Raw genomic sequence first — 128873 nt, forward strand, 5'->3', positions numbered from 1 at the left:
TTGACTTATTGTACAATATGGACATTAGCTACTATTTTTGCTAATCACAATATTAACTATTGAGTTTACTTCTAATGTGCACAAGCAGGGGTCCAGATTTTGGTTTGGTTTTATTTATTTATTTATAATATTTAACTAACTTTTGCACAATAGAAGGGAGTAAGTGCAATACTATCAGTAAGAACAGAAATATGTAAATGTGATTTTTACCTTTCTTTTGTCACCTTTTACTGTAATAAGCTATTTTTTCCATTGTCTCCATTTTTCCATGTTGACCCTCTAAGCCTGTACAATTTTTAGTCTTCCTGAAAAGCAGCAACACACTGGATAGTGTCAGCAAAAAAATAACTGAATCATGGAAGTTTCTACATGTGACTCAGCATCCGTTCTGCAATCCCGTTTCCTCATCTTGTGTCTCTATGGAGATGATATCTTTTTTTAATTATATATTTATGTTTTTTTTTTATACTTTCAGCACATGACGTACACTACAGATGTGAAATTGCACACACAGCTTTTCCAGTGCCTATAGAGCATATATAATACTGTCAGTATTATAGATAAATAAAGGAGAAAATGACAAAAAAGAACATTTTAAAATATACTCTGGTTGGCAGGCTTTGTTTTGGGCCTTCTCAGTAGCCTGTTTGTAATGCATTTAGTATAGTCTAACAAGAGGCTTTGCAATGACATCATACAAAAACGTCATGTGATGACACTGAGGCGTGAAACTTGTATGCTTTTTAATTTCGTAACAGAAATAATTAAAAAGAATTAAAAAAAAATTATGTGAAGGATGTATCAGCTTTATATGATGGGGCATTCGCTTCTATGTTTAAAACAGGCTTTAATGAGGTATTGATCGAGAAATTAAGCAACTTTGAGACCCAGATTGTGTGTGTGGATTTTTTTACATCTTTAAACACTTCTGTTCGCCTGCATTTACATCAACTCTTGGTCAAATGGCTTCCCTGCACAGCTGATTGATTCCAGCCTAAACAAATGCCTAAACACAAACTAGTGGTGTCAATTGATTAATTTGTGGTGTCAATTAATATGTACATGTAAACTAAATAATTAACTAAATACATTATTAAATCTGATTCTTTTAAAATGTGACTATTTTAATGTGCTGAGTAAAACTTGTGTGTGTGTGTGTGTGTGTGTGTGAGTGAGTGTGAGAGAGAAAAAGAGAGAGAGAGAAAGAAAGAGAGAGGGAGCAAGAGAGGTATAGTCATGTTTTATCCATATTAAAGCAAAAATAAAAAGTTATCCAGCTACCTTCACTATGCTACAGTATTGATGCTGTGTTTACATCTCTAAATAAAGTCTCTAATGCATCACAGACTCTGTACACTTGGTCATGTAATTGATTTAAACTAAAATGAACACAACAAAAACTTTATTTATATATGGAAATCAATTTATTTCAATATTTTATTCATTCATTTCTCAATGTTTTTTGCCTTTTTAAATATTTATTTTAGGATATATAAGTTGAAATGAAAGAGGGTGCTTTGTTCATATAGGCTTTAAAAGGCTATATAGTAGTCTTCTTGATTAATGAGTAAAAGTTCATGCAAAGTATATAGTTGCATGATTTTAGAGATATTTAACTTCCTTCATTCCACACACACACACACACACACACACACAGTCCTAGAAGTCAGCTTCCAAGACATGATTCTAACCTGTGTGTGCTTTTTTTTTAACTATTAAAGTCTGACTTTAAATGAGAGTTGAGTTTACTAATAAGTTGAATGGAAGTTTTGAAGACTGAAGTTTTCACTGAAGGGACATTTTCATAATACAGGCACTCTATACTCTTTCATATCTCCTCGTTTACAATGTCCCTGCTTGTGTTTATGGTTAATTTACACACTTTAAGGCCATAAAAACCCAACATAAATCTGAGTGATTTGGCAAAACACAGAGACTGAGACAGACCTCATCGTTCAGTATAGGATTTATCATAGTTTCACACTATAACGCGCATTGTATTATTAGCCTTCGCCACTGGGAGGTGGTGGGTGTAGTAACTAAGTTAAGTAAAGCTAAGCTAAGTAAACAAATAAACGGTAATAAAAAAGACTTTCTTTTAAATCTCTCCTGAAAACTGTTTATTTTCGGGTGTGTAAAGCACTTCCGTTGATTTACAGTAAGCTTAGATTACCAAATTTCTGCAGCACTAAGGCTGGAGCATTAGCATTAGCTGCTAACCGCTATAATAGCACATATCAGCTAATGCTAATACTGCTGGAGAACTAAACTGAAACTCCTGTATAACGATGTACTTCAGCGGAATGGCTCTACTGCTCCTTAATATCTGACTAGTAAAATTTATACATAAGGCTCACCGGATTGTAAGGCGCACTGTAGATTTTTGGGAAAATTAAAGAATTTTAAGTGCGCCTCATAGTACGAAAAATAGGATACTGTATGTATTAAAGTTTCATTGAAGTAAAATTTAATTTTAAAAGTGTAGAATCTGTTTAAAATAAAACTTGCAATGTAATTTATGTATATTTATTCAATGCCTATATTTGTATATGTAAGTATATGTTCTTGTATGTTATTTTATCATATGTTTTACAGATTTATTTATTTTGAAAAGGGGATAATAAAGTACATTGGGGTTTTTTGTAGTTATTTTCCAGTGACGTAGAGCTAAAGACATCTTATCAGTCATCTTATCAGTTTACTCAGGGTCAGATGAAAACAACTGCAAGATGTGCTGTTTTTGCTCAGCCAGACAGCATTAATGATCAAACCCCATAAAACGTGATCTGTTACTATCAGTATGGTCTCAGTGCTGCATGCTGTGTGATTAGCTGTTAATGATCAGTGGTTCCTGGTAACATATTTCTATTTTGTTTCTTTTGTTAATAATAAGACATTTATATTGATTTAGACATTTATATTAATTGTGATGTGACCTACATGTTTTGCACCTCTTCCTATGAATGAAAGTAATGTATTCCATGTATTTAGAGGACTCTTGGGTATTTTGGTGCTTCCATCTAGTGTCCAGATGAATACATAGCAACAACCATAACCAAATATCAGAGAGTTGATTTATAAACAAAATGTAACTATATTTTTTGTGGCTAAAGGTGCTGCCCATAAGTAAATAAGAATAAGTCTTCATACTCTGTAAACCACAGATTTGTAAATATAAGCTGAATATCCCCAAATATTACTGTACTTAACTAATTTGAGTTGAGGTAAGCATACACTGTAAACCAGGGGTGTCAAACTCATTTTGGCCGAGGGCCACATTGGCATATTGGCTGTCCTCTGAGGGCCAGATGTAACTTATAAATGTAATAAAATGTAACCAAATGTGATATAAAATGAATGTAATTACTCCTTAATGTTAAATAACTCTCAATATATTATTTATTCAATCAAATATTGCAGTTGCATGGAAAAAATGTTTGCTTGTTGCTCTATTAACATAAATCCTTTTAATTTGTCATGTTATGAAATCCAAAAACTCCATCAATCAAGAACCAAAGTATTCAAGTGAATAGAAATTACATCAAATACAAGTTATATTAACTTTGATCAAAACGTTTGATACTGAAATAAGGCTTAATAAATATAAAATCAAAAATTGTGAGCTGTTAAGAACATGTGACAGATTTAGCAGTTCCTCAGATTTAGCAGTTCCTCATCCAACCACTAGTGGGAGCTGCAGCAGCAGCAGCACAAGCCCTCAGTCTTTACTCAGTCAGAGCTACAGCCCAGCCACTGGCTACAGGCTCAGCTCAGCCAGTCTGGAGCTTTTTTACAGTTTTTAAAGTTCTTCTGTGTATGAAATAAAGATTTTTAACCCCACTAAACGGATAATACAGCTCTCTACAGTTCATCTTTCAGCCCAAGCAGCTAACAGCAGCAGTTTAGAGCAGCCGTCACGGAGTCACTGCTGGGATTACATTATAAACAGGTCAGTTAGCGCGCTGCTAACCTCAGGATGTTTATAACTACGGAGTTTAGTGGACACACCACGGCTGCAAGTTTAGACTGTTGAAGGCTACTGAAGACTATTAAAGGCTATTGGAGGTTATTGAAAGGGGTATTGGGGCAGAAATCAGTACAGGCTGGTTAGATAAGTGATTCAGGTCCTCGTCCTTTGCTGCGGTGAAACTGTGAATAGCGCTGTCACAGTAATGTTTATTAACGTCATTAAAACAGATTTTCTCAGGTATTGTCTTATAAATATTTACACATAACTTATATCTCTCCTAAAAAGTGTTTATTTTGGTCAGTAACACTCTTCGTAACACAAAAGGCATACCGGTCTTTCACCTTGAAGCACAGCCGTCCGTCTGCATCAACTTTTCTTTTTCTGGACATTATGGGATAAACATTTGTATGTCTCAATTCCACCCGCGAAGTTACGCCTTCCCTCCAGCAGGGTTTCCACATCAATGACTACACTGCCGTGTAGTGGCAGTAAGCCGTAACTTTGCGGGTAATACAATCGACAAGCATTGTGGGAAATGTAGTTTTTGGTCAAAGAACGCTTCTGACCTATTTATTATAGACACGAAGATCTTACAAGCTCTCGCGGGCCTTGTGTTTGACACATGTGCTGTAAACCCTAATAAGTTAAATATCCTCAAATTATTTGAGGTAAGTCAATGCCTCAAATGAATTAAGTTTTTTTTTAACTCTCTTTTTGAGTGATTTATAATACAGTATGGGGTTGAACAAACATTTATCTTTAGGTTCTACCTGAAACTTAACGTAAAGTTAAGGTAAAGTAACTATTGCACAACCGGTCCATCTTCCTTGATTAAGTTTATTGCAATGATTACATTCAGTTGTCCTGACTTAACAGTTAGTTGTTTTTATAGTATAACAACTAAAAACTAAAGGGGAACCACTAAAAAAAATCAAAATCTAGCTTGGGAGAATCACTAATTTTAATAATCACAATATTTAATAATAAAAAACACTTAAAGTGTGCTGAATTACACCCAAAAGTAAAAAGACATTACCCATAAAGTTAAGCAAACATACAGAAAATAAGGCAAATAAACAAATAAAGCAAATTTCAACTAGATCAAATGTGTTTTCCTTCATGCTGAGTGCCCATACATATTCTTACCAGAGACGTATCTAAACCCTTATATTAAAATTTAGAGACTGACACTTTAAGGGTTCGATGAAAATACTAGTAATGTAATGTTTCTAATGGGATTAACATAATAATGGGATTAACAAAATACTTTTGGCTGATTTTGTACTATTACACAGGCATCAAATCAAACTATTACTCCTTATTTTACAGGGTTTCATTCCCTCACTCTCACTTTGTCTCTCATTTCCCAACCTCTATTTCCCCTTTTTTTAACGCAACACTTGCATTTCCCTACTACAAGATGGTTCTGTTTTCCCTATATATATTCTTACATTAGGAAGGGGTTAGATAAGTGTGTTAAACTGGTATAACATGCCCATGTGGAACTTGTGCACAAGTTGCTGAGGACGATACCCTTTTTATTATTGGCAACGGGAGTGATGGCACATGCTACTTTATATATGGGTGCCGATTCCCATATAACACTTGGCAATTGGTAATTCGTCGACCATGTTATCGGCACCTACAGTTTAGGCTGATTCCCATATTACACTTTAACCGGGATACTAGCATATGCATCTCTTGTCAATCGCCATATTATTCTTGCCAACCTTGTCTGTTGGCATATGCTTCTTGAGTCAATCACTGTACTATACTCGGCAACCAGGTTGTTCGGAAATGATTCAGGCCAATTCCTGTATTATACTCAACAACCGGGGTGTTGGCACATGCAGCTTGGGCTGAATCCCATATTATACTCAGCAACTGGGATATAGACACATGCAGTATAGAGTACAGAGTGCTGGCATGTTTTCACTATATATTCTAACATTTACACCACTGTATAAATTAAAAATTGCAACCAGGATGCTACTATATGTGTCTCGAGTCAATTGTCATATTATACTCACTAACCACAGTGTTGGCATATGCAGCTTGGTTCAAATGATGTATAATGCTCGCCAACTGAAGTGTTGACATATGCTTCTCAAATCAATCATCATATTATACCAACCATATTGCTTGGGAAAGCAGTTCAGGCTAATTCCTATATTATACTCAGCAACCGGGGTGTTGGCACACGCTGCTTGGGTCAAATCCTGTTTTATACTCGGCATCCGGGACATGGACACATGCAGCTTGGGCCGTTTCCTGTATTATACTCGGCATCCAGGATATAGAGACATACAACTTGGGCCGGTTCCTGTATTATACACAGCACCAAGCATATAGGCACATGCAGCTTGGGCCAATTCCCATATTATAGTCAGCAACCGGGATATAGACACATGCAGCTTGGGCCGGTTCCCGTATTATACTCTGCAACCAGGATACAGACACATGCAGCTTGGGACGATTCCCGTATTATACTTGGCAACTGGGATATAGACACATGCAGCTTGGGCCGATTACCGTATAATACTCAGCAACCAAGATATAGACACATGCAGCCTGGGCTGATTCCTGTATTATACTCAGCAACCAAGATATAGACACATGCAGCTTGGGCCGATTCCTGTATTATACTCGGCAACCGGGATATGGACACATGCAGCTTGGGCCGATTCCCGTATAATACTCGGCAACCAAGATCTAGACACATGCAGAATGGGCTGATTGCTGTATTATACTTGGAGACCGGGATATAGACACATGCAGCTTGGGCGAATTCCTGTATAATTCTTGGCAACCAAGATGTAGACACATGCCGCCTGGGCCAATTCCTGTATTATACTCGGCAACCAAGATATAGACACATGCAGCTTGGGCGGATTCTCGTATTATACTCTGTAACCGGGGTGTTGGCACATGCAACTGGGTCTTGGCAGATGCAGCACCTGAATTGGGCCTTGATTAAAACCATGCTGGGACAATGTGGAGTGATTTTTGCCATCTGGGAACCCACGTAAGATTAAGGTGGGGTGAATCCTCACCCATGTGAGCCTTACATTAACTGGGGAGGACAGTAAAGCCTGAGAGCTGCCAGCCAGCATTGGAAACTGCTTTTACATATATCCACCACTAGATGCTGCTCAACAGACTGAAAAATATTCACTGAAGCTCAAAGTCCCGTGTTTGGGATTAAATAAGTACACCAGTCAGACTCTTCATCCAGAGCCTAAACCTGACATCATTCTCTACGTTCTGCTCAACTTGCATGTTTAAAGCATTACTCATGCCCTAAGCACAGGCAATCACCTTGACAAAAGACACCACAAAGCCTTCTCCAAACACAGGTCCCCACAGTCGCTTCCAACTAAACCTCAGGCAGAAAAGCGGCACCCTGACACCACTCTGCAGCCTCTGCACTTCCAAACGAGGTAGCGAACACCAGCTTAGATTGTGGCCTTTTCATGCCTCCACCAACAAGAGAAAGGATTTCATGATCTACTCGTTCAGCAAATGTGAATGAACATCAGTAAGCTGCTCTTTCAGCCAATAAGAGTTAGTAGGCGTTAGTGAGCTACAGATTGCAGTTTCTCCAACAGTTTCAGTGCTGTTAGATTTACTTTGACATTTATTTATTAGCACAGTATGAACCCAATATGTTACACGTATTATCTGATCGCCATTCCTTCTCACAACTCTTTTTCTTAAAAAATGTTGACACTGAGGATACCAAGTGAATCTTTCAGCAAACTCTAACACTTTTCATTAATAGCTAAAATGTGTTCATTTCAACTGGGCCATTGATATGGTTTGTTTCAAAGTTCTCCACACAGGTCAGGACTATAGACAATGCCCAATGTCCAATACATGTACCTATTTGTCCACAGCCATGACTTTGTAAACATGTGCAGCATGTGGTTTTAAATTGTCTTAGTGTAAAACGCCAGGACATGCCTGGAAATTCTTGGCAAAATTGACAAAACCTATTTCCCTAAATCATCTCCTCATGTTTGTTAAAACCTAGTACACCCTCAGTTGATCAGATACTTTGTTTGTACCCCTTCAGGATTATGGCCTGTCAAGATGTGTGCCTACAACTAATTTATTATGCTTAAATAAAATAAAATGTGACAATTTTAATAGTTTTCTAAAACTAAGATACCTTCACTGAACTCTTTTCCACAATTCAGGGCTCGTCCCCAATTAAAAAGCGATGAGATTTTCACTATAGTATAAAGTTTACTTAATAATAAAGGCTATAGGCTGTACATATTGCATAGTTGTTTTTTCTTATGGTTGAGTTTTTTGTAGTCTGCGTTTTAGTCTTAGCAAAATAGATAACTCTATAAAGCTAGCTAGAAATGCTCTACAGTTTGTGGCTGTTAAAATGTTAACTTTTTCAATTAATATTTAAAAAAATGTTGAATTAGGATTATTTCTTGTTGGTTTTACCACTCAACTCTCTGTCACGCCTGGCGCTAAAAACGCACCTGTCTCCCCCACACTCAGCACTTCCTGTGATTTCTGTGTGATTCAGTGACTCTCACAATCATGCCTTCAGGAAGTAATTCACCTAACACCTGGTGCACCAGGTATAAAAGACTGCTCACAAATCAGTTCCAGTGCTGAGTATTGTTTTGGTTAATCCAGAATTATAATGTGTTTATCTTTGCCTTTGTTTGACCATCTTTGTATAACTGTGTTTCTGTGTACCCTAACTACCCTAACTGATTTTTGCCTGCCCAGTTTTGCCTTTCTGCCTGTGTACCGACCTCTGGAGTGTATATTGTGACTCTTTGTTTTCTCCTGCTAGCTCCTGTTCACCGATATTGACCCTGTTTATTCTGACTGCTCTCTGTATTAATCCTTTTGGTATTAAAGTGATTTTACATCTGTGCTTATCTGAGTTCTGCCCAAACATGACACTATCCTTAAACCACTACTAATTTCTAAATAGCCATAACAACTGTACTATGTATTTGTGGTTCCTGAAAAACTTAAGAAAAACAAAAAAATAAGATCTCAGTTATTTTCTGCATTAAAGCTGCGTCACAGAAGTGAACTGACACTATGCCACATCATGACAGCAGACCCTAGCAGTCTGGTCAGTCCTTTATGTTTTGGGTCCGGAGCTGATGGTGTCATTTCTTCATCAAAAGATCTGGAATTTGGCGAGGTGATGCAAAACACTTTTTATACATTTCTTCCAACAGTCAGCAGCAATGGGCTCATCTAAGATGTTGCATGACACTTAACAAAAGAGCTTACAACAAAAGTGTCTATTCAACTATAATTGTTGTACCTCTGCTGTCTTGTGTAAATGAGTGTTGTAGATAGATTAGATTATGCTCCACTTTTCTCTACAACCAGAGTGGTCATCTGACAGGGTATGGATACTTATGGATGGAGAACAGGACTGGACTGTATGTAAGGATAATCTACTAACCGAAGAATGGTTAATGGTAAGGAATGTCTTGTGAGTATCAATTATTAACCAATCCTTTTGAAGGAGGCGTGGCATTGCCAGCCAGCCAGACAGGGCCATCACCAGAGATTTATGAATAGGGGGCCAAGCTTTGACTAGGAGGTCTATAGAGATTTTTGTTTTGTTTTTATTTTTAATAATTTTTTTAATGTAAAACCTATTTGGAAAAATTGCCTCAAAGCAGCGTGTTTGTAATTAGGTACACATAGTATATGACTTTCTATCTACTTCCCATTCACTAACAGGAGGTTTAGATCAAAGAAATAAGTAATGGTAGCAGGTCCTATATACGCTACTGAAATACTGAGAATAATACATATAGGATACAATCAAATGTGCATTTGTTCTGTAGCTGCACTCCTGTTTACCTAAACGCTTCATGTATAAATATTTGTATATGTGCTAATTTTTATGAAGTATTATAAGTCCTGTTTTAAGCTTACACAAACTATTGTAGTGTTTACTGTTTTAATATATATTTTTTTAAGTGATCGAGTGAATTTATCAGTGTATAAAACATCTTAGCTGAACAGTGATGAACAGTAACGAAGTAAATGTAAATACTCTACTTCATTAAATTTTTTGTGTACCTTTACAGAAGTCTTTTCTTTTTTGTGCCTTTTTCGATTTTTTTTAATGTCTATATTGTGCTTTTATTGCTTAATCCTGTGATTCCCTCCTTGTTTTCCTCATCGCGGAAATCATAGGGCCCTCACCACACACTTTTGGGTTCCTGTGTAGCTTTAATGTCTTCTGTATTAAATTTACAATGTGGAAAATTATTTTTTTTAATTGGGGGGGGGGGGGTGTGTCCAAACTTTTGGCTGGTACTGTACTGTATGTTTGTATTTGGTCAGAAAAATACGGGTGAAAAAAGAAAAACTTGTGAAGCTTATCGCTTTATTTAACACCTCCTTTCGCTGCCGTCTCTCTTTACTAACCCCAAGCGGATGGTCGCGGCGTTACAGCCTAAGTTTTCACCCGGATCCGCTCCCGGAGAGTCCAGTCCGGGTTTGTGCTCCGTCTTTTAAAGCCTCCTTCTCTCTTCAGAGCGGAGAAAAAAGCGAGCGGCTCAGCGCGAGGCAGCAGGATCAGGATCAGGAGGAGGAGGAGGAGACCGGGAGCCTGTCGCTGGGCGAGCGCTCGCTCCACCCGTGTGTGTGTGAGAGAGATCCCGCAGCGATGGAGGGCCGGACGGCGCGCTCATGGATGTTCGCCTGACGGGCAGGAGAACCGTTTCAGCGGCGCCGTGCTTTTTTCCGAGGTTCTGGATTAGTGCTGCCGCTACCTGCACCGCGGAGGAGGAGGAGAGGAGGAGAGCCGGAGGAGCAGGAGGAGGCGGAGGGGGGGTAAAATGCCTTTCGCCAAGCGGATCGTGGAGCCGCAGCTGCTGTGCAGGCACCCCATCCCCAACGACGAGGGCGCGCTTTTCGAGGACCTGCGCTCCGTCAGTAACGTGGTGCTCTCGCGCACACTGCGCCAGCTCTCGGACCTGGCCCGGCACGCGTGCTCCGTCTTCCACGAGCTGGAGGGCGAGATCGCGTCGACCAACCAGCGGCTGCGCGCGCTGCAGAGCAAAATAGGGCAAATCCAGCAGACCGCCAGCGCGCTCGACCCCAAACTGGAAGCCGTGCGTAAGTACCATCAGCCGCGTGCCGCTACATGCACGCACCTGTTACGCGTGATTTTGATGATTATTGCGTGATGCGTTTTTATTCGCAAAGGGTCGTTGGTTGCTATGTACCGTGTCGGAGAGAGCCCCCCCCCCCCCATCACCTCCCACCCCCCATCCATACACCACCATCCTCATCCCCATCCCAGCCCTCGATTATAATGTGCCCCACGCTTGCATGCGTAAAGCCCAGCGCCTGCACCTGCATCAGTGCACGGGCCCTTATTCCACAATCAATCAAACGGCCGGTCAGTCAGTCAGTAACTCAGCCAGTTACTGTCAGGCCAGTGTATTGAATCTAGGTTTGAGATGTTTTGAGGTCGTATATATTTTTAAGCTTTGGAGAAAAAAAAGAGACCAGTTAAAAATGATGAGTTTCTTTGATTTTACCAAATTGAAAACCTCAAGAGGAAGATGAATGATCACAAGCCATCAAACCAAACTGAACTGCTTGAATGTTTGAACCAGGAATGGCATACATTTATCAAAAAGCAGTGTGTAAGACTGGTGGAGGAGAACATGCCAACATGCATGAAAACTGTGATTAAAAGCTGTATATTAAAGTATCACAATATTATGTTTTGCAATACCCTATCAGTTCTGTATCAGGCCTGTCACAATGAGTATTTTAGGCAACACTTTACTTTACTAAACCGTAAACTAAACCTGAAACCTAACCCTAATGTAGAGATTAGAGTTTGGGTTAAAGTTGGGTGTTGATTATATATATGGCCCAAAAATAATTGAGATTTCAAGCGTATAATTACATAATGTATGCCACTGATATAATGATAAAATAATAGGAGAATTAGGGCTGAACAATTTTGTAAAAAAAACTAATTTTCAAATATACCAAATACCATGTAAATAAAACTGTCAAGGACAACTTAAAAAAAAACATACATTCTGGTCTGATCATGGTAGTGCTCTCTTCTTGCTGAGAAAATTATAACGACGATGCATACACATATACATATTCATTTACATTGCATAACGATGGGCAGTACAATGATTGATGTCATCTCCATATATTGTATAATAAATCAATAATCATTTTTATTTAAACCAAATTAAATCTGAAATTATTGTGGCAGGCCTACCCTTTACATGTAAAGATTGTTGTCAAACAGTGGTTAATGTTGTGTTGTGTTTCAGTCTTCAGCCTTAGAGGGCAGTGTGGGGCTCTGTGTTCAGCTCTTCAGATTCCACTGTTTCTATGGTCCAGAAAATGTATAACATTTCTTTGAGTCAGATTTAATGAATAACAGTGAATAGTGAATAATAATATTGTGTTGTCCTAAAATTATTATTATAAGATATATTGCCTTGCTTACAGTATTAATATATAGTATTGTGATATATTGAATTATTACCCCTGTATTGTGATACATAGCTATTGTATTGTCTGGTACTTGCTAATAAGTGGTGCCAGTTTGGAGATCTTGGAGTCTCCTTCACGAGAATGACGGAGAGAAAGAGGAGAGTGTGTGGGCTGCTTAGCTTGGCTGGCTAGGTGCCATGGTTCCATGCTGGCTGTCTCTTGCTCGAGCACACCTTGCGCATTAAATGGGAGCGAGAGCACAAGACATTGGGAGCTAGTAGCCTATATAGGTTACCATTTATACTGTATATTATTGGCCAATTCTTGCAGATATGATTAAATGTGCAATGTTTTCATGCAACCTGTAATTAATGCCGTTTATCTGGTGTTGAGGGTGCTGTGCTTTCCTCTTTTTATAGTTTTATAGTGTTATAAACTGCAGATAGACGTACATATAGGATGGTGGGTGACTTGAGTCATCTCAGACAGCCACGATGCTACTTAGAGCGCCAGAGAGCCATGTAGAACCCAGGGATTTGGTAGCACCATCCTCAGATTAAGATACCTGTATATAGATCACACAGCTATGGTTGTTGATGGTTATTTTTTTAAATGGCCTGCGAGGTATTTTAAAAATAAAATGAAAGTTTGCCATTAAGTTTGAACACTAGGTGTCGCTATGACTTAAACCCAATTTAAAACAATCCCCATCATCTTTCCTTCCTTTATTATGCCTACATTAGTGTTCCTAAGCTTTTGGGAAACATGGCAACTGCAAAGACATAGAAAATAGCGAATGCAGAAAATTTCAGGCACAATGGGAAAATGGCTATTTTTTAAATAGTTCAGAGGGAAGTGTGTATGTTTAATTTGTCAGGAATCAGTATAATATTAAGAGACATTATGAAACGAAACATCAACTGCAGGTGATGTTTCTTTTCCTTATTTCTTTTGAGCCAGCATAGCTTAGAAATGTATCTTGGGTATTTCCATTTTCCCCCGAGAGGGGGTGCTTTTTCTGGCGGGGGTGCTGAATTTGGCACAGGGCAGTGACAACTGATCAGTTTTTGTCATATGTGTATTTTTCATATGCATATAATTCGGACATTGCACGCATAATTTTTTCGAACTACACTAAATGTAATGTGGATTAACATGTTTAGGTTGTAAAGTCACCTTTGGTTGGATTTAACTGAGGATGAACAGAAGTACAGAAAAAATATGTTTTGTTTGTGATTCACTGTAATTCCGCAAAGTTGTTCTAAGTCACTATAGGGTGGGCTTTGATTCATTTTCTCTCAAAAAGTTATATAGCACTCTAAGACTTCACTTTTTCATTTGATCTGAAACAGTACGACATGTTTCCGAACTTGTCTGCCTTCTCCCGGTGACACGAGTAAACTGATTTGACCGTAAAAAAAGATTAAGCCATGTAGGTCAAGCGAGGGCCCACAGGAATAATCTCTCTTTTTTCCCTTTGCAAGTGGTTATTAGAGTCTGATCAAAAGCAAAATGATTCCTCTTTTGCTTCCGATCCCACCCCCTCAGTCAAACCCCTCAGGGCCCCAGGGGGACACCAGCAGAACCAAAAGACTTGGGCTGTGAGCGGCACTGTGGTGAAGAATTAGAGTTTCTAGAGCCTTAATTTACTCTGGCAACTTGTGGGAACATGCTGGAATTTGTCCTTCTGAACCTTCCGTGAACTTCAGGAGAGCTTTAACTGGCCTTTTATTGGGTGACCTGGCCTTCAACACCAGCTTCACTCTGAAAAGCGTGTCTGCCTTTGTCATGAAGTGGAGACCACAGCATGGTCTCTTTTTTTGTGAAAGTCATGAAAGTCCCCCACTGAGCGTGGAAGCTCTGAGATAACACTGGCAGTCTGGCTTCCACTTTTCCAACCCCCACAAGCACCCCAGCTCTCCTCACCCCACCCCTTTGGCTAGTTTTGTTAGTCTTAATGTCTGCCAAAAAGGGGCAAAGGGCATGTCACCCATGAGCTGTGGTGTAAAGGTTGCTTTCAGGCCATGTAGTCGAGGATTGGTGTTTACATCCCTGTGTTTATAATTACTCTTCCAGAACTAGAACTAGCACATGTGGGTTTGATCTCAGAAGCATGTTACTTGATGTAAGGCTATTTGCACTGGTTTAATGAAATGTCTGCATAATTCAGTTGTGGTCAATATGGAAATTTGTTGAGGGTGAGCACCGATGTTTTGGAGAAATGTAAAAAATCAGAATCCAGAGACTACAGGTAAAAGTAGTATTGTCTGTTCTTGATTCACCGCTTTGTTCACCGTTATTGAGGGTCTGTTCCTGAACGTCTGGGCAGGAAGTGGATAAAGTTGCATAATAGACTCTTTTACAAAACAGACAGCATGGAAAAGCCTCAATAAAAAACGACAGTGTTTCTTTGATTGCAGACAATATAAACCCAGTATATTTCATATTTTATCTTTTCAACCTAAGTTTATTTGATAACAAACTGCCGTTCCTGCATTTCAATCCTGCAACACATACCAAAAATGTTGAGACAGTAAAGATTTGATCTTTTTTTTTCACAACACTATAAAAAACATTTAAGCATTTTTCCCTCAAAACGTTTTTCCCGTAATATTTTGGCCTTAATCTTGTAATATAACGTATTTATTCTCGCAATAAAACACCTTTATACTTGTAATATTACGTCTTTATTTTCATAATATAATGACTTTATTCTTATAATATTACAACTTTATGTATAATTACAGCTTTATTCTCATAATGTAACATCTTTATTCCCATAATATTATGTCTTTATTCTTATAATATAACAACTTTTTTCTCATAATAGAATGTTTTTATTCTTGTTATAATATTTCTCCTAATACTATGTCTTTATTCTTATAATATTAAGTCTTTTTTCTCGTAATATTCCTCTTAACCTCTTAACTCAGAAGAATGGCACATTCTGTTTCTGAAGTTGTGAGGCCCTTTAACATTCCTAGATCCACAGTGTCACGTGTGTACCAGGAATACAACATAGAAGGTATCACCACACCCACAGTGGACAGTACAGTGCAGTGAAGTGGGCGGTAATGATCGTGACTGGTGGTATCTGGCTAAAATTGTCCATGTGAACAGACAAGTGACAAAAAAAAGCAGAAATTCACATTCAATGCAGGAGACCCCACATGCATATCCCACAGGTCAGTGCAGCATTCTTAAACATGTGACGTGATATATGACATGGAGCACAATACTATGTCAATGTATTTCTTTTTTACGAGTGTAAGCAAACCTAAAATGTGCACGGCTTCCTCTGAACTTTAAAATTAGACCACGACCTTTCCTTGTGACGTCAAAGTGACATTATCCTGTTGTAGAGGAACATTTCCTGAACTTCTCAGGAGGAAACTGAGGAAGTTGAAACTTCTTTAAATGTTATATTGAAAATATTCGAAAAAATCGAATTGCAAATCCTGAATTCCACAATCCTCCTTCTCCAGATGAGATCCTAAATAATGTCTTTAAATTGAAGAGAAATTTAAGTGATTGTAGCTACAGTTTAGTTGGCTTTTTCAGTGGAAAAGATCCTGTAGAACAGAAGCCATTGAATTTCAGCTTTGAGCAAAAACAGCCCCCTAGTGCTTGGAGTCTGTTGACATGACCAAAGGTGTGGGGTCACTCCTGGCCTGTCCTTAGCTAGTTTGAATGATTAATTACTAATGAAGTTCAGACGCAGGCTTGTTATTACATGTCCTGAAAGGTGGAGTGGGGTGGGTAGGGTTGGTAAGTGTGTGGTCCTGGAAAGTGTGATTGGGTGCATGCGCATAAGTGTGTGTTATCTCACATCCAAACATCTAATAAGAGGAGTCAGACTAGACGTTTGTGAGTGTGCTGTCTTTGGCAGCCAAAATAAACAGGCTGAAATGTATGGTCTCTGCTTTGGGATTCAGGTTTAAAAAAAAGAAAGAGGCAAGGCTTAGTGTGTCTGTAATTTCTGTGTCCTGTGCTAGGCGTATTCCAGTCAGAGGTTAAAGCTGCAATATCAGTAATTTTGTGGACAGATTTTTGTTTTGGACTGCTTATATTGCCTTTGAAATCATGATTTAAATTTTTTTATGGATAGATTGATAAATATGTGGGTTTATCATATTGTACTGTATTATTTCTCATCAAATTTTACTGTTGTTTGCTGTGCTGTGAAAAGTTTTGAATGTTGAATGCGTCTTTTAGAGACGGTTATGTTAAATGTGTCTCAGTTCACCTCCTGAAGTGGTTTGAGTGTTCGGACTGTTGGTATTATTTGCAGGGTTCATACGCACATGAATTTCCAGGCCTGGATAAGTTTTGGAAAAATTAAAAATACCTAGAATTTTTTTTTAAAAAAAGGTCTACAAATCTTTGTGTTTGAGTTTATCGATGGAGAAAATCTATTTTGAGCTAACAAATACATCAGCTCAGAGTCAATTCAGTAAATTAGCCCTACAAAATGGAGCTCTCAAGATCTGACATAATTTTTATTATTAAAAATTGTGTGTCCACATTTCTATCTAGATTTACTTTAGGCCTAGTATAATACATTTTGATAATAGTTTTAGTTGATTTTTGGTTTTATTGCCCATGTTTGCACTGATGTTTTAAAAAATTGTATGGTCTTGGAAATTTGTCTTGAAGGAATTGACCCTGTATTCCCTGTATATAAACCCTGTATTTTGTACACCATTTATTTGTAAGTGAACCTAATTGAGAATTGAACTGCTGTGTTCTACTTGGAACATTATACTGTTACAGTGTATTATTATAAAAGAAGAAATTGTTAGCCAGTGTTGATTCATTATCACCCTAGACATTTACACATGGTCACTTAATAAGTCTCAAGTATCTTGATTATATCTAGACATAAAATGCAAGTGTATACACGCCAAAGAATCATTTAAAACAGATTATAATCTGATCACCCTTCATACTGATAACACAAGAGTTCAGAGTAATTTAAGGTCACTTGAACCACATGTTATAGCAATGTAAACACATCCCTCTCTCCAAGACACTCACAGTTGATCAGATTTTAGTCTTACTAAGTGGAAACGCATTTCCTAACCAAGTGTAAATGTATGTGGCTAAAGTCTTAACAGAATACAATCCAGATACTAGTCACATGAAGTGACCAGGTGTAAACGAGGACTAAAAGTGTATTATGTATCCATATAGGCCTTTATAAAGAAATACAAATAAATGTTTCATCTCTTAATGAAAGGATATTTTTATGGCTTTGCTGGTACACTATGAGGATCCTTAAATATCTTAAATGTGAATGGGTAAATTATCTATATTTGTGGTCTCTTTAAACTGTTGAATTATCTGGAATATACTGATAAGATACACATGATAAGTTGGTACTCTAGGTGCCCAATTATCCACAGAGATCACAGTGTACCTGATGGTGCTGGTCAGAAGGGGATTAATTGTAGTGGTGTGTAGGTGCTCAGGATGTAAAATGTAGCTTGAGGCTGTGGAGTATTTAAAGTCAGGATGTCTGAGATGCTTTCATACATTTTTATCTCAGTAACTTATTTTGCAAGCTCAATTTAATGTGAATAATTCTGGGGTATAAATGTTTTTAGCTTTGAAAAGCCATTAATATTTGAAACTTATTTTGTATCAGCTACTAGTATATTAAAAAGGTTTTCGGTAGGTAGTTTGATTGTTTGATGAACTGGATTTTTAAGTTCATTTTTACACTCTACTTACATATATAAATATCACTTATCATGCTTTGTATCAGTTTACACAGTTATTTTTTTATTCTCCAAACTAACTGTCTGTTTTACAGCTAAAAGATACAAGCTTCACTTGGGTAGGCTAGTAATGTTAGTTGAGGTAAATTAGCTTTAGCATTTTTTTGTTTACTAGAAAAATGGCTGTTTTTCTCGGTGTAATTCTAAATTGTGGCTTACTGCTCCCTTGATATGGCTTTAATTTTATGTAGTACTGTCAAAATGTACGGCATATAATTGGACAGTGCTGTCTTGCGTTATTTAAAATTAAAAGCCCTCTGCAGAGTTTTGTAAAATTTGTTTTACAATTTTTTTCCACCAAAATGTAGCAGTGTTGGAAATAGTGACATACATTTTTTGATACAGTCTTTTTTTTTATCACACACAGACAGTAACTTGTACAGCATGTGCAATATTAAGATATAATATTTTTTCATGATCTTTCAGACAATTTACAACATATTTACAACATATTGCTCTAATCTTAATGTAACTCAATATAACATATTACAGTAAGGTTAACATATGATTATCTTGCCCATATCTACTCTAAGGTGCAGTGTGTAATGGAGGGCTCGGCTCTCCTCCTGCTTTTCGTGTGCTGTGTTTGCCACGCTGAGGGAAGAGCGAGGCCTGGAGGCAGCCATGTCCTCGATGCTGAGTCTGCTTAGTAACAGAAACCTGAGGGAAATGTGGGCTAACCTTTTAACAGGCCTGCTGTAGTCTCTGTATCCCTCTCTCTCTCTCACTCTCTCAGGTCAGAAAACATTCAAATCTGTGTACCATAGGTTAGTAGATAGGTTGTACAAAACAGCAAAAAAACACAATACTCATAATATATATATATATACTCATAAAATACTCATAATATATATATGAGTTTATTCTGGTTTATTCTAGCAACACACATTTTGTCCTCCTTATTCTAGTTGTGGCTCACAGAGTAAGCAGACAGCTCTCAGCCATTCTGTTCCTATGACGATTATCGTTCTACACATGAGCCTCAATGACCTGGAAGTGAAGTTGCTATGGACAGCACATCATCCTCCCAGCTCTGCACAGCTTCACTCTGGACCCGTCTCTGATTGGCCAGCCTCTGGGCTTACTGCAGCCGTCTGCGTAAGTGCTTTCAGAGGCTCTCTCACACATTTGCTCACAAACACACACACACAAATGCACAGGCGATGCACGTTGACTCACATTCAAACACACATGCAACACACATTCACTCACACACAAACACATGTGCGACACGCAATTATTCACTCACACACAAACACATGCAATGCGCAGTTGCATTCTTTGAGAGGTGCGCATCAACCTATGCCATAGGTTATAGCATAGGATATGTGGCTATGTACGTGGCTATTCTTAGGGTATGTGTCGAATACAAGGTAGATTCAACACAGAAGCATAAATTGACCTTTAGGAAGTAGTAAGTTATAATAATACAGATTTTTGGCCAAAACCAAAACGTAAAAAACGCATACATAAAAAAAACTGAGAGCCCTTATTACATCCTGCGCGTGTTGCAATGCTCATTGCTATCTTACACCCTGCGCACCCAACAACAGTCTATTTTCACACCTTGCACCTGCATTGTTTTAATAATGAAGGAGCTTAGGGATAAATCTTTACCGATGGGTGTGTTTGAGAAGCACTGCACTATTAAAATACCAACCATCAAAGTCAGAGCGCACCTGGCAATTAAAAGAAAAGCAACTCAAAGCCAAACTAGTAACTAACATTGTACAAACCAATTAATATGAAGTATAGAGAGACTCCGCCCACATAGCTGATAGGGACAGGAATCAGTAGTTCTTTAGTTCGCTCACTAAACTGCAGTGTAAACCAAAACTAACCAGAACAAATGTACCGTATACCATGTAATAAAGACACAAACCACAAGAGACTTTCATTCATCTATATTAATATTATACAATATTGGGTATATTAATATTATACATTGGATTGCAGCTCTATTAAATTGGCAAAGCACCTTTACACACTAAGAATCTATTTCACACTAATTCATTTTTTTTTTTTCTTTAAGCTTCTCTGGCACAGCTTTTTAAAGAGAATAGTATAGGCTGAACTACTTCTGACTGAGCTAGAAACCATGTGTCCACCATTTGTTTGACTCCAGGAGCCCATACCTTTAAACAAAGTTTTAAGGAGCAAATTCTGGACTCCTGGAGTTCATGCCATTCATTCTTTGTCAGATGGTGGTACTTGGTCAGATAATGAGTTTCTTTCTTGCAGACAACTTCTTGTACTTTTTTCAGTCTTTTATATCCTGTCGAGTCATACTGGTCAAATTAACTGCTCTCTAAGTGCGAGAACACCATGAGCTGTTTAATTACAGATTCCCTGAAAGTAACGTGGTTGAGGCACGCTGCTGATGTTAGGGTAGCTGGTGATTTTATTACAGTCTTCAGGCTCAGACAGATGGATCAGTTCAAAGGGTCATGATGGATGCCTCGTTGGAAGCTTTGCCCCGAGGTGTGCTCACCCTGACACTGGGGTTAACACAATGTGGTGGTAAGGAGTGTTAAACAACTTCCTCTCAAGCAGTCCATCATGACACATCACTTTAGGGCATAGACACTTTCTGTAATCTCTCTGTAATCATTTAGTTCAACTACTTTAACTTGATGTCTATTAAAAATGCTTAAAAATAATCAACATTTCAGTACAGTATTTGAAATTTTATTAGCTTAGTTTGCATTAGTTTCATAATATTTAAAAAAAGAAATGAGGAAAATAACATCATTAGATTCACAGCATTTTTTCTTCTTTTACTTCTGTTACAGTTTTACAGATTGTTTTTACATATAGGTAAGATTTTAATCTTTTAAAGATGTTTAAATTGTATTAAATTATATTTTAATTGTGTTTTTATGGTATAATTTGTAAACACTATAGGAAAACTCAATCTGCCATTTAAACTTAATTCATCTGCCATCTAAATTTAGAGACCTCTCTGGTGAGAATGTGTTATTGCACAGAGCACATGGAAGAGTACCTTAGTGCAGGTTAATATGCCTATAAAGGCGCATTTGAAATTCTTACATTTTTTCCAAAAATCGACAGTGCGCCTTATAATCCGGTGCATCTTATCTATGAATTCTACCCGTCAGGTTGTAAGAAGCAGTAAGGCCACTCTGCTGACGTACAGCGTTATACAGGAGTTTCAGTTTAGTTTCTCCAGCACAGATATTGGAGCAGTATTAACATTTGCCGCTAACCACAGCAATAGCTTTTTTGCCATTCAGAGGTGTGTAGGTTAACATCCAGCACTCGTTACATTTTTCAAAAATTGTTTTTCGAATGAATATATATACAACTCTGGAAAAAATAAGATGGATGATCACAAGCCACCAAACCAAGCTGAAGTGCTTGAATTTTTGCACCAGGAGTAGCACAAAGGTATCCAAAAGCAGTGTGTAAGACTGGTGGAGGAGAACATGCCAAGATGCATAAAAACTGTGATTAAAAACCAGGATTATTCCACCAAATATTGATTTCTGAACTCTTAAAACTTTATGAATATAAACTTGTTTTCTTTTGCATTATTTGAGGTCTGAAAGCTCTGCATCTTTTTTGGTCTCTTAATTTTTTTCAGAGCTGTATATTAGAAATTGTAGGAATGGCCATGCCAGGACACTGATATCATTAATTAGAATATTTTTTCTCTCCTAACTCAGGAATATTACTCCTGTTAATTTAAATGAAAAAATAAAAAATGTAGGGACTTCTGCTTTAATGTGTGTTGTTAGCAGTTAGTTAGCAGTGTTTTGTCTTTCTTTTTGAAGTCACTGTTTTCTGAGCTTTTTTTTTACAGCATTAACGATCCGCGTGTAAGAACATGGGGCAATAGTCTCTGTTTTTCTCCTTTCTTTCCTTCGCTGATGTTTAAGCTAGCCTTTGTCTGCAGTGACCCCTGAGACTGAAAGAAGTCAAATAAATGAAGCCGCAACCCCCCTGCTGTCACTCACCCAGCCGGCTGACTAATGAAGGAGGGTTTAGGGTCCGACCTCATGAATAATTAGTCAGAACAGCAGGGGTAGCGTGGACTTTTGTTTTCTTAAGGTCCAGGTGCATAACTGAGGAGAATAACAAAGGAACACACCCAGCTTGGGCAGGGCTGCGTGGAGGAGGGGTTGGGGAGGAGGAGATATATTGGGGTGATATGAATTTCTATGGTACTTTCTTGGTATTTGGGAAATATACTGAGCAATTTAGTCATTATCATAAGTGTAAAACAAATACAATATGCAAATGATTGGTTATAAACAGGAAATTAAAATTTTATTTCCTAGTGTGTGTTGAACAACATATTATATACATATTACAGTGAGATGTTTAGGAAGTGTTTTTGATAGACATTATTAGAAAAAGTCTGATTTTGGACTATTTTGTCTCATGGCATCCTTGAATATTCATCATTATTTATTTTAAAATTAATTACTATTAACTGTTGTTCATATTAGCTTTGTGAGAGGGAGTTTTATGAGACAAATGCCTCTTTTGTCTGGTCCTTTTTTTTACCTTTGTTGTGATTTATATTTTATTAGCAAGTAAAAACTGTTTTCAAAATAGATCCAGTATAGTTACAGTTTTACATTACTATTAGATAGGGCTGGTAAAAAATATTGTATCATGCTATTATATATTATACATTTTCACCATACACAGTATATACTGTATTTTTAACACTATTAACCCGCACCTGATTATAAGGTGTACTATCAGTAAATGTCAGTGAATATTTTCTGGTATATTTTTTTATTAGGGGCACTGTATTATAAGGCACATTATGCGACACTAGTAAGGAACAGAGGTGTTGCCATGTTTTCCTTCTAATTCAGCAGGTCTTACCACTGGGTGGGAGTGGGGGGGCTAACTAAATGCTAAGCTAAGTAAACACATTCCTAAAAATGGCTTTACTCATTCTTAAAAAAAAGGCAAACAAGTGCTGGATATTAATCTACACAGATTTCTTAGTGCAGTTAGCGGCTAATGCTAATACTGCTCCAGCATTGCTAGCCATGGTTAGCAGCAGGCTACAGGCCAATAATACTCACCCCTGAATGGCGAAAAAAGCTAGCGCATAGTGCACTTAACGGCTAATGCTAATACTACTTCAGCCTCTGAGAACTGACTGGTAAAATTTTGGGAAAAATTTAAGGATTTTAAGTGTGCCTTATTGTGTGAGAAATATGGTATCCTGTTATTTTGACAATATGGCAATATGGCATCTTATACAATATTTTCTCAGAATATTCAGACATGAGCTGAGCTAAAGGCGTTGTTGCCATGTGGGTCAACTAGACCTCTTCCTGTACCAATTTTCTCCAATTTCTGAGAGTCTTTTAAATGTGTAGGAACATGACTAATTAAGACTTATTAATATTAATACTTTTACTAGTTATCTATTCATTGTTATGTGTTTTTTCTAGTTATTATAATGAAAGTCTGAATGTGCTGTGTGATGTGTAAATGACGCAGAAGAGAGTGCAGTATGTCTAAAATAACGTAAAAATGGGGGTGTTCTAAAACTTTTGACCCTAAAAGTTAAAAAAAGCTAAAAGCTATTAGCACTGGCTGTTAAACCATATTTGCTGTACTGTTTTTAGGCTAGCTAAGCAATTCTGACTCTAACTTTCAATCGATAGTCCTTTCAGCACTTTGTCAGAAATATTATATTTATGCGTTAATAATATTTATTAATAATAAAAAACTTTGGATTTTTTTGGAAAATGTATTGTGAAAATTTATACTATGAGCACAATACATGGTTCGTTATTACACAGGGATTTTATCCATTATATACATTTTAATGCATTATACATTTTTTTTATACATTTTATACGCATTATACAATGTTTTTGTGTTTAGGAACTAAAAATGAGTGTGTTAAAATCTCTGTTTGAGTTAAAGAGCAGGTAGAGTTGAGTGATAGGAATCCAAAATGGAGTCCTTAAGTCTTTTAACTTTTACTGTTGGCCTGTGATCTACGCCTGTGTTTTGACTGGGTCTAGACAAAGATAAACAAGTGGATTTTGGTTGAACACTCGGGTCTGCTGTGGATTCACCCAAAACCTACATACCATTTACTGCTCTCCATCCTAAAGCTCCCCCCTCCCCCCACACCTTTTAAAAAGCCCCCTATCTGAACAGACAGTCCATAAAACATCACAGCATATCTCATCGGTGATGAGCAGACAGGGAACACCTGTGTGGATGGGGGTTAGAAGCAGGTGTTGTCTCACGCCACCGAAACCAGTGGCTGGTTAATTCTCTTTTTGGTGGTGGATAAAACAAAAGTTTTATTTTAAAAGAGTTTTTGGTTGTTGGTTTGGATATGGGCTTCTAAGTAAAACAACAATCCAGACAAAAATGATCAGATATAGAGCATAAACATGAAAAATATAAAAACTTTAAAATGTTACCTTACCTTTTGACGTAGTGCGTAAGACGAGACAGTTTTGTTCTTCTCCTTTAAAGTTGACATTGTAGAGATTCAGTGTTTTTTCATTATAATCAAGCATTACACAATAGGAAAAAAAATTGGAAACCAAACATATTAACATGCTTAAAAAGGCCAAAAAAAACTATGAGTATTTGGACAAATAAGTGAAAGGACTGAATAATTTATACCGTAATTAATTATTTATTTTCGGAAAGACATGCAGTGTTTTCTCTGGTGTTAGGATTTCTTTTCAGCAGCAGCTGCCCCTTAATTTCTTCTAAGAGACAAAACAGAGCCAGAAAGACGTGTGAGCATCAGAGTTCATACAGAAGACCCACATCACACAGGGACTGTGCTCTGTCATCAACTCTGTGGGAAATCCAGCTCAGAAAAACAGTTAGCTTTTATCACAGCTAAAACTTTAACAATGTTTATTAATGTTTTAAAAAATATTTATTAATGGTTGTATTGTTGCAATGGCATTTTTTTTTTTTTTTTTAAAAGCAGAACAAAACTACATTTAATCTATTTAATTTATGCAACATTGATGGATAAAGTTTATGGGCAAAATAAATGAATAAACAGTGATTGGTGCCGTTATCTCATAGTACAGCATAACATTTTTTCTCCTGTTGTTTTTTTGAGAAAAGTGTGAAGGAATTTGAAGTGTAATGCTAATGCACTAATATTTAATAACAGCGTGTTTCTTTGGGTCTCGCTGCTTTTGCAGCCACTCACTGCAGATTTGCTACCTTTGTAAGTAAGGTTGTTTTCATACCAGTCCTCCAGTCGTATCGCTGGTGATAAATAACTCAAGGACGAGTGTAGTAGCTTCAGTGTGCCCGAGTTAGAAATCTCCACTGTTTTGACATCAGCATTGATTGAGGAAATTGCAGTTTTTTTATGATTTATTTTTTTTTATCAAACCCGGAATATGCAAACCTTTGAATATGCATGTACAGTAATTTACATATTTAAGTACATCTCGCAATAAAAGAGCACAGTAGGCCTGGTAAAGTCGACAGTTTTTCTGCCTCTTAGCAGTCTCAGTGCCCTACTTTTTTGCCTCCGAGTTGCTCCGCTTCTGGGTTTGACAGTACTTTTAATGTTTAATGCCCTTTGATTTTCACTGGAGACACATCAAGGCTCTCTACGAGGCTTGTCGAAGAGATGCTCAGGCGTGATGGAAAGGCGAACTGCAGCCCTCTTTACACACTCCAGAAAGAGAAGGTCGTAAAGGAGAGAAATTCTCACCACAGGAAGGAAAAAAAAAGAAGCAATTTATTGTCAGCCAGCAGTCACACTAACGTTTTGATCAGACTGCGCTGAAGACAAGCCTCTTTTAGGAGCATGTTTTCTTTGGTGATTTTGATGTTTTTAGTTTTTCCACCTAATTAAATGTAATAACTTGGCCAGTAGGGGTGTGGAATATTGTATTGTATGCAATTATGTCATAATCATTAAAAAATATATATATATTAAAAAAAAAATTGTGATAATAGTGATAGTCTGTCTTGAAAATAGTCTATTTGTGTAGAAATGCTTGGTATAGTTGTTTATGTTTGCAGTTTATATTCATGTTCTTAATATTTTGCAGTTTAGTTTTGTTTGTCACTTTATTTATTTTATTACATTATTATAAAAAAAACGTGGTAAGTTTGTTTAAAAAATAATAGTTCTTGAAATTATTATTTTTTCAGCGTTTTGTCTTTTTGCCAAAAAATATATAATTATTACAAAAATCCTGAAATATTGTGATATTATTTTAGGGCCATATCACCTACCCTATTAGCCAATAATGTATCGTTTATGACACAACACAATTATATAATATTAGTGATATTCTGTCTTTAAAGCAGTCTATTTTGTATAGTAACTATTTTAATATTTACTGTGAAGCCTTAAATTTTTATTTTGATGTAGATTGTTTGTTAGCATTTTAGATGCCTGCATTAAATATTCTGCATTTTTTTTGGTGGTAGACATTTTGTTACATTATGTTTATGTTGCATTATTATAATTTTATACAAAATCAGAATATTGGTAAGATATTAATGTTTTGTTTAAAATAGACAAAAGTTCACGGATTATTTCGTTTCTACTAAATTTTCAAAACTGCTACACTATAGATAACCTTTATTGCTGTAGTATAAATTCTTAAAAATAATAAAATATTTTTCTGTTTTGTAATATTGCCAAAATAATTGGTACCACAAATAAAAAATACCCTACAATTTTGATTCTCCTAGTAACCAGTAGTGGTGTGCCATGTCGTATTGTTCACAATTATATTGTAATTATTTTTAATTGATAAAAAAAAAATCATATTGTAATAATAGTGATATTTTGGTTTGAAAGCAGTCTTACTTCTATAGTATTTAGTTTTAATAGTTACTGTGAAGCTTTGAGTTTTTTTGTATAATTGTTCATGTTTGCAGTTTATATGCATGCACTAAATATTTCGTTTAAATTTTTTGCATTATGTTTATTATTATTAATATTTTATACAAAATCAGAGTCTTATGTTACCGTTGTTTACAAAATAGATCAGATTTTAAATGTTTTAAACTGTTTAAAAATACATGAACCATCAATAATTATTTTATTCCAGTAGTATATAGTTTTGACATCAATAAAGTAAATTTCAATGTTTTGTCATATCAGCACAAAAACCCTGAAATATTGTGATAGTATTTTAGTAGCCACCTAAGCTCAACATTTTTGTTAAGGTTTTAAATTGGCGTAATTATTTCTACCACAGTGCCAGATCTTCATACAAAAAAAATCCCTGCTAGTGAAAGTCAGCGCATTCCGAAACGTCACCGCTTTGATTTATCTTAATTCTTCTAAATTTAGTGCAAACTTTGAAGATGTGATGATTATCATTCCATGAACAGATTAGTCACACTACTGTACGCTGCAGTATCAGAAGACTGTCTGCATGTTACCACAGGTTTCTGTGACCAGCTCCAGACGTTCCGTTATCCTCGCTGTTGGGGATGTGGGACCTGCTTCCTTTGGGCATGTTGATTCCTGTACAATTTGCCAGAGTAGTCAGAGAGAGACTTTAGGGGTTTTCAGATCGTTGGTGGTCTGCTTGGCTTTTCCCCCCTGAGCATTTTATTTACATAGAACAACTTAAATATATAAAGCAATTTGCACTGCTTGCACAATATTTGCACTAGTATTCAAAAAAAGGATTACTGATATTTTTACCCCATAATTATAACTAATGCACACAAACAATCGAGAAACAACAAGAAAAAAAAAATTGTGTCTTTTTTGTAGCTCCTTCCCTGCTGTTAAAGTCTGACTTAGACTTTTTCGTTTGCAGGTTAATATTTTTCATGCTACTCATCGGTTGATATTATAGGATACTTCTGTGATATTATTCTAAATCTAAATGTATTTTATTTTGGTTGTAAATGCAGTAAAATCAATAAAATGTAGATATTTTAGCACAGTGTAGTCCAGAACCTAACTTTTTGTTATGATATTGACATTTTTCCTAAGTGTTACTTAATATAAGCAGGTAACACTGCAAACATGGCAATAACCCACCTTAATATCAAAGAAATAAAAGAAAATATATATATATTTATTAAAAGTGAAGGTTAACTTTACTCTATATTAGTATTAATATCATTCATGGTAAATCTTGTTACACAGTGTTTGCATAAACTTGTATAAACTGTGCTACATAGATAACTATTTTTTACTCTTTTGGGAGGGCTTTCCACAAGGTTTAGGAGTGTGTTTATGTCTTTTTACCAATATACATTTTGTCAGTTTTCTCCACATCAGAGCATAGGGCAGTCATAGGGCCCTTATTAGGCCAATCTCTCTTATCAAGTTCAATTAGAATTTATAAAAATATCAGTGCCACGGTCTTATTCTGTTTTTGCATCTCTCTGGTCTGTCCCTGTGTTTATTTACCCAACTCTGCCCGTGCCCTGTGTTTTTCCAGTGTCTGTGCCCCTGTCTTCAGTATGCTCAGCTGTTTGCTTGTAGCTCCGCCCCCTTGTTACCTGGTTCCAGGTGGTTCCTGTTTCCTGTCCACTTCTGTGTGTATTAATAGTCCCCTTGTACTTGTTCGCCCTTTCTGTGGTTGTACGTCCATCAGATCATCACATGTAACCTGTTTACGTGTGTCCATGTAATCTGTGTTTCTTTGTTTCTTTAGTTTTTGGTTCCTTGTTTGTTTGTTTTTGTCTATTTTCAATAAATACTTGCAAGTACATCTCCTTCCTGCCTCCAATCAGTTTTTAGTGGGTGAGAAATCGGATTATCTCCACATTAGCAATCATTTTCAAACAATCATTGAATAATTATCTACCAAAGGCAATATTAGTATGTTTAGTGGGCAACATGATCATCTAAGCTTACTCACTCTTCAAGCCACTACATCAGTTAGATGAGTGATGTGCCATCTGGACATATTTTGTTGACATAACCAGTTATTTTTGGTTCTTCTTCAGAAATGACAAAATATATCCCTTTAGATATCTTAGCAAGTCTGATTGACTGCCAGTGAATTTGCATGTAAGAAAACAATAAATTAGAATTGTACAATCAGGGTTATGTAAGTATAATGACTGTATGTTATTTTTATTATGATAAATTTGAAATCATGATAAACAGCCATTTTGTTTAGTAAGCTGGGTAAAAACATTTTCAGCAACTGTATGTTGACTTACCTGCAGGATATGCATGTTGGGGGCTACAGCATCAAATCTGAATGTTATTCTTCAGACAGAGAATACTGTCTGATTGCATTGACAGTTCTAACCGGTCAAGATCATTACTACCCACTGCACTGTCCACTGTGGGTGCCATTGCCTCCTATGACATTTTTCTGGATCATATGTGACACTGTGGATATTGGGAAATGTTAAGTACCTACGAAACTTTGGAAACTTTGGAATGTCCCACCCATCTGGCACCCACTATCTTTGATGCATCCTATTCAATTTAACGGAGTAACACGCTGTGTGTCGTGGTACGTGATGCGTTGCTATTCGCCTTATGGTTAAAAGGTTTATGCAAATGAGTACACATGTTGAACTGCATCCAATCAGGGGAAGGGTGGGCTGCAACATCATATACATCAAAATCACGAACATCACAATCACACAGAACAAGCATCTTCAACCACATAACAGAAGCTGAAAATGCCAGAATATAGATTTATAAAACTATAGATTACAATGAAGATGATTAAAAATTAAAAACATTAAAAGTATAATTGTCTGTTTCTGTTGCTTCATTTAAATTAAATTAAAATGAAATCATCACAGTCACATTCACACAGCAAGCCAACGGATCCGGAAGGGCAGAATGCATTGAAGAAAAGTGCTAGTAAAAATTTACCATTACTCACAAGATAACACCTCACAACTTCATATGGGATAAGTGTGGGCATTCCAAAGCCTCTGAGGTACTGTGTATACTGCATTATAATGCTATTTGAATGTATTGTTCAAAAAGATGCTGTTAGGGGTCTGCGATATGGCCCTAAAATAATATCACAATATTTCAGGGTATTTTCGCTATAATGATACTCTTTGTGATATGACACTGAATTTATATATATTTTTTACAAGAATACACAGCAAATACTGCAGCAAAATTAATAAAAAAAATATTACCCTAATATGGCAGGATATTTCAGGGTATAATATCGTTCACGATATTTAAAAATGTTGGCAATATTGCGTATGATACGATATAGCACACCCCTTACTGCTGTACAGATTTCCCCAAAATCTTCTTTAAAACCTCATTCTTTATTCTGGTTAAAGTACTTTTAGGCTCGGTGTTAGAAATGTGGCTCGTAATAAAAAATGGATGGACTGGAGCCATTTCCTGGTTGTACATCGTCGCTGTTATTCGCTCAAGTCGTTTTGGAGTTGTGCTCCAGAGTAATTGCAGCCGTTGTCGTATTTTGTGTTTTTGGAAGGAGGTCTCATTTTCGCAGTAATGCGGGGAGTAGAAGTCATGCAGAAATCATGACGTTTTTCCCTGGAAATTTTACATAGAAGTCTTGCTACTTACTTTTTTTGCTCAGCGACATGGAATTTTAAACAACACGCCTTTAAAAACGGGCGTAAAATTCTCAGATGGAATTATAGCACAGAGTGACGCATACATCATAATCAATCAATAATCTTACAGATACTGAATTTTTTAAAGTGTGTTTTATATAAATTGTCCTTCATTCCCTCAGTGGGCCACACCCCGTGCTCTTAAAGAGGGGGATGGAGGGGAACCTTCAGCCTAAATAATAAATAGCGCATCGTCCTGGAGGCTCTTAGCTGCCTCTGCAATGCAGGTAGCTTCAGAGAAATTGGGGTCAGAGAAATAAAACACCAAACCTTGACTTTTCCACACAAAGAATGCTGAGTGCTGGTTTTGTAAACCCACGCCGTCCCTGGCTGCCTGTCACAGATTTCGGGCCGGTTAAGATGATGATGATGGTGTCCCCGGTCTCCGGTCATGGATGAGCACAGTTCAGCGGCTTTTCACTGAGATAAGTCCTTGGAGATGAGCTGTTGGCTGCTGTGCTGTCAGACACCTCTTTTTAAACATGCAGTATTTAGCAGCTCTGGAGCAGGACAAAGACAAAGGCAGAAGAATCTGAGGAACTGCCTGAATCTGAGGCGCTTCCGCTACTTTCATATTCAAAGCAAAATTTCAGTAAAACATCTGATTTATACAATTCTCCCGTTACCACAGACGTATTTAATCAGCTAAGACAAGCCAACACAAGTTGTGCTCTGAAGCTAGGAGGCTAATGTAGCCAAACAAGTAATGAGTGCTTAGCAGTTAGCATTGTGCAAAGTGTAAATAAAAGAGTTTAAAACACCACACTCCTGCATCTAACAGTGGTAAATAAGCATGGTAAATAATCGTAAAAAGTTTTGATTTTCTGTTTATCTCTGTTTAGCTGACAGGATGGCTAATGTTTTTAGCTGTTTTAGCTTTTTTTTTTTGAAGAACAGCATAAAATATTCTTTATCCAAAGCACTATGGCTAGTTGGTTTATAGTCTAATTTTCTTATTTGGGTTTTTTTTCTTGTTCAGTGAAAGAAATCGGTACCACTTTAAAATAAGACTACCTTTATAAAGGGTTCATAAATGGTTTACAATTAGTTTATTAATGGTTACTAATTAGGTTGTAAATGCCTTAAAAATCATTAATAATCAGTTATAACACATACATAGAAAGGGCAACAATATAGATGGCTGTGGGTTCACTATTTTACAAACAACAGGTCATTGTTGCCCTTTCTACGTATGTGTTATAACTGATTATTAATGATTTTTAAGGCATTTACAACCTAATTAGTAACCATTAAACTAATTGTAAAGCATTTATAAACCCTTTATAAAGGTAGTCTTTTTTTAAAGTGGTACCGAAAAATCTAGCTGTTTTGAACACTTGGGCTGAAGTCTGGTTGGGTTTCTGAAGTTAGTGGATGTGTAAAAAAATGGAGAAAAAAACAAAGTGTTGTTTATTGAAAGCCAAAGGGCCGGGCATGGTCCGGTCCTTAGGCCATACAATGCCCAAGTTTGGTATAAAGTGAAAGCTGTGTAAAATTGTTTTTTGTTAAGTTAATTAATATTTGAACAAGTTTATTTTTACAGTGGATGGTCATCTAGTTTTTACATTTTACAAAATTTAAATATTACATTTCACATTTATTCCTAAGTATTTACATAGACTGTAAATAGGAGTGGGCTGGATGACAGCAGTTGAAAGCCAAGGTACATCTGAAAGCAGTGCAAATTTTCACCTTGTTCATTCCAGTGTACACAAATAAAGCATAAAGAATCCACAGCCTTTATTTAGTTCTGCCAAACAGAGATGATACATAATTATTAATTGGTGTCTTTGTTGATATAGCAGTAGAAAATGCTGTGTCAAATATAATCATATTGCAGATTCTGTGAAAATGTGTTTATAGCTGCAGATTTCTACAATTGGTAGAGTCTTTGAGTAGTTTGAGCATGACAGCTTGTTTTAAAGATGAAATCTGGTGGGAAATGGAATTGGGGTGTAGTGAAACATGATAACGGGTACAAACATTTGTTGAATAGCCCATCTCCATTCTTCCCCAGCATTCTGAAATACAGAGCTTTTAGCTAATGCTCATAAAAGGTTTACAATGCTTGTGATAGGGGCATAGTGTTACTCATGCGAAGAAATAGCTATTTCTACACCCTTACCAGCTCAGTCACTCCACACTTTATTGGTAGAATTCTGAGGGCCCTGACATTTAAAAAGAAGCACTGACAACTTTGAAAGTGCACAGATAGTTTATTAAAATCATTGTTTATACACACAGTATCTTCTAGTAGTAGTTTTCCAGGCCTCGCCATCTTGAAATTTAGTCATGATAATTCAGCTAATAAGTGCTCAGTCTCTCGTTTTAAATCCTACTAATGAATTCCTTTGCATGGGTAACGCTATGCCCCTATCACTTCAACAGCTAAAAGCACTGTATTTCAGAATGCTGGGGGTGAATATTATTATGTTTCACTACACTACAAGTCCATTTCAGTCCAGATGTCTCCTTTAAATATTTTTTGTTAGGATTTTTCTAAATCTGATATCAGTATTACTCCCTGTGTTGGTATCTGATAAGTACATTTTTTTATTTTGTATTGTAGCGTTGATTGGTCATTTTGGAATGTGAAGTAGGATTTCTGTCTAAATTAATGGTAACAATATGCCAAAAACTGAAAGGACTAGCCATGTGAAAAAGAATCGGCTCCATGATGCACACTGTTATCTAATGGAGCTTATGCAGATTTCTCGTCATAGAGATTGTCTGGTGGAGAATCTGTCATCTGGGAACTCAGCCACCAGTCGAGATTAAAACAGGAATCTAATCTAAATAACCACAACTATTTAAAACATGTCTAATTCAGACAGATTTATCTCAATTTAATGTAAGCGCTTTAAAAACGGCAAAATGAATTTTTGCCAGAAGAAATGCCCTGTTACAAAGATGCACTCAGATTCAGAAATCTGTAATATGGGCGTGTTCTTGCACTAGCTGGGAGGATTAGGCTTTTGCACTGTGTAATTACCAATGATTACTGCTGTTGTGCACCTTTCAAAGTTATGAAACAGTGTGACCCTAAACTGGAGTTAAAATTATTGTGGGGAAACACTGCTTGTTTTGTGAACTGATGTGTTTGGGAATAGTTTTAAAGTGGGTCACGTTTAAATTTCATCTTCGTGTTCTCATTAGCAAATTTACATTTTATTGAATTCTCATTTAATTTCAATGATTTAAGCGTCAAGATATGAGTCTCAGTTTCAGACAGAATTAAGTCGGGCTAAAGTACATTTTTGATTCAATACATTAGTTGACGAGTGTTTTACATTTTTATTAGCCTGGGTAAGCTTAAGGTTATACTTGAGGTCTGGCTTCGGCTGGAATTCCCACTTTTGACTTTTGTCAAAAATATTTTGTCCAAAGTCTCTGAATGTATATATTTGAAGATGGGACATAATATAGAAAATGCAATTAAAAAACTTTTCTTACATTTACTTAATATTTTATTTTATTGCAGACATTATATGAACCCAAAGCTTTTCATGTTTTGTCTGTTCAACTTCAATAAATGTTTCAATAGGCCCTCATTTTTATATTTAAGACTTTCTAAAAAGATTAGTTTGGACAGTAAAGCATTTACCACTTGTATTGTCCTTTTCGTCTTTGTTTTGTCCATTTCTTTCAAAAAAGAGCTAGAACATTGAGTCATGTGACCACATAGAGCTGAACAATATGGCCAAATATTTATATCACAGTATATTTCTTCATTTCGATTGTTACAATAAAATTCTGATAACGATATAAATCATATAAATGCCACCGCCTGTGGTGCATGTAATCACATGGTATATAGTACAAACACTATACAAAAGGACATTTACACAATACACAATTTATTGCATCATTTTGCCATTGTTTGGCAGACAAAATGCATCAGCAGTGGCAAATTCCTAAAAACTCTCATTCAAATACTCCTTCAATCATAGCAAGGTGATTTTCTTTTACGTTTTAGCTGCACATCATCCAGTTTAACATGATTGTTAACACTCAGTAATGAAATGTACAGTTAAGTCAGTTACATTTAAGCATCAATAAAATCCTTGATGTCCTTGATACGGTAAGAAGATGTATCACAATACAATATCATATCCCAGCTCTATGACCTCAACAACAATCGTCCCTTATTTCACCCCATTCAGCAAAGTAGTGGGTCTAACCATGGCTAGTGCTAGCAGTTAGCTGCTAATGATAATATTGCTGCACCTAGCTGTAGACGAAATCTGGAAATCTAAGCTTACTGTAAATAAACGGAAGCGCTTTACTCACCTAAATATTCAGATTTTTCAGGAGAGAAATGTGTGTAGAATAACATCTAGCATTCGTTTGACTTTAAAAGAAAAACATTGCAGCACCCTTGTTCCTTACTAGTGTCGCATAATGTGCCTTATAATCTAGTGCGCCTTATGTATTAAAAAAGAACCTAAAAAAAAGACGTTTATTGATAGTGCGCCTTATAATATGGCAGACCTTATATTGTGAAAAATACAGTATATCAGACATGCTTAGCCCACCCCCATCTCTCTGGATGTCAGGAAGGGTTAACTTGTTAGATAGACCCTCAGTGTGCTGTGGTTTGGCATTCTTCCCAGATGGAATACAGCCACGTTCCACAGGCAGTGTGAGAGGTGTGTGTATCATTACTTCTAAAGCTTCTCTCTCCCACTTCCTCTCCTCTCAAGCATCCAGCAAACCAAAACCGCAGAGTGAGCTCTGGTCTGTGGAAAAACTTACTGGAGAGCTTTGTGCCTGAAAGTCAAGTGAATTCTGCTAATGGGAACTTCTCTGATCACTTAGCCAACCCTGGGCATGAGCGAGACTCTGAGAAATTGCCTCTTTTTTTACACATTTCTTAATGTAAGACTGCACATCACTTGACCTATTGTGTGGTCTGAGTGGTGAAGCTTGGTTTCCATACTTTATTAGCTTTACGATAAATAATATAAGTATCCTGCAGTCTTTCTGACTGATTAAGGTAAGGACCACAGTGGCAGCTTCAGCTATAAATTATTGGTATAATTTCTATTGAAAATAACAAAAATGTTTAGTTGTCTAAGAAACATTTGACCAGGTGGGATGCAAATATCCACTTTATGCAAGAAACAGCTATAGAGTTGTATCATAGAGGAGAGATGATGGCATTTTTTATTTATTTATTACATTAGATAAGATTATCCTGTCTGAACAGGGTTAATGTCCTAATGTAGAGAGTCAAAAATCTAAATTGTACATTATTTATGCCACAGATGCCTGTCACTTAAGTTCTCAATGCACCAGAACTGTGACATGTAATAATTAAATTCATTTATCTCTGTAGGCCACTTTACAACACATCACAAAGCTTTACAAATATAAATAAATTAGATTATAAAATAAAGAGAGAGAACGAGAGAGACAGAGAGGAATCCCTGTGTATTTTGAGGGGGAATGCCACCATCATGAAAGGAACAGACGGAGCAGTGTGTGTTTGGCTGTGGAGATGCGAGAGTGGGGTCTGTCACACGGTGCGAGAGCAAGGGAAAACACAGAGGAGAGACTTGGCTGACTAAGCTACAACAGAGGGAATAGACATAATTAAGACATGAGGGAGTGTGTGTTTATGTGCGTATGATGGAGACAGAGAGAGATACAGAGATGCAAAGGCAGAGGGCAAGGAAGGGCGCACTGATATGTTGACGAAATGGTTGGAGCATATCTGGGTATACATCACTTAAAATTATGAGTTTCTTTTATTTTACCAAATTGAAAACATTTGGAATTTAATCTAGAGGAAGATAAATGATCACAAGCTGTCAAACCAAGCTGAACTGCTTGAATTTTTGCACCAGGAGTGGCATAAAGTTATCCAAAAGCAGTGTGTAAGACTGGTGGAGGAGAACATGCCAAGATGCATGAAAACTGTGATTAAAAACCAGGGTTATTAAATATTGATTTCTGAACTCTTAAAACTTTATGAATATGAACTTGTTTTCTTTGCATTATTTGAATACTGAAAGCTCTGTATCTTTTTTGTTATTTCAGACAATTTTCTTCTATTTGGAATTTGGGAGAAATGTTCCGTAGTTTATAGAATAAAACAACAATGTTAATTTTACTCAAAATATATACCTATAAATACCTATAAATAGCAAAATCAGAGAAGCTGATTCAGAATCTCAAGTGGTCTCTTATTTTTTTCCAGAGCTATTACTTTTCATAAGTACTATTTTAAATGTATTGATCGTACTTAAATATTATTACAGTTGAGAATACACTTGCATTTTTATTTAAAAGCATTTGAAACAAATCTAAAAAAAGAGACTTCTTAGTTCACACAGACAATTCTAGCCAGATGCCGCCAGTCACCATCATTTATGACCGTTTATGACATACACTGCGTGACCAAAAATATCAGTGGCATTATGTGTATGAGCGAGAAATTAGCCTAAATCTATGAACACATACACTGTGGCTAGTGTACGGTCTCCGGTGAGGTAATACAGTTGAGCGTTTACTGATTTATTGCAGAAATGTTTATTTTGAAGGTTTTGGAGGCTTTGGTCTGTATATTACGAATCAAATATTTTATAAATCATACTTTCCCATACTTTTTATTTTTACTTTTTACTTTCTGTCATGCATGCATCCACCCTGTGGACAATTTTAGTGGGGAACTGAGACTCTCTAACCCTTTGGCTTTGTTACCAAAAGGGTAAAATTAGATCACACTGTGTGGTCTGTGGTGAGTTAATATGGTTCAGCGTTTGCTGGTTTATTGCAGGTTTTGAAAGCTTTGGTCTAGATACTGAAGAGGTAATATTTTAAACAATATATTTTACCAGCTTAATTTCATGTTTTACTTTCTGTCAAGCATGTTTTCACTCTATCATGGCTGCATTTGTATAAGAGAGAGAAAGGACCCCAAAACTATGAACACAAAAGCCTAAGTCTTCTCTCACCCTTTTGACTTTGGCTAACAAAAGGGTCAAATCAGATCACAGTGTTTGATCACATTATCTGTGGTGAGCTAACATGGTTCAGCATTTACTGATTTATTGCAGAAATGTTTATTTTGTAGGTTTTGGAAGCTCATGTATGGATGATTTTAGTGAGAACTGGCAATTGATGAAACATGGTTGACCCAGAGTTGCAATGTTTTAAAAAAATTATGGTGACCTTGTTCTGTTTCAAAGACACATTTGATTTTTTATAAAATATTTTACCACAACAGGGTGGACATATTCAGCTTAATTCATGCACAAGCTATCAGTCTTTTAAGCACTTGTTATTTGTGTGAGAGAGAAAAAATAGCCTAAAACTATGAACACAAGTCCATTAATCTTCTCTGACCCTTTTGGCTTTGTTACCAAAAGGGTCAGATCAGATCACAGTGTGCGGTCTGCGGTGAGTTAATATAGTTGAGCGTTTACTGATTTATTGTGGAAATGTTTATTTTGGAGGTTAGGTGCTTTGGTCTGAATATTGGGAATCGGATACTCTGTCTTCCTACATGATCCTCGTGTGGTTTGCTTAAATATAAGCGGGGGGGAGAAAAATGGCTGCATCAAGAATCCTGAAATTGAGCCATAACCCATTGCTCACTGAGGAGAATTTTGTCTTACAGTTGAAGGCTGGGAAAATTTTGCTTGTCCAATTTTAGCCTATAATAACAAGCACATGCTTCAGAGATCGGAGCAGCCGCCAGAAAAGCAACACTGTTATGTAATCGTCCTCCGCTGAGAGTCTGTTTTCCTCTGAGAAAGCAGTTTCCCACAGGGCCTGACCATGTCCGAAAAACACTTCTACTTCTACATTTTACAAGGTGCCCTAATTTACCTGCCTGTGCTCCACCCACTAATAACTTTTTTTGGACCAACTATTGCTAGGTTGGGTTTCGAGAATGTTAATGTAAATCCAGTTCAACTTAATAAAATACTGTACAGTGGTTCTCTTTTAATCTTATTACTATTTGGGCTGTGTACTACCTATTGGTCTCTATGATTGAACAACTGTATTTTACGAACTATAAGCCGCACTGGATTATAAGGCGTAATTTTAGCAACACAAGTAAGGAACAGGGGTGTCTTGATGTTTACCTTCTAATTTAGCAGCTCTCCCTGCTGCGGGGGCACCTAAGTAAACAAAACTGTAATTCTTAAAATAAAACGTTTTCTTATAAAGTCAAACTGGTGCTGGATGTTAATCTAAACAGATTTCTTACCTGAAAACTGTTTGTTTGGGTGAGCATAGTGCTTCCGTTCATTACAGTAATCCTTTATAATACAGAAACTTCTTTATAATGCTGTACTTTAGCAGAGTTTTTTGTTGCTCCTTAAAATCTGACTGGTAGAATTCATACATAAGTAAAATTAAATTATTTTAAGGGTGCCTTATAGTGCAAACAATGCAGTAATACCAGTATACCAGTATCACATGGAAAATGGTTTATTTAGCATATCTTATGGAGTCCCACAGGATTATATTTTAGGATCCATGAAACTGATGTTAATAGTTATAATACTACAGTTCTGCGTGTGAAGAACTGAAGTGTGGGTTGACATACTAAATACTAAAAATGTTTGGTGTACCACCTTGGCATTCTTTGCGTACCACCAGTGTCTTTCCATCTCCAGTGTCTAATTGTAATGGTTAGTTATCTTTGTGCTAATATTAGTCGGGTTTTTATTCATGGTCTTCCCACAAACGTACAACTTTAACTGCCCAAATGAATCACACTAAGAATAAAAAAACTAGTGTCTATTTTAACCAGACTAAGAAGTGTTTAAGACCAATGTTATGACTTTGTTTTGAGGACATATCCACCAATATATCTAAAAAAGAAGAAAAAGCGATGTGGTTTCGATGTTTAGACAGTAAATGTCATCTTGTCTCTTTGTGTTCTCTCTTCACTGCACAGGTCTTGGGAAAAAAGTATCAGTGGGTAAGTTGTATGTATTAGAGACATAGCTTTTAGCATTGTAGGTGCTAGTTGTTAGCACAAATAGAGTAGTGTGTGTGTGTGTGTAAAGAGTAGAAGACTTGTGAGTTGTGTGTATGTCAGGGCTGCACAATATATGATATCCTCTTTTTGATATTGAAGCATCAGCTTTCATAATACAGTAATTGCAGAATATATTGGAAGGTATTGTATGTAAATTGTAGTTTGTGCAAATTTAATGTAATTGTGTAATTTTGTCTGTATTGTGCAGCTCTAACAATATCTTTTTCCTAAATTTCCCTTTTAAACCCATCCTTTCCATTTCTACATAGATAACTTGCATAAGATCCATCTGATAATATTTTAAAATTTACCTCAATGTGACAAATGTGACACAAACTTTCCCAGTACCATTTATATTTAGTTTGTGTAAAATTATGCCTTTTTTTCCAGGGCAATGAGTGGCTACGACTTGTATCTGAACTGTTTCTCCAAATGATGTGAGGCTTTACTGATGTTCTTGAATTTAAATTACTTTACTTTGCTGTAATGATCTTAATGTAACAACTGAAGCATATTCTCTAGGTCTACGGAGAGAACTACTGTTAGCAAAGTGCTAACTAATCTTAGTGACGAGCTAGCTAACCCTAGCGACAAGCTAGCTAACCTTAGTGAAGAGCTAGCTAAAATGGTAATGTTACTGAGGAGAGAACTACTGTTAGCGATGAGCTAGCTAACCCTAGCTATTACCTAGCTTAAATACTAATGTTACTGGGGAGAGAAGTACTGTTAGCGAGGAGCTAGCTAACCTTAGCGATGAGCTAGCTAAATATTAATGTTACTAGGAAGATGAGTACTGTTAGCGTTGAGCTAGCTAACCTTAGCGATGAGCTAGCTAACACACTAATGTTACTGGGGAGAGAAGTACTGTAAGCGATGAGCTAGCTAACCATAGCAATAAGCTAGCTAAAATACTAATGTTACTGGGGAGAGAAGTACTGTTAGCGAGGAGCTAGCTAACCCTAGCAATGAGCTAGCTAAAATGCTAATGTTACCGGGGAGATAAGTACTGTTAGCAATGAGCTAGCTAACCCTAGCGATGAGCTAGCTAAAATACTAATGTTACTGGGGAGAGAAGTATTGTTAGCGAGGAGGTAGCTAACCCTAGCAATGAGCTAGCTAACACACTAATGTTACCGGGAGAAGACTAAAGCTAGCATCAAGCTAGCTAATCTTAGCACACAGAAAAATATAAACAAATTTGTTTGCAGATTTATGCCTGTTATTTTCCATTCCGCACTGCAGTATGTTAAAGACTGTTTAACTGTTGACTGTCTTATCCAGATAAATTAAATATTATGACTACCAGCAATATACACAGTATAAAAGTTAGGAGAATCAAAACGGCAAAAACTGCTGTTATTGTTAATAATTCTAATGTAATGCCATGTCAATCTGCCAGCCCAAATCAGATTTTTGACATTCCTGGATTTTATCCAGATTCTTTTCCAAGGAAATATACTAGTTCTCACAATGCCCCCTTTGTAGTTAATTGCTGGAAAATACCAGTGTACAAGTATGTGTGTAAAACAGAATTTAGATTTAATTTGAGCTGCACTTACTTTGAAAACCATTCAAGACATTCAGACAAGATCTGTATATGTGATCTGTGGCCTTTCAAGGTCATGGTCAGATGTCTGTCAGCCACTGAAGCTAAAGCAGAGCTCATTTTATAGTGTTTTCTGGAAAAAAGCTGGATAAAAAGATATAAATATATATTTTCTAAAATACAGTTTCTGTATAACTTAAGTTTATTTAGTAATGTAGTTGAGTTTAGTAGAAATGGATTAAATCTCATAACTAACTCAAACTCGTACACTCTTACTCTTATCATTCTTCTTCCTCTCTTTATTAAAGCTTCTGTGTCTAAGCTTTAAAATGCTTTATCGTTAATGCATGTGTTATAGTACTCGAGATCGGTCTTGGTCTACCTAACCTTAGCAACGAGCTAGCTAGCACAGTAATGTTATACCGGGAAGAAAACTAATGTTAGCGACAAGCTAGCTAACCTTAGCGATGAGCTAGCTAACCTAAGCAATGAGCAAGCTAAAATACTAATGTTACCGGGGAGAAAACTACTGTTATCAATTAGCGTTAGTGACAAGCTACCTAATCTTAGGCTGCGTCCGAAATCGGGTACTTAAGCAGTACGTACTGGTTTGGGGTGAGTACGCACTGCTCGCCGAGCAAAGCAGTACGCTTTTTCAGTACGCACGCAGCCTCGGACGCACTACATCCACCATCTTACCTCTGACGCCCTTTCACCTCTCACCCCTCCTAACCAGCGGCACACTTTACAGAGCTTTACCCTAATTAATTTCATTAAAATCCCCTTATTAATCAGCTCTTTTTTATAAATAAACCCCCAAACTATCCTATTTTATAAGCACTGACTGTAAATAAAACTCAAAACTAATATTTTTCTCAAATATTAAATATTTAATAATAAATATAAACAGCTTGTTTAATATTCATGAAGTATATTAATAATATTTGCATATGCTACAAAACAAATATCATAAAGTTTCAAAGATAAATACCAAAATGTTAATTAATTCCTTCCTTACCATTTCACCTCAAAATTCCCTTTTCTAGCATAAATATTTAAACACATGATCCTTATTATTATACATTATCTTTTACTGATAGCATTAAACATGAAGGCCAACATATATACATTACTGATGTAGATATAATATGCTACCAAATAAATAAAATAAAATAAATTCCCCACAAAATACCAGAATGAAAAGTCTTTTAAGTGGTTTTATTTTTTTTTATTATTCGTTATTGTTCATTTTTCTCTCTCTCTTCATCTTCATCCTCTCTCTACTGGCAGGATAGTTGAATCTGAAACACACACAGATTAAATCAGTTTAGCTTGGGCATTAAACAAATAATATAAATTCTGAACAACACAAAAGTCTAACCATCCTGGCTGGTTAGATAGCTATTTAATAACACTAAATAAAATGGTCAGATTTTGGTTAGAATTTATGAATGTGATTTTTGGCAGTCAGTTTGTCTGTCTGTCTGTTGAAAAGACTCTCTGATACCAGCAGCCTTTTTTCTCAGATGAGTTTATACAGACTGATCGGTATTAAATGAAACCTGCCCCAGCTCCTCAGCACTGCAGCAGAATACAGGGCTGTAGTGAGTTAGTAAACGCTGGTGCTGCAGAACAGAAGATTAATAAAGAGTTGTGATAAGTTTGATAACTCTAGCTAAGCTAACTGATCTCAGTAGCACAGGGCTAAAGCTGCTCAGTAAAGCAGTTAAGATACGAAAATAAAGATATTCTGTCTGCAACAGCATTAATAATAAACCCTCACACCTATAACTCGCTATTTTAACTTAAACTAGCCCTCATAAATCTCTCATTTACAGCCTGATATCACAAACAACCAAAATAGTTTAGATATCTGACTCTCCTTACCTCATAAACTTCTCTCTCTGTCCCCCTCTCTCTGCCGCTCCGCCGCTCACTGTCGGGTCCCTCAGCGCGGCTCCAGGTGGATTGTGGGAAATATTAGCGGGTGAAGTGTGCTGGGCTTGTATACTTAAAAATGTCTCCCGGTGCAGTACGTCATCCGGGAACTTTTCATGTACTCAAACTCGCCTACTGCGCATTCGGACACACTACCCCATCTCGCATACTGCTTTTGCATACTGTTTAGTATGGAAGTACGCGATATCGGACGCAGCCTATGTGATGAGCTAGCTAAAATGCTAATGTTGCCGGGGAGAGACCTACCGTTAGCAACGAGCTAGCTAACCTTAGCAACGAGCTAGCTAACACACTTATGTTACCAGGGAGAGAACTAAAGCTTGCAACCTTAGCAGTGAGTTCAGAAGTTTGTTTGCTGCTGGTTGTGAATCAAAAAGTTCTTTTCCATACAGTTTAACTTTGGTTTGTATTTTTAAATCTTAATCTGGTCTCTGTCTTGCTCTCGGTTTTTCCCAGCCTCGGACTCAACTCTAGCCATTGACACAACACTAGTTAATGCTAAATCTCTCTGAAACATTTAGTAAGCAGGTTAGGGGATTCTAATTATAAAATAATCTAAAGTACACTGAGATATTATAGTAACATTTAACATTTTACTCTAGCTTAATTGCGATGAGTACCACACTTTATATTCATTTTTTCCTCCCTCCTGGAGATACAAGGAAGTAATGATTAATTGTATTTAATCACAGAATATTATTGTCTTGACACCACGAATAAATACCTTTAAATATATTTGTTTTCCATATGGCATAGCATATTAGAATAGGCTTCATTCCGGTATATGCAGCCAGAAAGACTCTGGTGTCATGGAAAGCTAACTCAGTTCACTTCATTTTAAAAGCATCCATCATTCAGACATGCCTTTTTAGACCAGTGCATTCATGCATTCATATGTGCATTCAGACATGCCCTAATTCTGCAGTCTTCAGTGCAGCATCAACTGCGGCCTTCCATTTGCTTTTCCCATTGCTCAGTTTCAGCTGCAGTCTTGCCTGATTGTCCTAAAGTATTATTTTTAATAAATTTAGTGTTTATTATTTTCTGCATATATTCTAAATATAGAATTTACCAGAACCCAGACATACAGATCAAACATGATTGATGACCATAGGCTTATAGAGTGAATGCAGTCTGTCTAGGTTATATTATTGATGTCCAGTGAAAGCAAAAGTGATTGGATATCTCATACTGTATGTATTATATCATACTGTACTTACAGTCAGTGTGTCCAGCAATGGAAGACCCCGATTCTCACTCATTTATACAGTTTTCTTGTAAGACGTCTGAGAAAAAGAGAAAAACTGTCTGTCCACTTTCCCTTTCAATAGGTCTTCCATGAACACTGTTAAACAAACATTGTCGAAGCCTATGCTTTGAAACCAATTTAAAAAGGATATTTAAATGCAATACAATTACAAAGATACACAGAGATACAATCATGAAGCTACAGTCACAGATACTATCATAGGAACATGCAGCATATGGGCTTTGGCTATTACTATGATCACATATTACTTGTTTTTACATTTTTTATTATCATGTTAAAACCTCTTTTTTTCAGCCTTTTAGCCATTGGATGTAAATCTGATGATGTTCTCTCGGGCCTCCGCAGGACTGTCTTATGTCTTATTTTATTTTTAGTAGCTTATTTGTGACATCCCCAGGAAGGTCCCACCTCTTGCAATTGCGCCTTGGAATTGTGTGCCTTTTCAATTATTCATTGAAATGAAGTTCAATTATAACAAATTGTAACTAACATTTTAAAACAAACTCTGCTCTGGAGGCTTAGTTTTTGACAAGTTTTGCCCTGCTTTTTATGGTGCTATCTTTCTTTCCATTGGGTAACCAATTGCTGTAAATAGTACAACAGTTGTGTTCTTGCTCAAAAAACACTTGATATATCTTACGATATCATATCATCTGTTGATACGATATCATGATATGTTGCCCATGAGAACAATGATATCACTGATATCATTATACTACACTACGATGTATCACGATGTTGGTATATTGCTAGGACAAAGTCCAAAAAACACTTTAAGGGCTGTATGGATGAACGTGTGAACACAGGCATTTCATTTACACAGTGCTTCACACATACACACACTTACAGCCCAGCCTGGCTCATTATCTCAGGAATTAAATGTTACCACTTCAGTGCTGAGGTACAAACAGCAAATTAAAGCAATTTCTAGCCTGGCTTGTGAGGAGAGCAGAGTAGACAGCCCCTCCCCTCCGTGCTGTCAGCATGGATACTCTCTCTGGCTAAAGCTCCTGCTTCTTCCTCACCCCTCCTCCTCCTCCTCTTTTGCTCTCTTCTCCTTGCTGTGTTCTTTCTCTCTCTCTTGCTCCCTCTCTTTCTTTCCCTCTCTCTTGTGGGAGTGTGTCGTGTCCTTCAGGCATTGGCAGCATTGGTGGAAGTTGCATTTGACAAATTAAGATGACCAGTGGTGGTGACGTAGCTTTAGTGCGCAAATGTCACGTGTTACAAGTATTCATTTTGATTATTTAAGGATAAATCACTGTTAAAATTGTAAAAAAATTGTTACATATGCACATGTTATTTGGCATGGAGTTGTAGAGGTTCCTCATGGTGTCCTGCGGTAATCCGTTTTATGCAGCTTGAATATTTTTATGCATTTCCTGCAGATTTAGCAGTTCATAGCATGTCCAATAGCATCTGACACATTTTCAATCAATAAGGTCTGGAGCTGTGTCTGGCCATGGCATAGCATCTGTGTCTTCGAGGCAAGCTCTTGAGACAACAGCAGTATGTGGATGAGCATTGTCCTTTTGGAACAGCGCATTAGAGTATGTGGTAAAGGTAAGGACATAGTAACATAATGTCGGGCTGTTAAACTTCCTGTAATGAACACCAAAAGTGATCTGGCATCATACAAAGGATGACCTTTACATGTATATTACTGGTCAGTAGTTTTAGAACACCCCTATTTTTTAGTTGTTAAGTTTCATTGACTTGACTTTATTACTGTGTATCACTTAACCTTTCAGACCTCTAATTCATCTCTTCACTGCTGAAACTGAGACTTAGTCCACTGTTAAGCTGAGCTAAAGTCTGGTGTTGTCAGGTACCTTCTGTACCAGTTTTCTCTAGTTTTCATCAGTCTTTTGAAGGTTTAGGAAACAGTACTCACCACTCTCTGGCTTCATCTGTAATTCCTCTTGAGGAAATAATTAAACTTATAATAGTTACAGAGTTATCTGTGTTTCTGTGTCTTTTCCTAGTTATTTTTTATACAATACCAAATTTACTTTTTGCAGTTTTTAGTTGATTTGTTTTCCTTAAAGGCCCTGACAATTTATTGCAAATTTTGTACACCATTTCTAGTTACTTTCAGTTATGAACCTGAAGAGCTTAAATAAAAAAAAAATTAAGGGGGACAAATTGGGGTGTTCTAAAACTTTTGATCAGTCAGGTACAGTGGTTCATGGCCAGGCATGAAACTTGAATCATCTGAATCTCTCACAACATCAAAACTTCCCACCAAGACTAATGTCTTGTTTTTAATGCTGAGTGTAGAATATTAATGTCACTGTCTATAGATACTTTAGATTTTCACTTTTTTTTGTCAAATGCCTGATAAATTTGTTTTGGCCTAGAAAATAAGCACACAGCAGTTTTACTGTAATACTTTAATTTCATTAGATACTGTGATCACAATGCTATTGAATATCATTAGAGTAAGTTATATTTAGTACATGCATTTAACAACTGATGGATTAAACTGAGACATAGCACCCTGTCTGTGTTTATACAGTGTTTATTGCAGACTGTATGAGGTTGATTTTGAGGTTATTTTGGGGTAAAGGCTGAGGTTAAATGAGGTCACAGAGTCTGCAGTGTGTTTTTTGTTTTGGAGACAGTTTAATCAGAGCTGGTTCTGGGATCGACGGTGTGTTTTACAAGGGGTTAGCTGGAGCTGGTCGTGGGCTTTGGGCTGGGCGGTGTTTTTTTGTGCGGTTTGATGAACGCGCTGATGTGCAGCGGACTGACAGCGCGGAGATGCACTGCAGGGCTGCAGGCGAGTGCAGATGCTCCAGTGGACATCGCAGCTCTGTGGCCAGGAAATGCACTCTGACTGTGCCACCTAACATGTGACCACACAAAGAGAGAGAGAAACAGAGATCTATAGAGCGTCTTAAAGTTATTTGCATTATTGGAAGCATTGTTTTATTCTGTTTATTTGTCTTTTTATTCTGTACAGTTGTGGAAAATTCAGTAGCATCATCACAGAAAAGCTGGTAAAATTCTCTGTGGTAAAAAATACATTACAGTTAATTCAACACTGTATAGAGTCAAAGTAATTCATTATAACAATCATCATTGTTAACAATTTTAAACTCCATTTTATTCCATTTTATTTTACTTATGTGTATACTAATTATCAATCCTGATCAAGCTTTATTTAGGACAAGAGAAACCATGTAAAACCACCATACAAGCAGTGATCTCATAATACACCACCTCTCAAGTAGAGCCCCTTATCCAACTTTCAACCCAACACCACAAAATGATGAAAAACACTCTAGAAGTAAAAATACCACAACTAAATCCAATTTACATAAACAGACACATATAGTACAACACTAGGGGTGTCACGATTTCGATATTTCATCGAAATCGTTTGAAATTATGTCATGGTCTCGAGCATCGAAGTCAAAAAGAGGATAGACGATCCCTCCCTCTAAGCGCAAATGGCGCAGCACACTGTAGCCGACGCCACGGACATTGTGACTGCTCAAAGAGCAGCCCTTTCTCCATAGAATGTGGACAATCTCATCTTCTTAAAGAAAAACTTGAAAATATAAAAATAACAGTTGTTTTGTCTAGCCTCAAATATGTTAATAGTTTTGGTACCTTAAGGAGCATCTTCCTCTCAGATAAAGTTAATAATATATCTTTATTAAAGAAAAAAACTTGTCATTGTCAGGGACTGAAAAAGTCTTTTTTCAAGTCTTTTCAACAGTTAAACATTTTTCATGTTTAACTGTTATAGTAGGATAGAGTTCAGTTTGTTAAGGCTCTAATTGTTCTATTATTTTGTACATGACTGTTCCTGTATTTTCTATTTTTTATTTTGCTATGTTGCACATTGGTGTTTTAATAGTGCACACTGCTGCTACCCAAAAAAGCTACTAGATGGCATTACATATATATCTTAATTAAATTATTTATATTTGACCATTAGTGCCTAATGTGGTGTATTACAGATCACTTGTATCACTTTGCATCACTTATATCAAGCCCACCTTTTGAAATAAGATATTGCAAATTTGATGAATCAAACCAATGACTGACTAATCTAAAACTGGCATAGGCCTCTCTGCTGTAAAAAAAGAAAATCGAAAATCGAGAATCGAATCGTGACACTTCAATCGGAAATAAAATTAAATCGAGGATTAAGAGAATCGTGACACCCCTATACAACACATAAATACACACACATATATAACCCCTACAAACAACATTAACCGCTTACTCTTAAGGAGAAGAGAAAGTGAAACTCTGTTGTGATTAATCAGATTATTAATTACTACTAATTAAATGAAAGGGGCTTTGGGTGTAGTTGTAAATACTGGTCTTTCTAGAGGAGAGGGTTTGAAAAGTAAAATTAAGCCACCACACTCACAGTTCATTATTTATTTGCACTTATTGAACCACATTTAGTCTTGAACAAAGTTTAAGACACTCATCTTAAAAAAATGCAGCGTTTAGGAATGGCCGCTTCACTCGTCTGACAGTAGCGAATCCACATCTACCGTGTGATCAAGTAATTGAAGGCGACTATTTTTACTCAGTTGAATAATTACAGATGTGCTGAACTGCAATTAACTTGCCTAGTAATTTCCAATGGGTCTCCCCCCTCCCCCTCCCCCCGGTGCAGTCTGTACATGCGAGTGCGCGTCCGATTCCGAGCAGCGCGCTGGATTTGGGACGCGTCCCACCGCATGAGGAGCAGGGGGGCGTGTTGCTCTGTCCGAGTGTAAAGTGCGGCCGGGCCATATGGTTTTAATAGATCCTGAGAAGCGAGATCCTGAGAAGGAGCTAAGGTCATTATATTTATATCTATCTGCTGCACCATCTGCTGTTTGCTCTGCCCGTCAGCATGGCCCAGTACACTGCACTCAAAGGAATACTCCAGCGTTTTTCAACCTAATCTGTGTCTGCTTCATCTGCAACACGCAGTCGATTACCATGGATAATCATTTCGCTGCAGAACAGAAACCAGCAGAAAACACAGAGATGTAAAACACACTGACTGTGTTATAAACTTCAATGGGGAGGTGCTTCAACACTAGCATCAACCCGTTGACTTCTATTATTAAGTATATAAAGCTATTCGGACGGGATTAGTTTGTCAGGGGGACGTCTGTGAAAAATATTTCACACTTGTGTCCTGACCACAATTAAAAAACAGTTCAGTAGCTCCTCCATTTCCACTCACTTTTGTGTTTATGTGGATCTCCATGGAAACGCGTGCCCAAAGTGTAATTACGATGCATGGCAGTGGACAAAAAGCTTTTTTTATTAAACGCGAGGTGACGAAACTCAGAAACGTGCGTCCGGATGGGACTAAAATTACAGAACGACCACAGAGTTCAGCGCAAAACCCAAGGAAATTTTCTCAGAGGAAGTCTGAGAAAAAGACGTGCATGTTTGTTCTGGACAGGAATAAAATCACAGGAACCCCCATAAAAGAGAAAATTACCCCAGGACCCCCTGAGAAACTAATCTCGTCAGAATAGGGCGTGAGTTAAATGAGCTTAAGGTAATTGCAGAGAAATTGATTGTAGAAGTTACTGTTCACAGCAATCGAGTGTATCCTAGAGATGTGGCTGATAAAGATGAAGAAAAATGTGAGAAAGAGAAGAGCATTTCTGTAAAGCCTACTGTGACAGTACGGTTCATTAGGAAAATAGAGTAGGTCAGTGATTCTCCTTTTTCTTGCTCTGTATCTCTCTTTCTTTCTCTCTCACACACTTCTCATTACTTTTTTCCCTTTCTTCTCTCATCCAAGAGTTTTTCGAAAACCCTTCTTTTTCATGTGGACAGAGAACATTTAACTTCATGAAAACCCTAAGCTATCACGCTTGCATGATTGCATCTATGCCATACATCTGTAATTGTAATTGTACAGTAATGTACTGTATTGTATTGTATAGTACACTATGTAGGGAATAGTGTGTTTTCTTTCTTCTTCATGGTGTGTTGACATCTCTCTTTATGAGATATTACATCGCAGCCCAAAATGCTAGCATGCTCATGCAAGAGTTTTTGTCTCTTTGTGGACAGAAGTACACTATATTGCCATAAAGTATTTATTTACCCATCTAAATCTTTAAACTCAGGAGTTCCAATTACTTCCATGGCCACAGGTGTGAAATAAAACCAAGCACCTGGTCAAGCTTCATCCAGACTGCTTCTACAGACATTAGTAAAAGAATAGGTCGCTCTCAGGAGCTCAGTGAATTCCAGGGTGTTACCAAGATAGGATGCCACTTGTGTAACAAGTCCAGTTGTGACATTTTCTCACTACTAAAAAATATTCCACAGTCAACTGTCAGTGATGTTATAACAAAGTGGAAGCACTGACTGGGAATGAAAGCACCTCGTAGCAAAGCAAAGCGTAAAATAACAGACTAGGGTAGCAGTTGAATTAATTACTACAGACCTGCAAACATCATGTGGTCTTCAGATCAGCTCAAGAATCATGGAGAATAGAGAACTTCATGGAATGGGTTTTCGAGGCCGAGCAGCTCCATCCAAGCCTTACATCACCAAGCGCAATATAGTGTATTTTTAAAAATACAAGGAGGGTGAATTCTGAAAGAAATTTGACCAGCATGTGACCAGCAATTGAAAGTCCCTGTGGAATATTATGGAAATAGAAAATATGGGGGAGTGGGACTCATTCATGCTGCTGCAATAGTTATCTTATCTCCTAATTATTCAGCCTTTAGCAGTTCAACCTAAAAACTGCTGATTTGCCACATAATGAGTGAATATTGTGTGGCTGGATTCTTTTAGATCTGTTCATGAGTCATGTGGAAAGCATGCATTTGTCTCCAGCAAGGTGTACTTGAACTTAATTACCCAGTCTGTCTCTGAAGCAGCACCATTTTTGCTTTCCTCGTTTCCTACAGAAAATAATGTATAAAAATAAAATTATAAGTGTGAGTGAGCTTGACCCACTATTGGAAATTCCACATTAAAATTTGTAAGCGGGTTTGGATGGATGAAAGCATTTCGCTCCTCTTTTACAGTAAGGTAAATGGAATGCATGGGGTTCCTTGTTGGTTTACAAGACTCAGCATTAAGGCTTTGTCTCAAATTGAACATTTTTTAAAGAGCCAGGTACGCTCTGACTTTCAGGCGCATTTCTATGTTAATGGCAAAGCTACCTTGACGCGTCCAACGCTTCTCAGCAGAGGAAACTGACCTTCTCGTTCACGTTCATTTATTCTGTTTAAAGTTACTTAGCTGCAAACAGGCACATGCTGTAGGTTTGTGCACTGCTACGTGTCCATGTGTGTATAACAAGTGGGGTTGTACATGTGTTGAGAATGTGCCTGTGTTGATAGCAATGAACGTCTCCCATTGACTAGGTTGTCTAGGCTTTTTGAGTCAGTGGCGACCCAGTGTTTTCTGTTGCAAAGATAGCAATACTCCTGAACACAACTAACTTCCACTATTTAAACAATGCAGGTGAAAAAAAGGTGAAAATCGACTGAAAAATCTCAATTTGAAGAGTCATGTAGCCCTAATATTTCCCTTGACCTACCCCTCCAGCCTAACAAGAATTAGGACACACTACCCCTAGGTGTGCACACTGAAAACAGAGCAGTAGAGCTAAGTGGTAGGGCCAAGAGGCAAAATGGGATTGAGCCTTAGTCTTAGATTCTGTATTAACTTCATATTTGATATTTAAAGGTTTAACATTTTTATATATTAATGCAGGATGAAATGATACAGAACACAGTATCTTGCATGTCTTGCACTACTCCCCATGCCCTGGTTATATCTCAGTATACAGCTCTAAAAAAAATAAAGAGACCACTTAAAAATTATTAGTTTCTTTGATTTTACCAAATTGAAAACCTCTGGAATATAATTAAGAGGAAGATGGATGATCACAAGCCATCAAACCAAGCTGAACTGCTTGATTTTTTGCACCAGGAATGGCATAAAAGTATCCAAAAGCAGTGTGTAAGACTGGTGGAAGAGAACATGCCAAGATGCATGAAAACTGTGATTAAAAACCAGGTTTTTTGTTGATTTCTACACTTTATGAATATCCTATTTCTGCAAATAAATGCTCTAAATTGAATTTGTGAGAAACTGATTTAGAAACTGAAGTGGTCTCTTATTTTTTTCCAGAGCTGTATAGAGACGCTAAGAAAGCGACAGTAAGGCAGTATGAAAAATGGATATATGTGATAAACAAATACATAGAGCAGAATTTAGACACTGAAAAGTTAAAACGTAAAAATTTAAATGAAGTGAAATCTGGTATAAAATTTAATAGAAATCACAGTAGTCACATTTCAAGGGACTCATTCAGCAGCTGAGTGAGGTGGGCGTTTTAAAGTCACTTCCTGGAATCGTGGGCCATATGGTCACTAGAGTGCAAACCCGTTCTGCCAAAGCTTTGGAGTTTAGAATATTTAAAGGTGCACAAGCCTTTGTAAGTCGTGTGGTTGGAGTGCTGTCTTCTCCCTGCGGTCACCAGTGTCCGCTCGCCTTCATTAGCTCAGATCCTCGGCCTGGTGCTAAGCCCGTTAGCGGCCCCTGCGTGGGATGAACCTCGGCCCCGCTAATCTCCAGATTAGACAGAGGTGATTGAGTGTTCCGATCAGATTATGTATTTAGCGCATAAGGCGCAGGATTGGTCCATGTCACAAGCTAATTATCCATGGCTCATGTGAGTGGGCTTTGAGCTGCAGAGTTGCTGCTTGCTCCGACTCTTTTGGAGCTCTGCCCATTAGGGTGACGCCTCTGCTGATAGCCCTGATCACATTGCTGCTCGTCTTAGTATGTGACTTTGTTCTGCTCAGCTGGTTGTTGGTTTGAGAGTCCTGGGATATATTAGGCTAGGCAGCATGCTAGGGCTGAGCGATATATTGAGTTTATCGAATTATTGAATGTTTTTAGTTTCTTGCTCCTATGGCAGACAGCTCTGACCAATCAGAGGAGACAGTGTGCTTGTGTGTATCTGTCCAGTATCATTCATTTTAATTTAATCCTGGATATATGGAGATATCTGGAGTGCATTATTATTAAGAATATCATGATATTCTGGATCATTGACTTATGTTACAAATCTAATAAAATTCTTGTATTATTTAATATCTCAGTCAGGGGTGTTCCATATCATATCGTTTGCAATAGAAAAAAATATTTTTTATTTTGTTGCAGTAGTGTATTCTTGATATATTTTTTTTTGTAATTCAGTGTTTTTTTTTCATATCGGCAAGTATATCGCTATCACAAAAAAAATTAAATTGTATATTGTGATATTATTTTAGGGCCATATCGCCCACCCTACATTGTTCATTGTACATTTAAACTGACCTTTATAGGGAGAAAATAAAGTAAATACATCACTATTTTGCAGAATATAAATATTGCACATTTATAAATGTAGAAAAAAATGATTAAAATGCCCATATGAAGTAGACATCCCAAAAGAAGCAATTCTAATGGTGCTTTTAACTGTGTGCTATTACATTTGCAAGACCTTTAAAGCTCTAGTGAACCTTGCCAAGTCCTTTTCAACTCCATCTTTCATTTCACTCCTCCTTCTCTTTCTCTCTGCGTCTTGTGGGTCAGAAACCAGGCCTTGATGCTTTTGGCCTGAGGAGCATGTTATTCAGTAGTCCTGTGGGCAGGTCTTTGTCAGACTGTTTTTGTCTGCTGGGACTTGTGGGGGACCCCACACATGGCGAGCATGCTGTCAGAGGGGGCGTGGCTGGTTTTGGGGTTGGGGGGGTGGGTGAATTGTGGAGGGGGTGGTTGTCAGAGTTTGAAAGAGAGGATGTGGGTCTAAGAGTGCTCAGACGATATTTAAAAAAATATATATTAACATGAAAAAAAGAATCTTAAAGCATTTATATGGGAAATTGAGCCTATATACAGTATATTCTGCCAATATTAATTTTGTAAAGTATTTTTTTTTATATTCAAACCTCCATCGCCTCCAATTCAGGCCCTTTTGGGCCCCCTCTGCCTTGAGGCTCTGCACAGTCAGTTCCAGTGTTGCCCCAGCTGGGTCACCCCAGCCTGGGACCTTTGGAAATGTTGAGGGCTGAGTGCTGACAAAGAAAGGGGTGGAGTTTAGAAACGCCAGCCTCCAGTTGGCTGTTTTAAAAGAGCACATGTCCACTGTGCCAAAACAGAAGCACACACCCACACTCAGAATCACACACAATGAACTTTCTCAAGCAGCATCTGGTCCTTGGCTTTTCACAGAGTGACCATAATAATGAGCGTCACTAATTAGCCAATCAGACGCAATCAGTCAGGAGTGTCCTGCTAGTCATCTGCTTCAGTCTCCTTTCTCTCTCCACAGGCCTCAAAGTGAACAAAAGAGACATTTATTGTTTGCTTTTCTAAATCGTATTAGTAATAAAATCTATTACTAAAGCAAAACTAGCAGTGGAAAAAAAATTGACTTTAAATTTTACTTTTCCTCCGGTGAAGGGGGGAAGGGGGGGATGTGTGCAAAAGATTTTGGGCTTAGTACAGATTTTAATGTTGTGTTCAATGTTTAATACCTTTACTTGTTTTTGGAAAAAAGGAAAAATCAATAAAAAGATATTTACAAAAAAAAAACGTTAACTATAAAAGTGTATTTTACTGTAATCTTTTTAGTGTAAGTGAACAAAATTTAAGTATTGTCTGGAGAAGAGTTTGGAAGTGGCTCTCTCTTGTGTGTTTTTGTTCTCTGTCTTCAAGGGAACCTTTGGCTCATCCGAGCTCAGTCAACTGTCTATCTATGTTTGTAAATTTTGGGATTTGGGGGATTGAGGGCCGTCTCTGGTGAGAATGGGTAATTGCACAGAACATCATCATTTTAAGAATCATTTTAAACTGGGTGGGTGTGACGCGGTCTCCTTTCAGAGCGGATGAATCCGATTCCAGGTTATGTTCAGTCAGAGAGAGAGAGCACGCTTAGTTACTAACTTCACTTGAACTACACACTTTGCTTTTACCAAGAGTGAATGAGCTACTGAGCTCTGAGTTTCCCCTTCTACAGTCTCCATTAAAGTGTACATTTTTGAGCATGTTGTGGATATCATCAGTTCTTAAAGAACACTGATCAAATCCACATTTTATTACCTAGATTGTAATTAAACAGTTAATTTGCAAAAATAGGTAAAAGTATGTTTTAATTAATAGCATTTATCTGTTTTTGCATATTTTTCATTTCAAACAAAGTTGCATCCATAAGTAAGTGTTGGATTGCAATGTTGTTCGAAAGGAAGATAAATAAACTAAATAAATATTTAGACTGATATGGGCAATATTCAAAGGGCTACTTATGCAGAAGTAGTATGTTATGTATATGTAACACGGAACCAGATCTAATACTCAGCAAGTCAAGTGAGTAAAGTGGTAACCAGGTGAAATCAATACTCAGGTGATAGTGGTCTGGGAGATGTCATGTGATCAGTCATGTGAGGGAGTAAATAAGTAATGTCAGTGTGTGGTGCATTCGGGTAATGGTGTCCAGAGCATGGAGATCACTGGTAGACACAAATGTAGGAGTAAAGAGAGTAGCTTCAAAATAATAATGTAAAACAGCAGTTGGATGAAGCTTTTGCAAACCAACTCACAAAAAAGTGACACACATAACTGCGCAATCAAACCACAGTTCGTATGAGGTTCTTGTGTGTGTGAGAACGAACCAGTGATTATGAGCCCCCACCCCAAATGATCCCAGTCAGTGCTGGGTGTGGACTCATTTATTAAGCACAAGTGTGGAAACGCCCTCAAAGAGCATCGTCAGGGATCAAACTTTCAGTCTCCTGATTACAGGGTGAGACCCTGTTGTTATATTGCCCACCCCCCCAGACCCCAGAGCTGCTCAATGTCTTCATCTTCTGACAGACATCTTGTCAGGCTTTAATGCCTCGGATTAGGCTGCTTTAGGAAATGATATAGCACAGACTCTGAAGGTGGCACGGAGGTCAAAAATGTGGCCCCTGAGGTGTGAGGATTAGCGCTAAGCTAACACCCAGTCAGAGGACCATAATACTCTCCATTGTCCGTCTGTCTGTCTGTTGATAATGATAGTTGTAGAGTCATACAAGTGAAACTAAAGGTTTTCAGCAGACTTCTCTCTCTGTGTTCATGAACTGTATGACTGTGTGTATGGATTTCTTCAGCTTGGGGAAACCCAAACCTTAATGCTGACAGATGGCAGGATGAGCCTCTTCAGAGATTCCTCTGTTTCTATGGGACTAAATGAGCGTGCCCAGAGTGTGACAGAGCGACAGTGTTCAGCTCTGGCCTCTATAACCTCACCCTGCCTTACACTGACCCTCTCTGTCAGACCCTCGCTCCAGTACACCCCCCCCTCATTTCGCCTGTGTCGTTATGTCTCAATCTCTCGTCTGTATCTTTTCTGGTATTGCTCTCTATTCCAGTTTCTCTATCTGGTTTTGGAATTTCTGGACTGGTCTCTGGAATTCCCAAGTTTCCCCTTCTACTAAAAACTTTTCAACTCATCCATCATACTATAGTTAGGTTTCGTCAAGCATTCAGTTTAATAAAGGAAATCAAAATGATATTTATTATATTAACACTTTGTGAATAATTTGTATCTTTTTTAACCTATGTTTTTAAACTACCTAAGCAGAAGAGCTCATCTAATGGAAGATACAGTACATTTGGGATTACTCCTAGTCTGAGTATGAACTAGGAACTGACATCTATTCATCTCAAGAGTCAAGATACATTCATCATAGTGTTTTTGAATTTAGTTGAGTAACTCTTGCTATACTATGGACTAGAACATGAATCAAATAGGGCTATACCTCTTTACAACTTTACAACGGATGCTCTCAAACACATTAAGAGGACAAGAAAATCAAGTAATAAACTCTTGACAAGTTCAGCACAGCTGTTAACTGAAAGCTAAACATTCCAGGTGACTCTACCTCATAAAATTTGACTGGGGAATCCAGCCAAGATGTGCAAAGCTGTCTCTTTCTAAGCAAGATGTGTTTTCAGAGCTGTATGTTAACATAGTGATACACAGTACACAATTTTGAGGATATTGTGAATTTAACAAATTTTGAAAAGGTATTGAGACTAAATACAAATTTCTTTGTGAAGATGTGAGAGGAAAACTTAAGTAAAGTACAAATACTACTTTAAGTACAGTAACAAATGGGTAACTAAAGTAACTAAATGGGCTGCTCTGGTCTGTTTCAGCATGAGCTGTAGATGGAACCAAATAGAAATGCATTCTTTATTAGGTATTTTGGTCTATGAACTATAACCCATGACACCTTTACAACCTTTACAATCTCTAAGGGTGAATATTACAGAGCATCTGTATGTCCTAGAGTGATTGTCCTAGAGACACACTCCTTTAGATGAGGCTTTCTTAACAGTCTACATGAAGTTCACTTGAAGTCCATTTTTGATAGCTTCCCTCATCTACTTCAGTCACTGCTGGTTCTTATTTAATCCAAAATAATGTTCACTGCTTATATGAAGCAGTCCCCCCCACACACAGTCGAAGCTAAGACACAAAGCAAACACGGAAAATGACCAGCTAGGCTAATCCAAGAGACCTTCCATTAAAGTAAATATTTCCATGTGAACGCTCACAGGCCAGCCTGAAAATAAACAAACGGTCAAAAATAAGGAGCCCATAATGTCACTCGCTCCCCCCCAGTTGAAATCTGCTCGATGGGGATTACGCTCTACACGCAATCCCTTCCCACTTTTTTAATCTGTGTTTATATCCGTGGCCCTCTCAAACATTTCTAGGCAGCCAGTGGAATCCTGACCAGATTATCTGCATACCCCTCAACCACTGCCAACTCCTAATTCCAAAAACTGCTCACCCTCTTTTTCGGCTCTTTATTTCTGCTCTCAGGCGTGTTTGAAATGCTGAGCAGACAGCGCTCTCACCTGTGTTTGATTAGGGTTGAGGGGTTGGTGTGATTGAGGTTTGAAAAGTTTTTCTTAATAAAATTGGAAGACAGGGTCTAACAAATTACAAAGTTGCGTAGAGAAAATGCTAGTTTTTATAAATACCAATCAGGATAAATGTGTTGATTAATATTTAAGTGATAAACACTAATCTGCCACAATATTAAATAGATTGAATTATCATGTAGTGTGTGGTGTCTATAATTCAATCTTTAGTCCTCTGATCTTCGGGGGCTGCCCCAATTGTGAATCGTAAAAATAAAACATGTTTAAAATTATTAACTGCGAAATTATGGCCGAAATACCCCGGCATAAAGTTATCCAAAAGCAGTGTGTAAGAGTGGTGGAGTGGAACATGCCAAGATGCATGAAAACTGTGATTAAAACCAGGGTTATTCCACCAAATATTGATTTATGAAAATCAATATTAATTTAGGTCTGAAAGCTCTGCATATTTTTCAGCCATTTCTCATTTTCTGCAAATAAATGCTCTAAATTACAATAGTTTTATTTGGAATTTAGGAGAAATGGTGTCCATATTTTATAGAATAAAACAACAAAGTTTATTTTACTCAAACATAAACCTATAAATAGCAAAATCAGATAAACTGATTCAGAAAATGAAGTGGTCTCTTAGGTTTTTTCCAGAGCTGTACTGTATGTATGTGTATTCACCTATAAGCCTTGTTGGCCCCTTCTTTTCAGCCATGGTCTTATCAATAACTTTTTTTTTTTTTCTTTTTCTGGACAGAAAGCATCACAACTAGCATAGCAATAGTTTTATTTAGTGTTGGCTGGGCATGTATAATATTAAAGTGTGTGGCGTTTAATTCAGGGCAGATCTTTTAACAACGATTGAGGACAGAAAAATCAGTGAAAAATGTCTATGTGTAGGGTCTCATATTTTCAATATCGAAAATATAGAAAATATATCAAGTTAAGATTGACTTAAGAATAAGTTGAAAAAACCTGTGGCCAGGCATTAGCAGCAGATCTTTTTAAGTCATGTAAGTTGTGAGATGGGGTCACCATGAATAGCATCAATGAGCTTCAGGAGCTCAGGACACAACTGATAAAGGAGTCTTCATCTGTTGTGTTTCCTAAAACACACAGGTTTTAAAAGGCTTTAAACCTGCTTGGATAAATGCTTCATTTGTTACTTCTGAATAATGTATTGGTATTATGATATGAAGTTTTATTTCTGTTTAATGTCTTCTGTAGTTACAGCGCCAAAAAAACAGAACCACCTAACCACCAGAAAGCCGCTTGCAGTGAACCTTGATTGGTAATTTAGGGGCTTCAAACTCTGTAAATGAAAACATGACAGTTTGCAGTGTTTGGTGGCTGATTTCTTACCCTAAACCCTGTGACAGTTCACAGGATGAGGGAGCTCTTGTGGTTTTGGGCCTAAGCCTCATGATTTGCCTATTACTCTCCGTTCATTAGATCTTGGGGTAATGAACGCTCTGTTGACTAGAGTTGCTACAGCCTGAATGGGATTGTCTATTCACAAGTCGGTGTGAAAGGCTGTAAAACTGTCAGTCAGACTTTTTTAGAGTTCTCGAGTCCAACCGTCCCTCTCTCTCTCTGTTTTACTCTCTGTGTTCAACACGAAAGCTTAACTAACCACACATCAGTTATCCAGCATCTCCTCCTGTATTTACAGTTGTGGTTTTGGCTTTGCTTTGGGAAAGCATAGCTTTATGTTGTAGCGCATGCAGAGAAAAAGAGGGAAAAAAACAAACTGCTCCTCCCTCTTTCACAGGAACAGATTTATGGCAATCTGGCTCAATAAGGCAGTCTGTCAGCATCTGAATATACTGCCCTGGATCTTCATTATATCATGATTAAACTAAGGGTGTCAACGATAAAGTGTTAATGCCCAAGATTAATGTGGAATCAGTAATGCACAAATTAAGTTTGACCCCAACTTCTGTTGTAATCTACCCATTGCGGATAACAGGATGACCATCTAACATAGTTCGCCAAGTGAAACGCTTCTACACGGACAAACCAGTGACAGAAGAGACATCCCCCGATGTGCAGCATCCAGTTGTAACACTCCTGAGCCAGGTCTCAGTTAAGACTTCCAGCTCTGACACATATAGTGAGCTTTGGGGCAGGTGAAACACTAAGCACATGGAGCAGATAGGACACTCGGACCCCCCCCCCCCACCCCCCCCCCAACCGTTGTGAGCATGTGTGCAATACTAAACACTTCATGAGATTTTTTTTTAATACTCAGCAAATTAAGTTCTAATTACAGTTTCAGAAACCCTTACAAAGAGGGGAGAGATGTTTACAATAAAGTAAAAAAAAAGTTTCCTCGCTCCAATATGTCCTACTAACATACAATTGACACCACTTTTATAAGTATATTTGAATTTTACCTTCCTTACATACATTCTTTTATGTACATTTAAATAGCCACTATAAAAACTTGTGTCTTAAGAAGAACAAGTGTGATTATTTGCAGTTAATCCAAATTAAATTTAAAATCAGTTGACAATACTTGATTAAACATGTAATTGTTTAATTTGCTATAGCTCATAATTCAGTACCATGAAAAACAATAGGGAAAGCTAGATAATTTACCGTATCCTACCATTCACCCAAAAGGTTATATTGAAACTAAGCAGTAAAAAAAAGTTTACATGTATGTTGCCATTCACAACATTTAAAAGACATTTTGGCTCTGAGGATTCCGAGCAATTAAGCATTTTCTATGTAAATTTTATACCCATATTTCCGGCAAATATGTCTTATGGTTTTAATTTCATTTTTTATTTTAAGGGTTGTCATCACAAATTCTCCAAAAAATTCTATATTGGACACAGGTCAGGACTGGAGACAGGCCAGATCAGTACCTAAACCCTCTTCTTCCACAGCCATGCCTTTGTAATGTGTGCAGCGTGTAGTTTTGCATTGTCTTGTTGAAAAAAATATGGATGTTATTGGAAAGGATCATCTTAAAGGCAGCATATGTTGCTCTAAGATCTTGTATGTACATTTCTGTGTAGCTCCATCACAGAACTGAAATGACAGAACACCATGCTATGACAGATCCTGGCTTCTGAACTTTGGTCTGGCTCCAAAAAAGATCTAGAATACTGATTTGTCTGACCACAGTACACTGTATCTCTTTGTGTGATGGTCTATCCGAGATGCCTTAGAGTCCAGAGAAGGCAACAATGCTCCTGGATTTTGGCATCTGTGTTGCATTTTGGAGTTTTAAAAATAAATAAATAATTATTTTTTTATTGAAAAGTACGAAAAAAAGCAGTGGCTGACTTCAGATGTATTGGAGGAGGCATGTGCTTGTTCTTACCCTTCTTACTTGTGATAGGAGGAGTTTATATGAACTGGGGTTGAGAAATTTAGTTTTGGTCATAGTCTTGTGACGAAAATGTAATTTAGTTTTAGTCTTAATTTAGTCATTTAAATGTTTTAGTTTTAGTCTAGTTTTAGTCGACTAATTATCATACGGAAATAAATTGACTGTAGTTTTAGTCGACTAAGGGCTGTAAGGAATTTTACACAGACTTTTGGGTTAACAGATTCACTTATTTTATTGTTATATTTTCACTACAGCTTTTTTTCTATTGAGTTCCTTTCTGACCTGTTCCTGCTGTCAACACTAACTAGATGTTTTGCACTGTGGGACTAAACAGATGATCTGATCTTAATGAGTGAGTTAATCTGTATCAGTAACATTAACTTTACAGAACAACAGTGGTGTGTTTTAGTATACAGCCAAGTTAAAAAACATCATCAGCTCAAGAAATAGCATTAGCATTAAAATGGTGATCTTTGCATGGAGATCTGAGTGACTCTTATCCGTAGAAGACTGAAAGATTTGTGGTGTTTTTACGGGAGATTGCTGCCCCACATGGTTTACACGTTGTCTTGTTTTTCGCAACATAAAAGGAGAACTATATCGTCTATCCTCTTTCTTCCTGCCAAACATTTTCATCTTGTTTCTTATTTGTTGATGAAAAAAATGTCAGTTCATTTCATCATAATTGTTATTATTTTATGCTGTTTTTATTTAGTTATCTTCTCGTTTTCGTCTTGAAAAAAGGTATGTTGATGAAAACTATGACGAAAATTATTAGTCAGCGAAATACACACTGCTTTAAAGCATTGTATGTTGCTTGAAAACAGCACAGTCTGTAGTCCTAGTCAGACTTACATGTATGCAGAGTAAGCTACAGCTCTCTATTGGCTTGTAGTTCTTATTTCATTCTCTATTCCAGGCCGTTTGTATGGCCTTCTTTTAAATCATTGATGAAAAATGGCTTTGGGGGACAGCTGCTTTGAATACAATGCACCTACATCAGTCAGTAGATCACTCAGCCAATGAAAAGCCACAGTTGTGGTACCCCACCAAAAGCTCACAGAAGCTGCCTTGTGGCTTTCTACCCAGAGCAGACCATGCAGCAGAGCTTCACAGTGATGGAGAGCTACCCACAATTTCAGGACTGGATCCCGAGCGTTGACCGCAGCGGACTCGCCATATGCAGGCATGCTGTTAAAGCCTTGTTGGACAGCGGGACGGCCTGGCAGGCAGTTTGAGTGGAAATCCTTCCAAAATCTCCATCGGTCAGGAGGAAACGTTTATCACATGGTGGATTAAACATGTGTGAATGAGCTTTCCGGCGACAAAAAGGGATTCTGAGGAATGAACCAGCCACTAAATGAATCACCCACTGTGTTACTTTTTGTATGTAATAATTTTTCGATTGGTTTTATGACTGTAATGCAAGTTTTTCAAGAGATCTCATAGTGAAAGGAAGGTTTGTTGTGAGCTGTGGATTTGTAGAATATCAGGTTTAAGTGAGTTTGGTATTGTGTTCCTCCCTGAAAAGTGAAAGTGTAAAAGGGTACTGGACAGTTATATTTTTGTCTGCCCTTGAAGGTACAACACAGTTTTTGTTTAATATATATTTATTTTACTATTATAGGAGAATGATACAAACAGATAACAAAGAGTTTCAAGTACGTATAAATCATACAACCAATGTACCAAATATTGCGTTCCCCCCTCCCCCTTCCCACAACACAACTTACACTAATGGGGGGGAAAAAAAGGTATTGCACTTTACATCCACACAAACCAAATTCAACTGTTTCCAGCTACAGGGATCTTACAACTTAATAGGAAGCAATACCTTAATGCCCGAGAGTGGACGTAGGGGTGTCCAAGAGACTAAATCCTTGATAATCAGAAATAAAAGCCAGAAGTGGATCCCATATCTTATAAAATAACTTTTTGTTTCCATTCAATGTGTATCTCATTTTCTCTAAATGTAAACAGCTCAGTATATCTTTCAACCAAAGAGTAATGGATGGGGGGAACTTTGCTTGCATAATAGGAGAATAAAACGTCTGACTAACAATGTAGTAAAAGCAAAGGCATTGGCAAGTGAAGTTGGCACCTTTGTGTAAAAAAATTGTGTAAGACCCGAACTCATGCACGGCAAATGGCATGCATTTTTTATTTCTCTTTGCTGTTTGGGCTGATAGGCACCTGATTAGTGTAAAACAAATAATTATCTTTGCCATGGCCTGTTGTATCACTAGACCTATCTTTGATATATCCTTGATATCCTACTGCAAAATCTGAAAGATTTGCTTGAATGTTTGAGCTACATGGAATAGACTAACGCAGGACACTATTAGAAACAATACCATAACCATATTCCTTCCAAATAGCACCGCAATCCAACACGTCCTTCTGGGTGCAACTATGTTTGTGACTCATCAGCATATTTTTTTATACATAAAACATGAAATGCATACACCCTGTATTGACCCTACACACCTTGAAAAGCATAGTTAGATAGTGCAACTGTGTGGTTCACCGATTATGACCTTATGACACAGAAAATCAATGCAATCAATCTAAAGAAAAGGATAGCTCAATAAGGAGCATCTCTCATGGACATCCCTATCTCTTCTTCTCTCTGGGTTCTTTTGATGAGACAGTGAGAGGTTAAGAGAGAGATATGGTATGAACAGAAGGACTGGATGACTAAACGGCTGCAGAGGAGGAATCGTGCAACACTAAAAGTTAAATCTGAGATGATGCGCGTGTCTTTTAGACATGGATGATTCAGTTAGCCATCTTATGTCATAGCTTCGTGAGGACACTTACTGTTGTGTTAAATGACTCAGCGTTGACATTAACCGCCCAAAGGCGCGATGAGTGACTACATGTCCATTGAAAAGGTGATTTGTGTTCAAAAACAGAGCAAGTGTCCTTCAAGAAAACATAACGCATAGCTTTACATGGTGGCACAATTACTTGGATGTTTGCCTACTAGTGCTGGGGTCTTGGATTCAAGTCCCTACCTGGGTGGATTTTTTTATCTGTTCCCCGGAGATTCTGGTTTCTTGTCGCAGTCAAAAAACATGAAGATGTGTGTATGTCTGTTTGCCCAGATATGAATTAGTTGACGGTTGTTTCTTATTAAAAGGCAAACCATCACAGATTATAAGGCACACTATCAATTACCATCTATTTTCTGGTCTATTTTCATACATAAGGTGCACTGGATCATAAGGCACATTATGCAACACTAGTAAGGCACCTGGGTGTCGCCATGTTTTCCTCCTAATTCAGCAGGTCTTGCTAATGGGTGGCAAGACCTGTAAAGCTAAGCTAAGTAAACAAAACTGTAATTCTTTAAAAAACAATTTCTTTCAAAGTCAGTCGAGTGCTGGATGTTAATCTAAACAGACTTCTCTCCTGAAAACTGTCTTCCATTTAATTACAGTAATCTTAGATTTTCTGACTAGCGGTTAATGCTAATACTGCTCCAGCAGTGCTAGCCGGGGTTAGCAGAGGCAACAGTCTAATATACTTACCTCTAGATGCCGAAAGAACTAGTGCTTAGCATGGTCAGTGGCTAGTGCTTATACAGCTCCAGCAGTTTTAGCGGGGGTTTGCAGCAGGATATAGTTTGTTATACTCACCTCTGAATGGCGAAAGAGCTAGCGCTGAGCGTATTTAGCGGCTAATGCTAATACTGCTCCAGCAGTGCAAGCCAGGGTTAGCAGCAGGCTACAGGCTGATAATACTTACCGCTGAATGGCAAAAGACATTTTAAGTGTGCCTTATAGAGCGAAAAATATGCTATGCTGTATGTGGTTGTCTAATACTTCTCTTGGGTATATATATAATATATAAGATATATAATAATATGTCAAAAGTGTATGCCAAAAACTGTTTATAAATGGTCATGAAGTATTACCTCAAAAGCAAGCTTGAGAACGCCCACAACTAAATAAGTTATGAGGTGTTATCTTGTGAGATGAAAGTGAGGCCGATCACAGGTTGGCATGCTAATGGAAAGGTGATGCGAATTATTGGAGTTTAAACAAAGCCAGATGCTGGATGCCAGATAATGGATGCCAGATGGATGGGACACTGGACAGAGCACTGGATAATAATGACAGTGACCGGTGGCTTCTGGCTAGAATTGTCCATGCGTACAGACAAGCAAGTCTGTCAGAAATGAAATCAGTTCAAAGCAATAGTAAATATAATAAATATGTTGACCACACAAGAGCAGTTATTGAGACAGGGCTAGTGGCTGTATGCTGGTTACACTCTAAGAAATATAAGTACAGATTTGTACTTAAAAGAGTACAAAGCTTGTCGCTGGGGCTGTACCTTATATTGAGGCACAAAAAAGTACCTTTCAGTGAAAGTCCTTTTTTGTACCCATGGTTTTTGTGGCAGTAAAGATCATAAAGATTATAAACATTATCATCAACTAAATATGGCTCAAAAACTTGATGATACAAAATTGTCTGGCTTTCAAATAAAAAATGTGCAATTTAAATATATATTGTTCATTAGTACAGTGATGCAGAATACTGAATGTACCCTTTGGCTGGTTAAATGGTACAAATTTGTACTTATTGCTGTTAGAAATGACTTTGTACTTCAGAGGGAACAAATCTGACCCCGTAAAGACCAATATTGTACCTTTGAGGGTACAATTATAAAGAGTGTACCTTCGAGTACAAAAAAGTACTCATATCGTACCTCTGTTTTTTAGAGTGTACAGTAGTGCATTATTAAGACTCGTGAGGTACAGTAGAGTAACGAAACATGGCAGCGTGGCAGACAGCGAGGATATATAGGTCACTGTGTGATGGCAGTGGCAGCGGCAGCTCGGGGAGGTAGAAGACATGCACACACACACACACGCACGCACACAAACATACACACGAGCGATTTTGCACAGAGTGTTTGTATTGGCTGGCAGCCCTTGGTGTGACATGCACAGGCTTCCCCTCTTTGGCTCTGTTGAAAGGGAAATGTGTCCCTCAGGACCACCGTAGAAATATCTGTCACAGAATGAACCCTGCTGCCCACTCTACACTGTCGGCAGTGGCACAGAAAAAATAAAAGCATAAGATAAATGACGCTATTTCTGAGTATGTGTGTTCACATATTTATCGTCACTGTCCAATAAAAAACATGTATATCCAAAACAGCACCTTTACAGGAGAATGATAACCTTTGTAACTTTTAATGAAAGTCAATGTAAAAAAAATAGTTCATTTCAGGTCATTGGTCCATTCATCAAGAAATTCTGACACAGCTGATAGAAATTTTTGTGTGTTCAAATTTTGTAGTAAACTAAAAACCGAAAAAAATTGAGATACTTGTTTTTCATTGGACAGTGACGACATAACCTCATGACATTTTTAAAACAACTTATTTGACGTTATTTAACCACTTAACAGGCCAGGATTTTGGTCAATGGTCTGCCTGACATTACACCACTAAATCATGAGGACTTCTATTCAAGCATTACATAAAAAGCTTTCATGTTTGATAAGAAACTTTACTAAAAAGCATAATTGTAATTGTAATAGAGAATATAACAAAATATTTAATTAAATCTGCTAAAGTCAGAACATAAATAATAAAATCAGAAAATTGGCTCTTTCCTGAACTTCATTTTAAAATCAATATTTACCTGAATAAAAATCAAAAAGGTTCATGTCCTCCAAACCTTTAGTTTCTTTATGTTTGTCTAGTTTTACGTTTATTTTCAAACCTGCAGAATTTGGGTTGATTCCTGTCACTAATCTGGAATCATTAAGTGGAGTAGAGAGTGAACAGGCAGCTTTTCTTCAAAGCCCTCAATGTTTTCAGAATATAAATAAGTTTATTTTTCTGCAAAAAAAGGGGTTTGTTTCACCTACACCTGTAGCCCATATACGGGACAAGGCATTTAAGGGGTTAAGTTAATTAATGAATTAATGAAGTAAAGTTTTGTTTCCTGAGAATTTCTGTGTGATACTTGAATGAATTGAATTAACAAATACAGAATTTCCTGCTAAATGAACCAATAGAAATGCTCCAAAACTAGATGGAATAAACATTTATTTTATTTTACATTGACTTCAATTTTTAGATATACATTATGTAGCAGTGTATGCTAATCACTCAAAAAAAACTTTGTTGTTTACAATATTACAGTAGTTCTTCATAAATGGTCCAGATGTTACCAGACCTGGGCCGTAACATTTGGGCATTTGGCTAGACTAAATAGTTGTGTGCCATATTGCATTGTTTGCAATAATATTAGTATTGTCATAATTTTTAAAACAAACAAATCAATAGGGTCATAATAGCAGCAGTTTTGTACTGTACTGTTTTGCTATTAACTGTATTTTTTTAATTGTTTATGTTTGCAATTTATTCTGCACTTTAATATTGGGATATTGGGGTTTACTATTTCGGCAAAATATATATTTATCATCCAAAAAATACTTAAAATATTGTGGAATTATTTTAGGGCCATATTGCACATCGTTATTGTTAAATCTTATGAAATGAGATACAGGTTTTTGTTATAGTTGGATTCTCTAATAAGAAATGATAGCTGGATGTTTTTCTTTTCTTGTGTATTGTATTTGTATGTTCATTTCATAATGTCCCATACATAATATCATTCAATTAAACAAAGTAAAGTCAGCTCAGTATGTACTTAAATGTCTTAAAATGAAATATATTAATTTCAGTTAATATCAATATTAACATCAAATATGTTTTAGTACACAATTCTGATTTTGTCTGTTCTGTTCTAAAGTCACAGCAGTGCATGGCGCGTGTGTGTGTTCACGTTCTGAGCTCGGTCTATTTTCGTTGATGGTGGTAGATGTTTCCTCCTTGCTCGTGACCTACATTCTGCAGGAGGCTCGAGCTGCTCACATAAAACCGCCTGCCGTTGTCACAGAGACTCTCGTGCTGCCACACGATTGGCTGCTGCTGCCTCCAGCCTCTCATCACTACAGGAGTACCATTAGAGTCCAGTGAATGGGGAAGAGTGTGTGTGTGTGTGTGTGTGTGTGTGTATGATTGCATGTGTGTGTACTCGTCATGGCGGTGAATGAATTTGCAGCACCGAATTCATGTGTAAACTCAACTAGGGCAGAAGGGTTTTTAAGTGCACTTTTATATATTTATTTTTTCCTATTTCTTGAAAAATTAAAAAAGTAAAAGCGTTCGTCTCGTCGTGAAAGCGCGAAAGCGCCGCTAATCTTTAAGCTGTTTCCATAGTAACCTCAGAATGTAAAAGTGGATGAATGACTGTCTGGATGAGGAGGAATCTACACTTTACTGCCTCCGCACGCTCCAATACAGTAGACAGAAATCCTCAAGCTTCAAGGTGGCTGCTCTGGATAAAAACACTTTGGACTTGTTTGGGAAAAAAAAGAAACTGTGTAACAAAAAAAATCACAAAAAGTTGCAAACCATGAGGAATGAAAACTATTAAGCATTGTCAGAGAGGGGCAGCAACCCTTTCATTAATACTGTCAGCATTGGAGTCACTGGTTCAAGTCCCTACCTGAGTAAAGCTACCATGTTTCCCTATGTGTCCATGGGGTCCTCCCACAACCCAAAAACTTCGAGGTCATATTAATTATCTGTCACTCAGAATTCCCCTGGTGTGTGTGGTTGTTTAATGTTGAGAGTACACTGTGTGCAGATACTGATTGGCTGCCGCTTCTTTCTCGAGGATTGTGTTGATTGAGTGCTGAGTAGGGGTGGGCAATTTTCATTTTAAAAAGTGACATAGTACTTCTTTCCTTTCTGCTCTTTCGAACTGTAGAAGACAGAAATACACAACAGTTGATTGAAATGTAAAAATAATATTTTATTATACTTTACACACTTTATACTAATGTTTCTTTTCTTCTCTTTTTCTCTATTTTGTTCCATGTGGGATCCCCATGTCCACCTTACTTGCCTTCTTAAATTGGATACACCTTGTTTTGCTGTTCCATTGTGCAGGTAAGTACTAAACATCTGTTTCCATTTGTTACCAGTGCAGAGTACTGAGAGGATACCGTATTTTTCACACTGTAAGGCGCACTATCAATGAACGTCTATTTTCTGGTCTATTTTCATACACAAGGCAAATCAGATTATAAGGCGCATTTTAAGAGACAGTATAAGGAACTTCTAATTTAACAGGTTTTTCCACTGGGTGGTGGTGGGGGGTAGCTAACTAAGTTAAGGAAAGCTAAGCTAAGTAAACAAAACTGTAAAAAAAGACAAGCAATAGATGATAATCTACACAGATTTCTTTCCTAAAAACTGTTTATTTGGGTGTAAAGCGCTTCTGTTTATGTACAGTAAGCTTAGATTCACGAATTTCTGGAGCATTAGCATTAGCGGCTAACTACACGAGCAATTCTAGCCGGGGTTAGGAGCAGGATACAAGCAGGTAATACTCCCCTCTCAACGAGGAAATAATGTGCATGGTTAGCGAATAATGCTAATGGTACTTTAGCAGTGCTAGCAGTGAAAAGGGAAATAGCGGTTAGCGACTAATGCTAATGCTACTTCAGCCCTGGTGCTGGAGAACTAAACTGAAACTCCTGAATAACGCTGTACTTCAGTTTAGTGACTTTACTGATCTTTACAACCTGACTGGTAAAATTAATACATAAGACACACTGTCGATTTTTGGGAAAATAAAAGGATTTTAAGTGCTCCTTATAGTGCAAAAAAATACGGTAAATGTTTTTTTTTTCTTTTTTAACCACAGTGTTTGTCTTGGCTGTTGGAGCCACTTTCAACCTAGTAGTGACATTGTCACACGTAAAAATCACAGTGATAGCGCTGTGCCTGATGTTCTTGAAGACGTGGTGGTAGCTGGGTGGTGAGCTGATGATCTGATGTGGTTAGAAAGAATCCCCAATATTCACTCTTCAGACAGGTGGGCAGTCACCTACTTAGAAAAAGCTAGAGAGATTGTATTTGTGCAGTAGTGAATGAGAATGTGAACAGATTATCTATTTATAGCTAACAACTTTGTGTAATTGGACTATAATAACCTGACTAAAAAGAGAAAGCCAGAAGGTAACACAGACATGAGTGCAACTTAAAACACTGTGGATGGTGGAGCAAATGGATGATAAAACTGAGTTATGGTGTGCAAGCGGTGGGACAAGATCACTAACATTTCAGTTTAACAGTTTAAATAGGTATAGTCTGTGTCCATTAAGCATTAATGACAAAAGCTAAACTATTGAGACATATCTTTCTGAGTTTTTTTATGTATAGATTTTATATATATATATATATATATATATATATATATATATATATATATATATATATATATATATATATATTACTTCAAAGGCTGTTTTTTTACAATTTCATTTTTAGCTATTAGTTATAAGCTTCTGGACGTTTTGTCCTCAAAAGCTTTGTCAGTTTACTGCTTACATTTGTATCAGTTTACTGGACTACATAATTTCAAATTATTTACTTGAATCAAAAAAAAATAGGCGTGTTCTAAAACTTCTGTGTATATAGCAAAACTGTAATGGTGTTTTTCCACCTGAAAGCCAAGACCAAAGTGTGGAACCCAGGTTGTTTTTTTTTGTTTGTTTGTTTTTTTTTTTTTTTCATTTTGTCTGCAGTTTAGTGAGCAGACTAAAAAACTTTATCACATCCTGTCATCATCATATACTTGGATAATGGATTTTCTGTTTTTTTAAGACAAAAGATAGAAAATAGCCTGCCTCAACTGCCTGTAACTGGTCCTAAAGTCAGAACCATCTAAAGAACTACAATGTGCGATAACTCAGTATATAGTGACAGCAATTAATTAAGATCCTAAATTAGTTTAAGTTCCTCAAAGGTTTTTTTGTCCCACTTAATAATAAATCTGTAAGTTTTGAATATATGTACAGTTACACATTAAAAATATTTGTAATAATAGTGTAACTACTGGGAAAGTACACATCGTTATAGATTTAATACAGTTGTACAGGTTATGTGTATAAAGTTTAATTAGACATAGCAGAATATTTTGTCCAATTTTCCCATGATGAATAAGTTTTTTCTTGAAGAAATATACCTATGAACACAATTGACATATACTGACAAATATACCTGTAAACACAACAAACTATTTTACATGTGAAAATTATAAAGTAGTACCGTTTTTTTCAACACTTATGTTGGCTGCACCTTTTTCCCGGGATAAGACGTATTATGGTGTGTACATTTACTGTGGACCTCTACCTCACTCTACCTCCCGCTCTACCTCGCTCTACCTCCAGTCCAGTCTGACCTCAATAAAGACACATACACACACACACTTTGTGCACGCATGGGGCTGTGAGGAGTGTGTGCACCTTCTCCGAATGAAGCAGGATGAGCTGCTGCATCCACACACTCTCTCACACACTCACACACACACACACACACACACGCTCAGCAGGGTGCACCGCTCCCAGCATATGTGCTGGTTTCCATGGAGACAGAGAGTTAAAAATAACATGGGCGATGGCTTTCTTGTACCATTAGCCAACAAGCCTGACACAAAATGTCACACACACACATACACATACACACATACACACACATACACACACACACACACACACACACACACAGAGCAGTTGCTGTGAGATGTGTCCCTCTCTATTTATCTCTATCATTCTGGCTCATCTTTTTTCATACACAGGCTGTATCTCTCGCCCCTACTCTGTCTCCGTCTCTCTCTCTCTCTCTCTCTCTTTCTCACTCTTTCTCTCTCTGTCTCTCTTTCTGTATCTCTTTCTGTCTGTCTCTCTCTCTCTCTCTTTTTCTCTCTCACTGTCTCTCTCTCTTTCTCTCTCTCTTGCTCACACGTTCCCACAGGGAAGATTTCTGTCCGCCCCATGGGTTCTGCAGCAGTGCTGCTGCACGATGAGACTGCACCCCACCCCGCTGCAGTGGCATGCTTACATGTACACACACACACACACACAAACACACACACACACACATACGGTTAGCTGCACCCAATATGTAGGAATTCTCTCAGTCTCTCGCTGCCTCTCTCTACATCTCAATCTGAAATGTGCCTTATTTAGTCCCAGTCGACATTGAGGGGCAAATACAGCACAGTATATACTGTTTATATGACCACCATAGAGCAAAAACGATTTATTCTCAGCACTGCAGTGACACTGGCATGGTAGTGGTGTGTTAGTGCAAGTGGATCAAACACAGCAGTGCTGCTGGAGTTTTTAAACAGACTCACTAGGGATATCCCAATCACATTTTTTTTATTTGGAGTATCTGTTGATACAGAGTCCCAATCCAATACTTTGGCAATGCAGTAATAAAAACACATCCAAGTTGCCCCACACATAATTTTTCAGAATTTTGTGATTAATCATAACTAAGATCATTATTATTTTTTTAAATGCTGGTAGACAGTAATAATAATGTAATTTGGTTTAGGCCTGGCAGACTAGATTTAGACTAGAACCTTCTACCTGTATTATAATATAATGTGTTTAAATGCTTTTTAAATAAGAATGCTAGGGTAGGTTTTCTGCATAATCCAAACAAGAAAGAGGAAATGCTGTGTGTATGTGGGTGAGTGTGTGTGTGCATACATATGTGAGAGAAAAAGAGAGAGAGAGAGAGAGAGTGGGTGGGAGAGAGAGTCTTCAGCACAGCGACACTGTTTCAACAGTTTGGAGGAAAATGAAGTGTGGATAAAAGTAGCGGATGGCTCCATAGGTAGCTTGTTGGATTAGCCTATTTTTTATTGGCCATAAATCAGTGCAAGAGGATGACCAATAGAAACTGTGCAGCAACAGACACAGAGCTTCTATCTCTGACTGTCTTTGCATCGACAATGAAAACCAATTATGTAAGGCTGTCTAATAAAGTGGCGTGAGTTTAACACTGTTTAAAAACTCCAGCAGCACTGCTGTGTCTGAACACCTCATGCTGAAGTGATATGTTGTGCAGCCCTAACATCCATTTTGAATGGAGAAGGCCTTGAATACTTATCCCACAGGTCAGTGCAGTTTTCTTTAGCTTCCATGAGAAGTGGCAGAAGTCATGGGACACAATACTAGTTCCTGACCCATGTCCCATGATGTGAAGTAGTATGTGGTTGCATTAAATGTAGTAATATAATATAAATGTGTGTTTGTAGATTTACAAGGTTTTAGTGACTATTTATGCTCTGTGTATGTGTGCATATTACTAAAGTTTCTTCTTCAGTCCACTCAATGGATTATGCAGATGTGTTAGACTGATGTTCTCTTGTTCTGCCTACTCAAATGAACACAAAAAAACTAAGATCCTTCTCAACATCTGCCATCTGTTCACGTCTTCCTTGTTTCTTTTAGTTTTTTCATGATTTCTCTTCCGTGAAACTGTTCAGTTTCGTATGTATGTTCTGGAGAGCGTACAGTGGTATGTGTCATACACATACAAACAGAGAAACCTTGTTTATGTGCTTTGGAGAGCGTTCAAAAGTCTGTGTCCTTTTGCACATGCATTTTCTTTTGCAAGTGTGTTTGGAGCTATTTCTTTGTTTTTGTAGCTATTTCTTGATTTGTTCAAATTCTTTTGTCTCACAGTGGCTTGCTTTGCTGTAATGTACTCGACAAGGGAGCAGTATGTGGATTAGCATTATCCTTTTAGAATAGTGCTCCAAAGTGCATGCTAATAAGGCTTGCTGGGCCTTATGAATGTAAAGTTGGGCTGTCAAGGAGCCTGTAATGAAGACAAATGGTGATCTGGCATCATTCAAAGGTGCACCCCACACCATGACACTAGGGATATACCAGTGCATCTCAAAATACAGCTCTGGGAAATTTAAGAGACCACTTCAGTTTCTGAATCAGTTTCTCTGAATCAGATTTTGCTATTTATAGGTATATACTTGATTAAAATGGACATTTTAATGTTGTTTTATTCTACAAACTACGGACAAAATTTCTCCCCAATTCCAAATAAAAATATTGTCATTTAAAGCATTTATTTGCAGAATATAAGAAATGGCTGAAATAACAAAAAAGATGCAGAGCTTTCAGACCTCAAATAATGCAAAGAAAACAAGTTCATATTCACAAAGTTTTAAGAGTTCAGAAATCAATATTTGTAAAATAATCCTGGTTCTTAATCACATGTTCTCCTCCACCAGTCTTACACACTGCTTTTGGATAACTTTATGCTGCTTTACTCCTGGTGCAACAATTCGAGCAGTTCAGTTTGGTTTGATGGCTTTTGATCATCCGTCTTCCTCTTGATTATATTCCAGAGGTTTTCAATTTGGTAAAATCAGAAAAACCTTTTTATCAGTCTCTTATTTTTTCCAAAGCTGTATTTTGAAATCATTGAAATTGAATATCATTGAAAGTTACTTTATTTTAGTAATTCAGTTGAAACTCATATATATATATATATATATATATATATATATATATATATATATATATATATATATATATATATATGTATTACATATTTAATGTTGATGATTATGGCTTACAGATAATGAAAACCCAAAAAATCAGTGTCTCCGAATATATTTTATAAGACCAATTGGTACTTTTTGCAGTGTGGGCTGGGTGCCAGGTCCTGCTGGAAAATGAAGTCTGCATCTCCAAAAAATCCATATGAGCCATAAAAACCGTCAGTGATTGTGTTATACCAAGTCCAAAGTCAGTCAGTCAAAGTGTTTTCCAGGAAAATCTTGCAGCACTTCAACTTTTATTGAGTTGCGGTTTTCATTTTCCAGCAGGACTTGGCACACTGCTGTCTGACTAGCTTTTACAAAAACAATTAGCAAACAGTAAAGTGTGCTGCACTATCTAACACGTGCACAGCGCTCGCAGAGCAGCAGCTCACCCTGACCCAGGAGACCTCCGAGCATAAGTGTGTGTGTGAAGGTTTATGAGGTGCGTGGGAAATCAGGCGCTACAAATTGAACCCCTCAACGACCCGCCGCCATAAACCTGCCAATCAGGGCATTGATGGCTCTCTCTGCAAGAGGCCTAATGTTGCCTTTTCATGTCTGCAAAGGGAGGGGTTCTAACAGCAGTGGAATTCGCTGCAGAGGGGGGTTAAGGTTAGTTCCTGTCTCACATACATATAAACACTCTTTTACTCTATTTTGACTCGATTTTTATTTCCTGCTCTGTTGTTTTTTCAGCTTCACGCTCTTGTCTTGGCCTCTCAGCATAACTTCATAATTCAGAGACTGATATAATAGCAATTAACTATTTATATCTTTTGTAGAAAGTTGCTAAATGATGGCATGAGTGCAAACTCTCATAAAATTATAAAATGTTTACTTATCAAAATTTTATTGCATGCCGTATTTAGCAAGGCAGCCTGTTTTCACCTCTCAGTTATCTAGACAGGGTATGTGAATCTTATGTATAAAAGTTGTTTGGTATGGTTATTACTACTTGTATATTTATTTATGACTATATACAGCTCTAGAAAAGAGAGCACTTCAGTTTCTGAATCAGTTTCTCTGATTTTCCTATTTATAGATATATGTTTGAGTAAAATGAACATTGTTGTTTTATTCTATTCCCTAATTCCAAAATATTGTGAAAATATTGTCATTTAGAGCATTTATTTGCAAAATGAGAAATGTCTGAAATAACAAAAAAGATGCAGAGCTGTCAGACCTCAAATAATGCAAAGAAAACAAGTTCATATTCATAAAGTTTTTACAGTTTAGAAATCAATATTTGGTGGAATAACCCTGGTTTCTTTATGGAGTTCTTTATGCATCTTGGCATGTTCTCCTCCACCAGTCTTACACACTGCTTTTGGATAACTTTATGCCTTTACTCCTGGTGCAAAAAGTCAAGCAGTTCAGCTTGAATGTTTGATGGCTTGTGATCATCCTCTTCCTCTTGATTATATTCTAGAGGTTTTCAATTTGGTAAAATCAAAGAAACTCATAATTTTTAAGTGGTCTCTTATTTTTTTCCAGAGCTTTGTACACAATGGAATTTGAGTTAACATAAGTCTCACCCTTTTGATTATAGTGTAAAAAAAAGTTATCTAAGTTATCTTGTAAGTTATAAATTCACACACATTCCCTATTAGGGACAGGTCAGGGGTGCAGTCAGCCCCGCGGTGGGTTTCACAAAGTCTTTGCAACGCAAAACACTTTGTTAACTCAAATTTAAGATTGATTGTTACTTAAATAGTGTCTCCCAAACCCTATAACGTAAACTGACTTGCAAATTGACGAGTAACCCGACCCAACCCTTATTCTGAAAGTGCTTCTTTTGGTGAATTCTACTTGAATTCAGCACCTTAAACTCCAATTTTTTTCTTTTTCTTTCTTTTTTTTCTACTTAGATAGATTAACATTAAATACATAGAAACTATTACGGGTCACATATGGAATTACATAGTAAAGTTTAAAAAAAGGGTTTGTCCTCCAAATCCCCTGATCTAAACCTGATCAACTGAGATGGATACTTGAGATAGAGGAGCTGAAGCTTCACAGCTAGTAGGAAAAGCAGCATAAGGCGTAAAAGTGAGTAAATACTGTATATTTGGAAGTGATACATCGATGTTGTGGTTTGACTGACCGCATTGTTTTTGGACTTGCTGTGAACAGTCAGAGCTGTTCTTTTTGTCTGGAGCCTACATTGTCCATTTATTCACCAGAATTTGTTTATCTTGTTTATCAGTGCTCAGTAGCTAATAATTAAATGAAAATTATTTTACTAAATAAAACTAAAGAGAATTCATAAATATTTAATAGATGAAAAAAATCTTTAAAAGACCTCTTTATGTCATCCTGACATCCTGATCTTCACTTAATTCACCTGAATTTAGCACCACGTCCACTGCCTCCCACCAGGGGGCGTCCTTACAGATTTTTTTTATTTTATTTGATCTAACCAATGACAAAGAGGTATTTTAAAGATTTTTTTCATCTATGAAATATTTATGAATTCTCTTTAGTTTTTATTTAATAAAACAATTTTCATTAAATGATTATATCAAAGGTTAAAATATGCTCAAGACAAGATAAATTGCAGGAAGCTGCTTACGTATGGGATGACCATTTTTGGGATAGTTAAGTAACAATATTTTTTTACAAGATAATTGTGTCCCTATTTACTGGTTAGAGTAACTGTAATGGGTTGGAGTGCTACAGATAGGTGGCACTCCAGCCCAGAGAGTTGTAGAACCCAGTGGCAGAACAGTAGATCTCAAAGCAGGTAAACTCAAGAAAAAAGGGAAATAATGATAATAACAATAATAATTAATTATATATAATCATTAATATACATAAATATATATTAATAGGATATATAATATTATAATAATAAAATTATATGTATATATATATGTATGTATGTATATATAGATATAAATATATTTATATATATATATATATATCCTTATTAAACCCCGCTCCACGCGGGGATCGAACCCAGGCTGTCGCGGTCGCAGCCCAGTGCTCTAACCGCTGCACCAGCGAGCGGATTGGGATGCGGCCGCTTTATTCGCCCTTAGAGCCTCCGCCGAAAGGGGCGGAGCAACGAAAACGGGCGGAGGACGAAAACGGGTGCAAAACAAAGCCACGCCTAGCGTGAGTGAAATAGTGGGGGAGAATGTAAACAAGACTCGCCGCGGAAGCTAACGGCTACCTCTTATGGCGCGAGGTAAAAACAAAAGAGCTTCCAAACTAAACAAAGAAGTGAATTGGGGTGCTTTTGGATTAAACGCTGCTCCACCAGAGAGAAGAGGAACAGCGAGGGGAGAGAACAGGTGAGCACACCGCGTGCCTTGCAGCGGCTACCACACACACACACACACACACAAACACAGAGACACAGGAGAGAGCACACAGCTCTATCTCCAGCAGACTCGAGAGAGAAGAAAGGGACAGAGGAAGATACTTTTGCGGGAGGAGTATGCCAGCGGTGCTGGATCATACTCTCTCCAAAGGGATAGCAGGAAGAGAAAGAGAAAAGAGCCGAGGCTCACTCGAAAAACGGGCATAGATTCGCTCTCACGAGCTTCAAAGATCCAGCCCCGAGGACCTGAATCTCAGGGTTTATATAGGGGCAAACCCAGGTGGAGTGGATCAGGTCTGATTAGGGGCTCAAGACCTCCCCCTGGCGGCCGAAGAAGCACTCGGCCGGCCCCTAGCCATTACAGGACCCCCCCTCCGAGGGGCGGCACCCGACGGCCCTAAACCCGCCGCACGGTCCCGCCGGAAGGCCCTAACCAGATCGGGGTCCAAGATGTACCTGGAGGGCACCCAGGACCGTTCCTCCGGCCCATAGCCCTCCCAATCCACCAAGTACTGGAGGCTCCCGCGCACCCGACGGGAGTCCAGGAGCCGGCGGACAGTGTAGGCCGGGGCACCACCCACGACACGGGGTCCGGGGGGAGAGGCACGACCAACGGAGCAGAGGTAGGGTCTCAGGCGGGACACGTGGAAGGTCGGGTGTACCCTCATGGCAGGGGGCAGGGCGAGGCGGTAGGACACCGGATTGATCCGGCGCACTACCTTGAAGGGTCCCAGGTACCGTGGAGCCAGCTTGCGTGGGCTGCCCCGCAGTGGGATGTCCTTGGCCGAGAGCCAGACCCGTTGTCCGACCCGATAGGAGGGCGCAGGCCTCCGCCTCTTGTCTGCGTGACGCTTCTGCATCGCCCGGGCAGACAAAAGGGCGGCCCGAGCCCTTCTCCAAGCCCGGCGACAACGGTTAACCGTCTGGTCGGCTGAAGGCACTCCCGTTACCGTCTCCTGTCCGGGGAAGGCAGGCGGAGCATAACCGAACTGGCACTCGAAGGGTGACATCCCTAGGGACGAGTGCCAGAGCGTATTATGGGCATACTCCGCCCACCTCAGTTGGTCTGACCAGGTAGACGGGGCCGCCAACGCCAGACAGCGGAGGGTCCGTTCCAGGTCCTGGTTGACCCTCTCTGTCTGCCCGTTGGACTGGGGGTGGAACCCCGAGGACAGACTGACCTCAGCCCCCAGTAAGCGGCAAAAGGCCCCCCAGAACCGGCTGGTGAACTGCACCCCACGGTCCGACACGATGTCAGCGGGTGGTCCGTGGATGCGGACCACCTGGTCCAGCAGCACCTCTGCAGTCCCCTGCGCGGTTGGTAGCTTGGGCAGGGCCACAAAGCGACCAGCCTTGGAAAACCTGTCCACAATGACTAATATCACGGTGTTGCCCCGAGATGGGGGCAACCCCGTGATAAAGTCCATGGACAGGTGTGACCAGGGACGTGAGGGGACTGCTAGAGGGTGCAGTAGACCCGTGGGCCTGGTTCTGGGGTCCTTACCCTGCGCACATGTCACACAGGCGGCCACGTGGGCACGCACGTCTTTTCCCATGCTGGGCCACCAAAACTGGCGCCGCAGGAACTCGAGCGTGCGTGTGACCCCTGGATGTGCGACCTGAGGTGAGGAGTGTCCCCAGGTGAGTACCCTTTTCCTGAGGGAGGGAGGTACATAATCCCGACCTGGTGGGCCATTCTCTGGACCAGGATCTGTCTCTTGGGCCCGTCTGATGGCGTCCAAGAGTCCCCACCGAAGGGGCGCCAGGATCCTGGCTGGAGGTAAAACGGTGGAGGGCTCGCCTAGGAGAGGAAGGGGTTCCCACTGGCGAGAGAGGGCGTCCGGTTTGATGTTCTTGGATCCAGGGCGGTATGACAAGACGAAATCAAACCGGGTAAAAAACAACCCCCATCTGGCCTGGCGTGGATTTAGGCGCCTGGCCTGTTGGATGTAGGCCAGGTTTTTGTGGTCTGTCCAGACCAGAAAGGGGTGTTCGGCCCCCTCAAGCCAGTGCCTCCACTCTTCTAGGGCGAGCTTTACCGCCAGGAGCTCCTTATCTCCCACGTCATACCTCTGCTCGGCAGGGATCAGACGGTGGGAATAGTAGGCACATGGGTGCAGTCGGCCATCCAGCCCCGCCCGCTGGGACAAGACCGCACCCACGCCTACTTCAGAGGCGTCCACCTCCACGACAAATGGGAGTCCAGGGTCAGGCAGTCGGAGAACTGGCGGCCTGGTCAGCAGGTTCTTGATTGCATCAAATGCCTCCTGGGCTTCTGTGGTCCAGGTGAACCGCCCTGAGGTCTTCCTGGTCAGGGCGGTCAGTGGGGCGGCCACAGTGCTAAAGTTCCGGACGAACCGCCGGAAAAAATTAGCAAAGCCCAGGAAGCGCTGGACCAGGCGTACTGAGGTGGGTTGGGGCCAGCTCTCGACTGCCTTGACCTTGGTGGGGTCCATGTGCAGGGTGTTATGGGACACCACGAATCCCAAGAAGGACACCGTCTGCACATGGAACTCGGACTTCTCCAGTTTGACGTAGAGGTGGTTCTCTAGGAGTAGCTGGAGCACACGTCGGACATGGGTGACGTGTTCATTTACCGAACGACTATACACGAGTATGTCGTCCAGGTAAACGAACACGTACCTGTCCAACGCCTCCCGGAGCACCTCATTAATATACCCCTGGAAGACAGCGGGGGCGTTCATCAACCCGAAGGGCATAACTAGGTACTCATAGTGCCCAGAGGGGGTGATGAACGCCGTCTTCCATTCGTCGCCCGCCTTGATCCTAACTAGATTATAGGCACTGCGCAGGTCCAACTTAGTGAAGATGGTGGCCTGCTGCAGTGCCTCGAAGGCGGACGACATAAGGGGTAGGGGGTAACGGTTTTTAACCGTTATTTTGTTGAGGCCTCTGTAGTCTATACAGGGCCTCAAACCCCCATCCTTCTTCCCTACAAAGAAAAAGCCGGCGCCGGCCGGGGAGGAAGAGGGTCGAATGAAACCCAGGGCCAGAGCCTCCTGAATATACTCTTCCATCGCCCGGCGCTCGGGGCCTGACAGGGAGAACAACCTTCCCCTGGGGGGACTAGTTCCAGGGAGAAGGTCGATGGCCATGTCACAGGGGCGGTGGGGGGGCAGTATCTGGGCCTTCTTTTTGCTGAACACCTCCCCGAGGTCATGGTAGTCGGTGGGCACTCGGGAAAGGTCAGCAGCCTCAGGATCGAGGTTTGTGCCTCTGGGGGCTTGGGAAGGCTGGAGGCAGGAGGTCCGACAGGCGGGCCCCCATGCCAACACTGACCGGGACAGCCAGTCGACATGGGGGTTATGCCTCTGGAGCCAGGGGAATCCCAGAACCAGCTGCAAGTCAGGGGCGCTGATGATGAACAGCGTGATCTGTTCAGAGTGCGACCCGACTCGCAGTGTGAGGGGACGTGTTTGATGTGACACCATCCCTGGCTCCAGGGACCGCCCGTCAATCGCCTCTATAGGCAGGGGCTCCCTCAGACGGACCAGCGGCAAGGCTAGCTTCCTGGCTGTGGCTGCGTCCAGGAAGTTACCCGCCGCTCCTGAATCCAGGAAGGCGGGCAGGCGGACCTCAGAGTCCCCACATGCCAGAGTGGCGTTGAGGAAAACCCCTGTAGTCCGAGGGAACCCGGGTCGGTCCGTTAGGGGTTCCTCACCCCCTAACGGATGCTGGCGTTTCAACACCAACTGTGGACAGTCGGTGCGTTGGTGCCCTGCTGTCCCGCAATAGAGGCACCTGCCGTCTCGCATGCGGGTGTCTCGCTCCTCTTGCGAGAGGCGCGTGTGCCTCAACTGCACGGGCCGCCCTCTATTACCTGTAGGACTGGGGGGTCCATCCCCAGTCCGTACCCTATACCGCTCCCTTAGGCGGTTATCCAGCCTCTGGGTGAGCTCAATGAGGTCATCAAGTGTAGTTGGTGAGTCGCGATGGGCGAGCTCATCCTTGAGATCCTCATTGAGCCCGTGATGGAATGCGCTAGCGAGCGCACTAGCGTTCCACCCACTTTCAGCCGCGAGCGTACGGAACTCGATGGCATACTCAGACACCGACCTCCTACCCTGACGCAGGTTCAGGAGGCGGGCCCCCGCCTCCTCTCCTCGAACCGGAAGGTCAAATGTTCGCGAAAGAGCTTCCGCGAACAGCATAGCTGTGGTGCAAACACCCGGCTGGTGTACCCATACTGGGGTTGCCCACGCTAATGCCTTTCCGGTGAGGAGGGAGACGATGTATGCCACCTTGGCCCGCTCCGACTGAAAGCGGGAGGGTTGTAGCTCGAAAGCCAGCGAGCACTGTAGGAGGAAACCCCTACAGCCCCCTGGCTCGCCCCCGTAGCGCATTGGAGCCGGTAACGGTGGCTCAACGAAATGTGCAGAGGGGGGTGCAGCCGCCACAGGCTGCTCTGCCAGAACAGGGTCCGGCCCCTGGGGAACTGGTTGAATGGTTGGGGGTGGGTTCCGGGCCAGCCTAGCCGTCAGACCCTGCAGCTGGGCTAAGATCTGCTGCAGGGTCTGCTCATGCTTCCCTATTGCCACCCCCTGGTTCCCCAGGGCAATTTTTACCTGCTCGAGATCCAACTGTTCTGCTGGATCCATGTTTGGGGCTGGATCTTTCTGTAATGGGTTGGAGTGCTACAGATAGGTGGCACTCCAGCCCAGAGAGTTGTAGAACCCAGTGGCAGAACAGTAGATCTCAAAGCAGGTAAACTCAAGAAAAAAGGGAAATAATGATAATAACAATAATAATTAATTATATATAATCATTAATATACATAAATATATATTAATAGGATATATAATATTATAATAATAAAATTATATGTATATATATATGTATGTATGTATATATAGATATAAATATATTTATATATATATATATATATCCTTATTAAACCCCGCTCCACGCGGGGATCGAACCCAGGCTGTCGCGGTCGCAGCCCAGTGCTCTAACCGCTGCACCAGCGAGCGGATTGGGATGCGGCCGCTTTATTCGCCCTTAGAGCCTCCGCCGAAAGGGGCGGAGCAACGAAAACGGGCGGAGGACGAAAACGGGTGCAAAACAAAGCCACGCCTAGCGTGAGTGAAATAGTGGGGGAGAATGTAAACAAGACTCGCCGCGGAAGCTAACGGCTACCTCTTATGGCGCGAGGTAAAAACAAAAGAGCTTCCAAACTAAACAAAGAAGTGAATTGGGGTGCTTTTGGATTAAACGCTGCTCCACCAGAGAGAAGAGGAACAGCGAGGGGAGAGAACAGGTGAGCACACCGCGTGCCTTGCAGCGGCTACCACACACACACACACACACACAAACACAGAGACACAGGAGAGAGCACACAGCTCTATCTCCAGCAGACTCGAGAGAGAAGAAAGGGACAGAGGAAGATACTTTTGCGGGAGGAGTATGCCAGCGGTGCTGGATCATACTCTCTCCAAAGGGATAGCAGGAAGAGAAAGAGAAAAGAGCCGAGGCTCACTCGAAAAACGGGCATAGATTCGCTCTCACGAGCTTCAAAGATCCAGCCCCGAGGACCTGAATCTCAGGGTTTATATAGGGGCAAACCCAGGTGGAGTGGATCAGGTCTGATTAGGGGCTCAAGACCTCCCCCTGGCGGCCGAAGAAGCACTCGGCCGGCCCCTAGCCATTACAGTAACTAACCGAATGCCATATTTGACTGTTAATAGTCGCTATTCGAAAAATAATATCTTAAGAATAGGAGGGGCGAATGATCATCACCCCTGTCTGTACTGTATAAATATTGCTGGAAAATTTCTATAAGTTGTGCGTCTTCTCTGTACCTTGATGCGGTACCACCTTCATTAAATAAGAACCGGCTCTCTCTTTAGATGATCTTGTTGTTTTCTTGCTAAGTTATTCATTTATTTTTATTTTTGACTTTGGAAAATGTTAAGTTGCTTAGTAGAAAACTATAAGGGCTTAGTCCCATCAATATTTATTGTAACATTTTATTAATATATAGGTAAATAAATAAGCACAGTATTTTTTCTAGCAGTCTTCCTTTGTCCAGTGAACCCAGATACTCCAACAAAAGGACAAAAGGTAAAAATCTGCCCTGCCCAGTACAACACAGTGTAGAGGGTCATCAGCCACACTGGCACGTAGTGGACCAGACATCTTTCATTTCCTTCCTTAAAGCACACACACACACAGAGTCAGGAGCTATTTTGTATGTTGATATAGTGCGTTAGCTCTGCTTTAGTCTCTTTTTTCTGTAAGGTCAGGACTTTTTTCCAGGAAAATCTTCTAAAACAAACAAACTGACACAAGTGCAGTTGGTACACACTTCATGATCTTGTGCTTACGTACAGCAGAATATGTCCAGGGAAAAAGCTGGAATGTTACGGGTGCTCTCTGTGGGCAACTTGTCTGCTGGGCTGTGTTTGATTTTCCACAGAAATCCTCTCCCATGCCAGGACTGATGATGAAGGGAAGTAGCAGGTCTCTTAGGGTCAGCTTAAGGTCACCAGCTCGACACAGACTCATTGTTTCGTTCTGTTTTAGTTTTTTTTCCTGAGCATATGTTCATTATAGTGTTATTATAATAACAGCATCAAAATGTCAACAATGTTACTTAAGATGGACAGACTCAGATAAAGAATGGGATGGAGGAATGTGAATTATTCTCACAGGGTTTTATAGTAAGATCTAATGGGAATGTGAATACAGTATATCAAGCACCATAGCAATACACTAGCTTTAATGAGAAATGGCAAAACCCGACCCAACTGTTATTCTAAAAGTGCTTCTTTAAGTGGAATCATAAAAAGAAAGAAACACATTAAATGAGAAGTGGTGTGAATGGATGAACACAATCCATCAAACCAATCTGAACTGCCTGAATTTTTGCACCAGGAGTAAAGGCATAAAGTTATCTAAAAGCAGTGTGTAAGACTGGTGGAGTCTGGAGGAGAACATGCCAATATGCATGAGAACTCTGAATAAAAAACAGGGTTATTCCACCAAATATTGATTTCTGAACTCTTAAAACTTTATGAATATGAACTTGTTTTCTTTGCATTATTTGAGGTCTGGAAATTCTGCATTTTGTTTGTTTATTTACCATTTCTCATTTTCTGCAAATAAATGCTCTAAATGACAATATTTTTATTTGGAATTAGGGAGAAATCTTGTCTACAGTTTATAGAATGAAACAACAATTAATTGTACTCAGAAATATACCTATAAATAGCAAAATCCGAGAAACTGAGTGGGCTCACATGTGTGTTTATGGCTATTTTACATCTATTTATTATTTGAATAAATGTTTATATTGATATTGATTACACATTTCTAAGTTTTTTGAGGCATTGTATTTGGACTTGCTGGGAACAGTCAGAACTGTTCTTTTTGTCTTTAGTGTGGAGCCTACAGTGTCCATGGCAAAATTACAAAAGTCATGGCATACAATACAAACACAAACTAAGTACCTCACCTCACATTACTAATGTTGTCATGCATGAATGCAATCAAAAACTCACAGCTGTGTTGCATGATCTAGTGTAAAGCTGTCTTAGTAGAGTAGAGACTGAAACTGAAGAGAAGTTAGAGCAAACTATCTACCAATCGCGCTGATTAAAAAAAAACTTTTGGTCATATCCACCCTATTCACCTTAGCTCAAGGAAATGAAACTGTAGTTCCTAAAAAAACCCACATGTAGTTTGTTTTAAGATGGTAAATGCGCAGACTATAGTCCAATATACTCACATCTGAACTGCAAAAGAGCTAGTGCTGTGGTTAATGCTAAATACTAAATTAGCCTAGGTGCTACAGAAACTTCACGGAAACTTTTTAAAACGCTGCACTTTAGCGGAGTGGCTTTACTGCTCCTTATAACCTGACTGGTAGAATTCATACATAAGTCAATTTTGGGGAAAATTTAAGTATTTCATATGTGCCTTATAGTGGGAAAAATGCAGTACTAAAGAAATTACTGAAATGGTTCTGTTTTACAATAAAGCTAACCTAGCTAGCTATATTGTGTAAATAATTAAAGATTGGTACATATGCACATACGTCTGCTATTACCATTGTATAGAGGATAAACCAACAGGTATATATATATTTTATAAATGATGAGAAGCCGGAATAAAAACAAGCTGAAGTGAAATAGAAGTAATGAGGCTATTTTTAACCCTGCTTTTATGTTCATTTGTCAGGAACAGCAATGGTGTTCTGGTGTTAATTTGACCTGGTGCATGTTTAATTATCCAAAAGATGTCTGAAACCCCCAAAAAATCCTTACAAGCAGTGTAAATATTTTTTTTTACTTACTCCATTACTAATTATTCTATCAATATTTTATGCGATGGTGTTTCTTACCTCTATTAGGTAGTGGTTCAATCAGGATAATTTACTCTTTTTTCATAAAAAATACATGTTTTTTTAATGTTTAACTATTTTATTACTTTTGAAAGATCAACATATAAATTAATAGTTTTAAATAACATTAAAACATAACATTGCAGTTTAGTTTTACTTCTAGTTTTGCAGGGGCTGGTTGCAAATATGTGAGATGAGCCATTCTCGTATTATATGTTGATTACACTAATTAAGGCAAGCAGAAGAAATTTCATACTGAAAAAAAAAACTTTTTCCTAGCTCTTCAAACTTTAAAACAGCAAGGTTAAAATGTGTGAAGTAGAGCGTTTTGATAATTGCATGAAAATGTAATTTTCTAGAAGTAAAAAGTTGTCTGAAAAAAATACTCCAGTAAAGTGTAGATAATCAACATTTCTACTTAAGTAATATAACGTAATATTCGCATTCAAAGTATGTGAAAGAAACTTTTGAAAGAGGAAATTAAGAAATGTGGATAGCGAATAGTTTGCATACAATTTTCAGCATTACTCCATGTTTTCCTGTGTCTTCATGTGTGTAAAAAAATATATATGTACTGTATGTGTTTGAAATCCTTAAAATGCTCAGATAAAAGCTACAATGGCTTTCCAAGCCCACCAAAGCAGTTCTTATTCGAACACATGCTAATTTAATAGCGCTCAACCAGGAAACACCTCGTCCTCAGCGGCCATCTTGGCTCTATCTCACAGCCTGTTGACGTGTGTGGATAATAGGCCGCGTGGAGAGCCGCAAGCTGGCAGATGCAGCGGTCAGACGTGTGTTTGCCTGTGTGAGAGTAAAACACCGTGTGCCTCCTCTGACCATGCTAAACACTCACCTACTGCTGAAGCCACCCGTGCCAAGGTCACGGGCTCAGGAGCGGCCGGCTTAACGGGGATTAAGAATGAGGACGGCATTATTCCAGGCTCGGAGAGCACGAGGGCTCACACACACTCAACACACACACTCAAACACATACACACACAGGGACAAACAATTTACAGATTGGTACGGAGTGCCATTCTTGTCTTGTGTGTATGCTAACACACAAGACAAGGAGACATAAAGAAGCATTTGTGTTACGTTTCATGTTTTTTTAAGAAATAAAAGTGATTCAGTTTATTAATCTAATCTAATAACTAATTTATTACCTCATATACACTACCGGTCATATACAAAACCCTATATTTCCTCTTAATTTGTGCAATTTAAGCTTTTTAGATCCAGTCAATAAATGGTAAGGTTCTGAAAAGGTACAAAACTCAGTGTTTCAAATTTTGCAAATAACTGCTAGGGTCTTTAGTGTATTGTAAAAATAATAACCCTGAAAAAAAGATAGAGGAAGTGACTTTTAGCAAACAGTTAATTGGTTAACAGCTTACAGTTGGTAAGTAGCAACAGAAATAAACTGAGCTTTGGGAATGGATTTAAAAAAGTCAATTTGTCTGTAGTAATGCTGTACTGGAACAGATCATGTTACTGCACTCTCTACTGTAGCATTTACACATTACTGTTTCCAACACATTCAAAAGACTGGTAGAAAAACTGGTACAGGAAGAGGTCTGGCTGACCCACATGGCAACACTTTTAGCTCAGCTTAACACTGGATTAATTCTCAGTTTCAAGAGTGAAGACAAGAAGCAGATAGTCTGGGTCATACAGCATTACTATTGGACAAAATTGGGGTGTTCTAAGATTTTGACATCATGCAGCCCAAACATCTATAGATGCTAATGTTCATTAGCTACATTAGCCTTAGAGCTTAATGGCAAAACAATCGCCCAGCATTTTTAAAAAAATTATATTTATTATCTATTATTTTTATCACATTTACATTCTTCATTGAAGTGCCCACACCCTATTTGTGTTATTTTGTTTTAGAATACCTCATTAGCAACATTAGCCTCAGGGCTTATTTGCAAAATGAAGATGCAAACTTCTTTGATCTGATCATTTTTTTTTGTATCTACTGTATCAGGCCCGTTGCAATGGGGCAAGCAAACCAAGCAACTGCTTAGGGCCCCAAGCTGGTCTTGGGCCCCCAGACAACTACAGGTTAAAAAGGTTTTGCAGCGGCAAACTGGTTGAGCGCCCCTTTAAATTTTGTGACGGCCCATAAGCAAGACACTGTTATCAGAATCCCCCTCATGGGAACCCCTCCCACCAGTTGCTCACATTTAGATTCACACAAATATAAAAAAATAAGCATCAAATTTCAGCATCATTAACCCTTGTGTGGTGTTCATATTTTTGTTATTCATTTACTTTGTTACTTGTATTTAATTCAGCAAAATTAAGCAATTTTACATTAAAATGCTTTACACATGCTTGCTTCACCTAAATTGCAAGCAATATAAACAGCTTACATGGTTAATATTTGCCCTTTACCTTTCTTATGTTACATTTCTTTCAAAAAGTGCTACTCTTTTTTTTATTCGTTTTTTTTTTATAAAATGTAAAAGAAATTGAATTAAACTAATGATATGAGTAGAAAATTTGTTTAGTTTCAAATTTACAAATGAAGCAATGTTTATTAGCCCTTGGCCAAACATACTGTATGTAATATAAATAGTTAGGGGTGGGGGGGTGGTTGTGTACAGTGTGTGTTTTCGAAAATGTGTTTTGATATATGTTTTTCACAAAAAATGAGCCAATGCCAATGAGTTTAAGTTAGAAAAAATATTTTTTTAGTATCATTTGATGAAAAATGAAAACGGGTCCCACAGACTCGAACACCACACAAGGGTTAAGCTAAATTTTCAATCAGGAAGCCAGAAGCGATAAACGATTTTGGGTGTTTTTGCTGCTATATTAATGTTTAAAATATTAGACTTTTTCAGTTTTAATTGTAGTTCTAGAACAATGCTCTTTTTCTATAACATTGTTATATAATATTGGCATATTATGTAATATTATGCCATCATTTTTCTATAAGCACATGCATGTTTTAGCTATTTATTCTCAGTCTCTGTGTACCTTCAGTAAATAGTTGAAATTTTTTTCATGTAATCGTGTAAATGCAGCCATACTATAGTTGCATAATTCACATCATATCCATGCAATCTGTACACAACTTTCTTTTGCTATAGTAAGCTGTAGTGTTTGGAAGGCCACGCAGAACCAAATGTCTGTCTGTCTGTCTGTTTGTTTTGTACATACAAGCTGGTGCTTTGACTGGATTTGGTATTAGTGGAAGGTCAGTGTTCTGGAGTATGTTACGTCATGGATTAAAAAAGTTGTTTCGCTATATTTCTATTTTAATCTACAATATATGAGCAGTTATGTACTATTTCTGCTTTATTTAAGATTGTATGCAGTACCAGTTAGATAATATTTATATATTCAGCATATCTACATGCATATATGAGATGGGCCAGTCTTGCAATGTGGATTAGCTTCCCCTCGACACACACACTTTTTTTTTTCACTCAGTCCATTCACTGGCCCGTGAAGGGATTACGAATAAACCACAGTACTGGACTGTACCAATTGCGAGCGACTCATTGGACAGACGTGAGGAGAAGGGGTTGGACATTAGGTCTACAGATGTTGCAGACGAGCTTGTATCTGTGGGGGCGTGTGTGTGTGCAGATGTAGCCATAAGCTGCATCAGAAGAATGTGTTGTATGTGTGGTGAATGGTAGCTGAGGAGGTTATGAAAGGAGATGCAAATGAAAAAGGGATACATAGCAACATGTTATAAAAAGAATACAGAATATTGTAATACATTTTCATGTAGTACATTTTGTGTATGGGGAAACAGACTGGCAGACAGACGAACAGTAAGACAGAACTTTATCTTCAGCACCATGGCTCTGGCCTGCTGTGTTCCATTCAGATCCAGAGGTACTGTACACTTTTTTTATTAGTAGCACCCTACTGTATTATCGTATACAGCTCTGGAAAAAATTAAGAGATCACTTCAGTTTCTGAGTCAGTTTCTCTGATTTGCTATTTATAGGTAAATATAAATTGTTGTTGTTTTATTCTATAAACTAAAAACAACATTTCTCCCAAATTCCAAATCCAAAATATTGTCATTTACAGCGTTTATTTGCAGAAAATGAGAAATGGCTGGAATAACAAAAGAGCAAAGATGCAGAACTTTTAGACCTTAAATAATGCAAAGAAAAAAGTTCATATTTATTAAGTTTTAATACTTCAGAAATCAATATTTGGTGGAATAACCCTGGTTTTTAATCACATTAAAATGCAGAGGCGGAAATTACCACAAAAAGCATTTTAATGTTTATAACCATTTTATGCAGGACTGGTATGTTTCATTACTTTAAAGTTACACATTTCAGCTATTATTGAAAAAAATATGGATTAGGGTTTAGTGGCTCTTTAAAAACTTCTAAGGCTGAATTTTAGGGTGTGGATTAATGTCCTATCGATGCAAAAGGATGTCGCACTGGCCTGTAGGATGTGCTTGTTTCTTCTGCATTGAATGTGGATGTGATCATATTCCCAGTAGCGCATCATGGTCTAGTTACATACTGCTGTCCCATGAATTTTGGCATGCTTATGTATGTGGTCTGTTTCTCAGATTGTGGAGTGAGTGTATGTCAGTGTTTGCCAGATTATTGGCCAGTGTACGTGCCGGTGATCTCGTGTTGTATGAGCTGCTAAGTCACCATGCTGATGTTTGTTCTGTCCATCACACACACACACACACACACACACACACACACACTGCCTGTCTCTGTTTACGTCTCTTTCTGACATGCTGTGACATGCCATGGCAGGCATGATAAATTACTGGAGCGTGGCACGGTAAATTAGAGAACACTGGTGACATCGACATACTCTGTTGTCTTCCCATGGTCACGGTTACATTCAGTATCAGTGGGTTGGGCTTTTTCCAGTGGCGAGTATAAGTTCTTTATTTTACAATATGCAACATACAGCTCTGGAAAAAAAGAGACCACTTAAAAGTTCTGAGTTCTGAGATGGATGATCACAAGCCATCAAACCAAGCTGAACTGCTTGAATTTTTGCACCAGGAGTGGCCTAAAGTTATCCAAAAGCAGTCAAGCAGTCAAAACATGCCAAGATGCATAAAAGCTGTGATTAAAACCAGGGTTATTCCAACCAAATATTGATTTCTGATCTATTAAAAATTTATAAATATGAACTTGTTTTCTTTGCATTATTTGTGATCTGAAAGCTCTGCACCTTTTTTTTATTTAAGCTATTTGTCTTGTGAATGAATCAAGTTGCACTTTCAAATTACGAATCTACAAATTACATTTGGCCCACATCCACAGCCAATTATGTACAACATACTCTCAACCGGAAACAAGCGTCCACCTGGAGGGCTGCATCAAGCACTAAGGAGTCCTTATATTTATACACACATGCATAATTACACCTACACACAAATTTCTGGACAATTTAGATGATCAAATTTACCTGATTTCATGTTTTTGGACTGTGGAAAGAAACCGGAATCCCAAAGGAAACCCACACAGACACAGGGAGACCGTGGAAACTCCACCCAGATAGGGACTTCTGGTTGCAGATATTTGTTTGATTGTATTTCAATTTAAAAGAGTTCAAATGAAATAATAAATGAATCTTGTCACATAGTCACAAGTACCAGTGAAATTAGCCATCAACCCATCTAAAAAGGTTATGTGGTATGATTGACCTGCTGTTATATATCGGTTGTGTCCAATGAAAAACACTTATCTCTCTATTTTTGTCGATTTTTAGTTTACTACATAATTTAAACAGACAAACTTATTTATCGATGAACAGAACAATAGAAACTGTTCAAAATTACCTGGAAGAAACTCTTTTTACTTTGACTTACATTGAAAGTTTACAATGTTTTTTCTCTCTCCTGTAAAGTTGCTGTTTTGGATAAAATTGTTTTTCATTGGACAGCGACGACATTTTTACAAAAGCATGATGCACCAAAGTAAAAATATATAATATTTTATTTTATAAAAGAATTAACTCTAATAATACATTTGATGAAGCACATCTACTTGCTTAAAAAGTATAGCTCAATACTGTCTGCTTGAGACTGATGTCTAGCTGGAGTTTAGCCTACATTTGGTTTATGAGCTATTGCGAGTAATTATAAGGATTCTGACCCCAGTGGGGTGTCTGATGTAAGCAAAGAGGGTGTGTGAGTGGAGAAAAGCCTCATTGGCTTGCAGGCCTCTAAAGAAGCGGCACTTTTGATAAGTTTGGGATTTAGATTAAGAGTAAAGCTGTATAAGGCTCTAACGGTGTTGGAATGAGGGAAAGGGTTTTGTGTGCTTGTGTGAAGGAGAGAGAGAGAGAGCACGAGAGAGAGAGAGAGAGAGAGAGAGAAAGAGAGATGGCCTACATTCAGATCTCCTGCAGATCTATCTTTGCCCCACTGTAGTGGTACTTATATTTATATGAATGCAAAATAAATGGATTTCTAAAGAAATTGATTTCTATGTTTCTGTGTTTCCCATGGTAAGAGGCTGATGCTGGGTAGGTTATGTGTTGCTGGTACTAATCTATCAGGCACAGCAGCAAACGTTGTACATGTGAGTGTGTGCGTGACCCAGCATTGCTGTGGTCAGCAGAAAGATGAAGGGTCAGTACTGGAGATGCAGCAGTTGTGCTGGGGCTCATTTGTCCTAGGCCATGGGTCAAGTCTCCACAGGGGTCTTTACTCTGCTCTTTGTGTCCATATGACACAGTTTGAGCTTATTACAGCGCTTCTTCTTATCTGGTGCCAAAAGGCCAAGGTCAGGCTGTGTTGTGAATCCAAATAACAGAAATTCCAGGACTTTTGCCTGATATATTTTTTTTTATTTATAGAATACATAAGACTGAGGGCCTAGTTATAAGGTTCAATTACGTTCTGTAAAGGATTATTGACAGAAAAATAAATTGACTGAAAAAATGAAAAATGAAATGAAAATGACTTTAAAATGCATCTCAAATATTTCCTACACCTAAGGTTCATATCACATCACTGGTGTACACAATGCAAGGAGTGAGACTTTACTACAGTGTAAATTTCATTCACATTTGACTCAGAGTAAGAGTAGCACTGCTGAGGTACATTTATGACTAAAATTGCACTGCTTAACGGTACGTTTCCACAGACGCATCCTGTTCATTTCAATGAAGAGAGCTGTCGAATGCTGGGTTGCATTGCGCTATATGCAGCTCCACCCTCTGACAAAAAAAGTTCAGCAGAGCTCAACTTTATTCAAATAAATCCGGCCACCGTACTGCGTCCAACCAATCGGGGAACAGCAGGCTGGGACTGTAAATACGTACAAGCAGCACATACAGAGCAGGCACCTTTTAACCACAGAAGAGAAGCTGAAAATGGCAGAATATAGACTTATAGAACTATAGATTAAGTGAGTTTGATTAAAAATGTAAAAAAAAAACTAAACCTATGATTGACTTCTTCTGTAGAATTATTTGAATTCAAAAATGTCACGGACACATCCACACATGGTGAGCAGAGAGAACTGTAAGTAAATGTATGGTTAGAATAGCACTACTGAGGAACATGTATGACTAAAGTTGTTCTGCTGTGGTAGCCAGCTAGCTGAATGTGTGACTAGAGTCTAGAGTAGCAATGCTAAAGTAAATTCATGGTTAGGATGGCTTGGCTTCGCTGAGGTAAATGTATTGTGTTAAACAAGTGCTCAATAACTATTTAAACATTTGAAATCTATGAAATAATGTAAATCTAAAGGATTGTAACTGCATTTGTTTGAAAGGCAAGACAAAAAAATATATTCTGGCTATTAAATTAATTCATTAGTGAAAAAGGTTACACTTTAATTTTGGCACATCTCTAATATATTGGTATCAGATGCCTCTTCGTAGTGCATAATAACAAAAGCAACAGGATTCATATGATGCAGATATTTCAGCACAATAGCCTAGACCTATAAAATGTAGGTTTAAAAAAAACGTATTTATTTAACATCAGTTGTCTAGGACAGTGGTTCCCAACCTATGGGTCGCGACCCAACCTATGGGTCGCCAAAGATCCACGATGGGTCGCGAAGCCCTCTTGATTTTAAGGGGTTTCATTTTAATACTAAATATAGTCTAGGGTAAGCAAAATTCGCCGCGCTGCGCTGCGCTCTCTCTCTCTCTCTGGCGCGCGCGGGCGCTCTCTCCGGCAGCGCGGAGCTGAATTAAGCGCGAGGCTGAATATAATAATATAAGAATATAAAACTCAGTTTAGTTAAATAAATGAAAATGAGTGAGGGCCTGTAAAGTTAATCAAGTATTGTCCAATATTTGGACAGGTTGAGGTTTTGGTGAGCTGTTTTACTGATTTGAAACTGAAACTGAAACTGATATTATTCTTTTTTTGTTTGTTTGTTTTTATTTTATATAAATTATTTTTTATTCATTTTAAATAGTTGTATTATTTTATTGATCTAATTATTTTTTTCTTCATAAGATAAAAATTCCTTATGTTTTATGTATCAATTTTTCCTTTTTTACGTGTTTATTTTATTCATCTATAGTAAATGTCAGTTTTTATTTGTCATTTCTAACCCCCCCCCCCCCCACCCCAATTATACACTTACATCTTTTACATTTGGGGGGGGGGGTTATGTTGGGTCACCAAAGCTTACAATGGTAAAAATATGGGTCCCTGAAGAAAAAGGTTGGGAACCACTGGTCTAGGATTTAGACACTAGTCAGGCCATTGTCAGTTATATTATTATGTATATGAGTTTAATACAGGTTTACATATAAACACATCTTATGTGCTTTACACCATATCACTTTGTTCTGTTGAGCAGAACTGTCTGTGCATGTGTGTGTAAGGAGTATTATATAGTCCTGCAGTGGAACCTGCTGTGAACCACAATACACCCATCCCACACTCATGCAGACAGATAGAGAGAAAGAAACAGACTGAGAGGGAGAGAGAGAGAGAGCAAATATATAAACATCCATCTGTGCCAATATCAGCGGGGGTTTATACACTGGCATCGTCCAGCTCTCTGCCCTCTGCAAGCCGTGATGTCACTTGAGTTCGGTGACGCTACACCACAACATGATTAAAAGTTCACTTCAGCACATTTCAGTGGGATTAAACAACAGTATGACAGTAAACAGTGTGGCAGCTACTGTAACTGATGACTGATGTTTTTATTGATAAATCTAATGATTATTTTTTCAATTACTAATTTATCTATTATTTTAACAGGGGTTATAATAAAAATACTAAGAAGAAGAAGAAGAAGAAATAAATATTTCTCTTAGTATTTCAATATTTCAATAAGTTCACATAGTTTGCATTTTAGCCTATAACAGAAGTACCTAAGTGTTAACAGGAAACCACTGTTTAGGTCATGGCAGCCCTTTTCACATTTTATGCAAATTTACTTTTCCCAGAGTTGCTGTCACTTAAGCTTCTTAAAATAGAATAATTAGTAAATAACATTTTTTATTGTTATTATTAGTTGACATGTACTATAAGTTTGTAGACACCTCCTTATCCAACAGTTTTCCTCCTTTATCAGCATTTACTCTTATGGAAAGACTTATAACAAATGTTAGGAAATTGCTGTGAGAAATGGTGAAATGTCAGTATGGTTCTGAGTGGATAGTTTAAATTCATTGATTCATAGATTCATAGGTATTTTACTTTTTATATGTATCCTATTAGGACTCCCCTATCACTAGTAATGCCACCAGCACTAGGAGGGTAAAGACTAGCCAGCACCTCTTTTCCAACTGCCACTGATGCAACACCCTCTCGAACTCCGGCTGCTGATAGCAAGCAGCATGTAAAGGTTCATAAATAGTTAGCAGTTGTTCCAACTAGGCATTCAAATAAAAAAAAAATATATAAAGGGGCTCTGAGAGGTTCAGGGATCTAAAGCACTGCCCTTATGCTGCCGGTTTGAATCCTGGTCATGTAGCTTGCCAAAGATTGGCCTTGCTCTTTCTGGTTGGGTAGATTGCGCTCTTTCCCAACATCACTGGTAGGGTGATGTCGATCGGCACAAGGCGTCTGTGAGCTGATGTATCGGAATCGAGTCTCTGCGCTTTCCTCCAAGTGCCCTGGCTACTAATGATAATGTAGCATTGTCCAGTGGCAGAAAATAGGAAATAAATTTATAAAAAAAGAAAGCAGATATTTTAACAAGAGACTTGCAGCTACTTCAGTTTTTCAGGTTTGTCAGTAGTCCTTATTACTTGTTTTAACAAAAATATGTTAGTGGTACTCATTTGATTGATGTTTAATGTATATAAAAACGAGAGGGGAGTTTTTTGATAGGTAACTTTAATAAAAGGTTTAGCATTAGTTTGTATATTTTACATGAAAGGTTTTTTTTTAATGAGACATGTGTCAGTTGCTTGTGATTGGTTATTGTAATGAAAAATGAGATTTGTCAGTAGTTTTTTCTCTGCTTATGTGAATGATTGTGATTAATGTGATTAATAGAGTAATTGTCAATGGCTCTAAGTGGTTTCTTTAATGAGAGATTTGTGAGTAGATGTGTGTGCTTTGCTATTGGCAGAGAGTCTCCTCCTGTCTCACAGTGCTGACCATGCACCTGCTGGAAGAAGAGCGAGGACCAGAGAGAGAGAGAGAGAGAGAGAGAGGCAGAGAGGGAGAGAACGGGGGTGAAAGCAAGGCAGAGGAAAAGAGAGAGAGAGACACAGAATGAAAGAGAGAGAGCGAGAGAGAGAGAGAGAGAGAGAGAGAGAGGGAAGGGGAGAGCGCAATAAGAGCACAGAGTCGCAGCTCTCCTCTCTTCAGTCATATGACTGCGTCCCCTCGCTACTTTTGGCTGTCCCACAGTAGAATGGGCAACTCGCACAGGAAGGCACCTGCTCGGGGCCGAGAGAGGAGGAAGAGAAGGGCAAAGGGGAGCGTGAAAAATGCAGGAGATGGCACTGCAGGTAGGCTGTCTACACTTTCAGTGTCATGGGGTCAGGAGCAGTAGCTGAAGATGGGACAGTTGTGAAGTGTTGAAGCTGGTCTTGATGATTATATCTGTAGTTAAATCTAAATCTAAATCGAATCGATGGATGATCTGCTGTGATGTCTGATCTGGCAAATGTACTATATCTTACTGTGTGGGAAATTTTATAGTTTTTTTAACTGTGAAAATATGTATCCTAATATGTGACAAATTTCTGTTGAGATAAACAAAGTAGGTTATGTAGTTATAAGCTTTGTATTTTAATGAAAGGTGTATTAGTAGTTATACTTCATGTGTTTGTTGGAATAAGAATGGAGTTAGTAGTACTGATTGGTTACTTTAATGAAAGATGAAATTAAATATATGAAATATTTGTTTCTGTTTTAATTTGCTACTTTACTGAGACATTTAACGTGTGAATTGTTTGTGATTGGGTATTGCAATAGGTGATGTATTAAGGTATGTATGCATAAATAAGCTGTGTATTTTTATTAATTATCATCTTAAAATTGTAGAATCCATTAGACTTTTTAAAAAAGTCTTATAGATCCAGTATGGATACCTTAAATATGAGTAATATTGTAGTTTTTACCAGATAATTCATACTGAAAAATAAAACTAAAGCTACCAAACTTGCAGTTTAAGAGATCAGGGCCGTTTGCAGGGTATGGAGAAAAGATGTTGCTGTTTGATTGACACCTGTCCATCTCCCCTCAAGCCCTGAAAAAACACATCTGCCCCTTTTGCTCAGCACAGACTTTGTTTTCATGCAATCCATCCGTCTTTCAGAGCAGGGGTGGAGGAGTGCGCTCAGTAGAGGTCACGTCTTTGCTGAGTTCTTGATGACGCCAAGCAGAAAAAGAGTGTGCTGAGTAATAGAGTGTGTTCACAGAAACACTGCAACCTCACAGCTGATTCGCTCATTACGCCACTCAGCTGGGGAGGTGTGGAGAGGGGAGGAGAAGCAGGGGGGGATGTTGGTGAGAGATGAAGGTGATAGAGATATGAGGGTATATGCAGCAGAGGGGGAACATAATTTCATATTTGCACACAATTTGATGCATTCTAACTGTGTCACTGTGTAGGATTTTATATTTTTATGCTTGCTGGTAATATTGTTATGAAGCAGGTTAAGAGGACAGAGAGAAAGAAAGAGAGATACCGTGTAATAATAGAGGGAGGGAGAGAGAGAGAGAGGAAGTGCAGGTGCAAAGGAGGACAGACAGAACTAGAAAAGTATATTTCCTAAAGAACACAGCTAATGTGAGTTCCACTATCAGGGAAGACCTAAGAAGGGGACTAAATATGAACCTGAAACACTTTATCGCTTTGTTTTACTGCCCAAATGTATTTAAAGTGATGTAACAAGTACTGGCTGGGTGCTAAATGGTCCAGCGGTCGAAGGCGCTGCCACTATGATCAGGAGATCGCTGGTTCGAATCCCAGTCATGTAGCTTGCCTTCACCTGCCGGAGCCCTGAGAGAGCATAATTAGCCTTGCTCTCCCTGGGTGGGTAGATGGCACTCTTTTCTCTCATCACTCCTAGGGTGATGTCAGTCAGCACAAGGTGTCTGTGAGCAAATGTAACAAAACCAAAAAAAATATTTTTCTGTTTACTACACAGTTTTGTTTTGGTTGCCTGGTTGTTCTTAGTTTTTGGCTTTGGAATTTGGCTTGCTCTTTGGTTTTTTGTTTGGTTTTGCTCATGTGTGGTACTTTCCTTATTGCTCTTTAAAATTCCTTTAGACATACAAGCAAAGCACAATTTATTTTCCTCAGTAGTGCTATTCTAATTATGATTTTATTTCAGTAGTGCTACTGTAGTTACAAATGTAGCTAGCCAAAACTTTGTAATGCCATTCTAATTATAAGTATACCTCCCACCATTTTAGTCATGAATAAACCTCTGCAGTGTTATTTTAATCGTAAGCGCACCTCAGCTGTGCAATTTTAGTCAATTTTTTCTAGGCACACATTTAGCTAGCTAGTTAGCTCAATGGTACTATTTTGTCAATATTTACTTTTACTTAAGTTGTACAACTGTAATCATACATTTACCACAGTAGTGCTACTCAAGGCACATGTAGCTAGAATTTACACAGAGAATCGCAGTCAATTTTTAAACTTATAGCTATAGCTAGCTAGAATTTACACAGAGAATCGCAGTCAGTTTTTAAACTTATAGCTATAGCTAGCTAGAATTTACACAGAGAATCGCAGTCAGTTTTTAAACTTATAGCTATAGCTAGCTAAATTAGCTCAGCTTACATTACTGTTTTAGCCTTTTACAGCTCGTATCTTTTAGCTAAAAAACAGACAGTTTGTAAAGAAATGCTGATACCAGGCTTTACAAGTGATTTAATTTAATTTATTCATTTAAATAATCACTGCAGTATCACTTTCCATGTTTTCTGCAGTATAAGGCATACTTAAAATCCTTTAATTTTCCCAAAAATCACCTTAAAATCCGGTGCGCCTTATGTATGAATTGTACCAGTCAGTTTGTAAGGAGCAGTAAAACCACTCCACTGAAGTACAGCATTATACAGGAGTTTTAGTAAGGTTTCTGCAGCATTAGCATTAGCCACTAACAGCGCTAAGCGCTAGTTCTTTTGCCGTTTAAAGGTGAGGATATTGGACTGTAGCCTGCAAATTTACCATGTTAAAACAAGCTATGAGGGACAAACAGCTAGCTAAAATCAGCCTGACTTACCGGAACACTAAAGGTTTTTCACTGTAGCTCCATCAGGCCTCTAACCACTAGCGCTTAGCCTTAGTGCTGGAGAAATTTTGAAATCTAAGCTTACAGTAAATAAACAGCTTTACTCACTCAAATAAACAGGAGAGAAATCTGCGTAGATTAACATCCAGCACTCACTTTGAAAGAAAATTATTTTTTATTAAGAATTGCAGTTTTGTTTACTAAAAACATTATCTTTACTTAGCTTCCCGACCACCACCTAGACATAAGACCTGCTGAATTAGAAGGAAAACATGGCAACACCCCTGTTCCGGACTAGTGTTACATAATGCGCCCTATAATCCAGTGTGCCTTATGTATGAAAATAGACCAGAAAATAGATGTTTATTGATACTGTAGCTTATAATCCTGTGCTTCTTATAGTGCGAAAAATACTGAACAATAAATAGGTTTTGTTTTATATGAATTATTTGGTCTTTTCCCTTATTCAGCTAAGCACTGAAAGCATTTTTTTTTGCAATTTCTGTCAAATAAAAAATACCAAATATTTGGTGCATGCCACATTCACTTTTTTATAAAAGTAGTATGTTACTCGAGACCCCACTCTGTGCCATGCTTAACAAAACTCTATAACAACAAATTAAAGTTACTCTACAAAGGTTATTGATTTAGACCATGTTAAGATCTGTAAACTGAGCATTTGTTGAAGTAAACCTTTCCTTTTTTCTTTTCCCCATCTGCTACTTATTTTAAGATGTTGAACAGCAGCATAGGAGTCCAAATATAGCCTTTAGACACCTCTCAACATCTGCTAAGCACTAGATCCAGCTCCAACTTGTCAATAACAAGTCAATCAGACATGTAAGACATGGGAGTTCTCTGTTTATTGATTTGATTGTGTCAGGCAGTGTGAAGAGGCTGAAGGGGCAGTGTGGATTTAAATGAGTGGTTACACTGTGATTTTTTATAAGAGGTTCAACATTAGCTAGGTGATATTAGTCATAATCAATAAAAATATATTTCTTACTAGCCTAATTATTACAGGTACTTTAACTGTGGTCCTAAAAGACATTCAAGAGGTGCCTGCACAGATTTGAAACAAATGCATGCATACAAAAATGCATACAAAAAAAAAACAAAAAGAAAAATAGACAATACAAAAAAAAACAGAAATTTTAACACAGAAGCAAACAAGACATGAAGCTTGGTATGCTTTAATGGGAATGTTGGCAATACTTTGCAAAGTAATAGAGGTAAAGTCAGATTTAATTATAGAAAGAAAATAGAAAACAGTGACAATGTTTAGTACTCAGGAGATGATGAATAGGAAAAAGAGCTCCTTATTGGCGTGTTGTGAGCTGGCTGGACTATGATGGATTCTGGGAAGAGCAGTAAAGGGAAACAATGAAGGCAGAGGGAGAACATAGAAGCCTGATAGAGTTTGATTAATCTGAGAAAAGGCTGGGATAGAAAGCTATACCGCCATATATTATAAAACTTGATTTACTTAAGTTACTGTAAATCATTTGAATTCTTAAAACACATACCTATTTCATATTTAGTATATTTTTAGGCTTTGTACATAAAGCCTGCTGTTTTTTCAATCTCTCTCTTTTGCTCCCTTTATCTCTCTCTCTCTCTTTTTCTCTTTCTCTCTCTCTCTCACACACACACACACTCTTTATTTCTTTCTCTCTTTTCCTTGTTTATTGGGCAGGGAGAGCATCTCCTGTGTTATTGTTGGTGATTGTGGTCTGATAAGGATCTGCTACTTCACTGTAAATTAGATATGAAGGGTTGCTTAGATACGGATGACTCTGGGCTATTCAAGGGGACGGCCGCGTGCTGCATACTGATGGGCAGATGCTGCTTTATAGAGGGAGAGGGGAGCCGCTCGGAGAGAAAAGAGGGATGAAACGGCCTTGTCTTTCATCCCTGCTTCACAATAAAGACAGCACATCTTCCTCCCTTTGGCTCCCTGTGTAGTGGATTCAGAAATGGTGGGAGCGAAGTTCCAATTTTAGCGCGGTTGTCCGCTGTAAATTTAGACCTCACCACAGGTTGTTTTTGTCTGCCTTTTGGCGTGTGTGTGGTTATGATGGTGGTTCTCTTGGATGAATGATGATGTAGTAAAAAAATAAAGTGCATAGTGTGCAGTGAGCTGGAGGCCTGTACCAACTTGAAAGCTCACAAACATTCTGACTGTGCTATTTCTGTTTCCCTCTCTTTCTCTTTTTTTTGTCCTATATTCTCTCTCTCTCAATCTGCAGCGGTGTCTAATCTAGACATTGAGAGCAAGTTGACGGCGCACTACCAGGCCCCATGGCACCAGCAGCACAACGTGTTCCACCCCAGCACACGGCCACCATGTCTGGAAGAGCTGCACCACCATGCCCAGCTCAACCTGCGGGCCCTGCACAGAGGTGAGCCCCAGCCTAGCCATCCACACAGTATTATATCGTCCTCATTTACTGGAGTTTGTGTCTCTAATCCATTATAATTTCTAATTTCCATAGCTTTGCTATGACGTATTTCTGGCACACACGTGACACTGATCAGATCGGGGAATGTTAAATTCCCACACACCTTCCAACACAACAAAATGTAATATTCCATTCATTTGGCACCCACTATCAGGCTTTCGCAAACTATGATAATTCATGTTGCTTTGCTATGAAATTGTGAACAGATGCAGGTGTTTTTTAAAGCCGCACTCTGAGATAACACTGCACTTTCTATCCCATTACTTTTGGCATATCATCTAAAGACAAGTCACAGACTTTTTAATCACAGGCCAATATTTTGCTGAGACTGGGAATCACTATTTACAAGACTGCAGCCAGATTCCCATCATGCTTCAGGTGGAGCTTACATACAATAAAAATTACATATTAACTGTGATTTATCAGAGACTATGGTTTATTTTTCTGCCACATTTATTTTTTGTGTTCAACTATAAGCTTTGCCTGCTATACATTTGCCTTTGTTTTAAATAGAATTAATGCAATAAAGGACATCATTCTTGCAAAATGTGTATTTATTTAACTTGTTTGTATCAAAAATAACACTGCACAGTAAGACAAAGTAGTGCAAAAAATAACTTTAAATATAATGACTTTAAAGTGCCGCCTGTGTACTGTACATATTAAAGTAAGAACTTATGCAATATACAGCATATTTACTGCAAAATGTGTTCTTTTTCAAATCGTTTGTAAACAGTCATGTAAAAAAAATTGCTTTTTTCCCCTGGCTAAGACTATTTTTTACAAAAAATGTCATGTATAAATGTCTTCTATAATATGCTTTGTAATTGTCTATAGGTACATCAACTATCAAAATGTCCTGCAAAATCTTTCTAGGGTCCTAAAAGTTTAGCGGTCAAGATGCAGAAAAGCATGCACTGCATTGGGAACCTAACCAATAGAAAACACAAATGGAGGGCCTGATTAAAATATTTGTGACTAATCGAAAAAATAAATGTCAGGTTAGTTAACTTCTAACAGTCATTAGTAGCAGCCCTAATTCAAACTATATACTAAACTATATTAGATCATCCTCAGTGAGCTCCCAATACGCTCCCACATTTCTCTTCTATCTCATCTCGATCAGAATCTACAGTTCAGATGAAACCCAAACTGTTGAAACAGGTGTGTTTGAGCTGAGAAAACAAACTCTGCAGTTCCAGGGTGGGCCAGGGGGGGATTATTTCAGAGTGCACTCTTCCATTACCAACCTTGCTTGACCTCACATCACCCTGTTGTTCTGGAGACCACTGAGACACATAGAGGTATTCTGGCATGCTGGCAGTAGAAGCACGGTTACATTCAGTTCAGTGTAATTCAGACATTCATATAAAAAAAAGAAATGTTTTGAAAAAAAAAAATGACATTAAATAAATGTGATGTTCAGACGAATAAAAAACACCTAACATTTCATTCGATACTTTTGGGCATTGGATTTGTACTGCTTTCGTAAAAAAAAAATAATAGACTGCAACTGTTATTGTTACGCTACTGTTATTCCTCAATTACTATACTGCAACTTTACCCAAAACACAGAGCTGCCATCTTAAGCATCTTTAGGCACTACACAAAACCCATAATACGTTGTCAAAATTCGAAATAAAATGTTGACTAATATAGACTTACTAGTGCATCTCAAACAATATGAATATAATTAAAAAATATATTAGAATTTCAGTAATTCAGTTCAGAATGTGAAGCTCATATATTATATAGATTTATTACATACAAAGTGATCTATTTTAAGCATTTATTTCTTTTATTGTTGATAATTATGCTTACAGCCAATAAAAACCCAAAAATCAAGACCAATTGGTACTTTTGGTAGTGTGGGCAGAGTGTCAAGTCCTGCTGGAAAATGAAATCTGCATCTCCATAAAAGTTGTCAGCAGAGGGAAGCATGAAGTGCTGTAAGATTTCCCGGGAAAACACTGCACTGACTTTGGACTTGATATAACACAGTGGACCAACACCAGCAGATGACATGGCTCATTGAAAATATTAAATTTTTTTTTAGATAAACTAGTATATACTCATATATTATTTTTTTACATACTGTTTCATACTGTTCCATTCTGTCTAATACATACTAGAGGCAGTAAGTACAGTTTACTTTAATACAAGCCCAGCTCAGTGTGTAATATCTGACCCATGCTGCCCCCTTGTGTTCAAATGCTGAACTCTTCAATGCAGATGTTTCAGCATCATAAATCTTTCATCTCAAGCCTGTATCTCACAGGCATGTGGAGGTGTTATAGCTTTTTACAGAGAATAGCACAACATAAAGAGATATCTAAACCAAAAGCTAAATATCATTGTTTTACATTCTGTTTTTAGGTGAAATATGTATTTAATGTATAATTGTATGGCTGTGTGTGTGTGTGTGTTTTTATACAGATCAGCAGCAGCGTCAGCGTTCAACCAGCAGGGAGCGGAATCGGGTCACCATATCCATCTCTGTGGCCCCGCCGATGCCCACATTCCCCTCCCCTCACTCCCTCAGGAGGCGGGACCAGAGGAGCCGACACGCCGGCATGGTAAGAGCCGTAGCTTTTTATTATTACAGTCAGCTCAGCTACTCATCCACTGTCTGAATTCAAATGGCTATTGATTCTCTGTCAGAGGGCAGTGTTTGTGATACTAATAATATTATATTGCATAACATTACATATTACACACAACTATTGAACTATGTTGGTGTACATTATAAAACCATACAAATGTTCTAATTGGAAATCAAGGGGAGAAATATATACAATATAGAAAACAAATGTGGGATATGGACACATTAAGTCTTTTATATTAGATAGTGTAAACTGGACAAAAATACAGCTCTGAAAAATTAAGAGACCACTTCAGTTTCTAAATCAGTTTCTCTGATTTTGCTATTTATATGTATATGTTTGAGTAAAATGGACATTGTTGTTTTATTCTATAAACTACAGACAACATTTCTCCCAAATTCCAAATAAAAACATTATCATTTGGAGCATGTATTTGCAGAAAATGAGAAATGGTCAAAGAGCTTTCAGACCTCAAATAATGCAAAGAAAACAAGTTAATATTATAAAATATTAAGAGTTCAGAAATCAATATTTGGTAGAATAACCCTGGTTTTTAATCACAGTTTTCATGCATCTTGGCATCATGTTCTCCTCCACCAGTCTTACACACTGCTTTTAGATTACTTCACGCCACTCATGGTGCAAAAATTCAAGTAGTTCAGCTTAGTTTGTTGGCTCGTGATCATCCGTCCATCTTTCTCTTGTTTATATGACAGATTTTTTTTTTATTTGGTAAAATCAAAGAAACTCGTTATTTTTAAGTGGTCTCTTTACTGAAAATAAAACCATTGACACTATTGATATTGCAAAGATGTTACCAGTGCATCCAAAAAAAAAAACATTAAACAGATTAAACAATCTAATAATATTGATTGTACCAATCAGAAAATGTTCCACTAACCAAAAAAAGTTTGCTGTGTTTTTTTGTGCTTTTTGACTTTTATCAGGTATGGATAAATGGCTAAACAAAGGCAATTCCAGCCTATTAATCAATTTAACACTCTGTATTGATTGATTATCAATTAAATGTTCGTGTGGACTGTGTAACTTTTTGGTATGGGTTATATGGGCTGCAAAATATTGGGGAGCCCTGCTCTATTGAAATATTTTCTATTAAAATGTTTTATTGTGTTTTCTTCATTGTCTTTGATGATACAGCAGGACAGAGCTGAATATCAGACAATGCAAAGAAAGGTAATTCATATAATATCAGTGTCCAGGGGTCTGACCTCTTGTGTCTGGATATTGTTACTGTCAGATCTAAACCTTGTATCTCCAAAAGCTGTATCTAGCAGTTTTACAGGACTTCTGCATCTTTTATTTATAATAGTCAACTTATTCTTTGATTCTATGATTTTACTGCAAGTCATTTTCAGTTTGATAGAATGTAAAAAAACAACTGCTAGATTTACATAGTTTAAAAAAAAAAAGAAAAATAAGAAAGATAGAGATACAAAGTTTCTGTTTGACAGTGAGGTCAGCTTTTTTGTCTGCTATTATAATATTAAATAATTCTTTAGATCTAAGTGGAAATGTGTCGAGTTGTTTAGCTCCACACATTTCCATTTAGCACTAAATATTAAAAACGAAACTATTTTAATATTAAACTTTTTATATTTTAAAATATATTCATAATTCATCACGATATCACTCCTAATAGGAGAGGAACACCAGAGAGTCAGACGTGCAGACTCTTCCCAGGAAGGTCATCCAGGTGCAGTTTGCTTTATGGTGTCAGGCTGTTTTTTTATGAAGCATGAATATTATTTATTAGTTTTTTTTAGGTCCTTCCAGTTTTACCAGTGTTTTGTGTGTTTTTCATTTCTGTGTGCAAACTTATGCTTTTATAGTTTCATGCAGTGTCAGTATTGTTGAGTGATCTGCATGATTCATTTTTGTGATTTGCCTTTTTTGTTTTGTGCATTTTCTCCCATGTGCAGCAGAATCCATGGAATTAGTTTACAGGATAGAATTAAGAGCTGGTTAACAAGTCAAAACGTGATTTTTTTCTACATATGAGTTCACTTTTCATGCTCTATTGACACATGAAAAGTCAGGAGTGTTGCTACTCAATTTGAACCGGAAACCCGATTTGTATTAACAGTTGAAACAGCTGGTTACTGTCTGCTTTTAATTCATATTAAAGGATCCTGATTACACTACTTATAATTAGCACATTTAAATTATGCATACATATAATATCAATAGTTAAACATATAATCAGCAATCCAAATAATGAATACTTATAATTTAATTTTGTTAACTATTGCAGTTCAAATGGTCTTTAAAAATGACCATTTCATTTTATGTATGTGTGAAATATCCAGCAGAGGTCAGTAAGTCTCCATCAGAGAAGCAACTCCAACACATCCATCAAATTACTATTTTTACTATTATTGTATACTTACTCAAGTTTGACAATGTGCTGTAGAATGTTATACATGAGTAACAGACAATTTTACCTAAAATATAGAAAATATAGAACCAAGCAAGCATGACTATTATTTCTAGACATAAAGAGCAAATCTCACATGTATTTAACAAAGCTGCACAAACTGGGGTAAATGTTTTAATTTTTTTGATTGCTAATTATATGTTTAACTATTGATATAATATTATATTTATGTATAATTTAAATGTGTTGATTATAAGTAGTGTAATCAGGACCCTTTAATGTGAATTAAAAGCAGACACCCACTGGAACACTTTGTCAAATTTAGGCTGTAACCGGCTGTTTAAAACTGTTTACTCTAACCACGCATGCGTAGTACAAATCGGATGACAAAACCGCAAAATTGTAGCAGTAATGAAGTGAGGAAATTATGTTATTGTACTGCACATGTGTAGTGCAAATCGGGTTTCCGGTTCAAATCGGGTAGTGACAAGGAGAGCCTCACTAACTCCAAAGCTAAGATGGCTGAACCTCCCAACAACAGTAGTATAAGCAGCAGTGTTTAAGTATTGAAGTTTAATAGCACTTGTTTTTAAGTATTTTAAGACTTATTTAATGTTTATAATAATATTTTTGTGTCTCATAAAATTATTAATACACACAGTACTAGGCAACATATTTTCATGCTGGTTGTGTGCCAAAATTACTCATCACAATATTAGCTAGTATTGCTAACAAAGCTAACCCAGGACAGTGCTAGCTAGCTAACAGTGATAACCTGAGATTTATGTAAAAAAAAACGTATAAACTATCTTAATTAGATTTGCCATAAAACACTGACAAATATTAGTCAAACCAGCTGTGGTAAACTTCAAATTCTGTAGCTTAATGTTTTTTGGAAAAAGTTTTAAAGCTCACCTTCCGCGAAAATCCGATTTTTCTTGTTTTTTGTGGAATACAGTAGGTCTCTCCGAGTTGAATGTGTACACCTGCACATTAAACTGTTTTGCAGCCCCCATTGTCTGCAGGAGCTAAGCAAAGAAATCCCCCCTCCCCCCCTCCGAAAAACGGGTGAATTTTGAATTATCTTTCTGCCTACGTAGGCAGAAACTCACAGACCAGCCCACCTTGGCTCGAGAAACTCCCAGAGGCGGAGCTGAAGCGACGCAACATCACCGCTCATCAGTTAGGAGGTGGGAGGCAGTGAGCGGCAGAGCGGCGGAGGGGCGTCGCAGTGCTCCTAGCCAATCAGAGGAGAGATATTTGCATGCTGTTTGCATGTATGAATATTCATGAGCAAAGCTGGAATTCGGTCATTTTGGACACACCCCTAAAACAGTCCATTAAAAAAGAGCTATACAGAGACACCTGAGCACTTTTTTTTTACAAAAACGGCTCACATGTCATTCATTCATACTAGAGACCACAACTAGACATTTTAAAATGAAAGAAAAAACGACGGAAGGTGAGCTTTAAAGAAAGCATTACATTAGTCGAATGTTTGCCTGGAACGTAACTTAATTTAACTCGGATGTGACTTAATTCCTACCTCCAACTCAAACTAAATGACTGAGCTGATTTCCTAAGGTCTTTTTTTTATTGCACTGACGTGTTAGCATGCTTGTAGCATGTATTGTTTGATTAACAGCCTTGTTAATTAAATTCAGCCATGGGTTTTGCTTTATTTTCTCAAAAATATTTGTTATTTCCTACAATGCAGCAGGAGAGACCTGCAAGAGAGGTGGAATTTCAGCCAGCACAGAGAAAGGTAAACTTGAGCAGTGTGATTTAAAGGAGGGGAATTTATGGTAAACCCAGAGTTCTCTCTAATCTAACCCTAACTTAACCTCTTTATTTCCTCCTACTCAGGTTTAGGTCTGGAGCTGGCAGTTATAGAGCATAAGGGTAGAGATATATTTGCTGTTGACACTGCATTTGTATAGTCACGAATGCAGTCTCACCCATCCTGAGCCTATTTGATGCAGAGGTTTGCGCATCTTTAGAAATGAAGGTTATTGTGGAGCACAGTGAGATGCAGTATACACAAAAACACCACTACGATTCAGACGGAAAGTTTTCAAAAATCTATGTTATACCTGATACAAATGTCTGCAAACTGCTAAAGGGAGCCTGCAAGTGAGGGGTAGCTGCTAAAGCTGCTGCACCAAGCCTTAGTGGAAATCTGGAACTCTAAGCTTACTGTAAATGTTCATGAAACAGCCGGTTTTCTGTGTTAAAGCATGACCAAACAGCAAGTATATCTCTAGTCTAAGACTCTCATTCATTTTATAATTTTATTATAGAAGGACCTCAAGAGACTTTCTGAAGGATGGATTTCTACAGGTCTCCATAAAGCTTTCACAACAAACATTTACCACTAAATGTGCAATTTAAAAGCCCCACCCGGTTTTCATTTCCATGTTTGATTTGTGTTGTGTTTTTGTTATGTCATCATTGTTGAGTCTTGTGTTTGCCATTTTTTTGTTGTTTTAGCATGAGCGTTCACGTCCCTCCTCCCTTACTGTTTGCTGCTTCATCCCCTGGATCAGAAAGGTATTTTCCTTGCAGTCTCTGCTAAGCTTAGCTTAGCATACCTTAGCTTAGCATCTGTCTGACTCTTCTTTTTACATTTTACTGTCATCCTTGTTTACTACAGGGTCATATCAATATACTGTGCCTTTTGTATACGCAATATACTTGTTTACCTTAATTTTAAAGTACATTTTTGTGTATGTTTTATAATTTTCTTTTGATGTGAGGGGTGGATTCTTTACCATGTCTGCTGTGATTCCTGTTTACATTGAATAAAACAGTTAAGTGGATAAATAATACATATATTTGCTTGACATGGCAGGATGGGTGCAAGCATAATAGGAGAGTAATAGTAAAAATTAAAAAGTAATTAAGCTGGGAAAATATGTAAGTCAATATATAAGTCAAGTGATTTAAAATCTTCAGTATTTTAAAAAGTAAAGTCTTGAGGGACAAAAAGCACAGTATTCTGATAATGATCTATAGTAAGCTTGTTAGATCTACTCCATCCAAGTGTCTGATGTTCTTTTTGTCAACATTCTTGTCTCACCTCTTGTCTGATTTCCTACCTTTTAACTCCTTACTTTTCCCTGTGCTTCACAGCTTACATTGAGCTAACAGTAACATACACGTGTTAATTTACAAATTCTGTTTTTCTTGTCACTGGAGATATGATATTAAATTGTACTCAAATATTATTGTACTCTAGATACCTTTGGGAATCACAAGTCAAAGCAAAGTGCATGTACTGTATTAGTTGTTGGCTATTTCTGAGGACCAAAGTAGAATGTTATTTTTTAACTCCTCTGTTGCTGTATGTTCAACTTTAAGAATTAGCAATAATAGCAATAATAAAAATACTCAACATTGAGTAGCATGTTTGCGTATAATGTTCAGTAAACTTTGTGGTATAATATAGAGAAATGTGTTTGTCTCATTGCACTGTTATAAACTGTGAAAAAACTACTGTCTCAGGCTGGAACCAATACAAATGCAGACGGGGACTTGGTGGCAATGAGCCACAGGCCGAAGTGTCCTGTTCCCAATGTGCCCACCACTCTGGACAAGCAGACCAACTGGTCGAAAGCCCTGCCACTTCCTACACCAGAGGAAAGACTGAAGAATGATTCTCAAGTCATCTCCTCCGTCATTATCCCTATCAATGTAACAGGTAAAAAACAGCTATAGTTTTTATGACAAACCAGTGCTTGGCAAGTCCAGTGTGTCTCTGGGTTAAGGCTATCAATTTGAGTCTGTGTTAATTTGTCAAGAACTCTCTCCCCACATCACACCTAGTGTGATGTTGGTCTGTAGAGAAGTCTATTGAATGATGTATCAGAGCTTGTTACTGTGCTGGCTACCAAGTGTAGTTGCATTGGTGGCAGTTTGAAAAGAGGCAGTTACTGATGTCACATGTATTGTTGGAGGCATGTGCTAGTTTTCACCCTCCTGTGTTGGGGGGCATTACTAGTGAAAAAGGGGGAGTTGGGTAATTGGCCTTCCAAATTGGGAAAATATGCTAAAATTAGAAAACAAAATGATAACAAATAATAATAATTAAGTGTTAAGCCTGTACCTCTTGGATTGCAGGTGTGGGATTTGACCGGGAGGCCAGTGCCCGTTGCTCACTAGTTCACTCACAGTCAGTGCTGCAGCGACGAAGGAAATTGAGGAGGCGGAAAACCATCACTGGCATTCCCAGACGAGTACAACAAGACATGGGTATGACTGCTTGTAGCTGTTCTTTTTTATTGTAGCTGTGTAAACCATGTGAAATCAGACCAAACCAATACTATTACTATACTTACCTACTGTCAACTTTCTGTATTAGAACTGATATGAACTGATATGATCTGTTGATCTCATGTGTGACTATATTTTGCTCCTAACTTCCCCCAGACTCAGACGAATCTCCTGTGGCCAGAGAGAGGACTGTAGTTGTCCATGCCAACCAACACATGTCCTTGTGCCAAGAGGAGCTCTCGCTTAGTGGCAGAAATCTAAACACCAAGGACTCTGGCTGTCAGACAGATGACTTCTTGATCGCTGCCCCATCCCGGAGGCGTATCCGTGCCCAGAGGGGTCAAGGAATTCCAGCCTCCCTTTCCCATTCCACTGGAAATATCACCTCCTTGCCAGATCGCTCTGATACTATGTACACTGCCGCATCCGGTACTCGCTTGCGTTCGAGAAGTTTACCAAGAGAAGGGGGCAGACTTCGGGATGAAGATCACGATGACAGCGATGATGATGACGATGATGAGGACGATGAAGAGCTTTCTCCTTATGAGGCTGAGGACTTCCTGCCAGGCCCAGGACAGAGGATCCTAAAGGACGAGGAGGAGAGCACCGATGACCAAGCTATGCCAGAGCTCCAGTTGGGAAGTCTAAAGAGGATGCAGCACTCTGGTAGTCCTGAAAATTCCTGGATTGAGAGAGGCAGGTCCAGGCTCCCACGCAAAGCTGACATGGGAAGTTGTGAGATCTCTTCCAGTTCAGATACCTTCAGCAGTCCCATACACTCTGTTTCTACTACGGGTGTGCTTGGGAGCCAGATTGACCACAAAGAAGACCATCAGTCTTCAAGCGGTAACTGGAGTGGAAGCAGCTCCACATGCCCTTCCCAGACCTCAGAGACAATACCACCAACTGCCTCACCTCCCCTAACTGGCTCCTCACACTGTGATTCAGAACTGTCCCTCAACACGGGGTCTCATATCATTGACGATACCACTGGCTTCATCATTGACCCCTACCACATGGACCGGACGCAAGGCCAGGGTCACAGGTCTAGTTCCTTTACTTCCTCAGCCACAGATCAGATGGATGATGCAGGTGTCAGTACTGCTAGTGACGGGGAGTGGAACTGCAACCAGGACCAGCAGGATCACCCCTGTCCGCAGGACTTCAGCCCCAAGCACTCAAGGGAAGACGAGAGTGGCGTAAGCTGTCCCAGTTACTCCAGTGGGGAAACCTACGAGAGCTTTAGTGGCCAACCACCAGCTGAGAAATTAGAGAGCTCTTCACATTACACTGTTGACACTGAGGGCTTCTACACCTCCATGCACTTTGATTGTGGTCTTAAAGGTAGCAGAAGCTATTACAACTATGCAGCCATCGACCCTGACTGTGGCCCAAGTGGGAACATTGCACCTGGAATGGGTGAATACCCTCAACCAGACTATAGAGGAGTGAGTACACTTGGAAGACAGTGTCTCTCCTTACGAAAACCAAAGGCCAAGCCACCCCCACCAAAACGTAGCTCTTCTTTAAAGGAAACAAGCAGCAGCGTGGACGTTCCAGAGCAGAACGAACCAAAGATTACTAACGAGCTGCCCCTGCCTTTGTCTTCCAGGGAGATGAGGCTGCAGCTGGACTTGGCCGGTTCTTCCGGGCAACTCGAAACTGCAGGTCTCTGTGATGAGCCCATTGGTGCCTGGGGTGTAGAGAATGTCCGAGAAATGCTAGACTGCTCCTCACCATTCAGTTCTTCTGACACACATTCCTTCAAAGATGAGGGTGCTGTGCAGTCAGACTATGCAGACCTCTGGCTCCTTAGTGACTTGAAATCCAATGATCCTTACAGGTCCCTGTCTAACTCCAGCACTGCTACGGGTACAACCGTCATTGAATTTGTCAAGTCACCAGAGAGCGTGGAAACTACAGTTTGTCGCCCCAGGTCCAGACCCACGTCACCAACACTTCCACCACCAGAAAGTGACTTAAAACTGGGTTCTCCCGAGAAGTTGGCAGGGTTGGCATCCCCTTCAAGTGGATATTCCAGTCAGTCAGAGACACCTACATCTTCCTTCCCTTCTGCATTCTTCCCAGGACCGTTGTCCCCAAACACTGGCAAGAGGAAACCCAAAGTACCAGAGAGAAAGTCCTCGCTTGCTTCTCTACAGCAGCAGTCCCTTGCCCTTAGAGACCCATGCTCTTCCATCAGGAGGGACACTGACTCCCAGGCCATACCTCCCAGCCACCTTGACCTAAGTGCTCTTCACAGCAAGTCCTTTGCCCACAGGAACCAGATGCACATCCTTCACCAGAACAAGCAGAAAGCAGCGGCTGCAGCTGCTGCGGCTGCAGAGGCTCGTGCCGCCGCCGCAGCAGCTGCCGCAGCAAGTGCCGAGGCATCTACTTCAACACACCTGGCCATCACGCCAATTGTTTTAAGGTCAGTCCAACTCCGATCCATTTGTAAAACAGCGGAGAGTACCCAGGGCCAGGAGCAGTGCACTGATCCATCAACTCGACCCAAGTGTCACCCAGTAACTATACTAACCCCTCCCACTGACAACAGGCACAACAGGAAACCACCAGCTTACAAACCGCCTGCTGTGCAGCACGAGTCTCAGTTATCACTTCCAGAGGCTATCATTACATCGCATGAGGGAGTTAAAGTCAGACAGGAGAGGTATGGCCCAGGAACCTACTGGGCAATGACAGCTTTTAGAACACCTGTAGAACCCACCAATGAACAAGAAGAGCTGTCAACTGAAATAGCCCAGGGCTCTGAGAAAGATCTGCAGAAATCTGCAGAGAGCAACAGGTATCCAGATGAAGAAGCAGAATTACCAGCAGAAAGTTTCAAAACTGAACACAGCGAAGAACCCAGGCCAGATCCTCCATCAGAACCCTCCTTGAGTTTGCACAGCACAATGTCCCCTCCTGCTTACAGTGAAATACACAGGAGTGACTTTGTACTGTGCTGCAGTCCTGACAAAGTGCCTGCTAGACATTCAGAAGCATCATCGCACACTTACACAATCAGCGATGCCAGAAGCAAAGAGGAAGAGTACGAGACATCAGGTGTCACTACCAGAAGTGCCTCACAAGATGGACGCGAGGATGGGTCAACCCCAGACACAGAAGATTACTTCAGTAAGGGTAATAAAGGCTGAAACTTTGTCATCATGAAAAGCACACCATGGCCTGTATAATTGCCTAAATAGCCCTAACCCTGTTTTGCAGCTTTATGTTTAAAAGAAACCAACATGTGTAGTGTTTTCTTTGTTAAAAATATGTTTAAAGTTAGTGATAATAAATAACTGTTGCAAGGTTTCTAAAATTCACCACTTGTGCAATCATAAAAGACTTCAAGTCACCTACAGAGCACCGTAAGTAACCTGGTTTTCAAGCAGTGTTCTTTTTATTTATTTATATTGATGACGTATTAGTTCTTGAATGGTTGTCCCATTTTGATTGGATGGTGTAACACTTAAAAACAATGGTAGGGCTACAAATAAAAAATGGGATTGGCCCCAAGTGTGTTTTAATTATTCTCACTGCATGCAAACAGATTATTGATATAAATAATAGCGAAAATATCAGTGAAATATGAACCTTTGTCCACAGACTCAACACCAAGTGACAATTCAACTTCTCCTCTGACTGATGACTCGAAGACTGATGATGATCTGTTCCCCTCACCTAACAAATTGCGCACAACCGAAGACCTTTTTGCCATGATCCATAGGTGAGTTGTAAATTGTTTTGATGGCTAGTGCAATAGTGCAATATACAGTATAAAATGATATCCAATGCACCGAACCTCACTGTTTCAGATCAAAGAGGAAAGTCCTTGGGCGGAAAGACTCAGGGGAGCTCGGTGGAAAAAGTCGACTTAGTGTTGTTGCTCCCGTTACTGCCCCTGTCAGTAACCCTGTAACGTGCCCCGCTACTCCACCTTCTGCCCCAGCTTCCTCTGCTGGTTCCCAGCGAACCCCAGGACCCATTTACAGGAGTGCCAAAAAGTCCAGCACGTCCAACGAGGAGTTTAAGCTACTGCTGCTGAAGAAGGGCAGCCGCACTGACTCTAGCTATCGTATGTCTGCCACTGAAATCCTCAAAAGCCCCATTGCCCCCAAGTCCCCTGGGGAACTGTTACTGGAGGCTGCCAGGCAACTGGAGGAACCCCCTTCGCCACTGCAGGAATCTCCTTCCAGTGTAGAACCTCAGCCCAGCCCTTTGCCCAAGGCCAACAGTGAGGGTTTCTCCACCAAAACTCTTACCATGTCTGCTGCTTCCAGACAAGGTCGTTCCAGGATCCCACCTGCAGCCAACAGCAGCAGGTACAGCACCCGCAGCAGGCTGTACACTGCCCCCATGCAGGCCATCTCTGAGGGAGAGACTGAAAACTCGGATGGAAGTCCACACGATGACCGCTCCTCCTAGTGGTGTGTTTCACTTTTACGTTTTTTTTTCTTTCTTACCAGTGAACAGAACAACGAATCCCTCATAATTTGGAAAAAATGTGAAAAAAACATATCTTTACTGAAATCTGAAATATGTGTGATATACAGACAATTATATATTTTCCTTTTTAAGTATCCCATCATATCTTAAGACATTAAGAAAAGAATCCCTTGCTCAACCTTTTTTTGTAGTGCATAAATTGAGTGAACCTATGTTGTGGCCAGTGATGAATGTTCATTTTTATCACAATGGGAGCTATATGAGCTTTGGGAGCATCTTGTGCGTCTTCTTCATTTTTTTAATTGTGTGGATGCTTGACATCTTGACATCATTCCTAAAGAAACGAAACAATAGCCAGTCCATCTCTGTTCATTCATGAAAATGTGAAGGGTGTACATTCTAAAAACATGTTTACCATAAATATATAAATATGAATATTTATTTTCTGATTTAACAACTTAACAAATTGATTGAACGAGTTTTACTATGTTATCTTGTAGAGGTGTGCCAAAAAATCGATTCACATAAGAATCTTGATTCTCATTTACTACGATTCAGAATCGATTTAAAATGTCCCAAAATCGATTCTAAGGTCCAATCCCATTTCTTCCCTTGGCCCTACCCCTACCGAAGCGTTTTTCGCTCCGCCTCCCACTGCCCAAAGCGGCAAGTGGGAGGCGGAGAAAGCGATTGGCTGCGCCGCCGTAGTGTGTAAACGTACCGTCACCCCTAAGGCGGGTAAAGGATAGGGCTTGTTCAAACAGAGATCTTCCAGACCCACACAGAGCGTAGGTGTATGAGAATTACCGGTAAGATGGCAGAACAAGCACTATATTACCTTAGATTAACGTGTAGTTTTAATGTTTTATGGCAGAATGCTTCATAACAAGCATAAAAAAGATCGCTAGTAGTTCGTTTCAGTAACTGTTAGCTAGCTAACTAGCTAACTTTCCAGTTCCACCTTAAATAATGCAACAGGTGGCAGCGGGCTGCAGCATTTAAGGCGGAACAGAAAAATAAAATAAGCTAATCAGAGCTAATTTCAGCTCCCCATCACAGAGGAATTAAGTAATGGACAATATGAATTAATTTCTCCACCTCCTGCCCCCTTTCTGAAGAAATACAACGGCCTAAAATTAACTAGTTAATCAGCAGCTGCTCCTGAACTTTAGCGCTCCACTGCTATCATCACATCAGCCCAGCAGCGTCACCTACACACCACCGCTAGTAGCCTGGTAATAAAGCAGTGTTATTTATTATTTATTTATTGTTCATTGACAAACGTCATTGTGATATCCCAGTGATTCCTCTGTCACTGAGGACCCACATTCCTGCACATTTTATTGTTTTTGTAACACATTACCTGCTCCAGGACCAGTGTATATTATGGAGGGTTTTTTTTCAATAAGATTCATAAGCCAGAAGCAGAAATTTTTATAATTCAAATCGTTTTGAATCAAAAATCGATTTTGAATCGAATCGTGGCCCCCAAAATCGGAATCGAATCGAATCGTGAGATAGTAAAAGATTCCCACCCCTATTATCTTGGGTGCACAATGAAAGGGAAGCGTCTTGTATAGTATTAGACACGAACCTGCTAAAGTCCCAATCATGAATTGTTCGGAAGACCACAGCCTTTTAAGAACTACAAAAAAAAAAATCACAAACACAAATAAGAAAATGAGAGATAATTTATGTTGCAGATTCATGTTGCAGTACAATAAACTGACCTGTCAATTGTTTTGATGATTCCTAATTGGGATTTTAGCTAGGCTTACACAGGACAATCGCACTGTGGCCTTTCCTTACAGAAGGTCTGTGAATGCAGATCAGTTCTTCAGACTCATTATGGCATTTTTAATGGCGGAAGTCTGTAGAAGCTTAAACGAGTTGGTTCACAAAACCTGTGAATCTTTTGCACTTGTAGATTGAAGATTAAGAAAAAAATGTTTCTTTAAAAGATCTGTATTGAATAAAGTGCTGTAATGTATTTATTTCTGATTCAGAATTGAGGCCACGTGTCATTTATTCAAAGTGAGAGTAGAGTAGTTCTCAGATAGTGTTACCCATGACATAGAACATCTACTGAATATACAACTCCAAATCAGAAGAAGTTGGGACAGTATAGAAAATGCAAAAAAAAAAAAATCTTACATTTCCTTTGACTTTTGTTTGATTTCAGACAGTATGAATCCAAGATATTTCATGTTTTTTTCTCCTTAGCTTTATTTGTTTGTATTTTTTGTATAGGCCTGCAACACCTTTAAAAAAAAAAGTTAAATAGTTTTTTTCATTTTCCACGCATTCTCTTTTGGGGACAGTCCAGGCCAGTCCAGTACCCACTTTTTCCACAGCCATGCCTGTATGATGTGTGCAGCATGTGGTTTTGCATTGTCTTGTTGAAAACTGCATAGACATCCCTGTAAAAAATGCGGTTCTTAAAGTGCAGCATATCTTGCTCAAGATCTCAATATACGGGGCTCTGAGTGGTCCAGCGGGCTAAGAGCTGCCTCTATGATCAAGAGATTTGCCGGTTTAAATCCCAGTCATGCAGCTTGCATCAGCTGCTGGAGGCCTGAGATAGCACAATTGGCCTTGCTGTCTCTGGGTGGGTAGATTGCACTCTCTCCCTACATCACTCCAAAGGTTTGCAGCACAAAGCGTCTGTGAGCTGATGTATCGGAACGGAGTCGCTGCACTTTCCTCCAAGTGCTGTGATGCTACTCGGTAATGCTGCATCAACAGCAGTACGAAAAGAGACAGTGGCTGACTTCACATGTTACGGAGGAGGCATGTGCTTGTCTTCACCCTCCTGATGTTGAGGCATCACTAGTGATAGGGGGAGTCCTAATGAGTGGGTTGGGTAAAATGGGGTAAAAAAAATGAAAATAAATTAAAAATAAATAAAAGATCTCAATTTACTTTTCTGCGTTGATGCTGCATCACAGAAATGTACTGACACAACCTCACATCATACTCGATCCTGGTTTTGTTGCTTGTAACAGTCTGATGGATGATCCTTTTTTATCTTTTGGTCTAGAGCAAATGGCATTCATTTCTTCCATAATTATCCTTTGTCTGAAGCCAATACACATTTAACCCTGAATGATGGCCGTTTTCAGATGCCTCCTAGCCCAGAGAAATCAACACCACTTCTGGACATGGTTAATATGGTTAATAAGGCTTCGGTTTGACACAGGTTGACCAGATAAAACATGAAATATCTTGGGTTTATTTATACTGCAATCAAATAAATAAATAAATAAATGTGAGAAACAATGTAGTGTACTATATTTTTTACACTATAAGGTGCACTATCAATTAATTTCCATTTTCTGATCTATTTTCATACACAAGGTACACCGGATTATAAAGCGCATTATGTAACATTAGTAAGGAACAGGGGTGTCGCCATGTTTTCCTTCTAATTCAGCAGGTTAGCGGCTAATGCTAATACTGCTCCAGTTCAAGTCTCTGTGCTGGAGAACTATATTGAAGCTCCTGTATAACTCTTTACTTTAGCAGAGTGGCTTTACTGCTCCTTACAACCTGACTGGTAAAAATACATACATAAGATTATAGGGAACACTGACTGATTTTTGGGAACTTTAAAGGATTTTTAGTGTGCCTTATAGTGCGAAAAAAATATATATTTTTTTATTTGCACTTTACATGCTGTCACAGCCTTTTCTGATATAGGGTTGTAGAGTTTTTTATGTGACATTCTTTTTTTCTAGAACAGTTTGACCTCTGGTTTTTAACTGTCCATAATATGTAGGTAAAAAAAGAATTTTTTAAATGTAAAAAGTTACATTTTATATTTTAAATGCACTTAAACGGTAAGGGGTACTTCTAATATGTTCATTGTTTTCAGGTATATCACATGTAACACAACCTTAACATGCAGAGGCCAACGTGTGCAAGCGAAAATAACGTGAAATAGCAAAGATCTTAGGAAAACACGTCAGTGAATTCCTCGCCTGTATTCTATGAATACCCTTATAATTGTGCATACTGTTCGGTTTGAGTGGGGCGGATTCACTTTTGCAGTGAATTTCTTTCAGCTCAAGAACAGAAGTCTTTCTTTGAGGTCAAAACTCGAAAAAAAATAGCAAATTAGATTTGTCGAGCTTACACTGTGCCGAGGAGAGGGGAGGGATAAGCTGTGAACTGAATCCGTTTTTCATTTTTTCCGATCATCCTTTTTCTGCTGCGCACTCAATACTGTCATATTGTTTTCATATTGTCTTCTGTACAGCATGCAATAAGACACTAGAATATACATATTTCATCCGCTGAGGAAAAGAAAACATATATTTTCCAATCACTTGAATTTGTTGAGTATGTGCTAATATATGTTGAATAGATGTACAAAATGTTTATTATTATGGTTTATTGGTGGGTTGCATTTTATTTTATTGTTTTTTTTTGTTTGTTCATTAGTTTTTTGGGGGGTTTGTTGTTTTGTTTGTATGTTTGTTTGTTTTTGGGGTTATTTTGTTTTTTTTGTATTTGTTGTATGCATAGACTGAGCTTTATCTTTATCCCTTATGTGGAAGAACTGGACAATCTCTTATAAAGCACTGTTGCTATAAAAATATATATAAGTCTATGAATATAAGAGCAAATGTAAGCAGTATATTGGTGTGTTGGACAGGGTTAGCAGGGTTAGACTAATCTAGGTGTGTGTTCTGAGGTGGGAGAGAGTGTGAATATATGATATGATGGCGTATAAAAGAGAAGGATGGTTCTTTTGCGTTTATGTAGCTGCATCTCTTATTACTCGTTATTTGTGACGGTTGGCGAATTTGCAAAATGCTGACAAAAGCATACTTTGCTCATTATTTGTATATATGTGGTTGTGCGACTAACAAATATATGATAATAATTCAGCCTTTTCTTTCTGGACTGTTGTTGAATTGCCATGTACTGTATGTCCTGACAGTACTGTGTAGTACTTTTCTTTGTATGGACAATTATCATCATTATTTTGCGGTAGAGTAAAATTCACAGCATTCCTGAAAAACATCACAGGATTTCTTTATCATTAACATTACCCTGTTTACATAGAAATATACTTAAAACGTATATACAGCTCTGGAAAAAAACAAGAGACCACTTCAGTTTCTTAATTAGTTTCTCTGATTTTGCTGTTTGTAGGGATATGTGTAAGTAAAATTAACATTGTTGTTTTATAAAAATGATGAGTTTCTTAGATTTAACCAAATTTAAAACCTCTGGAATATAATCAAGCGGAAGATGGATGATCACAAGCCATCAAACCAAACTGAACTGCTTGAATTTTTGCACCAGGAGTGGCATAAAGTTATCCAAAAGCAGTGTGTAAGACTGGTGGAGGAGACCATGCCAAGATGCATCAAAACTGTGATTATTGATTTCTGAACTCATAAATCTTTATGAATATGAACCTGTTTTTTCTTTGCATTATTTGAGGTCTGAAAGCTCTGCATCTATTTTGTTATTTCAGCCATTTCTCATTTTCTGCAAATAAATGCTATAAAGGACAATATTTTTCTATGAGAATTGTTGTCTGTAGTTTATAGAACAAACCCACAATGTAAATTTTACTCAAACATAGACCTATAAATAGCAAAATCAGAGAAATTGGTTCAGAAAGTGAAGTGCCCTTTATATATTTTTTCAGAGCTGTATATATATACAGGTAAAGTAATCCTATTACACTTTCCATTTCAATTTTTTCAACTTTATCTTGTCTTGTCTTGAACTCACAGTGTCTGTTTCTCAGATCACAGATTGACACTGATAAATACGGACTGTACCTTTTTATTTTTAATTTCTGTTATTTCTGTGTGTGATCACATGCTTTTCGGGTCATACCTATAGAACTATGAAATCTATGAAATTCTCTATTAGATTGCAACATTTAATAAGAAAAAAAAGAAAGAAAATATTTTTAATTACGGGATATTTTATCCAGAGAATTATTTTGTTACTAAATGTAGAAAAGAATGACGATAAAGCTTTATTTAACTAAAAACAATACTAATAACGATTATAATAATAATAATAATAATAATAATGATCAAACATATTTCATATCAGGGGTGCATTAGCCAATAAAAAAACAAGGATGTTACATAGATACTGTATTTATGAATCTTTTAATCTTTTTCATTAGCTGTAAACTTAGCTGCATTATTTACATATATGCTGTAAGATACAACTCTATAGATATACAACTCTTTCTGGTGCTCTGAAGTTAATCCTATCTATACCTAGGCCATATTCTCTCAATATTGCCATTTTTATCACTCTTCATGTCATTTGTCCCTGTTTTACTCCCACACTGAGCCTGACTTCAACACTAGTGACATCCAGGAAATTCAGATATTGTAGCAACATACTTACATTGCATTATATTTCTCACAATACATTACATTTCTATTTGTCTGTTTTCAGCTTCTCAAAACAACATAACAGATACAGTACAGTATATAGGATTTTATAGTCCTAGTCCTAAACCATTCAACCAAGCAGTTAAAGGAAAACTCCGGTATAAAATTGACCTTTGGTGTGGTAAAACATGATAAAGAGTCCTAATCTTTGTTGAATAGCACACCTCCACTCTCCTGCAGCTTTCCGAGATCCAGTAATGAGCTTCTTGTGCATTTAAAGTTATTGATGCCTCGTTTAAATGTCTGGGCTCTCCGGATTCTACCAATGAGGTGTGGAGCTACTTTAAGCAGTGTAAAAAGCAGTGTAAAAAGCAATTTATCTGCAGGAGTAAGTGGATTCTCCAAAGTGCTTTTTGCCCCGAGCTCAAAAAAGCTGAAACAAAGGTTAGTACTCTTTATCATGTTTTTACTACACCCAAAGTCAATTTTACACCGGAGTTCTCCCTTAAATCTCTACAGGCCTTACTTTAACATTTCACATATGAAAGGGAAAGTAAATGAGCTGCATTTATATTTGTATTTTTTTTTTTCATCAAACTGTCAGCCTAGGACTGTTGTACTGTTGTTGTTTTCCTTCTAAACCCATTATCTCAAACTCATACCAAACTCATATCAAACATAACCCATTCCACACAACACACAACACACAGCACATGCACTGGTCAAAAGTTCCTGTTGTTTTCTTTCTCTTTCACTGTATCTAAAGTGTTTTGTAATTAATTTCAAAAGACTGTTCTTGTGCGTTTTCCTTTTCTAACCTGACTCTAAACATGTATCACCTACTATACTCACACTGCACGAACGGGGAAGCACATTCTGCTTTTGCCAAAGGATCTCTGATGTGTGCAGGCGTGCAAGTGAAATAAAAGAAGCAAACCAACAAAACGAGAAGAAATCGGATGAATAAGTGTGCAAGGGTTACGCTGCGAAACGAACACGTCTGCACCCGAAAGGTCGTCACTCAGCCTACAGGCTTCACTTTAAGAGTTGCATCTGGTTTGTATTTTTGTATAAACATGTACATATGATCTTTTTAATGAACCAGACAGAAAAAAACTAAACAAAGAAACAACAAAAAAAAAAGAAAAAAAAAAAAAACTTTCAAAGTCGTTTCTTTTTGTAAAATGTTTTCAAAGTTTACATTGACTCCAAGCCTTTGTATATTTTTGAGCTGTGCAACACTCTCGGTCCTTGTATTTATTTTTTATTAGTAAACATTGTGACAATTCCATTGTAAATTTGAACCATTTCTTGCCAGCTCAACTGGCTTGCTTAGTAACTGTGCATAGAGAAGGCCAATAAATGTGACTGCATTGAAAAATAACTCCACCATGGTTGTCTCACTTATTTACATTATTGAAAAGTTATTGTTATTGTAAAGCTTCTGTTTCTTTATGAAATATGGAGGCCCATTCCCGCCATCAAAAAAAAAATAAAATAATCCAGCACATTTTTTTTATTATTATTAACTAAACTGCTGTCTCAATATTTTTATATACTAAGTCATTATTTTGAGATACTATCTCATTATTTTGAGATACTAAGTCATTATTTTGCGATACTAAGTCATTATTTTGCGATAGCAAGTACGTTAGCTTTTGAAAATATATATATTTTTTTTCCTATAGTGAAGCCGACCATACATAATATACAGCATAGTCGGAGTAGTCTCTGAGTTGTCTCTGTACAGTCTACAAGTATCTAAAAATAATGACTTAATATCTCAAAATAATGAGATAATATCTCAAATAATGACTTAGTATCTCAAAATATTGAGATAGTATCTCAAAATAATGAGAAAGGAGATAAAAAAAATAAAAATAAAAAATGATTTTTTTTTTTGGCCTATTTCACACAAGGAGGAGGGGTTAAATTCCGGGGGAGGTGATGGGTAAACCTATTTCCGGTTTGGAGCACCGATACAAAAATGGATGGGTTTTATTATTCCTCATATTTTTCCGCACTTTAGGCAGGATGATGTTGCCAGAACCGTTGGGGAACTATCGAGGAACTTACTTTTTTATTTTCTTACTTAAGATTATCCTTGGATTAAAGGAGCTTTGATGTAATATTTAGTATTTTCTTAATGGCCATTCATTTACAGAAAAGCAAGTCTTATTATTCTCTGGATACCATTTAATTATCTCGTTCCCATGCCTTAATAAGTCGTGGCCAAGACTTAATTATTCCATTCACATGCCTTCATTATCGTTACCATGCATTAGAATCTCCATACCACGCCTTAATTAGTCGTGGCCGTTGTTTTTGTTTTTAACGTGATGCCACCTTAGAGGCTCCGTAGTTCCTTGACTATTTATAAGTATCTATCTATACAGTCTTAGTCCTCAGCTTATTAGAAGTGCATTTGTGCAAAAAAATGTATTTGCACAGTTAACCAGCAGAGGGCGATAAAGTACAATAAAATATCCCTATAAATACAATAAAATATACACCTTAAATCAAGTCCATATATTATTTAACTAGAACCACCTTAAATCAAGTCCATATATTATTTAACTAGAACCACCTTAAATCAAGTCCATATATTATTTAACTAGAACCACCTTAAATCAAGTCCATATATTATTTAACTAGAATCACCTTAAATCAAGTCCATATATTATTTAACTAGAATCACCTTAAATCAAGTCCATATATTATTTAACTAGAACCACCTTAAATCAAGTCCATATATTATTTAACTAGAATCACCTTAAATCAAGTCCATATATTATTTAACTAGAACCACCTTAAATCAAGTCCATATATTATTTAACTAGAATCACCTTAAATCAAGTCCATATATTATTTAACTAGAACCACCTTAAATCAAGTCCATATATTATTTAACTAGAATCACCTTGAAATAGCCACAAATATACTCATATATTTATACATACACATTCAAAGTTTGAACAGACCTTAAACATCCTTAGCAGCCAAAGGCTGTCTGGCAAAAATATGCTTCCATATAGGACTTATTTTTTCACTGATTCCCAAGTTTTTTTGAGTTTTTAAAAAACTTTTTAACCAGTTTCTGAATCAGTTTCTCTGATTTTGCTATTTATAGGTATATGTTTATGTAAACTGAACAATGTTTTATTCTATGAACTACGGACAATATTTCTTCCAAATTCCAAATAAACATATTGTCATTTAGAGCATTTATTTGCAGAAAATGAGAAATGGCTGAAATAACAAAAAGATGCAGAGCTTTCAGTAATGCAAAGAAAACAAGTTCATATTCCTAAGATTTTAAAGGTTTCTAAACTAGGCTGAATTATGTGTCTTTTATGAAATTAAGTAAAATGTCTTGAATTAAATAAAAAAAATTTAAATTAGCTTTAAACTAGTTCAAAAAATCAAGCAGTTCAGCTTGGTATGATTTCTTGTGATCATCCATCTTTATCTTGATTATATTTGAGAGGTTTTCAATTTGATCAAATAAAAAGAAACTCCTCATTTTAAGTGGTCTCTTATTTTTTTCATTTGTTTGTCAATAAATACAGAGCTTATTGTCCAGCTGTGCCTTATGGTTTATGCTTTTGAGATTTTCTCATGTCTGAAATTCTCGTTTGAAAGTCAGAGCCACAGAATCCGGTTAAGAACCAAACCCTATCCATCTGTAACTCAGAATGAGTAAGAAAGACATCATGAAGCCAATTCTAACAATAAGTCACACTGTTTCAACACTTCAAAGAAAACGAGAGCCATTGAGAATTGATTAAGCCTTTAGATGAGATTTGGTTAGGATCTGACTGCTGAGGCTGGCCTGTGGCCGCCCCCTGACCCCCAGGATTTAGGACACTGAGAAGGTCATGGCAGTCTGTGTGGAGAACAGCAAGACAATGAGTCTTTTAAAGACAAGAGCGAGAGAGGCAGTCAAACAACAGACCACCATCACTTCAGATTCCTTGCCCCTCTGTGCTCTCCTAAACGGATTCATTATTGGGGTTAATAATAGGATACTGTCATGTTCCAGTAGGGTCTGTTGAAACCCAGCAACAACCAAGACGTAATGTTTGATCATATTTAGTAGGAATTAACTAAATCAGTTTAAAGCTAATTTGACATTGTTTTTTATTTCATTCAAGACATTTTACTTCATTTCATAAAAGACACATAATTCAGCCTAGTTTAGAAACACATACGAGGTTATATTGTCTAATGTATTGAGACAGTGTTTAAAGGTAAAAAACATTTAATATGTTGATACTGAAGTTGTATTGGTATCACATATATAAAAAAAACAATGTGAGCAAAAATATGCATCATTTTCGGGTTTAATTATTAGTAATCTCTAACACTAAAGGCCTTTGGGTTAATAGCCATTCGTAGCATGGGTTATAGGCTATAATCAAATTCATCATGTTAGGAACTACAGCTCTGAAAAAAAAAAAAAAAAGACCACTTAAAATGATTTTACCAAACTAAAAACCTCTGGAATATAATCAAGAGGAAGATGGATGATCACAAGCCATTAAACAAAACTGAACTGCTTGAATTTTTGCACCAGGAGTGGCATAAACTTATCCAAAAGCAGTGTGTAAGACTGGTGGAGGAGAACTTGCCAAGATGCATTATTCCACCAAATATTGATTTCTGAACTTTATGCATATGAAATTGTTTTCTTTGCATTATTTAAGGTCTGAAAGTTTAAAGCAGTTTGGTCTGTGTGTCTCTCCACTCTTCCTCCAGACTCTGCTCCCTTGATTTACAAATGAAATGTAAAATTTACTGATGATCAGTGATGGTTTGGAGAGACATATCATCTGCTGGTGTTGCTCCACTGTATTTTATTATCAAGTCTAAAGTCAGTGCAGTTTTGTTTTCCCACAAAATCTTACAGCACTTAATGCTTCCCTCTGATGACAACTTTTATAGAGATTCAGATTTCATTTTCCAGCAGGACACACTGCAGAAAGTACCAATTGGTCTTATATAATATTCTAATTTTCTGAGACACTGATTTTTGGGTTTCATTGGCTCGAAGCCATAAGCCACATGCTTCTTGTCGTCTTTCTGCCACCCTCCAAAATCCTTTATTAGTCCCACAGTGGGGGAGCATTTTCAGTGTTATATCAGCAAAAAAAATGTGTGTTGCTTTAACTCTTACCTGTAGTCCGGGAGCTGGCAGGCGTTTTTACAGGCAAGCTGTATTCAAATCAGCTAAACCTAGTCAGAGCCACTAATATGGAAATAGCAACAACAATAAACAAACAGTGGCAAAATAATGTTTGTCATCTATTAAAATTAAAATTCTCACCCCCCACAATAGGAGTCTTTTTTGGCTTTTATTGTTTGTGCTGTATTGCTGTAATGTAAACAAATCGAGTCTTCTGAAGTACTTGGTGTGGGTAGGTAGGTAGCAGTTTAAAAGGCGAAGTGCAATGAGATGGATCGTCTGGAACATCGCACTCCACCTGCAAAACACACAGTAAAGAAAGGAGAAATTTATACTAACCTCATGGCATGGATAGGGGCCCACTGACATTGACAGTGTACATTGTACATTGTACAGTGTACATTTTCCGCCCGTTTTCATCTCTTTCGTTGGCGTGAGCCAAGACACGCTAAACAGCTGAAAACAGACGCTGAGCTGTC

At 38.2% G+C, this 128873-nt stretch overlaps 1 protein-coding gene across 4 annotated transcripts; it reads left to right on the top strand.

Annotated features, from left to right (window-relative positions):
* Positions 1-10388: 10388 nt before the first annotated feature.
* nhsb (Nance-Horan syndrome b (congenital cataracts and dental anomalies)) lies at positions 10389-117323 on the top strand. 4 transcript variants are annotated; one of them, XM_049471069.1, is made up of 12 exons: positions 10389-11098; positions 102895-103047; positions 105544-105683; positions 106869-106904; positions 107371-107424; positions 109823-109870; positions 110596-110655; positions 111610-111805; positions 112225-112356; positions 112534-115518; positions 115993-116113; positions 116202-117323. In XM_049471069.1, exons 1-12 carry the CDS (start codon positions 10819-10821, stop codon positions 116809-116811), a joined length of 4815 nt encoding a protein of 1604 aa, XP_049327026.1. In that variant the 5' UTR covers positions 10389-10818; the 3' UTR covers positions 116812-117323. The 4 variants fall into 4 exon arrangements, with proteins under 4 accessions (XP_049327026.1, XP_022523944.2, XP_049327027.1 ...); XM_022668223.2 differs by having other exon boundaries at positions 10391-11098; positions 112534-115524; XM_049471070.1 differs by lacking the exon at positions 110596-110655 and having other exon boundaries at positions 10392-11098; positions 112534-115524.
* Positions 117324-128873: the final 11550 nt, after the last annotated feature.

Source organism: Astyanax mexicanus, chromosome 23 (assembly GCF_023375975.1).
Source record: "Astyanax mexicanus isolate ESR-SI-001 chromosome 23, AstMex3_surface, whole genome shotgun sequence".
Lineage (NCBI taxonomy): Eukaryota > Metazoa > Chordata > Actinopteri > Characiformes > Acestrorhamphidae > Astyanax > Astyanax mexicanus.

Bases quoted from the DNA above. Each gene is read 5' to 3' on its own strand.
- nhsb (XM_022668223.2), top strand. From the start codon at position 10,819: ATGCCTTTCGCCAAGCGGATCGTGGAGCCGCAGCTGCTGTGCAGGCAC. The intron at 11,099-102,894 runs GTAAGTACCATC...CTCAATCTGCAG, and splicing joins CCCCAAACTGGAAGCCGTGC to CGGTGTCTAATCTAGACATT. The intron at 111,806-112,224 runs GTAAAAAACAGC...CTTGGATTGCAG, and splicing joins TATCCCTATCAATGTAACAG to GTGTGGGATTTGACCGGGAG.